The following is a 144,179-nucleotide window of genomic DNA, read 5'->3' as shown; positions in this document are numbered from 1 at the left end:
ATTAGGCCAAAACTATTGGCTCGGTTAGATGCAGAAAAAAATTATATTCAATTTGCAACCTGATGGAGGTCAGTATAGATGGACTAATAGAACAAGTCCCACACACAGCTAGAAGCCCAAATATTTTTTCAGAGGTAGATGCAGAAAAAAATTGTATTCAGTTTGCAACCTGATGGAGGTCAGTATAGATGGACTAATAGAACAAGTCCTACACATAGCTAGAAGCCCAAATATTTTTTCAGAGGTAGATGCAGAAAAAAAATATATTCAGTTTGCAACCTGATGGAGGTCAGTATAGATGGACTAATAGAGAAAGTCCCACACACTGCTAGAAGGCCAAATATTTTTTCAGAGCTAGATGCAGATATAAATTATTTTTAATTTGCAACCTGATGGAGGTCAGTATAGATGGACTAATAGAGAAAGTCCCACACACTGCTAGAAGGCCAAATATTTTTTCAGAGCTAGATGCAGAAAAAAATTATATTCAGTTTGCAACCTGATGGAGGTCAGTATAGATGGACTAATAGAACAAGTCCCACACAAAGCTAGAAGGCCAAATATTTTTTCAGAAGTAGATGCAGATAAAAATTATTTTTAATTTGCAGCCTGATCGAGGTCAGTATAGATGGACTAATAGAGAAAGTCCCACACACTGCTAGAAGGCCAAATATTTTTTCAGAGCTAGATGCAGACAAAAAATTATTTTGAATTTGCAACCTGATGGAGGTCAGTATAGATGGACTAATAGAGAAAGTCCCACACACTGCTAGAAGGCGAAATATTTTTTCAGAGCTAGATGCAGACAAAAAATTATTTTTAATTTGCAACCTGATGGAGGTCAGTATAGATGGACTAATAGAGAAAGTCCCACACACTGCTTGAAGGCCAAATATTTTTTCAGAGCTAGATGCAGATAAAAATTATTTTTAATTTGCAACCTGATGGAGGTCAGTATAGATGGACTAATAGAGAAAGTCCCACACACTGCTAGAAGGCCAAATATTTTTTCAGAGCTAGATGCAGAAAAAAATTATATTCAGTTTGCAACCTGATGGAGGTCAGTATAGATGGACTAATAGAACAAGTCCCACACACAGCTAGAAGCCCAAATATTTTTTCAGAGGTAGATGCAGAAAAAAATTGTATTCAGTTTGCAACCTGATGGAGGTCAGTATAGATGGACTAATAGAACAAGTCCTACACATAGCTAGAAGCCCAAATATTTTTTCAGAGGTAGATGCAGAAAAAAAATATATTCAGTTTGCAACCTGATGGAGGTCAGTATAGATGGACTAATAGAGAAAGTCCCACACACTGCTAGAAGGCCAAATATTTTTTCAGAGCTAGATGCAGATATAAATTATTTTTAATTTGCAACCTGATGGAGGTCAGTATAGATGGACTAATAGAGAAAGTCCCACACACTGCTAGAAGGCCAAATATTTTTTCAGAGTTAGATGCAGAAAAAAATTATATTCAGTTTGCAACCTGATGGAGGTCAGTATAGATGGACTAATAGAACAAGTCCCACACAAAGCTAGAAGGCCAAATATTTTTTCAGAAGTAGATGCAGATAAAAATTATTTTTAATTTGCAGCCTGATGGAGGTCAGTATAGATGGACTAATAGAGAAAGTCCCACACACTGCTAGAAGGCCAAATATTTTTTCAGAGCTAGATGCAGACAAAAAATTATTTTGAATTTGCAACCTGATGGAGGTCAGTATAGATGGACTAATAGAGAAAGTCCCACACACTGCTAGAAGGCCAAATATTTTTTCAGAGCTAGATGCAGACAAAAAATTATTTTTAATTTGCAACCTGATGGAGGTCAGTATAGATGGACTAATAGAGAAAGTCCCACACACTGCTTGAAGGCCAAATATTTTTTCAGAGCTAGATGCAGATAAAAATTATTTTTAATTTGCAACCTGATGGAGGTCAGTATAGATGGACTAATAGAGAAAGTCCCACACACTGCTAGAAGGCCAAATATTTTTTCAGAGCTAGATGCAGAAAAAAATTATATTCAGTTTGCAACCTGATGGAGGTCAGTATAGATGGACTAATAGAATAAGTCCCACACACAGCTAGAAGCCCAAATATTTTTTCAGAGGTAGATGCAGAAAAAAATTATATTCAGTTTGCAACCTGATGGAGGTCTGTATAGATGGACTAATAGAACAGTCCCACACACAGCTAGAAGCCCAATATTTTTTCAGAGGTAGATGCAGAAAAAAAATATATTCAGTTTGCAACCTGATGGAGGTCAGTATAGATGGACTAATAGAGAAAGTCCCACACACTGCTAGAAGGCCAAATATTTTTTCAGAGCTAGATGCAGACAAAAAATTATTTTTAATTTGCAACCTGATGGAGGTCAGTATAGATGGACTAATAGAGAAAGTCCCACACACTGCTAGAAGGCCAAATATTTTTTCAGAGCTAGATGCAGATATAAATTATTTTTAATTTGCAACCTGATGGAGGTCAGTATAGATGGACTAATAGAGAAAGTCCCACACACTGCAAGAAGGCCAAATATTTTTTCAGAGCTAGATGCAGAAAAAAAATTATATTCAGTTTGCAACCTGATGGAGGTCAGTATAGATGGACTAATAGAACAAGTCCCACACACAGCTAGAAGCCCAAATATTTTTTCAGAGGTAGATGCAGAAAAAAATTATATTCAGTTTGCAACCTGATGGAGGTCTGTATAGATGGATTAATAGAACAAGTCCCACACACAGCTAGAAGCCCAATATTTTTTCAGAGGTAGATGCAGAAAAAAAATATATTCAGTTTGCAACCTGATGGAGGTCAGTATAGATGGACTAATAGAGAAAGTCCCACACACTGCTAGAAGGCCAAATATTTTTTCAGAGCTAGATGCAGACAAAAAATTATTTTTAATTTGCAACCTGATGGAGGTCAGTATAGATGGACTAATAGAGAAAGTCCCACACACTGCTAGAAGGCCAAATATTTTTTCAGAGCTAGATGCAGATATAAATTATTTTAAATTTGCAACCTGATGGAGGTCAGTATAGATGGACTAATAGAGAAATTCGCACACACTGCTAGAAGGCCAAATATTTTTTCAGAGCTAGATGCAGAAAAAAATTATATTCAGTTTGCAACCTGATGGAGGTCAGTATAGATGGACTAATAGAACAAGTCCCACACACAGCTAGAAGGCCAAATGTTTTTTCAGAGGTAGACGCAGATAAAAATTACTTTTAATTTGCAGCCTGATGGAGGTCAGTATAGATGGACTAATAGAGAAAGTCCCACACACTGCTAGAAGGCCAAATATTTTTTCAGAGCTAGATGCAGACAAAAAATTATTTTGAATTTGCAACCTGATGGAGGTCAGTATAGATGGACTAATAGAGAAAGTCCCACACACTGCTAGAAGGCCAAATATTTTTTCAGAGCTAGATGCAGACAAAAAATTATTTTTAATTTGCAACCTGATGGAGGTCAGTATAGATGGACTAATAGAGAAAGTCCCACACACTGCTTGAAGGCCAAATATTTTTTCAGAGCTAGATGCAGATAAAAATTATTTTTAATTTGCAACCTGATGGAGGTCAGTATAGATGGACTAATAGAGAAAGTCCCACACACTGCTAGAAGGCCAAATATTTTTTCAGAGCTAGATGCAGAAAAAAATTATATTCAGTTTGCAACCTGATGGAGGTCAGTATAGATGGACTAATAGAATAAGTCCCACACACAGCTAGAAGGCCAAATATTTTTTCAGAGCTTGATGCAGACAAAAAAATATTTTTAATTTGCAACCTGATGGAGGTCAGTATAGATGGACTAATAGAGAAAGTCCCACACACTGCTAGAAGGCCAAATATTTTTTCAGAGCTAGATGCAGATATAAATTATTTTTAATTTGCAACCTGATGGAGGTCAGTATAGATGGACTAATAGAGAAAGTCTCACACACTGCTAGAAGGCCAAATATTTTTTCAGAGCTAGATGCAGAAAAAAATTATATTCAGTTTGCAACCTGATGGAGGTCAGTATAGATGGACTAATAGAACAAGTCCCACACACAGCTAGAAGCCCAAATATTTTTTCAGAGGTAGATGCAGAAAAAAATTATATTCAGTTTGCAACCTGATGGAGGTCTGTATAGATGGACTAATAGAACAAGTCCCACACACAGCTAGAAGCCCAATATTTTTTCAGAGGTAGATGCAGAAAAAAAATATATTCAGTTTGCAACCTGATGGAGGTCAGTATAGATGGACTAATAGAGAAAGTCCCACACACTGCTAGAAGGCCAAATATTTTTTCAGAGCTAGATGCAGACAAAAAATTATTTTTAATTTGCAACCTGATGGAGGTCAGTATAGATGGACTAATAGAGAAAGTCCCACACACTGCTAGAAGGCCAAATATTTTTTCAGAGCTAGATGCAGATATAAATTATTTTTAATTTGCAACCTGATGGAGGTCAGTATAGATGGACTAATAGAGAAAGTCCCACACACTGCAAGAAGGCCAAATATTTTTTCAGAGCTAGATGCAGAAAAAAAATTATATTCAGTTTGCAACCTGATGGAGGTCAGTATAGATGGACTAATAGAACAAGTCCCACACACAGCTAGAAGCCCAAATATTTTTTCAGAGGTAGATGCAGAAAAAAATTATATTCAGTTTGCAACCTGATGGAGGTCTGTATAGATGGATTAATAGAACAAGTCCCACACACAGCTAGAAGCCCAATATTTTTTCAGAGGTAGATGCGGAAAAAAAATATATTCAGTTTGCAACCTGATGGAGGTCAGTATAGATGGACTAATAGAGAAAGTCCCACACACTGCTAGAAGGCCAAATATTTTTTCAGAGCTAGATGCAGACAAAAAATTATTTTTAATTTGCAATCTGATGGAGGTCAGTATAGATGGACTAATAGAGAAAGTCCCACACACTGCTAGAAGGCCAAATATTTTTTCAGAGCTAGATGCAGATATAAATTATTTTAAATTTGCAACCTGATGGAGGTCAGTATAGATGGACTAATAGAGAAAGTCCCACACACTGCTAGAAGGCCAAATATTTTTTCAGAGCTAGATGCAGAAAAAAATTATATTCAGTTTGCAACCTGATGGAGGTCAGTATAGATGGACTAATAGAACAAGTCCCAGACACAGCTAGAAGGCCAAATATTTTTTCAGAGGTAGATGCAGATAAAAATTACTTTTAATTTGCAGCCTGATGGAGGTCAGTATAGATGGACTAATAGGGAAAGTCCCACACACTGCTAGAAGGCCAAATATTTTTTCAGAGCTAGATGCAGACAAAAAATTATTTTGAATTTGCAACCTGATGGAGGTCAGTATAGATGGACTAATAGAGAAAGTCCCACACACTGCTAGAAGGCCAAATATTTTTTCAGAGCTAGATGCAGACAAAAAATTATTTTTAATTTGCAACCTGATGGAGTTCAGTATATATGGACTAATAGAGAAAGTCCCACACACTGCTTGAAGGCCAAATATTTTTTCAGAGCTAGATGCAGATAAAAATTATTTTTAATTTGCAACCTGATGGAGGTCAGTATAGATGGACTAATAGAGAAAGTCCCACACACTGCTAGAAGGCCAAATATTTTTTCAGAGCTAGATGCAGAAAAAAATTATATTCAGTTTGCAACCTGATGGAGGTCAGTATAGATGGACTAATAGAATAAGTCCCACACACAGCTAGAAGGCCAAATATTTTTTCAGAGCTAGATGCAGACAAAAAAATATTTTTAATTTGCAACCTGATGGAGGTCAGTATAGATGGACTAATAGAGAAAGTCCCACACACTGCTAGAAGGCCAAATATTTTTTCAGAGCTAGATGCAGATATAAATTATTTTTAATTTGCAACCTGATGGAGGTCAGTATAGATGGACTAATAGAGAAAGTCTCACACACTGCTAGAAGGCCAAATATTTTTTCAGAGCTAGATGCAGAAAAAAATTATATTCAGATTGCAACCTGATGGAGGTCAGTATAGATGGACTAATAGAACAAGTCCCACACACAGCTAGAAGCCCAAATATTTTTTCAGAGGTAGATGCAGAAAAAAATTATATTCAGTTTGCAACCTGATGGAGGTCTGTATAGATGGACTAATAGAACAAGTCCCACACACAGCTAGAAGCCCAATATTTTTTCAGAGGTAGATGCAGAAAAAAATATATTCAGTTTGCAACCTGATGGAGGTCAGTATAGATGGACTAATAGAGAAAGTCCCACACACTGCTAGAAGGCCAAATATTTTTTCAGAGCTAGATGCAGACAAAAAATTATTTTTAATTTGCAACCTGATGGAGGTCAGTATAGATGGACTAATAGAGAAAGTCCCACACACTGCTAGAAGGCCAAATATTTTTTCAGAGCTAGATGCAGATATAAATTATTTTTAATTTGCAACCTGATGGAGGTCAGTATAGATGGACTAATAGAGAAAGTCCCACACACTGCAAGAAGGCCAAATATTTTTTCAGAGCTAGATGCAGAAAAAAAATTATATTCAGTTTGCAACCTGATGGAGGTCAGTATAGATGGACTAATAGAACAAGTCCCACACACAACTAGAAGCCCAAATATTTTTTCAGAGGTAGATGCAGAAAAAAATTATATTCAGTTTGCAACCTGATGGAGGTCTGTATAGATGGATTAATAGAACAAGTCCCACACACAGCTAGAAGCCCAATATTTTTTCAGAGGTAGATGCAGAAAAAAAATATATTCAGTTTGCAACCTGATGGAGGTCAGTATAGATGGACTAATAGAGGAAGTCCCACACACTGCTAGAAGGCCAAATATTTTTTCAGAGCTAGATGCAGACAAAAAATTATTTTTAATTTGCAACCTGATGGAGGTCAGTATAGATGGACTAATAGAGAAAGTCCCACACACTGCTAGAAGGCCAAATATTTTTTCAGAGCTAGATGCAGATATAAATTATTTTAAATTTGCAACCTGGTGGAGGTCAGTATAGATGGACTAATAGAGAAAGTCCCACACACTGCTAGAAGGCCAAATATTTTTTCAGAGCTAGATGCAGAAAAAAATTATATTTAGTTTGCAACCTGATGGAGGTCAGTATAGATGGACTAATAGAACAAGTCCCACACACAGCTAGATGGCCAAATATTTTTTCAGAGGTAGATGCAGATAAAAATTACTTTTAATTTGCAGCCTGATGGAGGTCAGTATAGATGGACTAATAGGGAAAGTCCCACACACTGCTAGAAGGCCAAATATTTTTTCAGAGCTAGATGCAGACAAAAAATTATTTTGAATTTGCAACCTGATGGAGGTCAGTATAGATGGACTAATAGAGAAAGTCCCACACACTGCTAGAAGGCCAAATATTTTTTCAGAGCTAGATGCAGACAAAAAATTATTTTTAATTTGCAACCTGATGGAGGTCAGTATAGATGGACTAATAGAGAAAGTCCCACACACTGCTAGAAGGCCAAATATTTTTTCAGAGCTAGATGCAGATAAAAATTATTTTTAATTTGCAACCTGATGGAGGTCAGTATAGATGGACTAATAGAGAAAGTCCCACACACTGCTAGAAGGCCAAATATTTTTTCAGAGATAGATGCAGAAAAAAATAATATTCAGTTTGCAACCTGATGGAGGTCAGTATAGATGGACTAATAGAACAAGTCCCACACACAGCTAGAAGCCCAAATATTTTTTCAGAGGTAGATGCAGATAAAAATTATTTTTAATTTGCAACCTGATGGAGGTCAGTATAGATGGACTAATAGAGAAAGTCTCACACACTGCTAGAAGGCCAAATATTTTTTCAGAGCTAGATGCAGAAAAAAATTATATTCAGTTTGCAACCTGATGGAGGTCAGTATAGATGGACTAATAGAACAAGTCCCACACACAGCTAGAAGCCCAAATATTTTTTCAGAGGTAGATGCAGAAAAAAATTATATTCAGTTTGCAACCTGATGGAGGTCTGTATAGATGGACTAATAGAACAAGTCCCACACACAGCTAGAAGCCCAATATTTTTTCAGAGGTAGATGCAGAAAAAAAATATATTCAGTTTGCAACCTGATGGAGGTCAGTATAGATGGACTAATAGAGAAAGTCCCACACACTGCTAGAAGGCCAAATATTTTTTCAGAGCTAGATGCAGACAAAAAATTATTTTTAATTTGCAACCTGATGGAGGTCAGTATAGATGGACTAATAGAGAAAGTCCCACACACTGCTAGAAGGCCAAATATTTTTTCAGAGCTAGATGCAGATATAAATTATTTTTAATTTGCAACCTGATGGAGGTCAGTATAGATGGACTAATAGAGAAAGTCCCACACACTGCAAGAAGGCCAAATATTTTTTCAGAGCTAGATGCAGAAAAAAAATTATATTCAGTTTGCAACCTGATGGAGGTCAGTATAGATGGACTAATAGAACAAGTCCCACACACAGCTAGAAGCCCAAATATTTTTTCAGAGGTAGATGCAGAAAAAAATTATATTCAGTTTGCAACCTGATGGAGGTCTGTATAGATGGATTAATAGAACAAGTCCCACACACAGCTAGAAGCCCAATATTTTTTCAGAGGTAGATGCAGAAAAAAAATATATTCAGTTTGCAACCTGATGGAGGTCAGTATAGATGGACTAATAGAGGAAGTCCCACACACTGCTAGAAGGCCAAATATTTTTTCAGAGCTAGATGCAGACAAAAAATTATTTTTAATTTGCAACCTGATGGAGGTCAGTATAGATGGACTAATAGAGAAAGTCCCACACACTGCTAGAAGGCCAAATATTTTTTCAGAGCTAGATGCAGATATAAATTATTTTAAATTTGCAACCTGGTGGAGGTCAGTATAGATGGACTAATAGAGAAAGTCCCACACACTGCTAGAAGGCCAAATATTTTTTCAGAGCTAGATGCAGAAAAAAATTATATTTAGTTTGCAACCTGATGGAGGTCAGTATAGATGGACTAATAGAACAAGTCCCACACACAGCTAGATGGCCAAATATTTTTTCAGAGGTAGATGCAGATAAAAATTACTTTTAATTTGCAGCCTGATGGAGGTCAGTATAGATGGACTAATAGGGAAAGTCCCACACACTGCTAGAAGGCCAAATATTTTTTCAGAGCTAGATGCAGACAAAAAATTATTTTGAATTTGCAACCTGATGGAGGTCAGTATAGATGGACTAATAGAGAAAGTCTCACACACTGCTAGAAGGCCAAATATTTTTTCAGAGCTAGATGCAGACAAAAAATTATTTTTAATTTGCAACCTGATGGAGGTCAGTATAGATGGACTAATAGAGAAAGTCCCACACACTGCTAGAAGGCCAAATATTTTTTCAGAGCTAGATGCAGATAAAAATTATTTTTAATTTGCAACCTGATGGAGGTCAGTATAGATGGACTAATAGAGAAAGTCCCACACACTGCTAGAAGGCCAAATATTTTTTCAGAGATAGATGCAGAAAAAAATAATATTCAGTTTGCAACCTGATGGAGGTCAGTATAGATGGACTAATAGAACAAGTCCCACACACAGCTAGAAGCCCAAATATTTTTTCAGAGGTAGATGCAGATAAAAATTATTTTTAATTTGCAACCTGATGGAGGTCAGTATAGATGGACTAATAGAGAAAGTCCCACACACTGCTAGAAGGCCAAATATTTTTTCAGAGGTAGATGCAGATAAAAATTATTTTTAATTTGCAACCTGATGGAGGTCAGTATAGATGGACTAATAGAGAAAGTCCCACACACTGCTAGAAGGCCAAATATTTTTTCAGAGCTAGATGCAGACAAAAAATTATTTTGAATTTGCAGCGTGATGGAGGTCAGTATAGATGGACTAATAGAACAAGCCCCACACACTGCTAGAAGGCCAAATATTTTTTCAGAGCTAGATGCAGACAAAAATTATATTCAGTTTGCAACCTGATGGAGGTCAGTATAGATGGACTAATAGAACTAGTCCCACACACTGCTAGAAGCCCAAATATTTTTTCAGAGCTAGATGCAGAAAAAAATTATATTCAATTTGCAACCTGATGGAGGTCAGTATAGATGGACTAATAGAATGATGCTATGCCCAAAAGATTTTACTTCACTAGGTGCAGTAAAAAAATTGGTATTCTATACACAGGTGGTATATCTTGCAACACAGATAGGCTACTCCACTGACTAACACACTCTGCAATAGGCCAAAAAGGATTAGCTTTGCTAGATTCAGCCAAATGCTGTGAAAAAAACTTGCACAGCACTGGCACAGACCTGCCTGGCAAAAACTGATAGGAACTGATGTAACCTAGTCCTGAAAAGGACTGGAATTACAGTTAGTCTTTACTCCCACAATCTATCTATTTAAGAGCACAGACCTGCCTGATAAAAGTCGTAGGAAATGCTGTAACCTAGTCCTTAAAAGGACTGCAATCACAACTATTCCCTACTCCCAAGCTATCTGTATATTTGTGCGAAAATTGGCTTGAAATTAACAAAGTATAGCGCACACAGCAACAGCGGTGCCGTCTAACACGCAGCTGCAGCAGTGAGAAAATGGTGGCGACGGGGAAAATGGCTTGGTCTTATAGGGCAAGGACATGTGACATACACTGCCAATGACACATGCCCTTGCTTGTGTGAAAAAAAGCACTTCGCTCCGTGTGTGCGCTGCTGATAGGCTGACAGATTGCACCTCCCCACTGTAAATGCGGGAAAGAGAAAAAAAAATGGAGATCTTCATTATTCCTGCAGAGATCCATCCCCTGCCCGTCCCCCCACCCCGCTGTACACTCAAACTGCGTATTAACATTAATTTTCATCATTACTGAGAAAAAATCCAGTTATGATTTTGGTGCACGAACAGTTATCGAACATAACCTCGAACAGCCGAATTTTTCTCAAATCGTTCGTGTTCGCCGAACGGCTCGAACACCGCCCAAAACAGCTCGAATTTGAGATTGGCGAACAGTTCGAGTCGAACAACGCTCATCTCTAGACACTATTACTGTTTTTTTTACAGAAAAAAGGGCAAAAGCTGGATAATACAGAGATTTGAACCGTGGAACTGCAAAACCAAAGTTCTAGTTATCTGGCCTACACCAGAATCTTTTAAACAGATATATTTGTGTCTGAACAGTCAGGGAGACACTATTACTGTTTTTTTTATGGAAAAAAGGCCAAAAGCTGGATAATACAGAGAATTGAACCGTGGAACTGCAAAACCACAGTTCTATTTCTCTGGCCTACACCAGAACCTTTTAAACAGATATATTTGTGTCTGAACAGTCAGCGAGACACTATTACTGTTGTTTTTTTTTTTACGGAAAAAAAGCCAAAAGCAGGATAATACAGAGATTTGAACCGTGGAACTGCAAAACCACAGTTACAGTTATGTGGCCTACACCAGAATCTTTTAAACAGATATATTTGTGTCTGAACACTGAGCGAGACACTATTATTGTTTTTTAAAATGGAAAAAGGGCCAAAAGCTGGATAATACAGAGTTTTGAACCGTGGAACTGCAAATCCAAAGTCCTAGCTATCTGGCCTACACCAGAATCTCTTTTTAACAGATATATTTGTGTCTGAACAGTCAGGGAGACACTATTACTGTTTTTTTTACGGAAAAAAGGCCAAAAGCTGGATAATACAGAGATTTGAACCGTGGAACTGCAAAACCAAAGTTCTAGTTATCTGGCCTACGCCAGAATCTTTTAAACAGATATATTTGTGTCTGAACACTGAGCCAGACACTATTATTTTTTTTTTTTACGGAAAAAAGGCCAAAAGCTGGATAATACAGAGTTTTGAACTGTGGAAATGCAAATCCAAAGTTCTAGTTATCTGGCCTACACCAGAATTTTATAAACAGATATATTTGTGTCTGAACAGTCAGTGAGACACTGTTACTGTTTTTTTTTTTACGAAAAAAAGGCCAAAAGCTGGATAATGCTGAGATTTCAACCATGGAACTTTAAATCCACAGTTATAGTTACTTGGCCTCCACCAGAATCTTTTAAACAGATATATTTGTGTCTGAACAGTCAGCGAGACACTATTACTGTTTTTTTTTACGGAAAAAAGGCCAAAAGCTGGATAATACTAAGATTTGAACCGTGAAACTGCAAAACCACAATTCTAGTTATATGGCCTACACCAGAATCTTTTAAACAGATATATTTGTGTCTGAACAGTCAAGGAGACACTATTACTGTTTTTTTTTACAGAAAAAAGGCCAAAAGCTGGATAATACAGAGTTTTGAACCTTGGAACTGCAAATCCAAAGTTCTAGTTATGTGGCCTACACCAGAATCTTTTAAACAGATATATTTGTGTCTGAACACTGAGCGAGACACTATTATTGTTTTTTTTTATGGAAAAAAGGCCAAAAGCTGCATAATACAGAGTTTTGAACCGTGGAACTGCAAATCCAAAGTTCTAGTTTTCTGGCCTACACCAGAATCTTTTAAACAGATATATTTGTGTCTGAACAGTCAGCGAGACACTATTACTCTTTTTTTTTAAGGAAAAAAAGGCGAAAAGCTGGATAATACTGAGATTTGAACCGTGGAACTGCAAAACCACAGTTATAGTTATGTGGCCTACACCAGAAACTTTTAAACAGATATATTTGTGTCTGAACACTGAGCGAGACACTATTACTGTTTTTGTTAAAAGGAAAAAAGGCCAAAAGCTGGATAATACAGAGATTTGAACTGTGGAACTGCAAAACCAAACTTCTAATTATATGGCCTACAGCAGAATCTTTTAAACAGATATATTTGTGTCTGAACAGTCAGGGAGACATTATTACTGTTCTTTTTTACGGAAAAAAGGACAAAAGCTGGATAATACAGAGATTTGAACCGTGGAACTGCAAAACCAAAGTTCTAGTTATCTGGCCTATACCAGAATCTTTTAAACAGATATATTTGTGTCTGAACAGTCAGCGAGACACTATTACTGTTTTTCTTTACGGAAAAAAGGCCAAAAGCTGGATAATACTGAGATTTGAACCGTGGAACTGCAAAACCACAGTTCTAGTTATCTGGCCTACACCAGAATCTTTTAAACAGATATATTTGTGTCTGAACAGTCAGGGAGACACTATTACTGTTTTTTTTTTTTTTACGGAAAAAAAGCCAAAAGCTGGATAATACAGAGATTTGAACCGTGGAACTGCAAAGCCACAGTTAGTTATGTGGCCTGCACCAGAATCTTTTAAACAGATATATTTGTGTCTGAACAGTCAGCCAGACACTATTATTGTTTTTTTTACGGAAAAAAGGCCAAAAGCTAGATAATACACAATTTTGAACCGCGGAACTGCAAATCCAAAGTTCTAGCTATCTGGCCTACACCAGAATCTTTTAAACAGGTATTTTTGTGTGAACTGTCAGCGAGACACTATTACTGATTTTTTTTTACGGAAAAAAGGCCAAAAGCAGGATAATACAGAGATTTGAACCGTGGAACTGCAAATCCACAGTTCTAGTTATCTGGCCTACACCAGAATCTTTTAAACAGATTTATTTGTGTCTGAACAGTCAGGGAGACACTATTACTGTTTTTTTTATGGAAAAAAGGCCAAAAGCTGGATAATACAGAGATTTGTACCGTGGAACTGCCAAACCACAGTTCTAGTTATGTGGCCTACACCAGAATCTTTTAAGCAGATATATTTGTGTCTGAACACTGAGCGAGACACTATTACTGTTTTTTTTTACGGAAAAAAGGCCAAAACCTGGATAATACAGAGATTTGAACCGTGGAACTGCAAAACCAAAGTTCTATTTATCTGGCCTACACCAGAATCTTTTAAACAGATATATTTGTGTCTGAACAGTCAGGGAGGCACTATTACTTTTTTTTTTTTACAGAAAAAAGGCCAAAAGCTGGATAATACAGAGATTCGAACCGTGGAACTGCAAAACCAAAGTTCTAGTAATGTGGCCTACACCAGAATCTTTTAAACAGATATATTTGTGTCTGAACAGTCAGCGAGACACTATTACTGTTTTTTTTTTACGGAAAAAAGCCAAAAGCTGGATAATACTGAGATTTGAACTGTTTAACTGCAAAACCACAGTTATAGTTATGTGGCCTACACCAGAATCTTTTAAACACATATATTTGTGTCTGAACAGTCAGCGAGACACTATTACTGTTTTTTTTTACGGAAAAAAGGCCAAAAGCTGGATAATACAGAGATTTGAACCATGGAAATGCCAAACCAATTTTCTAGTTATCTGGCCTACACCAGAATCTTTTAAACAGATATATTTGTGTCTGAACAGTCAGGGAGACACTATTACTATTTTTTTTATGGAAAAAAGGCCAAAAGCTGGATAATACTGAGATTTGAACCGTGGAACTGCAAAACCAAAGTTCTAGTTTTCTGGCCTACACCAGAATCTTTTAAACAGATATATTTGTGTCTGAACAGTGAGGGAGACACTATTACTGTTTTTTTCCGGAAAAAAGGCCAAAAGCTGGATAGTACAGAGATTTGAACCATGGAACTGCAAATCCACAGTTCTAGTTATCTGGCCTACACCAGAATCTTTTAAACAGATATATTGGTGTCTGAACAGTCACAGACACACTAAATTTTTTTTTGGGGGGGGGAATACCAAAAGGTTAATAAGACACGTATTTGTATAGTCTGACTGAGGGGAAAAAAAATACAGGATTTAGATGAAAAAAAAAGGATTTTTCCTGGCCCCTGAGTCCAGGGGATAAGTCTAGCAATTTGACCAGCAGAAGCACACAGGACTGTAATGCACTGTTTGTTGGTATAACCACTGCGTCTCCTATACAGCCTGCCTGCCTGATATCTGGGATGGATATTAGTCCTGAGAAGGACTGTTTGTTTGATTTGGCAGGCTTTAGAGACCCTACACTACCTATTTCGCACTATATATCTCTTCCTAACTCAGCAGCACTGACCGTACACTGTCTGATGCCGGGCTACTGTGTTCAAGATGGCAGCGCTCGGTTCTAAATACTCGAGGTGATGCTGTGCGGCCTGTCAATCACTGTAATGCCCACAAACAACATGGCTGCGGCATTACAGTGACTGGCTGGCAATCCCTGCATGTTCATTGGCTCTGTAAAGAGCGCCAAACGTGCAGGGTGGAGACCCGAGCTCCTGCCCAAGTAACCCGGAAATGCTCGGTGTTCGCCGAACATCCCGAGTAGTGAGATGCTCGGGCGAGTACCGAGCAGTGTCGAGCATGCTCGCTCAACACTAATAATTACAAGAAACAGGCTATATTACATACCAACAAAGTAAAAGTCAGTTACAAAGACACAGGTGTTTGTGGCTGCCAATCCAAAACAAATTAGCAGGCAAGGACAATGTAGATCCTCAATATATATAGAAAAATTCACCCAGAGCAGCAATTTCACTGTGTGCATTCATGTGAGATTAAGATCAAAATAGTGGGTATGTGTTGTTATGAAAATATTCCCAAAATTCTCAAATTTAAGAGATCAGTTCATAAAGTGCTAATGCATAAATCATGTGGTCATATCAAGCATATGCATAATTTTTTATAATCAATAACACTATATTTTATATAACCAATGGGATTAACCTAAAGAACCATGTCCCACTACTAGAATCATAGATTAAAATACACTGCTCAAAAAAATAAAGAGAACACTCAAATAACACATCCTAGATTTGAATGAATGAAATATTCTCATTGAATACTTTGTTCTGTACAAAGTTGAATGTGCTGACAACAAAATCACACAAAAATCATCAATGGAAATCAAATTTATTAACCAATGGAGGCCTGGATTTGGAGTCACCCCCAAAATTAAAGTGGAAAATCACACTACAGACTGATCCAACTTTGATGTAATGTCCTTAAAACAAGTCAAAATGAGGCTCAGCATTCTGTGTGCCTCCACATGTCTGTATGACCTCCCTACAATGCCTGGGCATGCTCCTGATGAGGTTGCGGATGGTCTGCTGTGGGATCTCCTCCCAGACCTGGACTAAAGCATCCACCAACTCCTGGACAGTCGGTGGTGCAACGTGGCGTTGGTGGATGGAGCGAGACATGATGTCCCAGATGTGCTCAATCGGATTCAGGTCTGGGTTATGGGCGGGCCAGTCCATAGCTTCAATGCCTTCATCTTGCAGGAATTGCTGACACACTCCAGCCACATGAGGTCTGGCATTGTCGCATTGTCCTGCTTTAGGAGTAACCCAGGGCCAACCGCACCAGCATATGATCTCACAAGGGGTCTGATGATCTCATCTCGGTACCTAATGGCAGTCAGGCTACCTCTGGCGAGCACATGGAGGGCTGTGCGGCCCTCCAAAGAAATGCCACCCCACACCATTACTGACCCACTGCCAAACCGGTCATGCTGAAGGATGTTGCAGGCAGCAGATGGCTCTCCACGGCGTCTCCAGACTCTGTCACGTCTGTCACATGTGCTCAGTGTGAACCTGCTTTCATCTGTGAAGAGCACAGGGCGCCAGTGGCGACTTTGCCAATCCTGGTGTTCTGTGGCAAATGCCAAGCATCCTGCACGGTGCTTGGCTGTGAGCACAACCCCCGTCTGTGGACATCGGGCCCTCATAGAGTCGGTTTCTAACCATTTGTTTCTGACACATGCACATTTGTGGCCTGCTGGAGGTCATTTTGCAGGGCTCTGGCAGTGCTCCTCCTGTTCCTCCTTGCACAAAGGTGGAGGTAGCGGTCCTGTTGCTGGGTTGTTGCCCTCCTACGGCCCCCTCCACGTCTCCTGGTGTACTGGCCTGTCTCCTGGTAGGGCCTCCAGCCTCTGGACATTATGCTGACAGACACAGCAAACCTTCTTGCCACAGCTCACATTAATGTGCCATCCTGGATGAGCTGCACTACCTGAGCAACTTCTGTGGGTTGTAGAGTCCGTCTCATGCTACCACGAGTGTGAAAGCACAACCAACATTCAAAAGTGACCAAAACATCAGCCAGAAAGCATTGGTACTGAGATTTGGTCTGTGGCCCCCACTTGTAGAACCACTCCTTTATTGTGTCTAGATAATTGCCAATAATTTCCATCTATTGTCTATTCCATTTGCACAAAAGCATGTGAAATTGATTGTCAATCAGTGTTGCTTCCTAAGTGGACAGTTTGATTTCACAGAAGTTTGATTTACTTGGAGTTATATTCTGTTGTTTAAGTGTTCCCTTTATTTTTTTGAGCAGTGTATATATACTGGAAGCATAGCAATCACCATTTGTCTTACTATATAGAAGGGATCATTTTACCCATCATTAGCCTGTGCTGATCAGCTCTGTGCGGATCAGCTCTTTGGGGCTGATATTAATAGGCTGGGAAAGTCCATCGATATTGGCTCTTTCCCAGCATAATAAGAGCAGCTCACAGGTGTCTGCTTTCCCTCGGTTGTTTAGGGGGGAACCAACGTATTTTTTTTAATTTATTATTATTATTTATTATTATAGCGCCATTTATTCCATGGCGCTTTACATGTGAAAAAGGGGTATAATACAAGAACAATTACAATAATCTTGGACACAATGTGACAGTGACTGGTACAGGAGGAGCGAGGACCCAGCCCGCGAGGGCTCACAATCTACAAGGGATGGGTGAGGATACAGTAGGTGAGGGTAGAGCTGGTCGTGCAGCGGTATGGTTCAGCGGTGGTTACTGCAGGTTGTAGGTGTGTCGGAAGAGGTGGGTCTTCAGGTTCCTTTTGAAGGTTTCCACGGTAGGCGAGAGTCTGATACGTTGGGGTAGAGAGTTTCAGAGTAGGGGGGAAGCATGGGAGAAATCTTGTATGCGATTGTGGGAGGAGGAGATAAGAGGGGAGTAGAGAAGGAAGAAGATCTTGTGAGGATCGGAGGTTGCGTGCGGGTATGTAAAGGGAAACTAGGTCAGAGATATATGGAGGAGACAGGTTGTGAATGGCTTTTTATGTCATGGTTAGGGTTTTGAACTGGAGTCTCTGAGCAATGGGGAGCCAGTGAAGAGATTGACAGAGAGGAGAGGCCGGGGAATAGCGGGGGGACAGGTTGATTAGTCGAGCAGCAGAGTTTAGGATAGATTGGAAGGGTGCGAGAGTGTTAGAGGGGAGGCCACAGAGCAGGAGGTTTCAGTAGTCAAGGCGGGAGATGATGAGGGCGTGCACTAGTGTTTTTGCAGATTCATGGTTGAGGAATGTGCGGATCCGGGAGATATTTTTGAGTTGGAGTCGGCAGGAAGTGGAAAGGGCTTGGATATGTGGTTTGAAGGAGAGTTCAGAGTCCAGGGTTACCCCAAGGCAGCGAGCTTGAGGGACTGGGGAGAGTGGGCAGCCATTGACGTTGATAGATAGGTCAGTTGGGGGAGTTGAATGAGATGGCGGAAAGATGATGAATTCTGTTTTGTCCATTTTAAGTTTTAGAAATCTGGCAGAGAAGAAGGATGAAATAGCAGTCAGACATTGTGGGATTTTGGTCAGTAAGGAGGTGATATCGGGTCCAGAGAGGTAGATCTGTGTGTCATCAGCATAGAGGTGATAATGAAAGCCGTGAGACTCTATGAGCTGTCCCAGGCCGAAGGTGTAGATGGAGAAGAGCAGCGGTCCTAGAACTGAACCTTGGGGGACACCGACAGATAGGGGGCGAGATGAGGAGGTGGTGTGTGAGTGGGAGACACTGAATGTCCGGTCTGTTAGGTATGAGGAGATCCAGGATAGGGCCAAGTCTGTGATGCCGATAGATGAGAGAGTCTGTAGTAAGAGGGAATGGCCCACTGTGTCAAAGGCAGATGACAGGTCTAGGAGGAGGAGGACAGAGTAGTGTCGCTTAGATTTGGCGGTTAGTAGGTCATTGGTGACTTTATTCAGTGCAGTTTCAGTAGAATGGTGCGGTCGGAAACCAGATTGTAGGCGGTCAAAGAGGGAGCAGGAGGAGAGGTGGGAGGACAGTTCAGAATGGATATGTTGTTCCAGTAGTTTTGAGGCATAGGGGAGAAGTGATATGGGGTGATAGCTAGACACAGAGGATGGGTCAAGGGAGGGCTTTTTGAGGATGGGTGTTATTGAGGCATGTTTGAAGCATGAGGGGAAGACACCAGTTGTTAGTGACAGGTTGAAGAGGTGGGCTAGGGCTGGGATGAAGATAGTGGTAAGGTTTGGGATGAGGTGGGATGGGATTGGGTCAAGTTTACAGGTGGTGAGGTGTGATTTGGAGAGTAAGGAGGAAAGTTGATCTTCAGTAATGGTGGAGAAGGTGGTTTTGGAGGAAGAGGGTTGAGTGGGTGTGGGGAGGGGCTGTGGGGGCTTTAGGCAAAAGCTTTGTCTGATTAAGTCAATCTTCTGCTTGAAGAATGAGGCAAAGTCTTTGCCAGAAATAAGAGGAGAGGGAGGAGACACTGGGGGACGGAGGAGAGAATTGAAGGTGTTGAATAGTTGTTTGGGGTTGTGAGACAGGGAGGATATGAGAGATGTGAAGTATGTTTGTTTTGCTGCAGTGAGTGTGAACTTGAAGGTAGTGAGGGACTGTTTGAATGCGATGAAGTGCTCATGGGAGTGGGACCTTTTCCATCTACGCTCAGCAACCCTGGAGGCCCGTCGCAGTTCTTTTTGTTAGGCTGATGTGCCAGGGTTGTCTGTTGATTGTGCGAGCCTTGGATTGTGTGAGGGGGGCGACCGAATCGAGAGCTGCAGCGGTTGTGGTGTTGTATAAAGTGGCAGCAACATCTGCATCATGTAAGGAACTAATGTCTGTAAGAGGGAGAAGGGATTCAGAGAGTGAGTGGAGGTCAAGGTGTTTGAGATTTCTGTGAGGGTATGCAAGTTTGTGGAGTGGGGATTGTTGCCCCGGAGAGGAGAGAGAAGAGAATGTGAGTAGGTTGTGGTCAGAAAGAGGGAGAGGTGAGTTAGAGAGGTTAGATAGGGAACAGAGGCGGGTGAAGATGAGGTCCAGTGTGTGGCCGTCTTTGTGGGTGGGTGTGGAAGACCATTGAGTAAGACCAAAGGAGGAAGTGAGGAATAGAAGCTTAGAGGCAGCTGAGAGGGAAGTGTCAATGGGGATGTTAAAGTCGCCCTTGAGGATAGTGGGGATGTCAACTGAGAGGAAATGAAGTAGCCAAGTGGTGAAGTGGTCAAAGAAAGTGGTGGTTGATCCTGGGGGGCGGTAGATGACAGCCAGTTGGAGGTTGGATGGGGAGTAGATGCGCATGCAGTGCACTTCAAAAGAGGGGAGAGTAAATCAGGGCGGCAGTGGGATATGGGTGAAGGAGCAGTTTTCTGAGAGGAGGAAACCTATTCCTCCACCGTGCTTGCTGGTGGGGCGGGGGGTATGGGAGAGGTGGAATCCGCCATACGAAAGTGCAGCAGGAGATTCTGCGTCGGAGGGGGTGAGCCAGGTTTCAGTGATGCCGAGGAAGGAAAGCTTGTTAGTGATGAAGAGATCGTGAATGTAGGAAAGTTTGTTGCAGACGGAGTGAGCGTTCCATAGAGCTCCTGTTAGGGGGACTGGGAAGCAGGGGCTGGGCGGATGGGTATAAGGTTAGAAGGGTTACGAGAGTTTGGGATAGATCGTGGGTAGGAGGTGGAAGTGAGTGTAGGGATGTGGTGAGGAGGGCCAGGATTTGGAGAGATGTCGCTGGCAGTAAGGAGGAGCAGAGAAAGCGTTAGTAGGTGGGAGCAGGAGAGGGCATGAGGTGGCTGTCTGTGTTTGGAGGCAAAGGATTGTATGTTGAGGAATAGCTCTGAGGAGGAGGTGAGATGGGTGGGGAGAATGGAGGGAGAGATGAAGAGTTCCTTACTAGGTGTAGGGATTATGGGTGGTTGTAAGAAGTGAAAGATTAAGGGGGTGAGAGTGAAAACAAAGACAAACATTGTTTACTGTGACTTAGTATCCAGTTCCCTTCAGTTCCCTTCAGGTTCAATTCAGGATTGCTAATGGACACTTAAGGTGATGGACACAGACTAAAGTCTGACACAGACTCCTGCCCCACAATATATTTGTAACAGAATGCAATCAGCTGTGAACCAGCTTGGAGTGGTTTGTGCTCATCTTGATCAGCGGATTAGATTGAGCCAGATGCTGGATACTCAAAGACTGAGTAAACAAGGTCATAAATGAAAGTGCGGGGTAGCTGGTGTAAGTTGGGTGACATACCATTACAAAGTAGGAACAGAACGGTATAGAGAAGATGGCATGGAAGTCAGCATGGGAAAGTTGGGTGACATACCTGTAAGAGGAATGGATAAACAGATGCTGATTAGAGTGCGGTGATGGCAGGTAAGGTACAGTCTGCATGCATCATATTATTCAGGATTAATTCAAATTTCAGACACTTCAGCTAATGGACACTTAAGGTGATGGACACAGACTAAAGTCTGTATTTATTTGTTTATTTATTAACAAATATAGTAAAATACACACGCAAGGCATTTCTCCACTCCTCCACTTGGACTTCCACCTCCTAGTTAATATTTTTTATTTATTTTTTATTATATGTTGTTTTAAGTCATTTTCCTATCCACATTTGTTTGCATGGCAATTGTCCCGCTCTTTCCCCCATTTTTCTTCCTTTTTCAGCCTCCTACTCCTTACTACAACCATTCTACAGCCATTATACAGCACAGAAATGGGTCCCCATTAGCTTCAATGGGGTTCGGGTTCAGGGTCAATTTCTGGTTCCCAAACCAAACTTTGTTATAAAGTTCAGACGAACCCGACGAAACCAAACTTCCACGGGTCCACTCATCCCTAGTGGTAATATCAGTGTGAGCACAGAGGTTTTGGTTATTGATTAGTAATGATTGAGCAATAAAATGCTCAAGAGATCGGTACTCGACTCAAGCAGCTCTGATGCTCGGACAGGCTCTACTCGAGTAACGGGTATAATGGATGTCAATGGGAAACTCGAGCATTTTTCTGGAAATCCTAACAGGAGGGCTGGGGGGGGGGGCAAGAAAATTGCTTAAATGGATGGAAACTGCACTCAAATGTAATGAAAACAGCATGAGGAAGATGCATAGACACATCTCTGACTCCCAGGTGGCTGATTGGTACAATGTTGTCAGAGCATTCTGCCACTTTTACGGACTGACATATAAAACTAAAGAGAAATGGATTTTACAGGAAAAAATGTTAGGAAATATTCTTTCCTGTATAATGACTTATGTATAAGGCAAAACGCCTCCTCTCCTTAATAGCCAGGCCACCTCTCACCATATTTCCCTGTCGCCTATGACTATAGTAGATGACATAGTAGAGGGGGAAATAAAACGACTCCCACCAGTAGTCACCGGTAAATGTAATTTTAACATTTTGCTACCTTATCTGGGCATGTGGTGTATGACATGGTCAGACACATCCTGTTTAATTTATGAAGAAGGGACTTTGAAATTCACAAAGCCTATGCGGACAATGAAAGAACTGCCAAAAATGAGAAGCAAGAGGGACTCCGATACATCTTGTAATTGATATCAAGGAGGGCCTCATACACATTCTGTTAAAATTCTTATGTAGTGGGACTCCTAGACTCATAAAGCCTAGGCGCTAAGTGCAAGGACTGCCAAAATTTAGAAGGAGAAACTGCATTACACCCTGGAAGACACATAGAGGAGGGCCTCAGAAAACATTTTTTTCCCATTTTTAAGGAGTGGGACTCCTAGACTGGTAAAGCCTAGGCATTTAATTTGCGTGCCCACTATGCATTTTTCAAGCGTTTTTGCGGCGGAATTTCCGCCGCGAAAACGCTTAAAAAATGCTTGGTAATACTTGCCCCATGGTCCCCAATGACAATCCGCATGTACTGTGCACATGCTGTGGAAATTTCTGCTGCGGATTATCATTGCGGAAAAATACGTAGCATGTCCATTAATTTTGCGGACAAGCAGCGTAATTGCCGCCATTGACTTGCATTGAATAGCTTACTATCCGCATGACTACATGTGCACATGCGGATATTAAGCGATTCAATGTGCGGATGGTACCCGGGTCTGGAGAAGAGGAGACTCTCCTCCAGACCCGGGTACCATAGTACCTGTTAAAAAAAGAATTTAAAATAAAAATAAACATTATACTCACCTTCCGATGGCCCCCGGTCTCCATAGTGATGCGTCCTGGCTCCCCGGCAGCTCGCAATGGTCTAAAAGGACCTGCCATGACGTCATTTAGTCATGTGACAAGTCACGTGACCGCCGACGTGACCTGTCACATGACTAAATGACGTCATGTAGGGTCCTTTCACACCACCGCGAGCTGTACAAGAGACCGGACGCAGCGGAGAAAAGACCGGGGGCCATCAGAAGGTGAGTATAATGTTTTTTTTAATATTTTTTACCATTTGTATTCTTTTTTCAACTATAACTTGGTCACACTATATAAATCTATGCCGGTTACATGGATTTGTATAGTGTGACCAAGTTGTCAAGCACTTTTCCAAGTGATGCTAAAATCGCTTGGAAAAGTGCTTGATAACCCGCATGCAGAAATGCATGCAAAAACGCTTGACAAACGCTTCTACCTGGCAGGAAAAACGCATGCAGAATCCACATGCGTTTTTCCTGCCAGGGAGATGCAGAAAAAATCTGCAGCATTTCTGCATCGTGGGCACTTAGCCTTAGTGTAAGGGCTGCCAAAATTTGAAGGAGGGACTGCAATATACCCTTGAAGACACGTAGAGGAGGGCCTTAGAAAACATTTTTTTCCCATATTTAGGGAGTGGGACTATGCACTAGGTGCAAGGGCTTAAAAACCTTTACCCCTGGGGGGGGTATACATATATAGATGTAAGCAAATTGTAGAAGTAGGCCTAATACTCATCCTGCAAAAATTATGAAGGAGGGCGTCATACACACCCTGGAAAAATTAAGAGCGAGGGTCACATGATGACCCTCTAAAAATTTAGAGCAAGAGCTGCCTGATGACCATCTAAGGATTTTAAGTGAGGGCCATCTGATGACCCTATAAAGATTTTAAGTGATGGCCGCCGGATGACCTTACAAAGATTTTAAGTGAAAACTACCTGATGACCCTACATTTCAATTGGATTTATGTTCTGCTGCTGTCATCCAATGGGGTTGAGAAGTCTGGGCCAATCCAGGCCTTGTTCATTTTGAGTGAGAGCCATCTGATGACCCAGTCAAAATTTTGAGTGAGGGCCGCCTAATGACCTTATAAAATTTTGAGTGAGGGCCGCCTGATGACCTTACATTTGAATTGTCCTTCCGCTGCTGACATCCAGTGGGGTTGAGAAGTCGGGGCCAATCCAGGCCTTGTTCATTTTGAGTTAGGGCCACCTGATTACCCAGTAAAGATTTTGAGGGATGGCTGCCTGATGACCCTATAAAGATTTTAAGTGAGGGGCACCTGATGACCCTATAAAGATTTTGAGTGAGGGGCACCTGATGACCCTATAAAGATTTTGAGTGAGGGGCACCTGATGACACTATAAAGATTTTGAGTGAGGGGCACCTGATGACCCTATAAAGATTTTGAGTGAGGGGCACCTGATGACCCTATAAAGATTTTGAGTGAGGGCCGCCTGATGACCCTATAAAGATTATGAGTGAGTGCCTTCTGATGACCCTATAAAGATTTTGAGTGAGGGCCGTCTGATGACCCTATAAAGATTGTGTGAGTGTCGCCTGATGACCCTATAAATATTTTGAGTGAGGGTCGCCTGATGACCCTGTTGGTATGCTGGAAGAGGAGGAAAAGAAAAAGAAGAAACCATGAACCATGTACCCTTGTTTGGGTGGGAAAGGGTGCATGGAAATACACCAGAAAAAAAAGGAACATTTGAATTGGCTTTATGTTCCACTGTTGTCTTCCGGAAGGGTTTGGAAGTCTGGGCCAATCCAGGACTTGTTCATTTTGATAAGAGTCAGCCTGTCAGCATTTTCAGTAGACAGGTGGATGCGCCTCTTAGTTATTATGCCCCCGGCAGCACTAAAAACCCCCTCTGACAAAGCACATCCAAGGCGCAGAGGGACAGTTGATACCACGTGTCCATCTTGGGTACCCAATAGTTGACCGGCACCGAGGAATCAAGGAGGATGCTGATACGGTTGGATAGGTACTTCTTCACCATCTTTAAAAACGTTTCCCTCCTTTCCAGACTACACCGTACAAGGATCTATGACCACTGCAGCAAGTATTATCAGATAGGAATTATTGTACTAATTGTTTGACTAGAGCCTTCTGGTATTAGTGTTGGCCAAAATGCGTATAATGCGAGGGTCACGTGAAAGGCAGTGGGACATAGTCAGCCAAATCTTCCAGACTCCCAACAGGCAAGACTTTCATGTCCCCACCATTAGGACGACTCTCCATCTCCTCCTCCTCCCTCTCCTTGTTCTCCTCCTCATTTTTAGCCAATCCACGCTGAACAAACGAGATGAAGCTGGTGTGGGTTGTTCCCTCTGTAGCGCAGGCAAACATCTCCTGTTCCTCCTCAGCCTCCTTCTCCTCATTATCACCCAATCCTTGCTGAGAAGATGAGATGAGGCTGGGCTGGGTAGTATCAACCTGTGTACTTTCTTCCTCCATCTCCCCTTTGTCCAACTGCAAAGCTTCCTCTTTAATTGTGAATAGTGAGCATTTGAGTACACATAGAAGCAGGATGGTTACGCTGATTAGAGGGTCATTGCCACTCACCATTTGGTTGTCTCCTCAAAGTTTTGTAGAACCTCACAGATGTCAGACATCCATGCCAACTCGTCGGTTGTTATGTGCGGAGGCTGACCGGAATACTGATGGGCATTTTGTAGCAGGTATTCAACTATTGCCCTCTGCTGTTCACAAATCCTTGCCAAGATATGTAATTTGGACTTCCAGCAAGTGGTCACGTTGCACACCAGTTGGTGAGCTGGCATTTGAAAGCGCTGCTGCAGCACTGCCAGACCGGCCGCAGCTATAGCTGACTTGAGCAAAATGGGCGCACACGTGGCCTTCACAAGTAGCTCAGGGAAATCTGGGTAGGTTGTCAAAAACCGCTCAAACACTAAGTTGAGCACATGGGCCAGGCATTGTACGTGTGCAAGCTTGACAAGCTTCAGGGCCGCCACCATGTTACAATCATTATCACACACGACCATGCCTGGTTGTAGGTTCAGCGGCGAGAGCCACAGATCTGTCTGGTTTGTTATACCTTTCAAATATTCTGTGGCAGTGTGCTGTTTGGCACCTAAACAAATTAATTTCAGGAGAGCCTCTTGCTGCTCCACCGAGGCAGTGCTTCCAGCTTGCAACTGATATGGATGCTGTGGTCCGAGATGACAATTCCGAGATGGAGGATTAGGGAGAGGAAGGGGTGCAGCAACTGGTGGAGGAAACCCTGAAGGAACTAGGGCCCGCAATCCTCGGCGTCGGTAGAACATTGCCATTCCAGGGTTCGACTTGTTCCCGGCCTCCCCTAGGGTCACCCAGTGTGCCGTCAGGGAAATGTAGCATTCCTGGCCACAAGTTAAGTGGCTCTTCCCAGTAACTGCATTGGTCAGGGCATGGGTGATCCTATGGGACACGTGCTGTTGTAAGGTGGGGATGACACAACGGGAAAAATAATGGCAGCAGGGGTCTGAGTACCAAGGGATGGCCACCGCCATGAGGTTGCGGAAAGCCTCAGTCTCCGCAAGCCTAAATGGCAACATTTCCATGGCAAGCATTCTGGAAATGTGTCCGTTTAGTGTTTGGGTCTGTGGGTGGATAGCTGCCTATTTTCTTTTGCGTTGCAATGCCTGGGGTAGGGACAGCTGAACGCTATGCAGGTGCAGGGCGGGAGGCACCCGTGCCTGCGTCCTGGACAGGGGATTGGCAAGCATGTAGCACAGGGGAAGAGGCAGTGGTGTCTCTCGCAGACTCTGAACCTGGACTCAGGTGTTCAGCAAAACAATTTCCGTAGCATGAAATTCAGGGTCTGGACCACAGCCATGCAAAATTTCATTTAACCCCAAAAAGTTAATAAATAACATTTGCCACGTGTCTACTTTACATCAGCACAATTTTGGAACCAAATTTTTTTTTATTAGGGAGCTATAAGGGTTAAAAGTTGACCAGCGATTTCTCATTTTTCCAACAAAATTTACAAAACCATTTTTTTAGGGATCATATCACTTCATTTGAAGTCACTTTGAGGGGTCTTTACGACAGAAAATACCAAAAAGTGACACCATTCTAAAAACTGCACCCCTCAAGGTGCTCAAAACCACATTCAAGAACTTTATTAACCCTTCAATTCAGGTGCTTCACAGGAATTTTTGGAATGTGGAAGAAAAATATGAACATTTAACTTTTTTCACAAAAATGTTACTTTAGACCAATTTTTTTTTCACAGGAGTAACAGGAAAAAATGAACCACAAAATTTGTTGTGCAATTTCCCCTGAGCACGCAGATACCCCATATGTGGGGAAAAAACACTGTTTGGGTGCACGGCAAGGTTCGGAAGGGAAGGAGCGCCATTTGACTTTTTGAATGTAAAATTTGCTTGAATAATTAGCGGATGCCATGTTGTGTTTGGGGAGCCCCTGATGTGCCTAAACAGTGGAAACCCCACACAAGTGACCCCATCTTGGAAACTAGACCCCTCAGGGAACTTATCTAGATGTGTGGTGAGCACCTTGAACTCCCTGATGCTTCACAGAAGTTTATAACATTGAGCCGTAAAAATAACAATTTCACATTTTCTCCACAAAAATGTTTTTCAGCCCCCAATTTTACATTTTCATAAGGGTAACAGGAGAAATTGCACCATGCAGTTTGTTGTGCAATTTCTCTTGAGTAAGCAGATACCCCATATGTGGGTAAAAAACACTGTTTGAGCGCACAGCAGGGTTCGGAAGGGAAGGAGCGCCATTTGACTTTTTGAATGTAAAATTTGCTTGAATAATCAGCGGACCCCATGTTGTGTTTGGGGAGCCCCTGATGTGCTTAAACAGTGGAAACCCCCCACAAGTGACACCATCTTGGAAACTAGACCCTTCAGGGAACTTATCTAGATGTGTGGTGAGCACCTTGAACCCCCAGGTACTTCACAGAAGTTTATAACATTGAGCCGTAAAAATAAAATTTTCACATTTTTCCCACAAAAATGTTTTTCAGCCCCCAATTTTACATTTTCATAAGGGTAACAGGAGAAATTGCACCATGCAGTTTATTGTGCAATTTCTCCTGAGTAAGCAGATACCCCATATGTGGGGGAAAACTACTGTTTGGGCATACGACAGGGTTTGGAAGGGAAGGAGTACCATTTTACTTTTTGAATGTAAAATTTGCTTAAATAATTAGCGGATGCCATGTTGTGTTTGGGGAGCCCCTGATGTGCCTAAACAGTGGAAACCTCCCATAAGTGACACCATTTTGGAAACTAGACCCCTCAGGGAACTTATTTAGATGTGTGGTGAGCACCCTGAACCCCCAAGTGTTTTACAGAAGTTTATAACATGGAGCTGTGAAAATAAAAAAAATCAAACTTTTTCCACAAAAATTATGTTTTAGCCCCAATTTTTTATTTTCACAAGGGTAAGAGGAGAAAATGGGCCCCAGAAACTTTTGTGCAATTTCTCCTGAGTACACCAATACCCCATATGTGGGGAAAATACAATGTTTGGGCGCACGGCAGAGTTCAGAAGGGAAGGAGCACTGTGTGACTTTTTGAACGCAAAACTGGCTGGAATCGAGAGCGGACGCCATGTCGCGTTTGGAGAGCCCCTGATGTGCCTAAATAGTGGAACCCCCTCACAAGTGACCCCATTTTGGAAACTACACCCCTCAAGTATTTTATCAAGGGGTATAGTGAACATTTTTAACCCAGAGGTACGACACAGAATTTGATAACCTTAGGTCATCATATTGAATAAGTTGTCATTAGTCTTGAGCGCAAGTACTCGCTACTTGAGTTTGCATCAGGTACTTAGCTATGAACCATGTATCGTGGGTGCTCGAGTGACATGCTCGAGTCCCCGTCCGCATGTTTCACGGTTATTAGGCACCTAAAAAAAACATGCGGGGATCGCTCGTGCATGGCAGGCAATCCCTGTGAGTTTTTTTTGGCCGCGAAGCATATGGGGCGGAGACTTGAGCATGTCACTCAAGCACCCGTGATACTCAGTGCATACACGAGCACCCGATGCAAACTCAAGTAGCGAGCACTTGCGCTCAACACTAGTCGCCATGTCGTCATCTTTTTTTTTTTTACTTTTGAAAAAAATCCCAACCCTAACCTTAGCCCAACCATAGCCCAACCCCAACCCCAACCCTAACCCTAACCCCAACCCTAGCCCAACCCTAACCCTAGCCAAACCCTAACCCTAGCCCAACCCTAACCCCAACCCTAACCCTAGCCCAACCCTAACCCCAACCCTAACCCTAGCACAACCCTAACCCTAACCCGAGAGTTTATTTTTTACGCTGTTCCTCGTGTGGTATAAGTGATTAGACGACTTTATTCTTCAGGTCGGTGCGATTACAGCGATACCAGAATCATATCGGGCTTTTATGAATGACAGCTGTCACACACTAAAAGATGCATTTTTTTGTAAAATCTAGTTTTTGCATCGCCATATTTTGAGAGCTATAATTTTTCCAGATTTTGGCCAACAGAGTCATATGATGGCTTGTTTTTTGCAGGATGAGTTGACGTTTTTATTAGTGCTATTTTCAGGCACGTGACATTTTTTGATCGCTTTCTATTCCGATTTTTGGGAGGCAGAATTAACAAAAACCAACAATTCAGGAATTGTTTTTTTTTTAAATTTCTTTATGGTGTTCCGCGTGTGGTAAAATTTATAAGGTAGCTTTATTTTTCGGGTCAGTACGTTTACAACAGTACCACATTTATATAGTTTTTCTATGTTTTGGCGCTTTTACACAATAAAAGCTATTTTATAGAAAAAAATATTTTTTTACATCGCTTTATTCTGAGAGCTATAACTTTTTTATTTTTCGGCTGATGGAGCTGTATGGTGACTTGTTTTTTGTGAGACAAGATGATGTTTTCAGCGGTACCATTTTTATTTATATTCGTCTTTTTGATCGCGTGTTATTCCATTTTATGTTTGGCGGTATGGTGATAAAGCATTGTTTTTTGCTTTTTTTTTTTTTACCGTGTTCACTAAAGGGGTTAACTAGTGAGACAGTTTTATAGGTCAGGTTGTTCCCGATGCGGCGATACCAAATGTGTGACACTTTTTTTTACTTTTATTCTTTGTCCCACTATGAGACTTTCACTTTTTTTATTCTGATCGCCTGTATAGCACAGGGATGGAGCACCATCCCTGTGCTATACAGGCTGTCAGCGCTGCAGATGCAGAAGATACTTTGGTCATGCACTGTGCATGACCAAAATATCTTCCTGCTGTCTAGTGACCCGGATGTTGTCATGACGATATCGGGTCGTCATGGAAACATCCGGGAAGCCGCGGCAGACAGCGCTGGAGGCCGGTAGGAGAAGTGAGTATCCCGATCACCTCCCCTTGCCACTGCAAACTGCGATTGACTTCGATCGCAGCATTGCAGGGTTTAATGTGCCAGGAGTTGTGCGGGACTGCTCCCAGCACATAGCACCGAGTGTCAGCTGTGAAATCAGTTGACACCCGGCGCGATCGCGCCCGCACAGCCTGTGTGCGGGCGCGATCGCAAAGACGTACTAATACATATCAGGCACTTAAAGCCCAGGGCGCAGATATGTATTAATACATCTTGGGCTATAAAGGGGTTGAATCTGACCATTGTTTCCATTTCAAAATTAATTTGGAAATATTGATGCTTTAATTTTTCACAAGAGTGTATTTTGCCCTGACAAGGACTGTTGTTTTAACAGTGCAGCAGTAGTATACAAGTACAGCAATAGCAATATTAAACCCTGCCTTGATGCCTCTAATCCTAAACTATCCCTTTACTGAATGCAGGTTACAGTGGTTTTACTACAGAAAGGAAAATATTTAGCCCTGGAAAGAACTGCTGTTTTCATACTGTAGCAGTATACAAGTACTGCAATAGCAATATTAAACCATGACTATATCCCTGCTCTAAAATATGCTTTCCCTCCGATAACATCTCTCCCTGTACTGCTTCCTGAACATAGTGTGCCGAGCATCGCGTGACCGGGTCTTATACAACCCCTGACAAAAATTATGGAATCACCTGGTTCTGAGGATGTTCATTCAGTTGTTTAATGTTGTTGAAAAAAAGCAGATCACAGACATGGCACAAAACTAAAGTCATTTCAAATGGCAACTTTAGGGCTTTAAGAAACACTAAAACAAATCAAGATAAAAAATGTGGTACTCAGTAAGGGTAATTTTTTTCAGACCAAGCAGAGGGAAAAAAATATGGAATCACTCAATTCTGAGGAAAAAAATATGGAATCACCCTGTAAATTTTCATTTGCAAAACTAACACCTGCATCAAATTAGATCTGCTCGTTAGTCTGCATCTAAAAAGGAGTGATCACACCTTGGAGAGTTGTTGCAGCAAGTGGACTGACATGAATCATGGCTCCAACATGAGAGATGTCAATTGAAACAAAGGAGAGGATTATCAAACTCTTAAAAGAAGGTAAATCATCATGCAATGTTGCAAAAGATGTTGTTTATTCACAGTCAGTTGTGTCTATAATCTGGACCAAATACAAACAACATGGGAAGGTTGTTAAAAGCAAACATACTGGTAGACCAAGGAAGACATCAAAGCGTCAAGACCGGAAACTTAAAGCAATATGTCTCCAAAACAGGAAATGCACAAAAAAACAAATGAGGAACGAATGGGAGGATACTGGAGTCTGTAGCGCCGGCGTCCCTGCCCTCTGCTAGGCAGGGACGCTGTTCCCCTCACCTCCCTGCTCCGTGCCCGGCGTCCTCCTCCCGCTCTGCTGGCAGCACGCGCTCCTTCCCGGCCACTGTGCTTAGGGCGCGCGCGCTCTCCCTCCCTCTTAAAGGGGCCGCGCGCGCCGTCCTAAGGAGTCCCCGGCCAATGGCCGGAGGACTTCACCATATATAAGGCACCTCCTCCAAAATGGAGGTGCCCGAGCAATGTTGTTGCACTGTTCACTACTCTGCTTCAGCCCTCAGGTCCCGTTGCCAGTTACCTGCCAGATACCTGCCAGATTCCTGCCAGCCTGCTGTCTTATTCCTGCCTGATATTCCGCTACCTGCCTGCTAGCCTGAGGTCCGACGGTCTGCCTTACAACTCCTGTCAGTCTGTCTAAGGACCAGCTTGCCCGCTCACCTGGGAGCGCACTTCAGCTACCTGCCTGCTTGCCTGAGGTCCGACGGTCTGCCTTCCAACTCCTGTCAGTCTGTCTATGGACCAGCTTGCCCGCTCAACTGGGAGCGCTCATCTGCTACCTGCCTGCTAGCCTACCTGGAGGCTCCGCCGTCACGTGCTGTGACCACCTGCCTGTCCAGTGACTCCTGTCCGCTCACCTGGGAGCGCTCATCTGCTGCCTGTCCGTTAGCCTACCTGGAGGCTCTGCCGTCACGTGCTGTGACCACCCGCTTATCCAGAGACTCTCGCCCGCTCATCTGGGAGCGCTCATCTGCCGCCTGTCTGTTGGTCTTCCTGGAGGCTCCGCCGTCACATGCTGTGACCACCCGTTTATCCAGAGACTCTCGCCTGCTCACCTGGGAGCTCAAGTCTACCATCAGCCGCCACAGGTCGTACCAACCCTTTACCCAGAGACTGCCCCGGTCACTTGCCGTGACCATCTGCCCGTTCTTCCAGAGACTGTCCCGGTCACTTGCCGTGATCATCTGCCCGTTCACCCAGAGACTGCCCCAGTCACTTGCCGTGATCTCCTGCCCGTTCTTCCAGAGACTGTCCCGGTCACTTGCCGTGACCATCTGCCTGGTCGCCACCTGCTCCCTTACAAGGACCGCCCCCTTGTATAGTAGCTCAGACGTTCCGCCTCCCAGACCCGTTACAGAGTCAATGTCTGTGACCGAACTGTAAGAAACTGCCTAAAGGAAATGGGATTTACATACAGAAAAGCTAAACATATGTCATCATTAACACCTAAACAGAAAAAAACAAGGTTACAATGGGCTAAGGAAAAGCAATTGTGGATTGTGGATGACTGGATGAAAGTCATATTCAGTGATGAATCGCGAATCTGCATGGGGCAAGGTGATGATGCTGGAACTTTTGTTTGGTGCCGTTCCAATGAGATTTATAAAGATGACTGCATGAAGAGAACATGCCCATTTCCACAGTCATTGATGATATGGGGCTGCATGTCAGGTAAAGGCACTGGGGAGATGGCTGTCATTACATCTTCAATAAATGCCCAAGTTTACATTGATATTTTGGACAGTATTCTTATCCCATCAATTGAAAGGATGTTTGGGGATGATGACATCATTTTTCAAGATGATAATGCATCCTGCCATAGAGCAAAAACTGTGAAAACATTCCTTGAAAGAAGACACATAAGGTCAATGTCATGGCCTGCAAATAGTCCGGATCTCAATCTAATTGAAAATCTTTGGTGGAAGTTGAAGAAAATGGTCCATGACAAGGCTCTAACCTGCAAAGCTGATCTGGCAACAGCAATCAGAGAAATTGGAGCCTGATTGATGAAGAGTACTGTTTGTCACTCATTAAGTCCATGCCTCAGAGACTGCAAGCTATTATTAAAGCCAGAGGTGGTGCAACAAAATACTAGTGATGTATTGGAGTGTTCTTTTGTGTGTTTGTTTTTCATGATTCCATAATTTTTTCCTCAGAATTGAGTGATTCCATAATTTTTTCCCTCTGCTTTGTCTGAAAAAAATTACCCTTACTGAGTACCATATTTTTTATCTTGATTTGTTTTAGTGTTTTTTAAAGTCCTAAAGTTGCCATTTGAAATGACTTTAGTTTTGTGCCATGTCTGTGATCTGCTTTTTTTCAACAACATTATACAACTGAATGAACATCCTCCGAGCCCGGTGATTCTATGATTTTTGCCAGGGGTTGTATAATACCCTATGATGCAATGTGGCCGGCCAGTCACAGTAATGCCAGTATCCAACATGGTTACGGCATTATTGTGCGAAGATCTGAGGTTGTGATTTGTAATAATAATCTAGACAGGTTAATGATACAACTATTTTTTATTCCTTATATCCATGGTTTTACAACTCTGGGTAGATGGCCAAAATACATTGCCCCAGTCCACAAGATCCTCTCCCCGGGGCCGGTAATCACACTGCCCCGTACCAGGCGATACTCACTGTCTTCCAACTTTTGGTTGGTCCACAGATTTCGTATCTCTAGCGAGTATAGTCTGTAGTCACAATCCACGCTGCTCCAGACGACAGATAACAACTTGAGCCCATGTATCCAGCAGCAACAGTCCTCAAGAAAGTTCCTCAAATCCAGACAGGTCCCTCAATGGTAGCACGTGGATCCAGCCCAGCCGGCAACCGATCTCCAAACTCCATAGGATATCCATACATGTGCATCAGGACCTCAGCCATAGATCCTCTCCTCTCAACGTCACTCTACCAACACCCCCACTAAACATGGGGCTTAATTGTTCTCCCTCCCTGGGATCAGCCCCTTGCATGAGCAGAACTGTTCACACTGTCCACCCCAAAGCTAACTGTGGAATGGTGGAGGTATTTTTTCTCAGGCCAAACCCATCACCTTAGACTGCATGTGAGACTCCCTGTGGTGATGGCTCTGCTGGGTCTACTATCCCCATCCACACAATGGGACTAGTGGCTGGGAGAACAATGGCTTGAAGCCCCTGAGACACTAACGAGATTAATGGAATGATTGCTTTACATTTACTTCTAGCAATCTTCTGTCTGGCCTTATGTATACATAAGATCCAACCAACATGTCTTCCTCTGCGTACTGTCACTGAATCATTGATTCCTGAAGCTGAACACTTTCTAGGTGAAATTAGTGCACTTAAGCTGATGAACAAGCAAATCTCTAATAAAACACAACAATAAGATTGACATAAACGGTCCTCTATGCTGGAAAAAGTCTGTATCCCTTAAAGCTGTGAACTCCGCTATACATGCATTGGTCCAATAGTCTTTAGAACAAGGCCAGCTCCTCACACTGGGCAATCCCCGCATGTTCATTGGCTGTCTAACAGGTGACAACCATGTGGGGCGGGGACATGGTGCTTGAGCACCAGCAATACTCGATGGAGTAACAGGAGTGCCTGAGCACCCCGATGCTGGATTGAGTTTCGAGCAGTGGCGAGCATGCTCGCCCATCACTTATAATGATCAGTAGGGTGGTATTATCACTACTCTATATGCTGTTACTTATTTATTTATTTATTTTACTCACTTATATAGCGCCATTAATTCCACAGTGCTTTACATACATTATGGGCACTGCACCCATTGGGGCTCACAATCTAAGTTCCCTATCAGTATGTCTTTGGAGTGTGGGAAGAAAACGGAGAACCTGGAGGAAACCCACACAAACATGGGAAGAACATACAAACTCCTTGCAGATGTTGTCCTTGGTGGGATTTGAACCCGCGACCTGAGCGCTGCTGTTAATATTTGAATATGGTCTGGTGGCATTTGTATTTTAGCTACACTCCCACAATGAGTATTTGGGGAGTTTTTGATGCTGCAGACTTGGGTTTTTTTCATTGTGTTTCTATTACGATTTGCACATTGCAGTTTTTTCCTTTTTTTTAGCATATCATGTTTTCAAAAAAGCTGCTTTGCTTTTGATACAACCTGCATTTGGCATGTGTTTTTAGTGCATTTTCATGGAAGAAAACTCAGTTCTATCATGATTGAGGCAAAAAATACTAATGTGTGAATGCAGCCTGTTTAATTTTTTAACAGCCTTTGGCTCAATCTCGAGCCATGGTGACTTGATGGATGAACAATCTGTAGGAAGATCGATTTTGTGCAAGCCTAGATAGGTCCATTAGGGTCTTCTGTGCCGTTATCTAGATTGTGTCAAGCCATCGGCTTGCTGTTCTTCCTCATTGCCTTGTTCCTTCTATTCTTCTGACCATGATTGCGAGTGACATGTCTGGCTTGATTTGTTCCAAAATTTATTTTTTTTGTTTTTCTTGCCATCCATAGTTTGATGAGATCCTTCTCTAGCACCACATTTCGTGTTGTTTTGAGTGATCATCGATCCGAGTAGGCTAAAGTCCTTTACAACTTCTATTTTGTTGCTGTCCATTTCAAATGTTTCCAGGTTGTACCTGGCAGTAGTCAGTATCTTTGTCTTCTTTGTGATGAGTAGTAGTCCCATGTTCGAGCTTTCTAGCGTGATACTTCATCCAGCCATATGCAGCCTTACAGTGCAGTTATCCTTTCTATGAACAACTTCACTACAATAATACACCAGACATGCAAATACACAAACAAGTAATTAAGTTATTTTTAGATAATCAGTTATTGCTTATTGTTCTAAAAAATGCAGTAGAGTTTACCCCTCTGCTTCCTTTTCTCACTTCTCTATCTTGTATAGCATTAATTCAATTTATTCTTAACAATGTTAAGAATGTGGATAAGCTAATCAGTATCACACCCATTCCTTATTTACATGTGTAATGAATCATTTACATTTTTAATAACAACCTACTTCAAAAAACAGTCAGCACAGCCAAGTTAAGTTAAACCCTTAGGAAAAAATAACATTTCAAGAATTTGCAGTATAAAAAACCCTATTAGTCTCTGTTTACCGTTATTCAAATGCCTAGGATCAGTACAGTGCATTGTGAAAGTATTTGACCCCCTTGAACTTTTCTACCTTTTGCCACATTTCTGGCTTCAAACAAAAAGATATAAAATTCTATTTTTTTGGGAAGAATCAACAACAAGTGGGACACAATCGTGAAGTGGAACGAAATTTATTGTATATTTTAAACTTTTTAAAAAAAAAAAATAAATGAAATGTGGGGCGTGCAATATTATTCGGCCCCTTTACTTTCAATGCACTAAATTCACTCCAGAAGTTCAGTGAGGATCTCTGAATGATCCAATGTTGTCCTAAATGACTGGTAATGATAAATAGAATCCACCTGTGTGTAATCAAGTCTCCGTATAAATGCACCTGCTCTGTGATAGTCTCAGGGTTCTGTTTCAAGTGCAAAGAGCATCATGAAGACCAAGGAACACACCAGGCAGGTCCGAGATACTGTTGTGGCGAAGTTTAAAGCTGGATTTGGATACAAAAAGATTTTCCAAGTTTTAAACATCTCAAGGAGCACTGTGCAAGCGATCATATTGAAATGGAAGGAGTATCAGACCACTACAAATCTACCAAGACCCGGCCGTCCCTCTAAACTTTCATCTCAAACAAGGAGAAAACTGATCAAAGATGCAGCCAAAAGGCCCATGATCACTCTGGATGAACTGCAGAGATCTACAGCTGATGTGGAAGAGTCTGTCCATAGGACAGCAAGCAGTCATACACTGCACAAATCTGGCCTTTATGGAAGAGTGGCAAGAAGAAAGCCATTTCTCAAAGATATCCATAAAAAGTCTCGTTTGAAGTTTGCCACAAGCCACCTGGGAGACACACCAAACATGTGGAATGAGGTGCTCTGGTCAGATGAAACAAAAATCGAGCTTTTTGGCCACAATGCAAAATGATATGTTTGGCGTAAAAGCAACACAGCTCATCATCCTCAAAACACCATCCCCACTATCAAACATGGTGGTGGCAGCATCATGGTTTGGGCCTGCTTTTCTTCAGCAGGGACAGGGAAGATGGTTAAAATTGATGGGAAGATGGACGGAGCCAAATACAGGACCATTCTGGAGGAAAACCTGTTTGAGTCTGCAAAAGACCTGAGACTGGGACAGAGATTTATCTTCCAACAAGACAATGATCCCAAACATAAAGCAAAATCTACAATGGAATGGTTCAAAAATAAACGTATCCAGGTGTTAGAATGGCCAAGTCAAAGTCCAGACCTGAATCCAATTGAGAATCTGTGGAAAGAGCTGAAAACTGCTGTTCACAAACGCTCTCCATCCAACCTCAATGAGCTCGAGCTGTTTTGCAAGGAAGAATGGGCCAGAATTTCAGCCTCTCGATGTGCAAAACTGATAGAGATATACCCCAAGTGTAATCACAGCAAAAGTTGGCGCTACAAAGTATTAACTCAATGGGGGCGAATAATATTGCACGCCCCACTATTCAGTTTTTAATTTGTTAAAAAAGTTTAAAATATCCAATAAATTTTGTTCCACTTCACGATTGTGTCCCACTTGTTGTTGATTCTTCCCCAAAAAATTACAATTTTATATCTTTATGTTTGAAGCTAGAAATGTGGCAAAAGGTAGAAAAGTTCAAGGGGGCCAAATACTTTCACAATGCACTGTATATACACTGGTAAACTTAATTGTAAAGATCTGGGATAGTTGGGGACCCAGCTGGAGATTTTCCATTGGGGCCCAAAAGCTTCAAGGTACGCCATTTGTGTTATTTGTCATGAAATTCAGAATATTGGATTTATGTTAAAGACAATCACTAAAGATACATTTTAGAGATGTTCAGTAAGCACTTCACAATGAACTGATTTGCTTGCAAAACTATAATGTAAGTATCATTGTAGCCACCAGTAAATTTTATTCCCTGATCAGCATATTAGTTTCATAGTTTAAGTTTTAAGGCTTAAAGAAGACACAAGTCTATCGTATTCAGTCTATAAACTAATATGTTGATCAATAGGAAGCCAAAAACCCCATGAGGCAGATGCTAATTGCATCAAATTTGGGGTAAAATTTTTGCCCGACTCCACATGCACCTATCAGACTAGATCCCTGTAACAATATACCATCACAAACTCTAGTGCCTATAGCCCTTAAATATTTTATTATTCATAAATTTCTTCCTGGTCCTCCTTTTACTTTTCTAAGTGTTGCCTGACAAGTGACTTACATAGATGCAAACTTATGTTCTTGTCATAAGCATCTATGTCTCTTTAAAATCATCCCAATATTTTATTTGCCCTGGCAACAGCTGCATCGCACTGGTGATTAAAATCTAGTTTGCTGTCCGCCCATAGACTCAAGTTTTCTTCAGTGACAGTTTTACATGGTGTTTTGCCATTTTGTACATGATTGTTAATTTTATTTTGTTGGCCGAAGTGCAAGACCTTACATTTACCTACATTGAACGTCAATTGCCATTTCTCAGGCTAAGCCTCCAGCTTACATAAATCACTCTGTATAATTAAACCCCCTGTGTATTGATTACCTTGCAGAATTTTGTATCATCTGCGAAGTTTTACTATGTATCCCCTATAAAATCTCATTAATAAATATGTTAATAAGAAGAGAGCCCAATACTGACTCCTGGAGTACCTCTCTGTTAACTGTTACCCAATAAGAGTGTGTTCGATGAATAACCACATTCTGTTTTCATTTCTGAGCCAGTTCATAATCCAATTACACATATTTTCCCCTAGTCCCGATGTTCTCATTTTTTGTACCAATGTCTGTGTGGCACTGTATTGTATGTCTTTGAAAAGTCGAGATCATCCACTGACCCTGGTCGAGTCTGGAACTTACCTCCTGATCTGATTACTTTGACAAGATCAATCTCTCATAAACCCATATTGATTTTGGTCATGAAGCATTTCTTAGTGAGATACATCAGGAAAGAATGTCTTACAATACAATCAAAGATTTGGGGTTAGAAGTTAAACTTATAAGCCTTCCTTCTGGGTTAATCAGATGGCATTTAATAGAAAATGTATCCCTGATCATGCCATCTGTCACAGAATTTTCTTGTGTAAATACTATAAAGAAGGTCTGTGTATCTGCAGCAAGTGTATCAGCAATAAGTGTATTATAGGAATATAACAGGAATAGCAGAAATGTAATTCCATGGTATATACTATTCACGATTACCTCCAATTCTAATCTGACAATCCATCTGCTTCATCCACAGGTAAGTCTCATGCGTCCAATATCTGCCTTATTTCTTGATCCCTGCTTATATCAATCTGTCTGTCCTGGGTATGTCTCCTGTATCCAATATCTGCCTTATTCATTGATCCCAGCTTATATCAATCTGTCTGTCCTGGTTTCTGTCTGTGAATTCTTGGAACATCCTTCATAATCATAGCGCTGAATACACACCTGTGTACCTGCTTCTCCTAGTATATTTTCCTAGTTGTAATTTCCTGTATTCCTTTGATCCCCATTCACACCTCACTATCTATGCATTTTGGCCTGTCTGCAGTCCTTGTTCTATAGCAAGTAATATGCCCACATTAGCTCTTCTATCTTAATTAACCCCTGCTGTGATTCTCTGATCCCTGTCTCTTCCCCTCTGCTCATACCTGGTCTAATCATAGATGTATAAATGTGCAGCCACAGGTCTGATGACCGAGGTCTGTGTATCGGCAACAAGTGTATTATAGGAATATACCAGGAATAGACCAGGAATAGACCAGAAGAGACGAGAAGGGAACAAGAACTGCTTATCACATTTTCCCAACTTTTCTTTGAACCTACTCCTATCCTTTCATTATACAGGGTGGGCCATTTATATGGACACACCTAAATAAAATGGGAATGGTTGGTGATATCAACTTCCTGTTTGTGGCACATTAGTATACGGGAGGGGAAAACTTTTCCAGATGGGTGGTGACCATGATGGCCATTTTGAAGTTGGCCATTTTGGATCCAACTTTATTTTTTTCAATGGGAAGAGGGTCATGTGACACATCAAACTCATTGAGAATTTCATAAGAAAAACAATGGTGTGCTTGGTTTTAACGTAACTTTATTCTTTCATGAGTTTTTTTATAAGTTTATGACCACTTATAAAATGTGTTCAAAGTGCTGCCCATTGTGTTGGATTGTCAATGCAACCCTCTTCTCCTACTCTTGACACACTGATAGCAACATTGCAGAAGAAATGCTAGCACAGGCTTCCAGTATTCGTTGTTTCAGATGCTGCACATCTCATATCTTCACAGCATAGACAATTGCCTTCAGATGACCCCAAAGATAAAAGTCTAAGGCTGTGTGCCCACGATGCGTTTTTCAAGCGTTTACGCTGCGGAATTTCCACAGCGTAAACGCTTGGGAAACACTTGGTAAACCTTCCCCCATGGTCTCCAATGCAATTCCGCACTTTCAATGCCCGTGTTGCGGACTTTTCCGCAGCGTTTATGCTGCGCTCAAAAATGCGCAGCATGTCCATTAATTTTGCGGAAGCGCTGCGTTTTCGCAGCCATTAACTTGCATTAGAACGCGCCAATTCCGCAAGACTGCATCTGTACTTGCATAATTGGCGCGTTCTAATGTGCGGATGGTACCCGGGTGTGGAGGACAGGAGACTCTCCTCCACACCCAGGTACCATAAAAAAAAGAATAAAATAAAAAATAAAGATTCTATTCACCTTCCGACGGCCCCCGGACTCCTTCTCTTTGCTTGCTGACAGATCGCGCAGGACTGAAGGACCTGCGCTGACGTCACAGTCATGTGACGGCAGGTCTTTTCAGTACCGCGATCTGACGGCAGCCAGCGCAGGAGCTCAGCAAGTCTCGGGGGCCATCGGAAGGTAAGTATAGTTTATTTTTTTATTTTTAACCACTCTCTCGGGTCACACTATATACAGTAAATCCATGCTGTTTGCATGAATTTATATAGTGTGACCTAGTTGTCACAAGCACTTTCCAAGTGATGCTAATCGCTTGGAAAGCGCTTGTCAACCCGCATGCGGAAATGCCAGTGAATGACGCTTCATTTCCGCATGTTCCTGGCAGGAAAACGCATGTACAATCCGCATGCATTTTTTTCTGCCAGGGAGATGCAGAAACGCTCAGGAAAAAATCCTGAGCATTTCTGCATCGCGGGCACATAGCCTAAGGGGGTCAGATCGGGAGACCTTGGTGGCCATGAAATTGCTACATGATGATATGTTGCCCTCTTTATGCACTGAAGATGGCACGTTCCCTGAGTTTTTCCCAACAAGATGGTGCACCACCACATTATGGGTGTCAGGTCCGAGCATTCCTACATGAACAGTTTCCTGGAAAGTGGATTGGTCGTCGTGGGCCAGTTGAATGGCCACCAAGGTCTCCCGATCTGACCCCCTTTGACTTTTATCTTTGGGGTCATCTGAAGGCAATTGTCTATGCTGTGAAAATACGAGATGAGCAGCATCCGAAACAACGGATACTGAAAGCCTGTGCTAGCATTTCTTCTGCGGTGTTGCTATCAGTGTGTCAAGAGTGGGATAAGAGGGTTGCATTGACAATCCAATACAATCGGAAGCACTTTGAATACATTTTATAAGTGGTCATAAACTTGTAAAAAATCTCATGAAAGAATAAAGTTACGTTAAAACCAAGTACACCATTGTTTTTCTTATGAAATTCTCAATGAGTTTGATGTGTCACATGACCCTCTTCCCATTGAAAAAAATAAAGTTGGATCCAAAATGGCCAACTTCAAAATGGCCATCATGGTCACCACCCATCTGGAAAAGTTTTCCCCCTCCCGCATACTAATGTGCCACAAACAGGAAGTTGATATCACCAACCATTCCCATTTTATTTAGGTGTATCCATATAAATGGCCCACCCTGTAGTTACATATGCTCCGCTAATTCTCACTCTCCTTCGCTATCCCCAAACCCCAGCTCCCTCTAACCAAATAATCATCTCTCCTTTTCTCTTACCTCCACACCTGACCTCATCTGCTGACCTGCTCCTCAACCTCAGATCCATTCTACTAAAACATAAAACAAGCAGGCCACTCGCCTTCTCACATCTCCTCTCCCTCTCTCTGCTTCTCCTCACTGCTGGCCACATAGTCTCCCAATCCTGGACCCCCACAGCTGCCGCTTCCCACTTATTACCCATCCTATTGCTTCAAACCAAAAATTAACTATCGCAACCTCTGCCACCTAAAACATGTCCCCCTGTCACCCACCCCCCTGCTCCCTTTCTCTGGAGCACTCTGGAATGCACGCTCTGTCTGCAATAAGCTCCATGTAATTCATGATCTCTTTACCTCCTGCAATTTCTCCTTTTTGGGCCTCACCAAAACATGGCTGACACCCTCTGACACTGCCTACCCTGCTGCACTGTGATACGGCGGCCTCCACTTCACCCACACTCCTTGCCCTAGCAACAGACATGGTGGAGGAATGGGTCTTCTTCTTTCTAACAACTGCACCTTTAACCCAAACCCACCTCTACCCTCCCTTATTCTCCATGCTTTTGAAGTCCACTCTGCCACATCTACTCTCCCTCCAACCTCCAAGTGGCCATCATATACCGACCTCTGGACCCGGTCATTGCCTTCATTGACCAATTCTCCACCTGGCTTCTTCACTTTCTCTCTGCTGACATTCCCACCATCATAATGGGTGACTTCAACATCCCCATTGACACCCACCAGTCAGCAGCCTCCAAACTCCTGTCACTTACTTCATCTTTTGGACTTACTCAGTGGTCCTCGTCAGCCACCCACACAGATGGAGACACACTAGACCTCATCTTCACCCGTCTCTGCTCCCTATCTAACTTCACAACCTCCCCTCCCCCCCTATCTGACCACCATCTACTCACTTTCTCATGCCTGACCTCCTCTCCTGTCACCCATGTCCAGCAACTAGCACACCCCCGCAGAAACCTTGCACATCTAGACACCCACACACTCTCTGACTCTATTCTACCACTGGCATCCATATCCTTACTCCATGACACAGACAGTGCCACTGCCTTCTACAATGCCAATCTCGCATCAGCTACTGTATTGATGTGGTCGCTCCTCTCGTGCATGGCAGAATGCGACAAATTAATAGACAACCCTGGCACAACAGCTCAGTAAAAAGCTTCGGCAAGTATCCAGGGTTGCAAAGCGGCATTGGAAGAAAACACACTCGCAAGAAGACTTCACTGGATTCAAACTAGCAACACTCACTTTCAAATCAGCCCTCATCTCTGCCAAACAGGCCTACTTCACAACCCTCGTATCTTCCTTATCCTACAACCACAAACAGTTATTCAACACTTTTAACTCCTTCCTCCGCCCTCCAACCCCCCTCATCTCTGCTGAGGACTTTGCCACACACTTCAAAAATAAGATCGACCAATCAAGGCAAGTCTTTATTGTTCGACCACCACAACCCCTTTGTATACCAGACTAATGCCCTTCCCATATAACCTCCCTCTCCAACCTCACTGAAGGAGAGCTTACTCGCCTCCTCTCCAAATCTCGCCTCACCACTTGGGCACTCAACCCCATTCCATCCCACCTCCTCCCCAACCTCACTTCCCCACTTATCCCGGCCCTAACCTACCTCTTCAACCTATCACTAACCTCTGGTACCTTCCCTTCTGCTTTCAAACATGCCACAATCACGCCTATCCTCAAAAAGCCATCCCTCGACTCGACCGCTATGTCAAGCTATCGCCCCATATCGCTGCTCCCATTTGCTTCCAAACTGCTTGAGCAACATGTTCACACTAAACTTTCTTCCCATCTCTCATCTAACTTGCTCTTCAACAACCTACAATTTGGTTTCTGTCCCCATATTTCCACTGAAACTGCCCTGACCAAAATTACTAATGACTTACTTACAGCCAAAGCTAAGAGACAATTCTCTACACTCCTCCTTCTAGACCTGTCATCTGCCTTTGACACAGTTGACCACTGCCTTCTACTACAGATCCTCTCTTCCTTTGGCGTCAAAGACCTTGCCCTATCCTGGATCTCCTCATACCTTTTCAAACCACACATTTAGTGTCTCCCACTCCCACACTACCTCCTCATCCCGCCCTCTCTCTGTTGGAGTCCCTCAAGGCTCTGTTCTAGGACCCCTACTCTTCTCCATTGGCCTGGGACAACTCATAAATTCATGTGGCTTCCAGTATCACCTATACGCTGATGACACCCAGATCTACCTCTCTGGCCCAGACATCACCTCTCTGCTATCCAGAGTCCCAGAGTGTCTATCAGCCATATCCTCCTTCTTCTCCTCTCGCTTCCTCAAGCTCAATGTGGACAAAACGGAACTCATCATCTTTCCTCCATCTAACGTACCTTCCCTACCTGATCTATCTATCACAATAAACATCATCACGCTTTCCCCTGTACCGGACATCTGCTGCCTCGGAGTAACCCTTGACTCTGCCCTGTCCTTCAAACCACACATCCAAGCTCTTTCCACCTTCTGTCGCCTCCAGCTCAAAAATATTTCCAGAATCCGTCCTTTCCTCAACCCTCAAACTACTAAAATGCTTGTGCATGTCCTCATCATCTCCTGCGTGGACTACTACCTGCTAACACTTTCACACCTCTCCAGTCTGTTCTTAATTCTGCCACCTGACTAATTCATCTCTCTCCTCGTTACTCCTCGTTACTCCTCCGCTTCCCCCCTCTGCAAATCCCTTCACTGGCTCCCATTTCCTCAGCGCATCCAATTCAAATTACTAACACTGACCTACAAAGCCAACCATAACTTTTCTCCTCCGTACATCTCTGAACGAATCACTGATATTTTCCCTCACGTAATCTCCGGTCCTCCCAAGACCTCCTTCTCTCCTCCACACTTATTTGTTCCTCTCCAAATCGCCTTCAAGACTTCTCCCAAATATCCCCCATCCTCTGGAATTCTGTGCCCCAACATGTCCGACAGCTATCCACCACACTCTGACACTTCAGAAAGAACATGAAAACACATCTCTTCAAGAAAGCTTACAGCCTGCCATGACCCCACTAGCTCCTCAACACTACTGGATCTGCTGCCTTACCAACACTGGAGCTGTTGCATCCCCCCACCTACTGTCTCCTTCCCCACCAATCCTGTAGAATGTAAGCCAGCAAGGACAGGGTCCTCTTCCTTCTGTACCAATCTATCATTGTTTATTTGTTACTGTAAGTGACATCTGTATATTGTATGTAACCTCTTCTCATGTACAGCACTGTGGAATCAATGGTGCTATATAAATAAATAAAAATAATAAAAAAAAGAAGTTGTTTACTAAATTGGCTTATCTCTCATCCACCATTTCATTAACATTATTTTTGAAGGGGCCAACATCACCATTTTTTAATCTCTTATTTTTTATGTAGTCGAAGAATATATTAGTAATATTATTACTTTCTTTGGCAATGAGTCTTTGGGTATGTTCACACATACATTTTTGCCGCATTATTTCAGGATTTTTTCCCCATACGTTGTTGCTGCAAAAAAAAAACAAACCCTGTGTTTTTACTGTACCTGCAAAGTGAATGAGATTTCTGAAATATCATGCATATACTGTTTATTTTTTCCTTGCAGACTTGAAGCAGTTTAAAATCTGAAGCCAGTCAATCATCTTAGTGTTTTTGCAGTGCTTTCACCCATTCAAATCAATTGGGAAAAATGCATCAAAAATGCAAGCAAAATGTGGCATTAATGCAGCAAAAATGAGTGTATTTTATGGCACGTTTTTTCTGCAAAGACTTTGACTTTTCAGCTGCAAATACTGAATATGTGCATATAGCCTTTTTGTTTCAATCTTTGTTGCCTTTTTAACACAATGTATTTTTCTCTCTGTAGTTTTTTAAAGCCTCATCACTTCTTTTTCTCATTTGTTGCACCTCTTATGGCTCTATTTTCCACAGGGAATAAAAATAAAGGCAGTAGAGGGACATTGCAATTCTGACAACAGCCAAAGAAAAAGCAAGTTATTCCTTTCTTCCTTTGTACTTGGTATCAGGTATCTGTAGTCATGCCCCCACCAGCCAGTCATGGGTTGCACATTTAATTATTCTGTCATCAGGGTTAAAACTCCATTAATCCCAGTTGGTTTTGTGTGGATATCTTGGCAACAGGATTAGCCGGTGTGATTTCCTTCGAGATGTCCTCACACATGGTCAGAGGTGCTACTAATGCAAAGTACTTGACTTCTTGTTAACATTTGCCCTAATTGTATGGATTGGATCTTTATGGTTATACTTTAACTACAGAGACAAAAGCTTTACCATTTTGCCGTCCTCAAGAATGTGCTGAGACAATGTGTTTTCATCCAGGTTTTCGGCTGGTTTTCAACTAACTCCTAAAAGAAAGGGAGGAGGAGTATAAAACAAAGTATGATCATGACGTCAGTGGCAGTTTACATAGCTCTGCAGTTTTTTTTACAAGGTAGTTATTATGGTTTCTAATGAGTATCATGACCAACCACGTGACTTGTCCAATGTCTTTATTAACCTGACCAAAATCAGAAAGAGTAAAGGGCAAGAAAAGGAACAGGTGAGACATACCGAGAGTATCACTAGGTGTTACTGATACAACCAATGCATGAGGATCTATCATAGAAATTTGTTTCTATTACTAAGATCTTTTCTGTTCCAGATTGATGTTTGTATAGAAATTATAATATTTTTGGGCATGGTTGACCGATGCTCCCTATAGACATCTTAGTGTCATAAATACTATGCAGAAAAACAATGATATTATATGTTTGACACCAAAATGACTGCATAAGATCTGTATCAATTCAATGAATTGTTGGGTATATTTTTCAAACATGTTTTCATTTTCACACTTGATGATTGTGAAATTCTGACAGGTCGAATGTTATGGATTCTGAGTTAATGATTATGTGTTAATAGTTAATTAGTTCATGAATGGGACATTGTATTTCATGTTTGTTTTGCTTCCCAATATGGCCAGGTTTATTAAATATAGTATTAAAATGGTTTCTGACAAAATGCAAATAAGTGAAATCGACATAATCACACATTAGTTGTGTGAGTATTGGCTAATTTTAGATATTTTGTGCTAGAGAGTTTTTGTTTAGAGTGTAATATTACTAATATAAATGTGTTAAATAGAATAAAAAAGATAATACTTGAAGAAAAACTTAGTTGTTGATACTTTTTAGTGATATATTTAGAGATATACCATCTTCATTTCACTGGTAGCTGGAACCAGAAGTGCGAGTGATTTGTATGAATAGGTAATAACCACTTTTGTACGGAATGTGATTAGTATAGACATCCCTATACCCATTGTGTGCACCAGGCTGAACTTTTCCAGCTATAATTGATATTTATTAGTGGTTATTATCACTTAATTCTACTCAGTTTAGGTGTGCTTTTAAATACCTTTAGAAAGATCGGCTAAATTTAATTTATATTATTGATCTTCAGTAGTTCAGCCATTTTGTGCCATTGGGAGTTTTACCTGCCGGCTAAAATAACTCAGTAATTTCATATGGTCTTAATACAGGATGAAAAAGGACTTGTCATTTTACTAAGTATAGTAGTTGGGCAAGCATACTGTGTTGTTTCCATTTCTCCTAAAGACTTTCTTGGAGAGAAATCCCATATTCAGATACTTATTTGCAGGGAACAGAGACTAGAATCCTTAAAGAAGTTGTGCACTACTTTATATTACCAGCCTAATGTATCCCCCCGGGGCCCCTAAGACTTTTTCTAAATACCTACCGTTGCAGATAATGCCTGTGAGCGGCGCTATCGGTGCCCACTCACAGGCATCACGTGACCCCGCGCTGACGTCACGACAAGTGAGCCGTGACTCAGCGATCGGGTCCCCGCGGTGGCTGCTGGGTTGTGGGCGGGGTTACCCCCGTGTCACACCCAGCATCCACTGCACGCTTTCCAAATGAATGGGGAGAGGCAGAGCGTGCGGTGGATGCCGGATGTGACGCGCGGGGTAACCCCGCCCACAGCCTGGCATCCACTGTGGAACGAGGAAGAAAAAGACCCTCGGCTGCTGCCAGCACTCGTCGTGACATCAGCGGATGTCAGAGCCGGCAGCAGCCAGGGGTCACGTGATGCCTGTGAGCGGCCAGTGATTGCGCTGCTCACAGGCAGTATCTGCAACGTAAGATAATTACAAAAATCCTTAGGGGCCCCGGGGGGATACATGGGGAGGGGGGGAATATAAAGTACTGGACAACCCCTTTAAGCCAGTCATGTACATTAGATGGCTTTCACTCATCCAGAAGCCATCTTGGCTAGCTCTCCCATACACAGGAGAGCTCATTTGGCCGAGTGCTCCTGTGTTCTCTTTGAGAGAGTAGTCGCCTGGCTTGTCCCTGGAAAGCAAAATGATCGGCAGTCTGAAATCAGACATACCAGATTGATATTTCCTCTGAAAATGAATTTTCCATGGTCCCCATACACATTAGACTATTAGCCAAACCCGTTGATATTGGTGGGTTTCACCGACATTAGTCTAATGTCTAGGGTTGCCAACCATCCAGAAATTCCTGGGACAGTCTGTAAAAAATAGGACAGTTTTTTTCCCCTGTCCGTAAAAAAAATTGGATGTTTCCATACTTTTTTTTAAGGTTGGAGAAATTTGTACTGGTTCTTTTGTCTTTAATTATCATCATGTTACAGTTCATAGTGAATACAACTAATGCCTTTGTTTGAGGATTATGGGCTGCAGGCGTATCACTTAAAATCTTAATGATTTATTATGGTATTTCAATGCCTCCATAAATTATGTTGACTGTCCATGATTTTTGGATAATTTTTTCAGAAACAATAAATCAAGTTCGTAACTCTGCTAATGTGTATGGGGGGCTTTAGTTTTGGGTATTGCTTTTTCTTCCTGAAATTTTCATGACATATTTACTCTATTTGTCAAAAAAAAAGTATTTTGTAAGAAAACCTATTTTCCCTCAAGATTTATATCCATTCTTAAACATGAATTAATACATGTACTTTTCCATACAAGATGAGCGACTAATTTCTCATAATCAAATATTACTAGTAAGGCAATAGTAAGCCAAAAGTACTATTTACTACAGTGTATCAGTGTTAAACAAGGCAAAAGGAAAAGAGAGAAAACAGTATCCGTACAGTTCTGAGCTCCACAATAACCCATTTAACGGAAGAACTTGGCCTGCTTCTATTTACTGGTTACATGATGCCAGGCAATATCTGAAGTAGTTAAAAGAAAGAAAATCCTCTTTGACAAAGAAAAGGAATAGAGGAAAAGTACACACGCAGTACAGTGAGTGCTAAGAAGGAAAGATATATATTCAGAGTGAATGGTGTTATCACAGTCTGTGGTGCAATATTTGCATTGATTATTATGGTTTTTTTTTAACATGCAGGTTTCATAGACACAGAGACGGTGTTTCCTTATCTGCTACAGACTGGGAAGAGCTTAAACCATCTGGTATCAGAGGGCAGTTCCTGACCACACTAGCTGAGCTGTCACAGGGAGAGGACAAGTGGAAGAGGACAGATACTGGCTTAGTCTTCTCCGCAGGAGCCTATAGACTTGTGCAGTGCAGGAGGAATACTCAGCCAACGCTAACATCACCCACAATTGGCTATAAGCCTCTATATGCTATTTGTTTGAACCCACCAACCAGTTCTGCAAGTTTTGTGTAGTTACTAGTTAGACATCAGTTCCTTGTCCTAATAGAATAAACCAGGGAACTGGTGTAACATGGGTACTGGGGGGCACTGTGGAACTATATGGGTCTGCATAGCACTTACAGTGAGTATATGGCTGGCAAAGACTTCTTCCCAAGGAACAGACGATGGGTTTGACACAGAGGAGATATTTATTGAAGCTGTACTAGGCACCTATGGAGAGAATGGAAACCTCAGTGCCAATCATGTGGACAGGATGCTGGATGGCTGTGGAAGACCTGAGGAGATGCACTCAAGTTTCAACAAGGTAAGACCAATATTCAGATACCTTGGTACTTCTAGTACGTCTACTTTTGTTACAGGAGTTGGCGTTACAAGTGGTAGGAGAGAAGAATGCCAAGACCAGACTAGGGAGTCTTAACAATAGTTTTTTCACAAAGACGATGCTTCGTATAATAAAAGAAGCACAGCAAATCCAATCATTTGGGTTTTTTAGAAGTCCTTTTTATACTATTTTTTGTTCTTGAAAAACTTGAGTGACAACAACCTTTTAAGTTGGTAGGATACTCAATAAGGGTCTTCATCCAGATTTCCTAAATGGATTGAAAATGTCAGCAAAAGCATGTCATCATTGCTGCTAGAGACATTATGCATACCATCTAGAAATATAGGGAGCATATAGTATAGTACACACAGTACATTCATCTGAACATACAAGTTAGTAGATAACCCCTGTGGAAATATGAATTAAATGTGCAGGGGTGGATTCCATACTGCTTGATTTTATCTGCAAGCTAATATAATATCCTGCACCTGTACATTGCAATTTGACTTACTGTATATGTATACTACCAGGCTGACTGCAAACAATCATGGCTTTATGCTTAGTGATTGTTTGGGCTGGCTCACTATGTATGGCATTCTCCCCTATATCCTATGAAATACATTTGGTTATATATATATATTTTTGTATAACATTGGGTTAGTAATTTTGCCATATTGATTATTATGAGTTTACCATTCGTTTTGCCCCTCTTTTTTGTTTGACAGCCATACAATAAGTGAGTACTATTTCTCCCCACTACATTTGTCATCACTGTATGTTATCCACTGTCGGCACCTTAGTATATTACCATGTCCCACTTGGGCCCCATCGCCATGTTTTTGTATCTGTGAGCTGACTATTTTTCCAAATTGTCCTCATTAGCTATCTTAACCTGTCAACTGGGTGAGGTGCATATACTTATGCAGTTTAGCAATAATGAGTTCACTACTTGGTCTAATTACATTGTCCTTGAATGAGCGACTAATACCTGTTGAGATGGGTGGGGTGCATATATTTATGTAGTTTAGAAATTGTGAGTTGTCTACTGGATATAGCACTAATGAGTTGACTGCTTTGTTCAATTACATCATCTTTATATGAGCGTTTTATTCTACCTACTGAGAAGGATAGAGCATCAGTGAGTTGACTGCTTTCCCAATTACTTTGTCTTCACAAATGTTGGACGGTGTTTTTCCTTATTCTTTTATCATCATATTTTTACAAACTACCTACAGGTGAAATTTTTGATGTGAGTTGATAGCTTTTCCAATTTCATTGTCCTCACCTTTGTCAGTATGTATTGCGCCATTATTACCTTCCTTGAGACACATATTCATAGTTATCCGAGGTTCAGTCTGTTGAAGTAACAATACAAGTTTTGGGAACAACTAGTCACTTGGGGTCTTGTGTATCTACATACAAATTTGTATACTAATTTCTTTACATTACTGATCGTTGGATATGTGTATCACCTTGTAGGTATTATATATGCCCATCTATATCTACATTTATCTGATACCTAGCAGGTTGTGTACATGTTTATATAAAAAAAAGATATGTAACTTTAACATTGTGCGCATCTGTCTCCTTCAGCCATGTATGTATTCGGCACTTAAATGGAAAAGAATATATTTCTTTATTTGGATGGCAATCCTCAAAAATTTTTTGGGAACATTTCGGCCCTATAACATGGGCCTTTTTCAAACTCGGATTGCAAGGGATAGACAGGGTTTCATATAATGCGGCGCTGTGGAAGGCAGTATCTGCTTAATGTTGTGTGCACGTTATGAAAGCCTGTGAGTTTGAAAAAGGCCCATGTTGTAGGGCCGAAACATTACAAAATTTTATTTTGGGATTGCCTTACAAATAAATAAATCTATATTTTTCCATTTGAGTACTTTATAGATTGTTGATACGGAGTGGAACCCTTACTCGAGCACCATTTTTTGAGTGTCGTATATCCATTACTATTGTCTCTTTCAGCCACCATATACCCACTTCTAAATTCAAATAAAGGTTTTTCATATTTTCACCACACTCTGATTTACGTAACTTTGGTTTTCGGAGTTTTCTTTGTTGGTTTTCAAGTCATTCCGAATGGGTCTGTAATTTGTATCCTTGCAATACGTGTGCATTTATTACGCTATGTGGTACTGACGGACACGTGTTTTATTGGCCACTAATATACATATAGTATTTGTTTTTCCTTGTTCCTTTTTGTCTAATTATCTTATATAGGTGACATCCAGATCCAATCATGTCATTATATGAATTCACAACTTTTCTAAACCAGGGTAGAAAACAATACCTTTTTAGATCAGGAAAAATTGTTGTGTAATTGGAAATGTGAACTATATATTTCCATATGTGGAGCAAAAGTGTAAAAATTCAATTTTCAGTGACTTTTAGTAAAGTAATGTTTTGGGCTAATTAATCATATGTGAGTTATGTAAATGCTGACTCTAAATGCTGGCCGACAATTGTCATTGTCTGCTGGTTTCTGGGCTGTCATGTACTGCCAGCTATAATGAAGAAGTTCTGTTTAATGGGTGTTTTATTGCCAAACATTAATAGATAGCAAGTAAACATCATAGACTAAATAAAGGTTATAATTCCCAATCAATATTACAGTTTAAACAATTACCAGTATTATGTATATAGCATTACAGGCTCTAGGAGATAAGGTATAGTGCCCCTCACCATCCACAAGACAAGTTATAGAGCTGCAGTAAAACATCAGTTATTAGAAAACATCATTAGATAACTATCATGGTGTAAATATAAGTTATAATTCACTGAATTATGCTATTTAACCATTTACTAGCATTATGTGTATAGCAATAGAGGCTCTAGGAGATAAGGTATAGTGACGCGCCCCCTGGGCCATGTTCAAGGGATACCCGGAGCCGGATCTAGATAGGGGTAGTAGTCCTTGTGGCGGTGACCCGGTCCGTGCCCAGGGTGGTCAAACTAAGTGTGTGGCAGTCTTGGTAGATGTTGTTTCAGTGTCGACTACGCCACCCGTTGATTTGCGGTCACAAGGCCGCCGCTGCAGAACAGTCCGCTGAGGCCGGTAGTATGTGTGCAGCAATGGTGGTATAACCCCCAACGGGAGGGGTATGGCCTCAGGGCAGCTGGTGCGGATGATGGAGGTAGTGATAGTGCAGAAAGGAGAGTCAGAGACGTGAGATGCAGTTTCAGGGTTTTTACTCACTGATGTTGCTTTAGTCACTTCGGCTGGGAGTGACCACCCGAGCCGTACTGCATTCACCAGGTGCGGGACTCGGCTAACCCCCAGGCAGTTCCGGAGCGTGGTCCTGAGCTTCCCTCTCACTCTCTTTCTCCTGGCCGTCCCCACCAGGGATCCACCTTTGTCCGGTTCCCTTGGGCCTTCTACGGTAAAACCTTCTCTGGCTTTCCTGACCCTACTCTTGGTGTACCTTCCTGGTGGATGTGGTGAGGGTCGTGGCAAAACTTGACCACGACCTCCGGTTCCTGGTTAAGGGTTACTTTTGCCTCCGCCAGCTTGGGATCCGGTGCCCTCTTCTGCCAACCCTTCACCCTTTTGGCTTAATTCTGGGATCTTAGGGTTCCCTCTCTTCTGCGTCTCTGGGCCTTCCTTCTTCCTCTCCACTACAAGCCTGGCCCTGGAGCTGGGCCCAGCCGGAGCCAAAGCTCCTAGTCAGCCCTCCTGGCTGAACTCTCCTTCAGCTTCTCCTCAGACTGACTGACTGACTGACCCTGTCCTAAGATGGTGCCCACCATATATACTCCCTCTATGTGTGAGCCCAGGTGACCAGCATCCAATGGGCTCCTATCTCTATGCCCAGAGCCCCTCCCCTATCTGCCCCTACACTACTGGGATGTTCCACCCCCCCCTCCCACTCCAGCCAGGGACAGACGCTGTCGTACCTGCACATTTACTTGGTGGGAGTACCGTAGTTCTGTCCCCCGGAAATGGGATGTATGTAGTGCATGCAGCCTACTGAGCTCAGTCCCACACTCCATCCTTACCCGGGAGTGGAATACCACACCTCTGGAGTGAGGTGCAATACCCCTGTAGCAGCCGAGTCCTCAGAGTGCTACATTCCCCCCTGGTAAATCACAGCACGTCCTCGGGCTGTAAAAGAGCAAAACATGCAAACATACAAAATTTTTCAAAACATACACGAATATATAAAACATTATAAACATTATCAGCAACATAACATTACGGGTAACTTCCTATATTATAAGACCTTTTTGATATAATACTCTTCTTATAAAATGTTCTTGTTCTTCTGGCCACTGTGCACTTGTGACCAGGTAAAAGTGCAACAGTACAAAAACAGTTCCTTATAAAACCAGTAGGGGGCGCTTTAGGAAGCGCAACTATATACAAGGGTATGGCCACTCTCAGTCCTCGGCCAGTGGGGATAATGGATGGCTGCTCACAGTCCTCAGCCTGTTAAGGGATAGGGACACACGGGTAACAGTTTGCTGGTCCCAACGGGGACTATACTTTACAGGTAACAGTTCTTGTACCCTTACGGGTAACTATTTACAGTTTCACTGTACCGTACTTTAGTAACGGCGTCCTCCTGCTCCTTCCTGCGGGTAACCTTCAAACCCGTCTGGGTCCTCTTGATCCTCCTTGCACTGTAGCTCTTCCTCGGTCAATCGGTGCACATGAAGAGCATATGGACCTTTGGCACACTGATGCCGGGTGAAGGTGACCTCGTCACCCAGGTAAAGGTCACGACCTCTGTGTCCCTCCGGCAGATGGCTCTCGATGTCCCTGCGGGTGACAAAGATGTCGCCGGGGGTTCTGTGGTCCCGGATAAAACCCCACCCGTGCTGCAGTTGAAACTTGATTACGGTCCCGGTGGCGCGGGGACCGTGGGCTGCACGGGGGTTTCGTCTGGTCCGGCTCTTTTGCTCCGCACTCTGGACTTGCAGCCGCTCCTCGCGGACCCGCCTCTCTCGCCGTTCCCGGTCGAAGACCTCCAGCTGTTGCCGGCAGCACTCTGCTCGCTGGGCTGCGGCCGCCCGGGTCTCGTGGGTGAAGCCGATGAGGTTTTCTCCAGTGGGGTCCCATTCGAATTGGGCCTCCTCCAACGGGAGCGGAGTGATCTTGGCGGGCGCCGGAGCCGGAATCAGAGGCTCACACAGAGGCCTTTCCTTCCGGAGTCGGGGATGGAGGTACTCCGGTGGCCACTCAAAGGGCTGCCCATCCGGGCAAGTGTGCTGGGCGAACAGGTCTTCACCCAAGGGTAGGACTTTGTGGGTTGAGGGCGCGGTGGTAGTAGCGGCGCCCGGACTCACCAGGCCTTGCGACCAGGCCGGTGGTGCTCTAAAGGTAAAGGGCACTGTGGAGACGGCGGCGCCCGGGGGCACTCGACCTTGCGACCAGGCCGGTGGCGTCTCCTGCTTGGCCGCGCTCGGGGTTGAGGCGCGTGACGTCACAGGGGGCGTGGCCGCGGCGCCTACTTGAGGCCTAGTCTGTAGCGGTGGCGGTGCAGCGACGGGCACGGTAGGGGGAATTTCGGGCTCTGCGACGAGGAGCTGGGGCAGGCTCGCGGTTTCTAGGCTTGAGGTAGTGACGTCCCCTTTACCTGCCTCCGTCTCTTCAGCTCCTTCCACGGCGTCGTCTCCGGCCTTCATTCCTCCTGCACCATCCTCAGAGGCGGTCAGACTCCTCGTCTCGGGTGGCGTGCTCCGCTGGCGGGTTCCAGCCTGCTGGGCCATCTCCCTACTCCACTCAGTCAGCGTTTCTCGCTGCACCTGGGCCATCCTCCGTGCGAGGCCCTCCAGCGCGGTCTGTGCACGCTCCCGGTCTCGGGGGAGCTGTGCTAGGATCTCCACCAGGTCTTGTGGGGTGGTGACTTGCAACAGGCTCCTGACCACAGGGTCGGTGCTGCCTGACTCTCCCTCCATCTCCGGGTGCGACCTCTCCAGACTCTTCCAGGCTGCACCCATCCTCACTCTTTTGTTCTGTATCCGCCCACACTGAGGGTGGTCCCGGGGCAACTTGGTGATTGTCAGTTCCAGGGGCAGACCCCCCACGCTGACGGACATCTCAATCATTGCAATCTCTGCTGGTGGGGGCGGTCTTCGCTTTTGGCGCCATTCTTGGACCTCGCCCACGATGGGAGGTGGCCTCTTGCCACCCTCTGGCACGCCCATAATGGCGTCCGCTCTGCCAGGGCGGGAAATCTTCTCAGATGGCGGGAATCGTCTCCCAGTGGCGGGAAACTCCGTGGATGGCGGGAAAAAGTTGCAGATGGCGGGCAACCGGCGGGAAACGACCCGTGATGGCGTCCGATGGCGGGGACCCTCCGGAATTGGCGGGAGACTTCTTCTTACGGTACATATAAACTTTTCTTCAGGCACGCAGTACCCGGTGGTGGCGGGCACGTGATCCTGCCGACTACGCCAAAGTTGACGCGCCCCCTGGGCCATGTTCAAGGGATACCCAGAGCCGGATCTAAATAGGGGTAGTAGTCCTTGTGGCGGTGACCCGGTCCGTGCCCAGGGTGGTCAAACTAAGTGTGTGGCAGTCTTGGTAGATGTTGTTTCAGTGTCGACTACGCCACCCGTTGATTTGCGGTCACAAGGCCGCCGCTGCAGAACAGTCCGCTGAGGCCGGTAGTATGTGTGCAGCAATGGTGGTATAACCCCCAACGGGAGGGGTATGGCCTCAGGGCAGCTGGTGCGGATGATGGAGGTAGTGATAGTGCAGAAAGGAGAGTCAGAGACGTGAGATGCAGTTTCAGGGTTTTTACTCACTGATGTTGCTTTAGTCACTTCGGCCGGGAGTGACCACCCGAGCCGTACTGCATTCACCAGGTGCGGGACTCGGCTAACCCCCAGGCAGTTCCGGAGCGTGGTCCTGAGCTTCCCTCTCACTCTCTTTCTCCTGGCCGTCCCCACCAGGGATCCACCTTTGTCCGGTTCCCTTGGGCCTTCTACGGTAAAACCTTCTCTGGCTTTCCTGACCCTACTCTTGGTGTACCTTCCTGGTGGATGTGGTGAGGGTCATGGCAAAACTTGACCACGACCTCCGGTTCCTGGTTAAGGGTTACTTTTGCCTCCGCCAGCTTGGGATCCGGTGCCCTCTTCTGCCAACCCTTCACCCTTTTGGCTTAATTCTGGGATCTTAGGGTTCCCTCTCTTCTGCGTCTCTGGGCCTTCCTTCTTCCTCTCCACTACAAGCCTGGCCCTGGAGCTGGGCCCAGCCGGAGCCACAGCTCCTAGTCAGCCCTCCTGGCTGAACTCTCCTTCAGCTTCTCCTCAGACTGACTGACTGACTGACCCTGTCCTAAGATGGTGCCCACCATATATACTCCCTCTATGTGTGAGTCCAGGTGACCAGCATCCAATGGGCTCCTATCTCTATGCCCAGAGCCCCTCCCCTATCTGCCCCTACACTACTGGGATGTTCCACCCCCCCTCCCACTCCAGCCAGGGACAGACGCTGTCGTACCTGCACATTTACTTGGTGGGAGTACCGTAGTTCTGTCCCCCGGAAATGGGATGTATGTAGTGCATGCAGCCTACTGAGCTCAGTCCCACACTCCATCCTTACCCGGGAGTGGAATACCACACCTCTGGAGTGAGGTGCAATACCCCTGTAGCAGCCGAGTCCTCAGGGTGCTACATATAGTACCCCCCAGCACCCACAAAACAATGTATGGAGCTGCTCTGTTCCACCCCTGTAGAACAAGGGGTGGTACCCCTTGTTCCACCCCTACAAGCTACAAGTGCAGCTTTCAGCTGGTCAGTGGGATTGCTGGATGTCAGACCCCACCAACCTTAAACTAAGTACCATGTCCAGCAATCATACGTTAGAACAGATCCAGCAGCAATCCATTGACAAAAAGGTTGCAGACACAACTTATTTTTTTCTGCTAAAATTTTTTCATTTCAACTGGATCTGTGTTTTTTAACATTGAAGTCTATGGAAACTGTATCCGTTAAATAGCCATCCATTTTCTTTCATTTGAAACTGATCCAGTAAGCCAAAACCGGATCCTTTTCAGGTGAAAAAAAGTGGATGGCTATTTAACAGATCCGTTTTTCATGGACTTCAATGCTAAAGGGAACTTGTCACCAGAAATAACACTGTTAACCTGCAGATATGGGGTTAATCTGAAGCTTAACAGGGTTATTATGCTGCCTGGCGCCGTCCACGCAGCCAAATGCAGTGGGGGAGAAAACAAACTTTATTCTCCCCGCCTGTATTCAGTGCTCAGTCATGGAGGTGAGTGCAGCGCCAGTTCAGTAATTACTGCTCTCTCGACCCTGACTGACAGCTGTCTGCTATGCAGAGGGAGTGTCAGTCAGGGCCAGGGGCGCGGTGACAGCGCTCACTCTGTATACTCAGAGCAATAACTGAACCAGCGCCGCATCCATCCCCATGACTGAATGCCGAATGCTGGTGTGGCACCCCAGGGGTCTGGTTTCCACTAACAGCAATGTTATGTCTGAGAGCAGGTGGGAGGTCTCTTGGTCAGGAATCCTATGCATGCCACACCTCCTGCCCAGTCCTGGGAGGGGAAGGACTTCCCCTATATAAACCTAGGGCTGAGGCAGGGTTAGTGAGTAGAGAAGAAGTAGAGACAGAGAAGCAGATATAGGAAAAGAACATCAGGAGCTCTGTGGGAGCAGTGCTACAAGGAGTCAGGGGCTGGCAGCTGCAGAGCTCGCCCTGACTGAGAAGTTATCACCGGACCCGGAGTCCGAGGCTGTGGGGACTAACTCTTATCCAGCAGCAGAAACCGACCGGCAGGGGATTGCAGGTCCTCTGGCCCAGAAACCCGAAGGCACGGTCACACGCGTGGGACCAGCACCGCCGTCGTGGAGCGGAAGCTACTAGAAGGCCCCGAGTCACCGGCCATACGGGTGAGCACCACACGGTACACTCAGGGACGTGGGCTACTTATACCCGCCTCTAGCAAGGTAGCCGGAAGAGTATCGTTAGTTTGGGAGGCCTACAACTCCGCCTGGCCAGGGGAGATCCCATCTGCTCAAGGACTGACCAGGCCCCAATCGCTAGCCAGTACTCCGGGAGGGTCTATCTTTGTCACCAGTAAAGACCCTGAACTACACCGTACCGTCTCCGAGTGGTTCCTGCTACCCCCATCATCCATGTCAGCTGCCCTGAGGCCATACCCCTCCCGTTGGGGGTTATACTATCACGCTGCACAATCCTACCACTGGCCTCAGCGGTCTGCCCTGCAGCGGCAGCTCCTTCGCTGCATTCAACGGGTGGCGTAGTCGTCCTACATCTACCGCTAATACAGCGCCACTTAGTCTGACTCCCTGGGCACGGACCGGATCACCGCCACGAGACTACAACCCTCAAGAGATCCGGCTCCGGGTAAGCTCCCGCGTGCGCAACGCAGCGCGACACAGGCCCAGGGGCGCGTCAACTTTTGGCGTAGTCGGCAGGATTTCGTGCCCGCAACCACCGGGTACTGCGTGCCTGAAAAAGACTGTTCAAACTTACCTGTGGTGAAGATTCCCGCCATCCGGCGCCATCTTCCGCTTCCTTCCCGCCATCGGTGGAGTTTTCCTGCCATTCGGCGCCATCTTCGGCCTTCTTCCCGCCAGCCGTGAAGTTTTCCCGCCATTGGACACCATCTTGAGGACGCCGCGCGGGAAGAAGAGGGGCGTGGACTCCGAAAGCGCGCGAGAACTGAAGCCCCGCCTCACGTCCGGACATTGCGTAAGGTCCTGGAAGGAGCCCAGCAGACGCCGACGTCACAGGAGCGCGACGGAAGGTCCTCAACCCTGACGATCCACTGCGGAGCCGCGGCCTACGGAAGAGGATCATCGCAAGGTAGGCCACGGTCCACTAGGGGGGAGAAGGATGTCGGATACGGAGGAGAGCTTCACTGCTTCAACCCCCGCCAGCGCCACCGCTGTTGCGGTCATGCCTTTCACCATGCCCTATATCCCGGGGGCAGCCTGGCTACCCCAGTACTCAGGGGAGTCACATACCCTGCATGACTTTAGAGAAAAGCTGGATAGCCTCTTCCAGGTGTATCCCCTCACAGAGGAGCAAAAAGTGAGCATCCTGGTGGCCCAATTAACCGGGGCAGCCCAGAGGGAGGTAAAGTCCTGGCCACCTGGGAGGAGGACTGTCGCAGAGATACTAACCCGGCTGAGGGACACCTTTGATACCCGCACCTCAGCCGAGATCAAGCTTAGATTCTACGGGTGCAAACAGCGGGCACATGAGAGTATAAGGGACTATGCCCTGAACCTACAAGAGGCCCTGAGAGCCATTAAGCAGACCGACCCTAACGGCGTGGGAGACGAGGACAGGCTGTTGACTGAACAATTTATAGAGGGTTTATATTGCAATGCCCACCGAACCCAGTTGCGGGCAATGGCCTTACAGGACCCTCATCTGGGATTTGCACAGTTCAAGGACAGAGCCATCCGGGTGCTCCGAGAACCAGCACCAGGTGGCGTTGTGACCCACAGACGCCCCACTACCACTTACCACCAGGAGGCGGCGCCCTTGTCGGCAGGGCCTGTGGGAGCTGATGCGCAGGCTTTGAACAATGACCCGGCTCCAGACCTGCACCATCAGGTCCAAGAGCTAGCTAAAAGCGTTGCTGCGCTAACCCGAACTGTGCAGTCTTTACAGGTTTCCACTCCAGGGAAGATCCAGCTGGCATCCGGACCGGAGGACATCCCGTGGCGTCGACCAAGGAGGACCTCACCGGCCAGAGGAAGACCCAGCGACCGATACAACGAGGACGGACAACCCATCTGCCGCCGCTGCAATCAACCCGGACATATGGCAAGGTACTGTCCTTTAAACTGGCACAACCTGGGGTAGAGGGCCAACCCCCAGGGAAAAGATCATCAGGCCCATCGAACTGGCGCGACAGATATGTGGGAGGACGTCCAGTCTTGCCTGTGGTACTGGATGGCATCCCTATGAGTGCCCTATTGGACACCGGGTCACAGGTCACCACTATCCCGTACGTGCTCTTCAAGCAGTACTGGAATGACTCGGATATCACCCGCTACCCTGACGACGACTTGAGTATCATCGCCAGCAATGGTCAGCCCGTGCCACAGATTGGATTTAAAGAGGTGACCATTAAAATCGGTAGAGTCGAACTGGCAGCACAGGGACTGATCATTGTAGACATTGACAAACACGAGAGTCACCCAAAGATAACTCTAGGAACTAATGTAATTGAAAATTGTCTTGCAGAGGTGATTTTCCTTTTACAACAGGTTGCCAAGAACACCAGCTCCGGCCAGCAGCGAGTGCTCCAAAAAGAGATCCGGGCACTGATGCGACGGCAACAGATAGAACTCTCCGGTGGTGAGATTGGTAGCGTAAGAATGTGTGACCCTTTCCCTATTGCCATGCCCCCAAAAAGTGAAATGATGATTTGGTGCCGGGCAGCTATTGGTCTGAGAGGTAGAGATTACCAGGCAATGGTAGAACCAGTTTACTCAGACAGTAGGCCCACCATTTTGACAGCACGGGGGGTGGTCAATGTACGCCATGGGAGGGTGCCCGTTCGCATAATAAATATCGGGAAGAGGGAAGTGTACCTGCCCCGGTATGCCACGCTAGCCAAATTGTATACCATCAATCAAAATTCCATACAGTCCGTAGAACCCTTGCCTCCATCTTCCCCGGAGGAAGGTAACGGCTCTAAGGAAACAATGGAGGACTGGTGTCAGCAACTACATTTGGGTACTGACTCCACTCCCTCACACCAGAAACAGGGAGTCTATCGGGTGGTTCAAGAGTACGAGAGAGTGTTTAGTAAACACCCGTTAGACTTCGGGCGAGTCAAAGGGGTAGAACACCACATCCCCACGGGAGACCATCTTCCCATAAAAGAGAGGTATCGACCCGTACCCCCTGCACACTACCAACACGCCAAGGGGATGCTTAGGGACATGAAGGAGGCTGGGGTGATCAGGGATAGCTGTAGCCCCTGGGCAGCTCCACTAGTCTTAGTCAAAAAGAAAGACAACACCATGAGGATGTGTGTAGATTACCGGAAAATTAACCGTATCACACACAAGGATGCGTACCCCTTACCAAGGATAGAGGAGTCTTTGGCTGCTTTAAGATCTGCTAACTTCTTCTCTACCTTGGATCTCACTAACGGGTACTGGTAGGTTCCTGTAGCAGAGGCGGACCGGGAGAAGACCGCATTCACCACCCCGATGGGACTTAGCGAGTTTACCTGCATGCCATTCGGACTCTGCAACGCACCGGGAACCTTCCAACGATTAATGGAGTGCTGTCTGGGCCACAGAAACTTCGAGACGGTCCTGTTGTACCTGGACGATGTCATCGTATATTCCAAGACTTATGAGGACCACCTGAAACACCTGGCGGAAGTGTTCGAAGCTCTGGCAAGCTACGGCTTAAAGGTAAAACCCTCCAAGTGTCACCTCTTGAAACCAAAGGTGCAGTACCTGGGACACGTGGTGAGCGCTGACGGAGTGGCTCCCGACCCTGATAAGATCACCGCAATTAAGGAATGGCCAAGTCCCTCCAGTGTAAAGGAAGTACGGCAGTTCCTCGGGTTGGTAGGCTATTACCGCAGATTCATCCCCGGTTTCACCAAAAAGGCAGCTCCTATGCAGGACCTCCTGATAGGCCAGTCCCGGAAGGCCAAGAACCAGAAGCCGCCCTTCAAATGGGAGAAGTTAGAAGAAGAGTCCTTCCGCCAGCTGAAGATGGCCCTCACGGGGGATGAAATCCTGGCGTACCCTGATTACAGCCAGCCCTTTATCCTCTACACCGACTCAAGTAACATCGGGCTAGGAGCCGTACTGTCCCAGATCCAGCAGGGGAAAGAACGAGTAATCGCTTACGCTAGCCGAAAACTGCGACCCACCGAAAGAAACCCTGAGAATTACAGCTCATTTAAGCTAGAGTTCCTGGCAGTGGTGTGGGCAGTCACCGAACGCTTTAAGCACTACCTCGCTTCTTCCCGGTTCACCGTGTACACAGATAACAACCCGTTGACACACCTGGACACGGCAAGACTCGGTGCCCTAGAGCAGAGATGGATGGCCCGTCTGTCCAACTACGAGTTCACAATCAAATACCGGGCAGGACGCTCCAATACCAACGCGGACGCCCTGTCCAGGATGCCAAACCTACCGGACGTAGGAGAAGATCCAGAGGGACTGGAAGAAGTCGAACTCCCCGCGTTCCACCGTCATGAGACTATCCAGTATTCCCATCGGGTAAGGAGTAAGCAAGCCGCTACGTTTAACCCCTTGCCTCACTACAACTGGGAGGAAACGCAAGACAGTGACCCTGCCGTCCGGCTGGTAAAGGAGATGCTGACTCGGCCAGAGGCTCGCCTTGACCCAGACGCTCCGGAGGAAGCCAAGCAACTGTGGGCTGAGAAGAGTCGACTGTTCCTTTACAAGGGGAAGTTGTGCCGCAGAATGGTTAACTCCCGGACGCATGAACTAATCTGGCAAGTAGTGGTGCCACGGAGAGACGCAGCCATGGTGATGGAGGCATACCACGACGGGGCTGGACACTTCGGATGGAAGAAGCTGGAGTTCCTGCTGCGTGGGCGGTTCCACTGGGTAGGCATGAGGGGAACCATCGAGAGGTGGTGCAGAGACTGTGGCCCGTGCAACCTAAGAAGGAAGGACCGTGCCAGCCAGAAGACTCCCCTGCAGTCCATCGTCACCCGGCAGCCGTTGGAACTGGTAGCCTTGGATCATGTAAAACTGACCCCAAGCAGAAGTGGCTACGTCTACGCGTTAACCATTGTGGATCATTACTCCCGGTTCTTGGTTGTCGTCCCCGTTAAGGACTTAACGGCTCAAACAGCAGCTAGAGCCTTCCAGCAGCACTTCTGCCGTCCACACGGGTACCCGGACCAAGTGCTGACGGACCAGGGACCTGCCTTTGAAGCGGAGGTCTTCCAGGAATTCTGCAGTCTGTATGGCTGCCGGAAGATAAGGACGACACCCTATCATCCGCAAACTAATGGACTTTGTGAGAAAATGAACCAGGTGGTAATGGATCTCCTGAAAATGTTGCCCCTGGAAGAACGCAGTCTGTGGCCTGAGAAGCTGCCCGATCTAGTGGACCTATACAACCACATCCCGGTAGGTTCCACCAACTGTACCCCGGCTTACCTAATGAGGGCGAGACCTGGTAAGTTACCTGTTGACCTGGAAATGGGAGTCCTGACACCCGAGGACACTTCACCAGAAGCAGACTGGGACACAGAGAGGCAGCAGCAGTACCGGAAAGTACAGGAGAGCGTGGAGCGAAGTCTCTGTCAGGCTAGGGAAAGACAAGAGAAAACTTACAACCAGTATGCTCCCGCTGTTCCCCTGGTACCCGGAGAGCAGGTCCTGAAGAGGAAAAGACGGCTCCACAAGTTGGACGACCAGTGGGAGAAGGACCCGTACACCGTACTGCCCTCAAGCCACGAGAACCCGAAAGTCTGTACCATCAGTAAAGACGGAGGGGAGACCATAGCCATTGTATCCCGGGATCACCTGAAGAAGTGTCCTGAACAGCTACGGAACCCTGAAGAGGAACAAGAAGACCATCGATCCGTAGAGGAAAGGGAACATATGGTTAGTACTGTGCTCGGAGACTTCCCTCGGTCCTGGACTCAAGTCAATGGTGCAGTTGTGGTACCCGTCCTCATGTTCCTCCAACCAGCATACAAGTGCCTACGGAGCAACAGGTAGAGCTGGAAGAGCAGCCGGTCCAGGAGGCAGAAGACTCCACACAAGCAGAACAGGAGGATCAACCCTCTGCTTATAGTGAGCCTGCCGTACCCCTAGTGAGCCAAAGAGCCGGTAGACAGCTGCCCAGTTTACCCTTGACAGCTCCTACACCCTGTAGTTCAGGGCTAGACAGTCAGCTCCGTAGGTCCACTAGGGCCACTAGAGGCCAGTTACCCGCACGTTGGAAGATTTGAAGTGTATAAATTGTTTTATTTGTGGTTACCTGTTTTTCTTGTTGCTTGTGTATAATTATGTGTTTCTAGTTATTTATAGGAGTCCTTGGTGGATTTACTGGGAATCCTTGTACATGGTTGGAGCGTAACCTAGGAATGGACTAAAGACTGTTAAGGACTCGGGGCAGGACAGACCCCTACCTGGTTACGTCTCCCTGTTTTGGTGAAATGGACACCTTGCTTTTCTTCAAAAACTGCACCCGGTTGCGGACACGCCGTGACCATCTTTATATGTTTTTCTTATTGTACTATTATTGTTTATACCTTGTTATGTTTAAAAAAATATGTTTAGTCCCGGAGTACTAAATTTCACTAGGGGGGAATGTGGCACCCCAGGGGTCTGGTTTCCACAGTAACAGCAATGTTATGTCTGAGAGCAGGTGGGAGGTCTCTTGGTCAGGAATCCTATGCATGCCACACCTCCTGCCCAGTCCTGGGAGGGGAAGGACTTCCCCTATATAAACCTAGGGCTGAGGCAGGGTTAGTGAGTAGAGAAGAAGTAGAGACAGAGAAGCAGATATAGGAAAAGAACATCAGGAGCTCTGTGGGAGCAGTGCTACAAGGGGTCAGGGGCTGGCAGCTGCAGAGCTCGCCCTGACTGAGAAGTTATCACCGGACCCGGAGTCTGAGGCTGTGGGGACTAACTCCTATCCAGCAGCAGAAACCGACCGGCAGGGGATTGCAGGTCCTCTGGCCCAGAAACCCGAAGGCACGGTCACACGCGTGGGACCAGCACCGCCGTCGTGGAGCGGAAGCTACTAGAAGGCCCCGAGTCACCGGCCATACGGGTGAGCACCACACGGTACACTCAGGGACGTGGGCTACTTATACCCGCCTCTAGCAAGGTAGCCGGAAGAGTATCGTTAGTTTGGGAGGCCTACAACTCCGCCTGGCCAGGGGAGATCCCATCTGCTCAAGGACTGACCAGGCCCCAATCGCTAGCCAGTACTCCGGGAGGGTCTATCTTTGTCACCAGTAAAGACCCTGAACTACACCGTACCGTCTCCGAGTGGTTCCTGCTACCCCCATCATCCACGTCAGCTGCCCTGAGGCCATACCCCTCCCGTTGGGGGTTATACTATCACGCTGCACAATCCTACCACCGGCCTCAGCGGTCTGCCCTGCAGCGGCAGCTCCTTCGCTGCATTCAACGGGTGGCGTAGTCGTCCTACATCTACCGCTAATACAGCGCCACTTAGTCTGACTCCCTGGGCACGGACCGGATCACCGCCACGAGACTACAACCCTCAAGAGATCCGGCTCCGGGTAAGCTCCCGCGTGCGCAACGCAGCGCGACACAGGCCCAGGGGCGCGTCACTGGCATGGAGAATAAAGTTCATTTTCTCCCCGCTGCATTCAGGTAACCTGCAGATAGACCACATATCTGCTAGTTAATAGTGTTATTTCTGGTGACAGGTTCCCTTTAAAACAACGGATCCCATTGAAATCAGTTTTTTTTTTAGCTGGACAAACAAGTTGTGTCTTCACAACTTTTTTGTCAATGGATTGCTGCAGGATCTGTTCTAACAGATGATTACTGGACATGTGAACATAGTCTTATACTGGTTTTAATTGTTTTCCAGAACATTTAATAGCCTCATGTAGTTTGGTAATCACAAAAAATGGTGTAAATCTAGAGGTACATTCAACTTACGGTATACAATTCCTGTGTCATACCATGGGACATTTGCTATGAGACCCCTGTGGTGATAAACAAATAAGAAGCAGTGGTGGGAGACTGGCATTTCAATAAAAAAGAAGAATCAATCTCTTCCCATATATACCATTCAATGTATGCAAAAGACACATTAGCTATGCAAACCACAGCAGACAACTGCAAAACCGGTAGGCTAAAGCTTACTAAATATACAGTTAATATATAACTTTTGTTGAATAACTAAGTTAAAACACACAACAGTGAAAATCAAGATAAACACTAAAACAATTGACCCGATGTTTTGCTTGATTAAGCAGGGACGCCAGAGAAAAAGTTCATTTACAGATAGTAGGATAATAGTTGACAATCAGCAAAAATTTGTCTCATTATTTCAGGAATGACTATAGGAAGTAAGGCAAAACAAATCAAATGATACTGCCTGCATTATGTCCTTGTTCTTCTCCTGCAAAAAGGCAGGGTTGTAATCCTAATAATAGCATCCTCGCTCAATCGATCACTAGTCAGTAAAGATGAGCGAACCCAAACTGTAAAGTTTGGCGCTCGTACGTCCAGTGCTAAACTCCGAACACGGACTTCTCCCAGAAGTCCATTTTACAGTATGGATGAACCTGAACATCCACGGGTCCGCTCATCCTGACTAGTAAGCACTTCATATGTAATCTTTTAGCATAGAATAGACGTGGGCAGTGGTTTCACCATTTAAGGGTGTACAAAAACAGTGTCTTTTTCAGGCAGATTCTGCCTGGAACCCAACTGAAAAAGCACAAAAATATGCTGAGAAGAATGACCATATGCACAGCAAGATAAAAACCCATTTACCACACGAAGTTGTTTTGTACGTTAATGACAGGGCTAATTTTTACAATTCTGACCTGTCACTTTATGAGGTAATAACTCTGGAACACTTCAATGGATCCCGCTGATTCTGAGACACTTTTTTCATGACATATTTTACATTATGATAGTGGTAAAATTTATTTGATAAGACTTGCATTTATTTGTGAATAAATGGGAAATTTAGCAATTTTTAACCTTTGAATTTTCATGCCCTTAAATCAGAGAGATATGTCACACAAAATAGTTAATAAATAACATTTCCCACATGTCTACTTTACATCAGCACAATTTTGGAGCCAAAATTTTTTTTTGTTAGGAAGTTATAAGGGTTAAAAGTTGATCAGCGATTTCTCATTTTTCCAACAAAATTTACAAAACCATTTTTTTAGGGACCACATCACATTTGAAGTGACTTTGAGGAGCCTTTATGACAGAAAATAGCCAAAAGTGACACCATTCTAAAAACTGCACCCCTCAAGGTGCTCAAAACCACATTCAAAAAGTTTAGTAACCCTTCAGGTACTTCACAGAAATTTTTGGAATGTGGAAGAAAACAATGAACATTTAACTTTTTTTCACAAAAATTTTTTACTTTTGACGCAATGGTAACAGGAAAAAATGGATCCCAAAATGTGTTGTGCAATTTCTCTTGAGCACGCTGATACCCCATATGTGGGTGAAGCTGGACACATGTCAGGGCTAGGAAAGGAAGGAGTGCCATTTGACTTTTTGAATGTAAAATTTGCTTGAATAATTAGTGGATGCCATGTTGCATTTGGGGAGCCCCTGATGTGCCTAAACAGTGGAAACCCCCCACAAGTGACACCATTTTGGAAACTAGACCACTCAGGGAACTTATCTAGATGTGTGGTAAGCACCTTGAACCCCCAGGTTCTTCACAGAAGTTTATAACAATGAGCCGTAAAAATACAATTTTAACATTTTTCACACAAAAATGTTTTTCAGTCCCCAATTTTGCATTTTCATTAGGGTAACAGGAGAAATTGCACCATAAAATTTGTTGTGCAATTTCTCCTGAGTAAGCCGATACCCCATATGTGGTTGAAAACCACTGTTTGGGCGCACGGCAGGGTTCGGAAGGGAAGGAGCTCCATTTGATTTTTTTAATGTAAAATTTGCTTGAATAATTAGCGAACGCCATGTCACGTTTGGGGAGCCCCTGATGTGCTTAAACAGTGGAACACCCTCACAAGTGACCCCATTTTGGAAACTAGAACCTTCAAAGAACTTATCTAGATGTGTGGTGAGCATCTTGAACGCCTAGGTGCTTCACAGAAGTTTATAACATGGAGCCGTGAAAATAAAAAAATCAAACAATTTCTACAAAAATGATCTTTTTGCCCCAATTTTTTATTTTCACAAGGGTAAGAGGAGAAATGGACACCAAAAATTATTGTGCAATTTCTCCTGAGCACACTGATACCCCATATGTGGAGGAAAAACACTGTTTGGGGGCGCGGCAGGGTTCAGAAGGGAAGGAGAACTGTGTGACTTTTTGAATGCAAAAATAGCTGGAATAGCGAGCGGATGCCATGTCGCATTTGGAGAGCCCCTGATGTGCCTAAACAGTGGAAACCCCCCACAAGTAACCCTATTTTGGAAGCTACAGCCCTCAACGATTTTATCATGGGGTATAGTGAACATTTTGAACCCAGAGGTACGACACAGAATTTGATAACATTAGGTCATCATATTGAATATGTTGCTCAGGTGACATACTTGAGTCCCTGCTCAGCATGTTTCACGGTTGTTAGACACAAAAAAAACATGTGGGGATTGCTCATGCATGGCAGGCAATCCCCACACTTGCGCTCAATACTAGTCACTATATTATCATCATTTTTTTAATTTACTTTTGAAAAAATCCCAACCCCAACACAATCCTTACACTGCACTAACCCTAACACAACCCTAATCCCAACCCTAACGCAACCCTAACTCCAACCCTAATATAACCCTAACACAACCCTAACCCCAACACAACCCTAACCCTAATCCTAACACAGCCCTAACCCTATCCCAAGGTATCCATTCACTATAATGAGGCAGCAGAGTTACTGTGGACTCCGCCTTGCCTCTGTTTAGTGGTGTCCTTTTTTTCAGAGGTTCACAAAACTGTGTCTGATGGCACTTTATGCACGAATAATAAAAAGACTGACACGGTGGGATCACAGGCTATACGGCATCCAGGGTGCCTCAATCTGCCTCATTACAGGGAATCTTCCGCCGGGGATTCTGCCTGAATCACGTATTTTAGAGATTTATATGGAAGCCCTTGGGTAAGCGCTCAGCGCAGAGCGCAGGATAAATGTGAGCCAAGCTTTTTATTTTTTTTTTACGCTGTTCCTTGTGTGGTATAAGGATTAGATGACTCTATTCTTCGGATCGGTGCGATTACAGAGATACCAAAATTATATTGGGGTTTTTATGTTTGGCTGCTGTCACACACTAAAAAACGCTTTTTTTTTGCAAAGACTAGATTTTGCATCACCAATTTTTCCGTATTTCGGCCGACAGAGTCATGTAAAGGCTTGTTTGTTGCAGGACAAGTTGACGTTTTTATTGGTATAATTTTCGGGCACGTGATATTTTTTGATTGCTTTCTATTCTGATTTTTGGGAGGCAGAATAAACAAAAACTAACAATTCAGGTTGTTGTTTTTTTTTTGTATGTTTTTTATGCTGTTCCGCGTGTTGTAAAATTGATAAGGCAGCTTTATTCTGCGGGTCAGCACGTTTACAGCGATACTACATTTATATAGTTTTTTATGCAAGCGCTGTTACACAATAAAAACTTCTTTATAGAAAAAAAAAATTTTTTGCATCGCTTTATTCTGAGCACTAGAACTTTTTTATGTTTTGGCTGATGGAACTGTATGATGGCTTGTTTTTTGTGGGACAAGATGACGTTTTCAGTGGCACCATTTTACTTTGATCACGCACTCAAAATATCAAAATAACTTGCTGGGGCCTGGTGACTCGGATGTCATCATGATGACATCGGGTCACCACAGCAACGATCGGGACCCCGCGCTGACAATGCAGGGTCTCCGATCCAAGAGCAGAGGGGCTGCTGTCCTTCTGCTCACTCGCTAAATGCTGCGATCGCAGCGATCGCAGTATTTAGGGGGTTAAAGTGCCGGGAGCGGTATGGGTACCGCTCCTGGCACTGAGTGCCGGGTGTCAGCTGTTAGAATCAGCTGACATATGGCGGAGATTGTGCCCGCTCAGCCTTTGTGCGGGCGCGATCACATGTCGTAATAATACATACCTGGTCCATAAGTACCAGGGCACAGGGACATATTATTACGTACAACATCAGAAAGGGGTTAAATGCTTCATGCTTCCAACGCCCCAAAGCGGTTAAAAGAAGTGACCTGACTATTCTTCTGGCAGCTTCCAAGCTCTCTTTCTCTTAATGCATACAATTTAAAGGGAAGCTGTCAGTAGGATCATCCCTCCTAAGCCATCTATATGGGCATGTAGATCATAGGAAGCTGAACAAAATGATACCTTGATATCTGCGATACGATGTTTTATCCCAGAGAAATCAACGTTTATCTTATATATAAATTAGCTGTTAAGATCTATGGGCAGGACACAGATCTCCTTGAAAATCGGCTTCCTTTAAGGCTAGGGCCACAGGACCATAGATTCTCTCATTCAAGAGAATTGGGTTGCTTATGCTAATGCACTCCAATCAAACTCTGGTCAGAGTTTGATCAGTGTAAGCACAGTGTGATCCGATTCTCTCGAATGTAAGAATCGGAGCACACTGAGGAGAAGATGGAGAACAAAATTTCTCCACCTTCGCCATTCTGTGAATCCTCAGAAATCGAGTGCAATATGATGATTACCACTCACCCAAAGACATAAATGGACGAGTGTCGTCCGATTTAAGTGTTTTTTACTCATGCTAAATTGATCAGCCGATCTCATGCCCATTAGCACTGCCCCATTACATATCATTGGTCTGAGTGCTATCCAATAAAAAATTGGATAACACTCGTCTGATTAATACAGTGCTGTGAGAGAGCCCTAAATAAAAGGGGGCGTTACCAGTGTGAGACATGTAATGACTGATAGTCTGCTATCCTTCCCGATGTGTGATGTACATGTGAGCTGAGCCCGCACCATATCTTTCATATGCTGGCTATATTCCATAGCCGGCATATTCTTGTAACAGCAGCAACTTGACCATGCTCAAATCGCTGCTGGTTGACTATTTAAATGCCTGACACTGGCATTTAAATAGCTCTTTCACTTGTGCTCATGCTTTGCCAATGGCTTCTCATGGCTGAGGGCCTCCTTGGCTAACATCTTAGTACTCCAATGTGCCAATGGCTGAGCTTCATAGGAGAACATCATTTTTAGTAGTATTACAGTATATAGAAGAATTGATGTAATGCTCAAGTTTATTGAATGAAAATATGAATTTAATTACGTACGGTATGGTAAATGTAGTGAAAAGAAAAAAGATTGGAAAGCAAAGATTGTGTTGTTTCTTTATTGTCTCCGCATTCCCCTAAAAACATACATTAAAAAGCAATCACAATATGACATTAATATAAATGTCAGCTCACCATGCAAAAACAATCCCTCATACACCTCCATCAACAGAAAAATTAAAAAGTTTCCCATCTCAAAAAATGTGACACAAACCAAATGTTTTATTTTTTTACAAATATGTTTTTTCCATCATTTAAAAAAACAAAACAAAGACCAAACTATATTAGTTATGTATTGCTGCAATCATACTGAATTGGAAAATCATGTAGCCAGGTTATTCTTACCCGACAATAAACACCGTAAAAATGCTGGAATTGCATCTTTTTCACCCTTTTAACACTTTTCTTTTAACTATTTTACCGCACTTGTTATTTTTTCCTGTTTTCCAATGCATTGTATGGTTAAAATGAATGGCGTCATTAAAAAAAACTTGTCATGCAAAATAAATTGCTCAAATGTGGCTTTGTCAATGAAAATATAAAAAAGAGAGCAGTAACCAAAACGCAAAACGCAAAATATCAAAATATCACCCTGTCTGGAAGGGGTTAATAAATCTTTCAGGCTGTTGTCTGAACTTCTGTATAGTCCATTAAGAAAACATAACCTAATCTCCATCCACCTATCCTTATTGACAGCTGCCCAGTGTCCCTACTCTCTGCTGCTGCTGAGGTCTCACACTGATCAGTGCAAGCTGCTGCTGTGAGGCTGGGTAGGCAGTAATTAAATACACTTGGACACTCATTCTATAGCTCATTCTAATGCTCATTTTAATATCAGGATTAGGTTATGTGGCAGCTCTGCTCCCGCTGACATCTTTTTTCTATAATTTAGAAAAATAACTAAGAAGAATGGACATGCTACTTCTTTAACCTCTTCACAGTTTCTGAACCTTTAAGCTGATAAAAGAAGTAACAAAAGACTGGACATGTGCACAGCAGGTTGTTTTTAAATAGCTGTGCATTATGTTAATTTTTAGCTGCGGTTTTGTGCCACTTTTCAGGCAGCTTCCATTTGAAATCTCACAAACCATCTCAGAGCCAATGTATTAGACTGAGTTAGGAAGCGATTCATCAAATAAAAACAAAATGTTATTGAAATAATTAAAACAACACAATAAAATAAGCAAAAATAAGCAAAATGCCGTATAGGGGATCCTGAACTATGTATCAATGCTATTATAATACAATTATTTCCAATGGGGGAAACCTATTAGAATACCGGTACAAGGAATATAATTTCAGCTAAGCCTTATAGATCTTATAAATATCAACTCATAGGTCAATAATAACCCCCAGTAGGTATGATCCAGGCAGTACTGAATTAAAGACACTGACGGTCTATCTTGGACCCTATTTTGGTTTTATTTCATGGGTCGCTTCCTAACTCAGTCTAATACATAGGCTCTGAGATGTTTTGTGGTATAAAGTGTGGAGTGCCATCTTGTTAATTGTGGACATTGGTAATTAATTCCATTTGAAATCTGCCTATAAAAGACATTGGGTGAACATACCATTATTCTGCCTTTCCGAAAAGGATTTTCAAAGTAAGTATACCAGCCTTTAAGCAATATCCAAATTGCCTTTTATGAAACACAACTGACGCAGACAGAATATATAGTCAGTCTTTGTAGTGGGCCCTGTTAGAAAAATGACTGCTGATGGGTTAGTGGTATAATGGTATATTGTGTTATCGTAGAAAATGGAGCCAGTATTTGATGTGTATTATGTATTTTAGTGGTGTACTGTATGTAATACATGCGGATGAAATTAGCTTTAGGCCAGTTTCCCATATCTGTAAAACATGGGCCTTTCTCACACTGCTGCCTGACCACTGGGTTTACCAACCTGAGCTAACTGATTCATATGTGCCCATGAAGTAGTTCGCTAAGGTTGGGAGACCCTGCCATCTGCCAGGTATTCCAATATGAAAATTGCCCATTTTTCACTAATGTGTGAAACTGGCCTAAATTGTTCTTCTGGTTTGAAGACAACCCATGAATGAAAAGTTAAAGAGTGAATGAAAAGTTTGTTGAAAAATTGACCTAATGAATTTCTTTATCAGATGAAGGTCGTATCCTATCTATCTCACCTAGATGCATAATGTAACATATGATGGAACGAGCCTAATTTTTTTCTCGTCAATTCTATACCTTTCTCTGTATAAAAAGTGGTAAGTATTGGTGTATAGCTGTCTGTGGGCATCTAAATATGGGAGCTATGTGGGTTACAGATGTAGCTTCTGCTCCTGGCACTGTCACAAAAAAAACAACTTGTATTATAAATGGCGCATGATAGGTGTGGGACATTTTACATTATAATAATAATAATAATAATAATAATTTTTATTTATATAGCGCCAACATATTCCGCAGCACTTTACAATTAAATAGGGACATATACAGACAATATAAACAATACAATGTATCACATTTCAACAGTTACAGGTGGATTGAGGGCCCTGCTCGCAAGCTTACAATCTATATGGAAATGGAGGGACAACAGGTAGAACATGGTCATGTAATAAAAGTTTTCATATTAAGCTGCATGATCCGGTCATCAACCAGGAACTGTCTGAGTGCAGTTACCTTGTGGTATTTGGTGCATGGAGGATGTGGAGACAGATGAATAGGAAGGAGCAGATTATGATTAATATTTAGGAGGGAACAGGGGAGAGTTAGGTTGGTGAGTTGAGGTGATAGGCTTGTCTAAACAGATGTGTTTTTAAAGCACGTTTAAAAACATGGGGGCTAGATATTAGTCGGATTGCTTGAGGTAGTGCATTCCAGAAAACTGGTGCAGCACGAGAGAAGTCTTGGAGACGGAGGTGTGAGGTTCGGATTAATGAGGATGTTAGTCTTAGATCAGTTGTAGAACGGAGGGCACAGGAGGGGTGATAGACAGAAATGAGGGATGAGATAAAGGGCGGTGCAGAACTGTGAAGAGCTTTGTGGGTGAGAGAGATGAGTTTGTATTGTATTCTGTATGTATTCTGTAGTGGATGGGTAACCAGTGCAATGACTGGCACAGTGTGGAGGCCAGGGGCTCCATGTTACACAACTGGTAACCTCATGCATGGTGTAATATACTATGAGCTTACATGTGCTTTGTAGTCATAGTAAAATGTTAATTATGAGAATGTTAAATGTATATTTATCAGTTACTAGGTCGTCATTTTATAACGGACTGACACTTAAAGTTTTAGATCGATATCACAGTTAACTGATGATTCTCCTTGAAAACACGAATGTTTGTATGCATTGCTTAAATTTAGGCATTTGATGAAATTTTTGGCAATTAGGACTGAAAAATGTGAATTTAAAGTTCCAGTAAGAAGAAGATATTCCCTACTTTATATTTCTACCTTTCTACTCAGTCAAGAGTTTGTCCCACGGGGCGGGGGTTATCTCTGTGCACTTTTGATGAATCACAAATATTTTCTAAGGACACAACTTTGCGAAATACATGAGACATTCAACTGCCTGAGATCCTGTACATACCAAGTCCAGCTCACAACTGAGAAAGTGGATTTTACTGAATCCAGTGTCGGCAACCCTGTGAGAAGTTAACAGCCTGACTTACATGTTTGCTCGCATCAGGCTATGTTCACACACATTGTGTTTTTTTCTACAGCTAAATTTGTTGCAAATCTGCTGACAACTTTTCTCTGGCAGGAAAACAGCTGCGTCAAAAATGCAGGTTTTCCTGCGTTTTTTGATGCGTTTTTGCAGCGTTTTTTTCACCACCCTTTATTTCCTATGGGTGAAAAAGCGCTGCAAAAACGCTGAAAGAAGTGACATGCTCTATTTTCCAAAAACACAACCAAGGCAGAAAATATGCAACAAACAAAAAGCAATGTGTGAACTGAGAATTCTCGTTTCTGATAGACTTTGCTGGTACTGCAAGACGCAGCTGTAAATTTGCATAAAAATCTGCTGCAAAATACGCAGCAAAACACAGCGTGTGTGAACATAGCCTTAGTAACAATAAGGTGCTGTATTTTACCCCACTCAGATTGGAAAGGGTAGATGCCTTTCTTTTTACACAGATGTAGATTTACTGAATTAAATATTGCATTACTGTAGGTTTGCTCACTCAACTTGATAAACTTGGATTAAAGAGGACCTATCGCCTCCACATATATTGTGGTATATTAAAGTAAGGTGACTGTAGATATAAATAAACATGAAATAAATTACCATTGGAAGAATAATGACTAAAATTACATGAATTATGTTATGAGAGAATCACAGTTTATGGGAGCTGCCATCTTGCGATTGGCAGCTCAGCGAGCTGTGTTCTAATGAGACACGCACCAGATTCCAGGCTGGTTGATAGGCAAAGCCTCTGTTCAGCAGCAGTGTGGCAACCCTAACAACTCATTTATCACATGGTATTGTTATAGAAAAACAAAAAAGTGTATATAAAGGGGCCTTCAATCTATATATACTATGTGTAGAGCCAGAGAAAAGGCCTACAGAGTAAATACAGCATGTATTACCCATATTGGCTTATAAAAATTCACATTTATAGCTCCTGGCAAAAAATGGATCAAGTGTGCCTATATACAGCAGCTTGCGAAAGTATTCAAAAAAATGACATGGGGTCTTCCCTATTTTTGATAACCAGTGAAGGTAAAGCAGACAGCTGCGGGCTTATGGTCAACACAATTTTTCTGGCAAAAGGTTTTAAAGCATATTTTAAGTCAATTTTGGCTGCTGATTACGAATACGAACTCCGTTTTTGGCTATCACATCAGGATTTCGAGATATTTTCAATTTTTTGATGACAATTACTCCTATCGAATGTTTTTTGATAAAAACACATGATTTTCGGTACTACATTTTGTATATTTTTAATCAAGGAATAACAAAGATTACAAAGTCTATGTACAGTAAATCAAATATACTTACAGAATTAAACTACAAAATATAAAAACACATATATATGGCACACAGATGAATTGCAAATGGCAGTTATTTGAACTTTCTTTTCTTGGCTGATCTGTGATGTACAGCTTCTGGGTTGTCTCTCATCAAGCTCCAGCAATAGTCAGCCATCATATGTGAGTCCCACCGGCCTTGATACCGTTCTTCCATTGTTTTAATGTCCTAATGAAAACGCTCCCCTTGTTCCTCGCTCACATCCCCAAGGTTCTCTGGAAAAAAGTCCAAATGGCTGCGTAAATAGTGAATCTTGATACTCATTCTACATCCAAGATTTCGCAGACTCATTAGTAGCTCTTCCACAATCTCTTCATAGTTGTCTGCTTTCTTATTCCCTAGAAAATTCTGCACCACATTACAAAATGCATTCCAAGCTCTTTCTTCTGTCTCATTCATTGATGTGATAAAATTTGGGTCTCTCATAAGTGTTCTTATTTGAGGTCCATCAAATATTCCAGCCTTTTTCTTCTCTTCACTAAGACCAGGAAAAGTTGAACATATATAGTTAAAGCATTCTCCACTGTGATTGAGAGCTTTGACGAACTGCTTCATCAATCCAAGTTTTATGTGCAAGGGAGGAAAGACAATGTTCTTCTTATCCACTAGAGGATCGTGGATGACATTCTTATCGCCAGATGCCAAACTCTGTCGCTGAGGCCATTCAGCTTTCACCCAATGCTCTGCTGTAGCTCTACTGTCCCAGTAGCACAGAAAACAAGGGTGTTTTGTGTACCCTCCTTGCAGACCCAAAAGAAAGTTGACCATTTTCAAATCAACACAAATTAACCACCCATGAACATTATATTGTAACCTCTCTAGAACAATCTTGATGTTTTTATATTCTTCTTTAAGTTTTACAGAATGACCTATTGGTACAGAGCCATACTTATTTCCATTGTGTAACAGAACACATTTTAAACTTCTTTTGGACCTATCAATAAAAAGCCTCCAATCCCTTGAATCATATGCTGGAAGTCCCCTAAAGAGAAGTAGCCCTTCAATATCAGTACAATAGACAAGCTGGCCATCTGAATGGAAGTACTTCTGCAGTTCTGCTTCCCTGTTACGATAAAATGAGTCACTTGTACCAGGTTTCAACATTCGATTCTCTTTTAGTCTTGAAGCCAATAGTTCAGCAGACTCTTTTTCTAGATAAAGATCTCTAACCAGATCATTCAAAGCAGACTAAGTAAACAGAATTGGTTTGTCACAATCTTCATCACATGGCTGAAAAATATCTGGACTGTCTTCTTCATCAGTATAACAATGTGAGGAGAGATCTGTGTCAACGTTTTCTGGAAGCGCAGTAGATTTTGGAACAGGTATGTCTTCACTATGGGCAACTGGTCGAATAGCTAAAGGGAGACTCGGGTATTGCAAATATTGCTTGTTCTTCTTATTGAAACCTTTTACATCGACAAGGCAGAAATAACAGTCTTCTAAATGATTGCTTGGTTCTCTCCAAACCATAGGAACTCCAAACTGAAGTTTAGCATTATTTCCTTGAGACCATGATCTCAAGCTCTCAATACAGGTTTTGCACACTTTGTGAGGAGCCCAATGCTTGTCTTGGTCTCCAAGTTTTACTTTGAAGTACGCAAAATACACCCTCTTAACAAAGTCAGTAATGTTGCGCCTCTGAGTCTTCACAGTAAAGTTTCCACAGATGTAACAAAAAATATTTGGATCATTTGAGCACTGTCTTTTGCGAGATGTAGAGGCCATTGTTAGATCAGCAAAACATCTTACAGAGAAATACAAGATAAAAGTTGTTAGTTACCTGAGTTGTTCATTGAATTTCTGTCCCACCCCCAACCCCAAAACCTTAGGTATTGATTCACAAACAAAAAACAGAAAACCAGCAGGATAAAAACAATAAGTATCAAAATTCATTGACAATTTCAATAAATAAAACAGTACCTGCACACGACTGTTGTGCACGTTGAAAACTGTTTTTTTACTTTCTTATCATAACAAATGGGAATTATGCATGTTCAAAGAAAACAAAGATATTCTCACATTTATTGGGAGACTAAATGAAAACTAAATTTACCTTAGTGAACCGTATAAACCGGCATTTTTCATACACTACTTATATTTTTCATGGAATTCATGAAAATGGCCTATATACCTATAGCGCAAAAACGTGATGTGATAGAGAAACTATAAGATCAGATTTGAATTCAGCACCCTCAAATTAGTCTAAAACTGTTCTTAAAGTCCATGCCAGAATTTTTTTTTTTTTGTAGACCAGTGTTATCAGACTGGGAAGGTCCATGGTTACTGGGCCCTTCCCAGCCTAAAAATACCAGCCCGCAATTTCCCAAGAATTGGCGTATCAAATGACATATTCTGGCACTTTGCCCGGCTCTTCCCAATTGCCCCGGTGTGGTGGCAATCGGGGTAATGATAGTTGGGGTTGATGACATCTGTGAATTGTCTATGTTATAGTGTGGGGAAGTCTTTATTCAAATAAAGTTTTTTATCTGTGTGTTTTTGTTTTTTATTACCGAATTAGTAATGAGGGTGTCTGACAGACACCTCTCCATTACTAACCCCACAGGTTGATGGCAGCTGTGATTTTTGACAAATCACAGCTTTCATCAACCCCAACTACCATTACCCCAATTGCCACTGCACCAGGGCAATAGGGAAGAGCCGGGCAAAGAGCCAGAATTAGTGCATGTAATAGATGCGCCAATTTTGGGGCGGCTGCGGCTGATATTTTTAGGCTGTGAATGGCCCAATAACAATGGACCTTCCCAGCCTGATAATATAAGCATGCAGCTGTCTGCTTTACCTTAGCTGGTTATCAAAAATAAAGGGGACCCCATGTAATTTTTTTAAATTATTTATTTTTTAAAGCCAGGCTAAAAACACATGCGTAAATGCACTTACAATGCATGTGCTTTTTTTTTTATCTGCGGATTTACCATATCTAATACTCTGACAACAGTGACCTGGGAGTCAGAGATGCATCCAGGAATATTCTCCATGTTGTTCCCATTCCACTTGAGCGCTGTTTCCATCTATTTCCGCAATTTTCCTGCCTCCACAGCCCTACTGTTAGGGTCTTCCGAAAAAATGCCAGTTTCAAGTTACCAATAGACTTACACTATACTTGGTACTCAAGTCGAGCCCGTCCAAGCATCCGACCTGTTCGATTCGAGTACAGAGCACTCGAGCATTTTAGTACTCGATCATCAGTAGTGTCCAGATTTGTTTATTATTTTAGTAGTAAAAAGACTTTGAAATGTTTAGGGAAAAAAATTGCTGCCATTGCTTTAAACCTGAATTTTTTTTTTCTGGCGACAGAGCAGTGTGAGGGCTTATTTTTTTATGGCCCTTAACTGATGTTTTTATTGATACCATTTGAAGGACATTTTGTTAGCCTTTATTGCATTTTTTGGGGAAGTGCATTGACCAAACATTGGCAATTTTGACTTTCCGACTTTTTTTATTTTCAGCATTTAATGTACAGTTTAAATAAACGTATAATTTGAAAGATGGGACATTATTGGACATGACGATACCAAATATGTCTATTCTTTCAATTTTTCTATTTCTTTATTTTTGAAAGGAGGAAGGGTGGATGACAAAATTTTATATGTTTTTAATTTTTTTTATACAGTACAGACCAAAAGTTTGGACACACCTCATTTAAAGATTTTTCTGTATTTTCATGACTATGAAAATTGTACATTCACACTGAAGGCATCAAAACTATGAATTAACACATGTGGAATTATATACTTATCAAATAAGTGTGAAACAACTGAAAATATGTCTTATATTCTAGGTTCTTCAAAGTAGCCACCTTTTGCTTTGATCACTGCTTTGCACACTCTTGGCATCCTCTTGATGAGCTTCAAGAGGTAGTCACCGGAAATGGTCTTCCAACAATCTTGAAGGAGTTCCCAGAGATGCTTAGCACTTGTTGGCCCTTTTGCCTTCACTCTGCGGTCCAGCTCACCCCAAACCATCTCGATTGGGTTCAGGTCTGGTGACTGTGGAGGCCAGGTCATCTGGCGTAGCACCCCATCACTCTCTTTCTTGGTCAAATAGCCCTTACACAGCCTGGAGGTGTGTTTGGGGTCATTGTCCTGTTGAAAAATAAATGATGGTTCAACTAAACGCAAACCTGATGGAATAGCATGCCGCTGATGCTGTGCTAGCCATGCTGGTTCAGTATGCCTTCAATTTTGAATAAATCCCCAACAGTGTCACCAGCAAAGCACCCCCACACCATCACACCTCCTCCTCCATGCTTCACGGTGGGAACTAGGCATGTAGAGTCCATCCGTTCACCTTTTCTGCGTCGCACAAAGACACAGTGGTTGGAACCAAAGATCTCAAATTTGGACGCATCAGACCAAAGCACAGATTTCCACTGGTCTAATGTCCATTCTTTGTGTTATTTAGCCCAAACAAGTCTCTTCTGCTTGTTGCCTGTCCTTAGCAGTGGTTTCCTAGCAGCTATTTTACCATGAAGGCCTGCTGCACAAAGTCTCCTCTTAACAGTTGTTGAAGAGATGTGTCTGCTGCTAGAGCTCTGTGTGGCATTGACCTAATCTCTAATCTGAGCTGCTGTTAACCTGCGATTTCTGAGACTGGTGACTCGGATAAACTTATCCTCAGAAGCAGAGGTGACTCTTGGTCTTCCTTTCCTGGGGCGGTCCTCATGTGAGCCAGTTTCTTTGTAGTGCTTGATGGTTTTTGCAACTGCACTTGGGGACACTTTCAAAGTTTTCCCAATTTTTCGCACTGACAGACCTTCATTTCTTAAAGTAATGATGGCCACTCGTTTTTCTTTACTTAGCTGCTTTTTTCTTGCTATAATACAAATTCTAACAGTCTATTCAGTAGGACTATCAGCTGTGTATCCACCAGACTTCTGCACAACACAACTGATGGTCCCAACCCCATTTATAAGGTAAGAAATCACACTTATTAAACCTGACAGGGCACACCTGTGAAGTGAAAACCATTTCTGGTGACTACCTCTTGAAGCTCATCAAGAGAATGCCAAGAGTGTGCAAAGCAGTCATCAAAGCAAAAGGTGGCTACTTTGAAGAACCTAGAATATAAGACATATTCCCAGTTGTTTCACACTTTTTTTGTAAAGTATATACTTCCACATGTGTTAATTCATAGTTTTGATGCCTTCAGTGTGAATGTACAATTTTCATAGTCATGAAAATACAGAAAGATCTTTAAATGAGAAGGTGTGTCCAAACTTTTGGTCTGTACTGTATTTCTTTCTATTTTTTCGTCCTCCTAGGGGATTTTAACCTGCAGTTGTTTGATCACTAATATTATATACTGCAATACCAATTTATTGCTGTATAGTGCAAAATTCTGGCTATACTATGAAGCCCAACCTGTGGCTGACCTTCATGGAAGGACTAACACAGCAGTTATAGGGTCATTCAACAAGCGCCAGCTGCCGTAGTAACTAATTGGTTCCACGTGATCACGTTCGGATGCAACGGGAGCTGGTACGTGTGCACACCGACAATGACATCATTTAAAATGCTGCTGTCAAAGATTGACAGTGAAATTTAAATGATTTAACTACTGCGATCAGAGCAAGCTCTGGTCACTGCAGATACAGACAGATATTATATATGTAACACAGACATAATCTGCCTGATTTGAAGCAGGCTCAGCTCCTAAACTAGCTTCATGTTTTGATTAGCGACCTATGAGAAAAATGTACATCATGGGCCGTTAAGCGGTAATCTATAAAATAAAAATCCACTAAAAAGATTTGTAAAAGCATGTTATCAAGCATAAACTGGAAATAGTGCATATTGTGCCAAATTTGAAGTGAATATGGCATGATAAGTTTAACTCAACTTGCTAAGCAGAGTAAGGCTGCGTGCACACGATGCGTTTTTCATGCGTTTATGCTGCGGAATTTCCGCAGCGGAAACGCATCAAAAACACATGGTAATCCGCACCCCATGGTCCCCAATGGCATTCCGCAATGTCAATGCACATGCTGCGGATTTTTCCGCAGCGTTTCTGCAGCGCAAATAAATCCGCAGCATGTTCATTAATTTTGTGGAAGCGCCGCCATTGACTTGCATTGAGACGCATAGAATGCGCGTCTGTACATTTGTACAAGTGGCTTCTATGCGTCTCTATGTGCGGATGGTACCCAGTTCTGGAGGAGAGAAGACTCTCATCCAGACCTGGGTACCATTGTACCTGTGAAAAAAAGAATAAAATAACAAATAAAGTTTATATTCACCTGTCCGGCGGCCCCTGCAGCGCTTCTCCTTCCAGGACCTGAGATGACGTCGCGGTCATGTGACCGCAGGCTGTCTCGCGAGATGCCGGAAGTAGCGCGACAACACATGCGACTGCTCACGCGGCGGGGGATCGGTAAGTATAGCTTTATTTTTTGATTTTTACAGTCACACTGTATAAATCCATGCCGTTTGCATGGATTTATATAGTGTGACCTAGTTGTCAAGCACTTTCCAAGTGATGCTATCGCCTGGAAAGTGCTTGTCAGTCCGCATGCGGAAACACATGCGTTAACGCATGTGGATACGCATGTGAATCCGCATGTATTCTGCAGGAAAAACGCATGCACAATCTGCATGTGTTTTTTCTGCCAGGGAGATGCAGAAATGCTGCAGAAATTTTCTGCTTCATTTCTGCATCGTGGGCACATAGCCTAAAGATGGAATAACCAAATGATATAAAGTCAAAAAAGATAACAGAATATATAACATGTAAATTGAACAGGATGGCATTGATGGCAACTGATTTAAATCACCACTCTAGCAGGTTTTTTTTTCACCACTGGAGTGGCTCTTTAAACGTAAGTCCCCTGCCCCAAATCATATACTTACCCTCCGCTGTCTTGACCATTTTTCGGTGCCGCTCCTGTCCTGCGGTGCCATCTTGTGAGCTTACCTTCTGAGAGGCCAGAACTCAGAAGCTACTTCACAAGCTCTCAATGCAAGTCTATGAGAAGTCTATGAGAGTCAGAACGAGGCCAGAACGAGGCTTTCATAGACTTACATTGATTAGTGACCTCCAGCTAGCTCCATGAAACACTGGAGCCGAAGGTCACAAACTGCAGGAGTCGGACGGAAGTGGCAGCGAAAACAGATGAAAATGCCTGAAGGTGCATATCAGACAAGGGGTAGGGGACTTGGATTTTAAGCACCACTCCAGCGGTGAAAAAACCCAAAAGCTAGAGTGGTGCTTTAATTTACATATAAAACTGAACAATTTTTCATCAGTAGAACACAACTAATAAAGCTAAAGTAATATCTCACTCAGAGGTTCCCACTTTGAAATATAAAAGTTCTGGTTTGAGAGGTATCTAGTTTACAGGACACTGTGTTGTGTCTACTGTAATGGTGGTACTACTAGTAAGTCAAACACTTGTCAAATACAGGCCCTCGTGGGGTCAATGCATTCTTAAAAAGAAAGAAAAATGAGGAGAATAACAGAATATTTTGTAGGGTTATGATACAGGGTAGGCATAGAAATATATTACAGTGCAAAAACTAAATGCTGCAAAATAAGAATTCTTTCAAAAATAGAAGTGTTAAATTATCATTTAACAAAATACAAAGTGAATGAACAAAAGAGAAATCTAAATCAAATTAATGTTTGGTTGGACCACCCTTCTAGGTACACTTGCACAAAGTCAGAGATTTTGTAGAATTATAGTCAGGAGTATGAGTACCCAATTAAACCAGATTAGTAATAATGATAATCATCTTCATCTGTAGTTTGAAATACAGGCCTTCACTGAAACAGTAACAGTTATGTTGGAAATTAAAAGGGAACCCGTCACTAGATTTTCCCTCTATAAACTTATTTCACCACCTTTATTTCATGTTGAATAGCACTCCAGCAACAAAGAAAATATCTTTTATAATCCTCCCAAGTCATATGCTAATTGCTGCAGTCTGTTCCAATGGATGTGGCTTGTCTCTGCTTTGCTCCTCCACTGTCCCTGCAATCTCCATCCTCCTGCTTTGATTGAGGTGGCTGACGTCTCTCATGTCGTCCACAGTCTGCTTAACTCTGGCACATTCATAGCTGAGAATAGGAGTTGTGCAGGTGCAAAAAACGCTGTGAATGGCACAGTAGGCATAAAACACGTCAATCAAGGTAGGAGAGCCTGTGATTGCACGGACAGAAAAGTTTCCGAGCACAGACCAGCAACATCTGTCGGATCTGACTGAGCCAATTAACATATAGCGCTGGAGGATTATGAAACGTATGTTCTTATATATGAGAGGGAGCTGGACACGTATGAACAGGTTGATGGAGTGCTGTTCTAGACAACTAAAGGTGGTGGATTTATTTCATATAGGGAAAACCTGCTCATAGAAATCATAGAAATTAATCATAGAATTAATCTCAGTTTCCCTTTACAACTGGGTGAGGAACAGCCAAACTCTGTTACAAAGGTGAGGTTGTGGAAGACAGTTTCATGTCGCAAGACATACACCACATCAAGATGGATCACAGCAGTAATATATTATGCTGCATGAGCCAAGTCTCTCCCAGGTAAAGAGTTCAAAGCAGACTGGGGTTTCAAGATGTGCAGCTCAAGTTGTTTTGAAGAAGTTGATGAGGACTGTAGGAAGGAAAATGCAGCAGATGAATGACACATCATGCTTACATTCAGATCGGAAGATGTCCAGCAGCGACATCAGCTCACAACTGTCAGTAACCAGTGGGACCCATATGTACCCATTTACTGTGCTAAGAAGACTGGCCAGAAGTGGTCTTCAAGGAAGAATTGAGACAAAAAAGCCATAAATTTAACAGAGAAACAAGGCCAAGCAACTCAACTGTGCTCAAAATTTGGGCTGCAGAAAAATGGCAGCAGGTGCTCTGGACTGATGTGCCAAATATTTGTCTGTACAAAAGGCAGTTTGCTTGTTGAAGGGCTAGAAAACAGTACAATAATGAGTGTCTGCAGGCAAGAATGAAGCATTATGGACTGAGGTGTATCTAGGTTTTCTGGCACCTGGGGCAAGAATTCAGTTTTGGCGACCCCCCCCCGCCCCTGCCCCGAGCACACATGTGATTTGCACACTTAGTCACATGCCGCCGAGCTGCTCTTCCTAATTCTCCCAATGTTCAGTGGAAAACAGAGAAGTAGGAAGAGAAGCTCATTGTCTCATGACCATAAGTATGAAAATCACATATGAGTGAAGAGGCCATGTGATGAGTGCTGAATCCTGACAGTGAGGATATTACACGCCGTTAGGATTGGCATAGAATCATAGAATCATAGAATCATAGAATGGTAGAGTTGGAAGGGACCTCCTGGGTCATCTGGTCCAACCCCCTGCTCAAAGCAGGATTCACTAGATCATCTCAGACAGATGTCTGTCCAGCCTCTGTTTGAAGACGTCCATTGAAGGGGAACTCACCACCTCTCGTGGCAGCCTGTTCCACTCATTAATCACCCTAACTGTCAAAAAGTTTTTTCTAATATCTAATCTGTGTCTCCTCCCATTTAGTTTCATCCCATTGCTTCTAGTCTTTCCTGTGCAAATGAGAATAAAGATGATCCTTCTACAATGTGACAGCCCTTGACATATTTGTAGACAGCTATTAAGTCTCCTCTCAGTCTTCTTTTTTGCAAGCTAAACATTCCCAAATCCTGCAACCGTTCCTCATAGGACATGGTTTGCAGACCAGTCACCATTCTGGTCGCTCTTCTCTGAACTTGCTCCAGTTTGTCTATGTCTTTTTTAAAATGTGGTGCCCAAAACTGTACACAGTATTCCAGATGAGGTCTGACCAAAGAGGAGTAAAGACCGATAATGACTTCACGTGATCTAGACTGTATGCTTCTGTTAATACATCCCAAAATTGTATTTGCCTTTTTTGCTGCTGCATCACACTGTTGACTCATGTTCAGTCTATGATCTATTAGTATACCTAAGTCTTTTTCACATGTACTGTTGCTTAGCTCTATTCCTCCCATTCTGTATATGCTTTTTTCATTTTTATTGCCCAGATGTAGTACTTTGCATTTTTCCCTGTTAAAAACCATTCTGTTGGTTGCTGCCCACTGCTCCAGTTTATTTAGGTCTTTTTGAATCCTCTCTCTCTCTTCTCTAGTATTAGCTATCCCTCCTAGCTTTGTGTCATCAGCAAATTTAATCAGTTTACCCTCAATTCCTTCATCTAAATCATTGATAAAGATGTTGAACAATACAGGTCCCAGGACGGAGCCCTGTGGTACCCCACTTGAGACATTCATCCAGCTGGATGTGAAGCCATTTACAACCACCCTTTGAGTCCGATCACTAAGCCAGTTATGAATCCACCTAACAGTTGCCTGGTCCATTGCATACTTGGTCATTTTTTCAATAAGGATGGTGTGAGATACTATGGGGCTTCATTTTATAATGATAGCCCTATGCTATGGGGCTTCATTTTATAATTAAACAGCTTGTCCAGGATTGAGATGAAAGTTTACAGTTACTCTATATGACTGAAGGCTTCTGAATTCTTACAGCGTACGCACTGCATACTTTTAGGATTCTCCCTTGCACATGTATGCAATTTGTATACTTCTGGCCACATTCCAACTAGACTTGTCTGGCCTTGTTGAATTCATTTTCATTGAGTGAGGCCACGCATGTGTAGTCGGCACGTAACTGCAAGTATGCAAATCACCGTCATGAGAGAATCCTGACAGTGTGCAGTGAGCACTGTGAGAATTCAGAAGTCTGCAGTCACATAGAATGACTGCAGACTATCACAAACTTGGACAACCCCTATAATGCTCCTAACATAAATAAAAATATAAGAATTAGTATCACAAAAAAAATTTACATCCAGGTATCTGATAGAGGATGTTGTCTCTGGAGTCGTTTTCTTTCCTTTCTTCTTCATCTTGTCCAGACTCCATGATGAGTTTTCACATCCACAGCTCGTCCCCCTAGATACGCCTCTGACTGTGGAGGTTCATGGTAATTTTGGGGCTCAATTTCAGCAAATGGAGTTGGGGATATGGTCAGGAATAATGGTGTTCTCAATTCTGTAAAACAGCTACTTATACAGCATGCAATACCATCAGGGAGGTGTCTGATTGGTTCCAAATTTATTCTGCAGCAGGACAATGACCCAAAATACACAGCCAATGTCCTCAAGAGCGATTATCTTCAATAAAAGTTTTCACAATGTGACACTAAAGGACAACTCAAGGACTTCTATTTATTTAATTGTACAGAAACCTTTTAGAAACGTCCCAATTTCTACTCTGTTTGGTATTGAGGCTTCTACTAACAGGACAATGTTGTCTACAAATATGCAGCATTTTCTGTGAAAGCTTTGTCTGTTAAAAGGAAAAAGGTCAATGAAATGCATTTCTTATCTGTTTAACTCTGTGCACAGGCACAGTGAAACAAATGTTATCTTCAAAATGGTCTCAGTCATCACTTTTCACACTTTCTAATGTCACTCCCTTCTCCTTAATCTGATGCCAGTAAGCGTTTACTTACAACCTGCTATCTCATCCCAAACACAATTTACCCATTTTAATATTTTACTTAATGAGATGTTTTCTTTTGAAATCGGCATTAAATAGTCATAAATTGTATTTGGAGGCTTACTAGACGCCTAGTGCTATGCTATATGCAGTATTTCCGGGAGTATCCAATATTCATGTAACACTCTCCTGTAATATTATAACGATAACAGTTATGATGTACATATAGTAAGATGCATATGATAAAGTAGTGTGAAGAAACATGCAGGAGATATCAATCACACAGAAAGAAATGAAAGAGCATTTCTGGATTTCATTATACATTTATATACTCTGAAAATGATCTGCTTTGGGATTTGGCAACAGAGGACTTTATGGTGCCTACTGCCTTATTTTTACTTGGGTTGTACAATAAAGGAGAGAGGAACACTTATCTGTTACAGTTCATCACTGGTGGTCTTTGTGGGGGTCAAGGAACAAAAAACAAAAATCTAACCATGAAGAAAATTAAAAGACTATCAGAATACTTTATAAGTATGCTTACTCAGAGTCATAAAAGATATGGAACCTATTCAGTAGTTTTTCATATAATAATGGTCTTTTTCTCTTTCAGTGTTATACCAATGAAGAAATATTTGCTCATTATGGAAACCAAATTTCAGACGTAAACTTCAGAGAAGCCTGCCCTGCCCTATTATATCTAATGTTTACTCACCCATGTACATACGAAGAAGAACCAAGTGAAAAGCCCACCCCTGCACAAGGTACAGTCCACTTACATTCTCAACTGCAAAATGTGTTATTGAAATGCGATATAAATCCTCCCTATATTTCACACCTATACTTCTAGAAGTTTACAAAAAGTGTTATTTTTTATTTTTTTGCACAAGTAGATACATATACTATCAGCAGAGTCTCCAAAACATTTTCTCAAGAGTATTTTTTAGATTAATGTGGTAATCCCATCTGGAACATTTCTGACATATCAACAGATTATGGCATAAATGTCTTATAGATATTGATCCCTGCATTTTATGAGGGCAAGCACCTGGGATGTGTTCCTTATATATAGAAAGGTCCCAGCAGTGGCCTAGTTTGGGTTGTCGGCACCTGGGGTAAGGTTGACAACCCAAACATGAACCCCTCAAGGCCATGAACCTCTAGTGGTTTGGGAGTTCCTTCTATAATTCCATTATCTCCCAAGAATACGGATTGTAATTTGAGGAAAATACTGATGTCGTTATAGTTTACACTTTGACCTCCTATTTTTTTTTCAGTTTATTGCTAAAATTGAAAAAATAAAAGTTATACTTTGTTTTTTTTTTATTAATTTTTTTAGGTAACTAACAATTTTATCACCCTAACCCTATCCCTTAATCTAACCCTAAACCTAACCTAGCTCTAGCCCTAACAATAGCTTTAAGTCTATCCCTAGTTTTAAGCCTAACCCTAAACCGATCCCTAACCATAGGGTTAAAAAGTGGAAAAATACAAGAGCAACTTTAAGTAAAGAATGAAGACAGTATTGAATCATGTGCACTGCACTTGATTCAATACAGTCTTCATTCATTATATGCTAATCTTCTGTCATGTCCATCACTGCTTATGAAGAGTGCAGTAATGAAGATGAGTTTGCTTTCAGCTACTGTACTCTGCATAGGCAGTGACTGAGATGACAAAGAGCACTGGATTATACTGAGCTTTGTCATTTTGGTCGCCGCCTATGCAGAGCACAGCAGGCTATGGTAAACTCATCTTACCTGTTGCAATCGCAAGCAGCTTCAGGCAGACACTCACTCTGTGCTTACAGGTGTAGTGGTATGGGGAAGAGCCAGGAACGATATTTTGCGCCCCCATAGACTGTGGCACCTGGGACAACTGCCGCCTGGCCCAAGTGACACTACGCAAGTGGGAACCAGCTATAAGACACACATATATCATACATTTATGCCATATCCTATCAGTATGCTGCAAGAGCTCAAGATGGAAGATCTCCTCTTCTAGTATTTTAAGCTGTAGAAAGTTGCATATCTTATATGCTTTGCGGACTTCTAAGAAAAACTACAATAATTGGAGAAAGATTTCCTGGTGCCATTGGTTTCCAAAACTACCAATTTACTGAGAAAGCAAACATAAGTGCTACATTTGACCCTGACATCAATCCCCACGGATATATCATTTATCATCTATTTAGTAGGTAGATAATAAATGATAGCAGCTGATGTACCCTTTTAAACACTTTTAAGCTTTCTGCTTTTGTTTCTCTCCAGTCCCCACTCTTCTTCCAAGAACCTTGTTTTTTTTTGTAGACATAGCCGTATGAGGACTTTTTTTGTCAGAGATGAGTTGTAGTTTTGAACGATACCATTTACTTTACCAAATATTGTACTGAGATATGGGCAAAAAAGTCCAAGTGGGTGAAGTGATTAAATAAAATACAACTGGGCCATTGTGTTTTTGGTGGGGTTCACTTTTACAGAGTTCATCCTGCTGTAAAAATGACTAGGTAACTTGATTCTTTTGTTAAGTATAATTATGGCTAAACCAATCGCGTACAGTTTTTCTTTATAGTGTAGTGGTTAAAAAAATTCAGAACTTTGAAAAAACAAATTTGGTTTGTGATGTCATTTTCTAAGTCCTATAACTTTTTTATTTCTTCATCCCTGGACTTGTGAGGGTTTGTTTTTTTGCATGGTGAGCTGATGTTTTTATTAATGTTATTTCGGAGTACATACAATTTGACTGCTTTTTTATTGCATTTTTTGGGGAAGTTGTGGTGGCAAAAAAATGACAATTCTGGCGCTTCTATTTTTTCTCTTTACTTTATATAACTTATGGGTTAATTAATTCTATATTTTCATAGATTGGACTTTTACAAATGTGGCTATACTAAACATATTTTTTTATTTCTTAATTTTTAAGTAGGGAAGAGGGGGTGATTAAAACTGTTGATCACTTGTATGTTGTGCTATTCTAGAGTATTGCAGTATAAATTAGAAATGACGATCTCTTATTAAGTCTAGCCTATAGCTGGGCATCATGAGAATTCAAAGCTGACAATAACAGGGTCTTCAATACTCCCACGATTACCAAAGCAAGCCCTCAGCCCTTGGTGATCGTATGGCAGAGTGGAAAGGGACCAGTGCTGCCAGAAATATTGCGTCAAGTTATTTAAATGATGCTTTCAGAAATTGACAGCTGTCAATTGTAAATTTTTGCACACAAATAATTTTTAGATTTTGAAACACTCTTACAAAAGTTTTACAAAAAATGTAGGAATAGGATAGTGACAGGGGTGTAGACTCAGAGTCCATCAAATCCAAAAGACCATAATTCCCGTAGAGATGACTTTCCGTTGCACAGATGTCTAGAAATTTGCTGAGTTTTTTGAGGCATGATCTTAAATTAGGCACATCTTGCTTTACCCACATGACTCTTTTTTTTGTGAAGTTCTTGTTTTCATTGCATTTGAGCAATACAAATCGTTTATGTGCAAGAGATCATGTAGTCACTTACAGCTCTAACTGTTACTGTGTATTGGGAAGGAAAATTACATCTATAAAAAATGTCTTAAAAACATACAGTGATAAGCACTGGGAAAGAGCCAACATGCAGCGTATGTTTTATTGGACACACCATGTTTCTTCCTGACATGACAATTTCATCTTTACTGAACAGTACATGCTGAAAGGTTAACAATAACTCTAGACATAAAAAATGATCCAGTAAAATGGTAGTGCTAAGTCAGCAGAACTCTACTATACCATAAAAAGTCACAAAGATAAGGCAAGTTATCTGAAGAACCACATTGTGTTTAAAGACTGGTTGAGGAAATGTACCAGACTTGGCTCAATAAGAAACTTTCAATATGAAAATTTTTCTTTTGAAAAATAAATTAATGAGCCCTCGTTGTTACATTACATGACAACTCCAGTTTTTTAAAGCTTCTATGAACTCTAGTGTGTTAAGTGCAGAATGGACATAGCTAGTTGAAATGGTAATGAGCTGAGTTCCAAGACGTGTCTGGCTTCCATTAATGTGTCAGAGGTCTCTCAGGTACAATACTTTCTTGCAGGTGCAATAGTTGGCATTTGCCAAGACAGGACCATTTAAGCATAGTGTGCCCATTCCTCTTTTTATGTATCCTTGAATTCCAAGAATTTAAAGTATCAGCTTTTCAGATAGAGTAGCACTGGATTTACAGAAGTTTCTTTTTTTTTTCCGTTACGGCTACTTATTTTCACTTAACATGACACGTCCATGTAGTACGGTCTGGTGTTACAATGTTGCACTTCCCTTGTAGCATGAGGTGCTTTATTATGTTAGTAACACAGTATCATTTTCATTTAAATTTTGTAGGTTGGATGCTAAGTTAAAGTGTAGTAGTCTCCCAGATTATGCTAGTTCAGGTCGTTCCAGATTTAGTTACGGCTCTCCTTCATTACATCAGTGTAATATAATTAACATTGACTTTCTATTCATTTACAGTTTGGGGATTTAGCTTTCTCACAGTAACCATCATCAACTTGACATCACTGGTTGGACTATTTATTACTCCCTTGGTAAAGAAGCCTTATTTTCCAAAAGTATTAACTTACTTTGTGGGATTGGCCATTGGAACCTTGTTTTCTAATGCTATATTTCAGCTTATTCCAGAGGTAAGTGACTCTTGTGCTTTAAAGGTAAAAACGTTTTGTTAATGAAAATAATATTAAGACAAAATTTATGTATTTTTCATGATGATAAAATATAAATTCATGCCATGAAGTAATAAAGAAAATTGAAAGAAATGAATGAATATTCTCAGGCATAATTTTCAAGGCCCTCCACTACCTCATCACGTATGGCTCAGTTATTAAAGGCCTTTTATGGTTCAAAGAACAGGACTCTTTCTCTTCCACAATTAGCTCCAAACTTCTCTATTTGCTTAATGCACTTAAATTGTTGATTTTTTTAAAGGGGTTTTCTCAAGTTATTAAATTGCTTTAATTAGCATAAAAATAAGCACGTTTGTAATTGACTGGCTTTTTCTATCTGCTGTCATCTTTCTGCAATGGGAACTTTTATCTTCAATAGTGTACAGCTCATTTCCATGGAGTGACACTAGAGCCTGTGCTGTTAACTCCTAACATCCCAGCCACCTCTCTCCAGCCCATCGAGTTCTATGCAGTAGTTAGCTGCTCACCTCCTTCCCTCTCACCTACTGAAAAGCTGTTGTTATAAATTTTGCAAAATCACCAGCACGCAGCATCTGATCCTAGATCAGATCTTGAGTCCTAATCATGCTTACTCTTGCTGTCCTGAGCTATGTGCTTCTTCAAGTGCCCTCTCATATCTATGTGTAAATATAGTTATAACAGTGTAGACTGAAAAAAAAACCCACTAATAGCTGAATGTGTTACAGCAGAACTTGTGCTGAGCATTTTAGTTCTATTAATATTACAGTTCTTCAACTCACTAGAACTGTCACTCAAGGAAGAGTGCCCACTCTGCCATGAACCAGGACGTAAAGAGACTGAGGAGATGGCATAGCTCCTAGCTGCATAAGAGACAACTTGAGAATACCCCTTTAAGGCACTATATGCCACTTACATACTGTACTGGCAACTGAAAAGCAGTTTTATTTAGCTGAATATTTTCATCTTTTACCTATAGATTTTTCTGATCTTTCTTTCCCTCCATCCATGGAAATTGCAGATGTCATTGATGTTTATTTGCTTTAAATGACATCTCATGTTTTAAAATACGTATGTACAAATAATACAAGAACTTATTGTAACATTTAGTAGGGGATGCCAAGGTAGACTGGACAGACTTGTCTTTGTTTTAAGTTGAAATCAACTCCAGTACAGTAAGAGGCTGAAGCTAACACTTGTGTATCTTGTTGCAGGCATTCGGATTTGATCCTAAACATGATAATTACATTTCAAAGGCAGTGGCTATTTTTGGAGGCTTCTACATGCTAATGTTCGTTGAGAGAATATTGAAAATGGCTCTAAACATCTATGGAGAGGTAAAAATGATTGCTTTAGGGTATTTTTGTTCAGGCTGACTTGAATCCATCACTTCAACTTGTACAACTTGTATTGTTCTTTTTCTTTTAGGGTATCCACACCCACTTAGAAATTGACCAACCTCCTCACCAGGAAATGAACAAAAATCACCCAAAGTGCAAAAATACAAACGGAGCCACCATGTTTGTAAATTCTACTATAACAGAAGTAAATGGTACTGTTAACCCAGATCAAGTCAGCGTGGTTTCCTCAAAGGTATGATACATTCTTTTTAATACTTGCTTTTAACTTATGCTTGTTCCATTTGGTGAGGTGGGGCTATAGAGTATTGAGAGACAATTTAAAAAAAAAAAGACAAAAAAAGTTTTTAAGAAAGACAACTGGGCATGCATACGTACACCCTGATAAATTTATCTGTACAGAGTTTCCTTTCTCCAGTTCCAAAACTGCTGGGTAATTGAGGTAACCAGGATAACATACAATGTGTGCAAATAATTCTACTTTGAGATATCTTACAGAAGACATAATTATCAAGATAGCAGGTATAACTTTTTCGGAGTTTAGAGGGAACCTGTAAGGTCCTATAAAGAGTGCCGATCATGTTGGGGCCTTTTTATTTAAGAAAACAGTGGGCAGCCACAGACAGGATCCGAATTTTCGGGTTGTGAGAGCCTGGCATCCAGCTAACACATGAGATCTTGCATTCTACCAGAGGGGGGCACCGTGGAAGGTTGTATGATCCTACCCTGCATGCCTGGATCTCCCAACCTCAAAGTTTTAATTAATGCTATTTTGTAAAATCTATGGATGTCAGCTGATTTTTAAATAATAAGGGCAGCCCTGACAGGTGATTTTTTTAGTCAAGAAAACTGCCACAATTAGGTTATACCTTCCTATTACTGCATTTTTAATACAAACCCTTCAAGTCCCAAGCCACTGTTCACTATTGTGATATAACCAATTGTAATGTATTAGTTGTTATCTGTAAAATTAGGTATGTCTAGTCACGGTGTGTGAGGTGTGCCTTTCTGAGCAAGAATAGTGAAGGTGAATGTACTCTCCCCAGCTTCTTCAGTGCTCTGTGCTTGGGTGCTGTCACATTGCGTCTAGGGACACGTTCGCAGGTCCCTTCGGGGCTTATGTCCGAACCCCCAGCAAAACGGGATCTGGACTTATGCGCCGATGGGGCCATAGACTATAATGGCACAGAGCGAACGTGCGCTCTGACATGTATCATTTTCGGTACTGTATGCCTACTGGAGGTGGACACCCAGATGTAGTATACCAGTGAATGTGACCCTAGATGCAATGTGAAAGAACCCTTAGCAAGGTCATAAGGTCATTTCTTAGCTAGATGGTGCTGGCAGTGGTGAAGATTGCAGCCTTTGAAGCGGACGAGTCTGAGTGAAGAAACACCTAGATTATTTCTACCTAATTTGCATATGACGAGTGGTACATTTAAATTGGCTTTATCAAAAACGTGACCATTTCTTTGGAATATAAAGGGCTTTATTAAAATACTGGGATATGTAATCTAATGGTGGCACCTCAGAGACCTTAAAAGAAATCTGTCATTAGATTCATGCTGCCCGAAACATGGACACCCCGAATCAGGGCCTGGCTGGTGCAGCGTTTCAGAGAAAACATATTTTTAAAAGCCGGCCAGGGACTATCGGGAGAGTCCTGATGTCCTCAGCCAGCTTATCGATGCTGCACTCCGGTTGATTGATGGGCATCTCTCATGTCTGTATATAAGGAGAAGTAAACAATGGTGCAGCGGTCTCAGGGAGCGCCAAAGGAATACTGGACAATTTAATAGATGGCAACCGACTTTTATTCTTCCTCCAATACCACTGCCACAACGCGTTTCAACGGTCTAAGCCGTCTTCATCAGGTGGGGTGACCTGAGACCGCTGCACCATTGTTTACTTGTGAAATATCTCCATACGGAGCCAAAGCGGCAGGAGCAGCTGGGCATATTTGGATGTGTGAGGACCTGCGGTTATCCAGCCACCGGGTTAAACTACTGAGGACCTGTGGTGACGTGGTATCTGGTCCAGCAGGATCGTGTGACCACTTGAGGAGCACGGAGTTGCGAGGCAAACACCGACAGGACGGTACTACAAATAAAGGTGACCCGGAGCCTCATTAATCACACGCTTAATCTTGGTTGTGTAGACGTACACAACCATCACAGGTGAGTGTACTGGCACTTTTTAAATTATATAAATAGCCCTGTGAGTCTACACATGCGCCCTTTCTTTTCTTTTCGCATGTATATAAGGAGAGACCTGACAATCAACTGGAGCAGGGTGGGCAGAAGACGGCTAGAGACATCATCAGACTAGTCAAGTCTTTCTCTGTAGTCCCCAGCAGGCTTATAAAACTACATTTACTCTGAAATTGCAGTATTTCAGAGTACAACATACCCAACTACAATCACACAGCCAGGATCTGATTTATGCTTCCATTGGTTAATGCAGCATGAATCCCATAACAGGTTCCTCTAAACCTTTAATGACCAGCTAATTTTTCATTTTTATTTTCCTTTTAATATTTATTAGGACCATCTTCATCTAGATATCATGAGATGAAGTAACTGAAAGGGTGTGGAAACAAGTAAAAATAGGAAAATGGTGATTCCATTGTACACAAATAATGTACAGTGAAGAAAAAGCACAGGCATAATGATACAATGATATCATTGCAGTGGAATAGTGCATACCTATAATGTCCCCATGTGCTACCGTATTCATTCTGCGGATGGCGCTGGTGATGGAGGAGATGTCAGAACCAGAAGCCCTGTCCAGCCACTGAGATTAGGGTGGCTGAGACCTGTAGTGCCATCTAATCTGGCAGTATGGGTGGGTCTGTGTGCTATTCAGAAATCAGCTCCCTCCTTTGGCCAATTGGACAGAACCACCCCCTCCAAAAACTCAGAGCTTACTGCTGGTAGTTGCCAGCTTTTACTGCTTCATCTTGACTTCTGTTTTGTGTATAGGGTTATTGTTCTGATCTCTGCCCAGTTAGTGACAATTCTTCTGTCTTCTGATTTGCACCGTCTGCCAACCTGGTTCTGACCAAGCGATCTGACCACTCCTGCCAGCCTGACTCACCAGCCAGCAGCCTACTACACAGCCCCAACCCAGGGGCCACTGTGTAAGTCAAGGTGGCTGTACCTGAATTAAAGGGTGAAGGCCAGGACAACCCCTGGGATCTGGTAAACGGAGTGGCTAACACAAAGCCTCTGAATGGTAGCCATTTTTTGAGCGGCCATGCATTCACTGACTGAGCCCCATTACAAATAATAAAACTAAATAAATAATGATATTACGTTGTGAGTATATATGCACAAAATGATTCCGCAGTAATGGAATAATTCATATGGTTAAACGTTAGTAATGAAATAATGTACACAACAGCGATGTAACAAGCTTCAATGGAGCTCCATAGTAAACTAGAACATAGTTGTGGACATATTTGTGTGCATTATTCATGTGCATTATCCATGTATTGTGACAACACTATGCATAATATCCCACTACTGTGATATCCACTTGTTCCTGTGTTGTAATTTCTATTAGTAGATTATCCATGCACTGTGACACAGCGTGAATTTACTCTGTACTGTGACATCACTGTGTGCCTCATCCTTGTGCTGTAACTTCATTAAATAAATTAGCCCTTTACTGTGACATTAGTAACTGGATTAGCTCCATACTGTGACTACTCTATTTTTATTACCAGTGTGCTATGATTAGTTTGTGCTTAATCCTGGTGTATTATACACATAGCACAAGGTAATTTCAACAATCATAGGTTTTTTATGCTCTGAAGTTATCATTTACAGTGATTATGGTTAAGAGGAGTCTACATTTTTGCATTTTTTTCCCTATAATTACATGCAAGAGGCTTGCTTGGAAATAGTTTATGCTTCCAAAAAACATTTACATATGCTATGTGGAGCAAAGCATTGGGACACAGCTTTTGTGACCTCCCATTCTAAATCCGTAGGAGTTGGTTCCCTCTTTGCAGCTATAACAGCTTCTAATCTTCTAGGAAGGCTTTATTATGAGATTTTGGAGTCTGCCTGTGGGATTTTTTTGTATATTAAATCCATTTGTGGGGTCAGACCCTGATGTTGGATGAAAGGGCTTGGCTCACATTCTCTGTTCTAGTTCATCCCAAAAGTGTTGGATGAGAGTGAGGTTAGGGCTCTGTGTCGGCAGTTAAGTTCTTCCACCCCAAACTCACAAAAACATGCCTTAGGCTATGTGCCCATGACTCGCCCAGGGGGATATATGGGAGAGACTCGGTACCCGGGCCTTGACCTTCTGTGGGGTGTCACGGCAGTCGGCTCCTGGGCCCGTCCTCTGGGGTCACTCTTTAAAAGGGTTTTTAATGTTTTTAGTTTGTCTCGTGACGCCACCTGTGGTTTCCGGTAATGATTACCGGTGCTGCTGCAGACCTCTGGGGGTGATGGGATGGCAGCTGGGATGTTTCTGCTCCCCACAGGCGGAGCGAGCCCCCGGGGCAGGGTTGATGGATGGGATGCAGGTGAGAGATGGCGTAGAAGGGATGATGGCGCGGCGGCGATAACCGACAGAGACAGTGAGTGCAGTCATCCGATTTTACTCACAGTTCTTTTTGGATTCCTTAGGTACACTGTACAGGTTACCGCTTCCCACGACGCGCTGCGTTCACCAGGCAGGGGTTCAGAAGTCCCTCCAGCAATTCGAGAGTACTTATCGGGACCCCCTTTCTATATGTTCCTTTCCTCAGCCGACTTTCCGCGCTGGGTCTCTCCCTCCTGCCCTGCGCTTCACAAACTGAGCTCCAAGATGGCGTCCTCGGATCCTTCAGAGACACCAGGAGTTCCCTGGTCCTACTCGGCTACCTTTCTTGGCTGCTAGAATGCGAGTATGGCAACTGCACCTTAAAAGTCAGAAGCCTCCGGTTTCCTAGCCGAGGCTTGAAGCGACACGACTAGCCCAGGGACCGGTTCCCTTCTTGCGGCCTGGTCCCTCTGACACTTGACAGATTAGAGCATACGGGTGGCTTCCTGCTCCTTCTGTACCCCTGGGACCCCTTCAGTTACAGGAGCCTTCCTCCTCTGCTCCCCTCCTCTTCTCTCTTCCGCTGGGCCTCATTTACTAGGCCCACTCTGGAGCAGAGCTCCTGAAGAGCACCTGCTCCTCTTACTAGACACAGACCTCCACTTACTACTACTCCTACTCCCCACTACCTAAGATGGATCCCCTTTTTATACTCCTAACAAATGCTCCCCTAAACTCCTTCCTCCACCCACACCCACTACTTGGTTTCCCCTCACTCTGGTTCCCCCCACTCCAGCCAGGGACAGGGCTCAGCAGAACACAGTGCATCTTGCCCTTCCAGCCGGCCTGGAGCAGTGTAGTGTTGGATGCAGGTGTTGGGGTCCCGGGCTGTACCCTTTTAGATAACCAGATAGTGAGGCACCACCAGTTGTAGTACCCCTGTGGCGACTGAACCCTCAGGGGCGCCACACCCACGATGCAGAAATGCTGCATATTTTTTCCGCTTCTCCCTGGCAGGGAGAATTAAAAAGTTAAAAATAAAAAAAAACTGTATACTCACCTCTCCAGTCTCCTCCCGGCGGCGATCCTCTCTCCTTGGCGTCCCGCGGTGTACTTGCAGGACCTGCGGTGACGTCATTTAGTCAGCTGATGGTCACGCAACCATCACCTGACCGCTGACATCAGCGGTCGCGTGACCATCAGCTGACTAAATGACATCACCGCAGGTCCTGCAAGTACACTGTGGGACGCCAAGGAGAGAGGACGCCGCCGGGAGCAGACCGTAGAGGTTAGTATACAGGTTTTTTTTATTTTTAACTTTTTTATTTCTTTTCTTCACCACGTGGTAGCCAGGATGAAGAGGAGTTGTAGTGTCCTCTTCATCCTGGGTACCACAAGCACCGCGATTACGCTGCAAATTCGCGGCCATTGAATTTAATTGAAAAGCAGCAAATCCACATATACCTGCGGGTTTGCTGCGTTTCAATGTTCCTCAATGGCCGTGAATTTGCAGCGTAATCACGGTAGAAATGGTCATGCTGCGTTTAGCAACGCAATGCAAATTCAGCGCGCAAATTAGCGCATCATGTGCACAGCACATCCGAATTCACATTGCTTTGTATGATGGCAGATGGTTTTACAAGTGTTTTACTTATTTTCCACCAAAATTTGAAAATTCTTTCCAAATCAGACAATGTGATTTTCAGGATTTGTTTTCTCATTTTGTCTCTCATAGTTGAGGTCTAACTATGATGTCAATTACAGGCCTCTCTCATCTTTTTAAGTGGGAGAACTTGCACAGTTGGTGGCTGACTTTTTTTCCCCACTGTAGGTTCCCTTTAGAGGGTTTGCCTATGACGCGCCCTGGGCCTATGTGATGCAGCGTTGCGCACGCAGGGACTACCCGGAGCCGGATCTGATAGGGGTAGTAGTCTCGTGGCGGTGACCCGGTCCGTGCCCAGGGAGTCAGACTAAGTGGCGGTATATTAGCAGTAGATGTAGGACGACTACGCCACCCGTTGAATGCAGCGAAGGAGCTGCCGCTGCAGGGCAGACCGCTGAGGCCGGTGGTAGGATTGTGCAGCGTGATAGTATCACCCCCAACGGGAGGGGTATGGCCTCAGGGCAGCCGACGTGGATGATGGGGGTAGCAGGAATCACTCAGAGACGATGCGGTGTAATTCAGGGTCTTTACTGGTGATAAAGATAGACCCTCCCGGAGTACTGGCTAGCGATGGGGCCTGGTCAGTCCTTGAGCAGATGGGATCTCCCCTGGCCAGGCGGAGTTGTAGGCCTCCCAAACTGACTGTACTCTTCTGGCTACCTTGCTAGAGGCGGGTATAAGTAGCCCACGTCCCTGAGTGTACCGTGTGGTGCTCACCCGTATGGCCGGTGACTCGGGGCCTTCTAGTGGCGTCCGCTCCACGACGGCGGTGCTGGTCCCACGCGTGTGACCGTGCCTTCGGGTTTCTTGGCCAGAGGACCTGAAATCCCCTGCCGGGCGGTTTCTGCTGCTGGGTAAAGATTAGTCCCCACAGCCTCGGACTCCGGGTCCGGTGATAGCTTCTCAGTCAGGGCGAGCTCTGCAGCTGCCAGGCCCTGACTCCTTGTAGCACTGCTCCCACAGAGCTCCTGATGTTCTTTTCCTAGATCTGCTTCTCTTCTCTGTCTCTACTTCTTCTCTGCTCACTCACCCTGCCTCAGCCCTAGGTTTATATAGGGGAAGTTCTTCCCCTCCCAGGACTGGGCAGGAGGTGTGGCATGCATAGGATCCCTGACCAAGAGACCTCCCACCTGCTCTCAGACATAACATTGCTGTTACTGTGGAAACCAGACCCCTGGGGTGCCACATTCCCCCCTAGTGAAATTTAGTACTCCGGGACTAAACATAACAAGGTATAAACAATAATAATACAATAAGAAAAACACAATAAGATGGTTACGGCGTGTCCGCAACCGGGTGCAGTTTTGAAGAAAACAAAGGTGTCCATTTCACCAAAACAGGGAGACGTAACCAGGTAGGGGTCTGTCCTGCCCCGAGTCCTTAACAGTCTTTAGTCCATTCCTGGGTTACGCTCCAACCAATTGTACAAGGATTCCCGGTAAATCCACCAAGGACTCCTAAAAATAACTAGAAACACATAATTATTCACAAGTAACAGACAGGTGACCACAAATAAAACAATTTAAACACTTCAAATCCTCCAACGTGCGGGTAACTGGCCTCTAGTGGCCCTAGTGGACCTACGGAGTTGACTGTCTGGCCCTGAACTACAGGGTGTAGGAGCTGTCAAGGGTAAACTGGGCAGCTGTCTACGGGCTCTTTGGCTCACTAGGGGTACGGCAGGCTCACTATGAGCAGAGGGTTGATCCTCCTGTTCTGCTTGTGTGGAGTCTGCTGCCTCCTGGACCGGCTGCTCTTCCAGCTCTACCTGTTGCTCCGTAGGCACTTGGGATGCTGGTTGGAGGAACGTGAGGACGGGTACCACAACTGCACCATTGACTTGAGTCCAGGATCGAGGGAAGTCTCCGAGCACAGTACTAACCATATCTTCCCTTTCCTCTACGGGTCGAGGGTCTTCTTGCTCTCCTTCTGGGTTCCGTAGCTGTTCGGGACACTTCTTCAGGTGATCCCGGGATACAATGGCTGTGGTTTCCCCTCCGTCTTTACTGATGGTACAAACCTTTGGGTTGTCATGGCTTGAGGGCAGTACGGTGTACGGGTCCTTCTCCCACTGGTCGTCCAACTTGTGGAGCCGTCTCTTCCTCTTCAAGACCTGCTCTCCGGGTACCAGGGGAACAGCGGGAGCATACTGGTTGTAATTTTTCTCTTGTCTTTCCCTAGCGAGACAGAGACTTCGCTCCACGCTCTCCTGTACTTTCCGGTACTGCTGCTGCCTCTCTGTGTCCCAGTCTGCTTCCGGTGAAGTGTCCTCGGGTGTCAGGACTCCCATCTCCAGGTCAACAGGTAGCTTACCAGGCCTTGCCCTCATTAGGTAAGCCGGGGTACAGTTGGTGGAACCTACAGGGATGTAGTTATATAGGTCCACCAGGTCGGGCAGCTTCTCAGGCCACAGACTGCGTTCTTCCAGGGGCAACGTTTTCAGAAGATCCATTACCACCTGGTTCATTTTCTCACAAAGTCCATTAGTTTGCGGATGATAGGGTGTCGTCCTTATCTTCCGGCAGCCATACAGATTGCAGAATTCCTGGAAGACCTCCGCTTCAAAGGCAGGTCCCTGGTCCGTCAGCACTTGGTCCGGGTACCCGTGTGGACAGCAGAAGTGCTGCTGGAAGGCTCTAGCTGCTGTTTGAGCTGTTAAGTCCTTAACGGGGACGACAACCAAGAACCGGGAGTAATGATCCACAATGGTTAACGCGTAGACGTAGCCACTTCTGCTTGGGGTCAGTTTTACATGATCCAAGGCTACCAGTTCCAACGGCTGCTTGGTGACGATGGACTGAAGTGGGGTCTTCTGGCTGGCACGGTCCTTCCTTCTTAGGTTGCACGGGCCACAGTCTCTGCACCACCTCTCGATGGTTCCCCTCATGCCTACCCAGTGGAACCGCCCGCGCAGCAGGAACTCCAGCTTCTTCCATCCGAAGTGTCCAGCCCCGTCGTGGTATGCCTCCATCACCATGGCTGCGTCTCTTCGTGGCACCACTACTTGCCAGATTAGTTCATGCGTCCGGGAGTTAACCATTCTGCGGCACAACTTCCCCTTGTAAAGGAACAGTCGACTCTTCTCAGCCCACAGTTGTTTGGCTTCCTCCGGAGCGTCTGGGTCAAGGCGAGCCTCTGGCCGAGTCAGCATCTCCTTCACCAGTCGGACGGCAGGGTCACTGTCTTGCGTTTCCTCCCAGTTGTAGTGAGGCAAGGGGTTAAACGTAGTGGCTTGCTTACTCCTTACCCGATGGGAATACTGGATAGTCCCATGACGGTGGAACGCGAGGAGTTCGACTTCTTCCAATCCCTCTGGATCTTCTCCTATGTCCGGTAGGTTTGGCATCCTGGACAGGGCGTCCGCGTTGGTATTGGAGCGTCCTGCCCGGTATTTGATTGTGAACTCGTAGTTGGACAGACGGGCCATCCATCTCTGCTCTAGGGCACCGAGTCTTGCCGTGTCCAGGTGTGTCAACGGGTTGTTATCCGTGTACACGGTGAACCGGGAAGAAGCGAGGTAGTGCTTAAAGCGTTCGGTGACTGCCCACACCACTGCCAGGAACTCTAGCTTAAATGAGCTGTAATTCTCAGGGTTTCTTTCGGTGGGTCACAGTTTTCGACTGGCGTAAGCGATTACTCGTTATTTCCCCTGCTGGATCTGGGACAGTACGGCTCCTAGCCCGATGTTACTTGCGTCGGTGTAGAGGATAAAGGGCTGGCTGTAATCAGGGTACGCCAGGATTTCATCCCCCGTGAGGGCCATCTTCAGCTGGCGGAAGGACTCTTCTTCTAACTTCTCCCATTTGAAGGGCGGCTTCTGGTTCTTGGCCTTCCGGGACTGGCCTATCAGGAGGTCCTGCATAAAAGCTGCCTTTTTGGTGAAACCGGGGATGAATCTGCGGTAATAGCCTACCAACCCAAGGAACTGCCGCACTTCCTTTACACTGGAGGGACTAGGCCATTCCTTAATTGCGGTGATCTTATCAGGGTTGGGAGCCACTCCGTCAGCGCTCACCACGTGTCCCAGGTACTGCACCTTTGGTTTTAGGAGGTGACACTTGGAGGGTTTTACCTTTAGGCCGTAGTTTGCCAGAGCTTCGAACACTTCCGCCAGGTGTTTCAGGTGGTCCTCATAAGTCTTGGAATATACGATGACATCGTCCAGGTACAACAGGACCGTCTCGAAGTTTCTGTGGCCCAGACAGCACTCCATTAATCGTTGAAAGGTTCCTGGTGCGTTACAGAGTCCGAACGGCATGCAGGTAAACTCGCTAAGTCCCATCGGGGTGGTGAATGCGGTCTTCTCCCGGTCCGCCTCTGCTACAGGAACCTGCCAGTACCCGCTAGTGAGATCCAAGGTAGAGAAGAAGTTAGCAGATCTTAAAGCAGCCAAAGACTCCTCTATCCTTGGTAAGGGGTACGCATCCTTGTGTGTGATACGGTTGATTTTCCGGTAATCTACACACATCCTCATGGTGTTGTCTTTCTTTTTGACTAAGACTAGTGGAGCTGCCCAGGGGCTACAGCTATCCCTGATCACCCCAGCCTCCTTCATGTCCCTAAGCATCCCCTTGGCGTGTTGGTAGTGTGCAGGGGGTACGGGTCGATACCTCTCTTTTATGGGAAGATGGTCTCCCGTGGGGATGTGGTGTTCTACCCCCTTGACTCGCCCGAAGTCTAACGGGTGTTTACTAAACACTCTCTCGTACTCTTGAACCACCCGATAGACTCCCTGTCTCTGGTGTGAGGGAGTGGAGTCAGTACCCAAATGTAGTTGCTGACACCAGTCCTCCATTGTTTCCTTAGAGCCGTTACTTTCCTCCGGGGAAGATGGAGGCAAGGGTTCTACGGACTGTATGGAATTTTGATTGATGGTATACAATTTGGCTAGCGTGGCATACCGGGGCAGGTACACTTCCCTCTTCCCGATATTTATTATGCGAACGGGCACCCTCCCATGGCGTACATTGACCACCCCCCGTGCTGTCAAAATGGTGGGCCTACTGTCTGAGTAAACTGGTTCTACCATTGCCTGGTAATCTCTACCTCTCAGACCAATAGCTGCCCGGCACCAAATCATCATTTCACTTTTTGGGGGCATGGCAATAGGAAAAGGGTCACACATTCTTACGCTACCAATCTCACCACCGGAGAGTTCTATCTGTTGCCGTGGCATCAGTGCCCGGATCTCTTTCTGGAGCACTCGCTGCTGGCCGGAGCTGGCGTTCTTGGCAACCTGCTGTAGAAGGAAAATCACCTCTGCAAGACAATTTTCAATTACATTAGTTCCTAGAGTTATCTTTGGGTGACTCTCGTGCTTGTCAATGTCTACAATGATCAGTCCCTGTGCCGCCAATTCGACTCTACCGATTTTAATGGTCACCTCTTTAAATCCAATCTGTGGCACGGGCTGACCATTGCTGGCGATGATACTCAAGTCGTCGTCAGGGTAGCGGGTGATATCCGAGTCATTCCAGTACTGCTTGAAGAGCACGTACGGGATAGTGGTAACCTGTGACCCGGTGTCCAGTAGGGCACTCATGGGGATGCCATCCAGTACCACAGGCAAGACTGGACGTCCTCCCACATGTTTGTCGCGCCAGTTCGATGGGCCTGATGATCTTTTTCCTGGGGTTTGGCCCTCTACCCCAGGTTGTGCCAGTTTAAAGGACAGTACCTTGCCATATGTCCGGGTTGATTGCAGCGGCGGCAGATGGGTTGTCCGTCCTCGTTGTATCGGTCGCTGGGTCTTCCTCTGGCCGGTGGGGTCCTCCTTGGTCGACGCCACGGGATGTCCTCCGATCCGGATGCCAGCTGGATCTTCCCTGGAGTGGAAACCTGTAAAGACTGCACAGTTCGGGTTAGCGCGGCAATGCTTTTAGCTAGCTCTTGGACCTGATGGTGCAGGTCTGGAGCCGGGTCATTGTTCAAAGCCTGCGCATCAGCTCCCACAGGCCCTGCCGACAAGGGTGCCGCCTCCTGGTGGTAAGTGGTAGTGGGGCGTCTGTGGGTCACAACGCCACCTGGTGCCGGTTCTCGGAGCACCCGGATGGCTCTGTCCTTGAACTGTGCAAATCCCAGATGAGGGTCCTGTAAGGCCATTGCCCGCAACTGGGTTCGGTGGGCATTGCAATATAAACCCTCTATAAATTGTTCAGTCAACAGCCTGTCCTCGTCTCCCACGCCGTCAGGGTCGGTCTGCTTAATGGCTCTCAGGGCCTCTTGTAGGTTCAGGGCATAGTCCCTTATACTCTCGTGTGCTCGCTGCTTGCACCCGTAGAATCTAAGCTTGATCTCGGCTGAGGTGCGGGTATCAAAGGTGTCCCTCAGCCGGGTTAGTATCCCTGCAACAGTCCTTCCCCCAGGTGGCCAGGACTTTACCTCCCTTCGGGCTGCCCCGGTTAATTGGGCCACCAGGATGCTCACTTTTTGCTCTTCTGTGAGGGGATACACCTGGAAGAGGCTATCCAGCTTTTCTCTAAAGTCATGCAGGGTATGTGACTCCCCTGAGTACTGGGGTAGCCAGGCCGCTCCCGGGATATAGGGCATGGTGAAAGGCATGACTGCAGCAGCGGTGGCGCTGGCGGGGGTTGAGGCAGTGAAGCTCTCCTCCGTATCCGACATCTTCCTCCCCCCTAGTGGACCGTGGCCTACCTTGCGATGATCCTCTTCCGTAGGCCGCGGCTCCGCAGTGGATCGTCAGGGTTGAGGACCTTCCGTCGCGCTCCTGTGACATCGGCGTCTGCTGGGCTCCTTCCAGGACCTTACGCAACGTCCGGACGTGAGGCGGGGCTTCAGTTCTCGCGCGCTTTCGGAGTCCACGCCCCTCTTCTTCCCGCGCGGCGTCCAACGGCGGGAAAACTCCACGGATGGCGGGAAGAAGGCAGAAGATGGCGCCGGATGGCGGGAAAACTTCGCGGATGGCGCGAAGAAGGCAGAAGATGGCGCCGGATGGCGGGAATCTTCACCACTGGTAAGTTTGAACAGTCTTTTTCAGGCATGCAGTACCCGGTGGTTGCGGGCACGAAATCCTGCCGACTACGCCAAAAGTTGACGCGCCCTGGGCCTATGTGATGCAGCGTTGCGCACGCAGGGACTACCCGGAGCCGGATCTGATAGGGGTAGTAGTCTCGTGGCGGTGACCCGGTCCGTGCCCAGGGAGTCAGACTAAGTGGCGGTATATTAGCAGTAGATGTAGGACGACTACGCCACCCGTTGAATGCAGCGAAGGAGCTGCCGCTGCAGGGCAGACCGCTGAGGCCGGTGGTAGGATTGTCCCAGCGTGATAGTATCACCCCCAACGGGAGGGGTATGGCCTCAGGGCAGCCGACGTGGATGATGGGGGTAGCAGGAATCACTCGGAGTTGTAGGCCTCCCAAACTGACTGTACTCTTCTGGCTACCTTGCTAGAGGCGGGTATAAGTAGCCCACGTCCCTGAGTGTACCGTGTGGTGCTCACCCGTATGGCCGGTGACTCGGGGCCTTCTAGTGGCATCCGCTCCACGACGGCGGTGCTGGTCCCACGCGTGTGACCGTGCCTTCGGGTTTCTTGGCCAGAGGACCTGAAATCCCCTGCCGGGCGGTTTCTGCTGCTGGGTAAAGATTAGTCCCCACAGCCTCGGACTCCGGGTCCGGTGATAGCTTCTCAGTCAGGGCGAGCTCTGCAGCTGCCAGCCCCTGACTCCTTGTAGCACTGCTCCCACAGAGCTCCTGATGTTCTTTTCCTAGATCTGCTTCTCTTCTCTGTCTCTACTTCTTCTCTACTCACTCACCCTGCCTCAGCCCTAGGTTTATATAGGGGAAGTTCTTCCCCTCCCAGGACTGGGCAGGAGGTGTGGCATGCATAGGATCCCTGACCAAGAGACCTCCCACCTGCTCTCAGACATAACATTGCTGTTACTGTGGAAACCAGACCCCTGGGGTGCCACACCTACTTTAAAAAAATGTCGAAACAACAGCAAACATTAAAACACTACTCACCCTTTTTTTCCAGCAGACTTAGTGCTGATGTTTCAGAAGTCCTCCAAATCTTTATTTAAAAGCGGCCAGCACATGACCAGGGCAATCGGTCAGTGGTCTCAATGGTCATGTGCTTTACTATTGGCATAACTCCCATAACTGAGCGATGCCAGTACTATGCTACTGATTGACTGTAGCAATAACGTGCCAGCTGCTTATGTACAAAGACCAGGAGGGCCACTGGAGCACCAGCCATGAATCTACCAAGGTAAGAAAAGGTGAGTTATGTTTGTTATGTTTTATTTTATAATATTTGTAGTGGTTTTAAAATGTTTCAAAAATTAGATATAATTTTTGCATTTTTGAGTAATTCAATAGCGCATAGCCTTCTCCAGAAATAAAGAACTTTACGTGGATAAACACTCTTGGCTGGCTAACTTTCACCTTTGGTGAGATCCATAATTGTTGTACCTGAGTCAGTGGGTACCAACATGTGCTGAATTAGTACACTCAGCATTTTTGTATTTCTTTGCTTAGGGTTTGTTATAGGGCTGGCATTTAGACAGGTAATATGAGAGATAAGCTCCCAGGAGCCATTGTAATTATAGATTTACAGTAGGCTTTGCTTAACTGAGAAAATGCTTATTGGTGTTAGAATTCTCTTTATAGCACCTATAATTTGACAGCTTTGCACATGTGTTGCCAAATATGTAAGTAAAGTGGCTTAATTACAGTGTCAGAATCTGCTGGCGCAGCTAAATCGCTCATATAAAGTAACTGTCACAAAAGACATTGCAGCACAAACCTGGTAATTCCCAGCAGTGAAAGGTCCTCATCTTCTGAGCTGGCAGTTCCTTGAATTTCTGCTTGTAAACATTTCTTCATACATTTTTATAATTTACTCATTGCCCTTTCAAATCTTTGTCCTTGGGAGGTCTACTGTGTATCTGGTAATAGATTGGATTGCATTTCCACCAACTTTCTGCGCTTGGCAAAAAAAAAAAAGAACTTAGGAAGGATGAGTCCCCTGGCTCTTTACTGTTCTGTTTCTTGTGGTTAAACACTTCAGATGTCTTACGTTACATTGCTGTGAATGGTATTTCATCACGACGTCAGGTTTTTTTTTAAGGGCTCATTCAGACGTCAGTTTTTTTTTTTTTCACGTTCCAAGGAAAATGAATGGAGTTTCATCTGTAATTTTGTTCAGTTTCATTAGATTTTCATCAGAGTGTCATCTGAGTTTCATTCGAGTTTGGTCAGATCTTCATCCGTTTTTATCGGGTGATAAAAAAAAAGGTTTCTCTACCTTCTCCTCTCTAGCAGTCCCTGAAAAATGGACAGTACATGGATGGCATCTGAGTCCTGTCCAATTTGTTCACGAATCCTTGATCAAACTCACCAACTTGCATTGATTATTATCCTTTAGACTATATAGTAGGATAAAACTTGTAAAACCGACAACTGAATGAGCTCTTAGGGGTTGACTAATAGCCATTGCACCTGAGACTTAGCACCTTCTGCCACAAATTAATAATTCTCAAGTTACACCTCTGTATTTTATGACATCCCTCATACAACAAGGTATATCGAGAGAATACCTGTATCCTGTACCACTCCATAGCCACCCGCAACTTGGAATAAAATAGTGTTAGGTTTTACCCAGAGTGTACCTATAATGTCAAGGGTGGCTAATATTAGAGCCCTTTCTAAAATAACTGTCCTGACAAAGAAGCTACAGAATTAAACATGTCATTTACCTTCTCTTTCACATTACCATATGTTACAGGACTCAGATGAAGGGGCTCATTGTTGCAGAGTAATGAAATGGACACCGCTGAGGGATATTGGCACACTGGCATGGATGATCACAATGAGTGATGCCGTACATAACTTCATTGATGGGCTTGCTATTGGAGCTTCATTTACCTTGTCCACTTTGCAGGGGCTGAGCACATCTATTGCAATTCTGTGTGAAGAGTTTCCCCATGAATTTGGTAAGAAATGTAATGTTCTAGTCAATACTACAATAATAATAATATTAAATCTTGATAGCTTATTGTACAATATGGTAAACACATCTCGCAACATACTGCAAGGAGCAATTAATGGTATTTTTATTATTATTTTATCATTCTAATTAAATAGCGTTCCTTTATTCAAAGCCACGATAATTTACTGATTCAGTTTATGTCTCAAAAGGTGGCAGGAATGTGATGTGTAAAGAAACGGGGGTACAAGAGAGGTTGCAAGTACATTATTATTTTTTTTTTCATATTTTTATAATTATTTTTTGCAGGATTTAAAGGGGGCGGTCCTGGTAATAGGTTCTCTATACACAGTCATTTGTCTGTTTCTGATAATTATTGTCTTTCAGATTTCAGAAACTTGCAAATAGCTATTTTTTTTACAGAAATTTCTATTACTGAAGATCAGTAACATTCACCTGAATAGGGTTGTTTTGGCGCGAGGCACACAGATTTTTGAAAGCTCCAATCAAACGTATGGGATAGTCACAAAAATTCAGCATTTTCTTTTAAAGTTGGGACAGCTCCCCCAGCAGGTATCTGTCTCTCATCTCAAAAAACTTGACTGTTGGCGTGCTGCGCTCTGCATAGGCAGTGCATACAGCAGCGGGTGGGCTACTTTACTCTGTTGCTCCAGCTCGCTAGGCGCTCACTGCACAGTGCTTATCAGCCGCTTCTTGAAGATTGCCTAGGGCGAAAGGCTAGTTTATCATTCATTTTAACAGTAGGAGGAGCACATAATTTTTGTGTCCCGTAAATATATTCCCATGAGGTTATGAAGTTCGGTCGGGAGATCTGTGACTAGTCCATGCATCACTGTCTGTGCAATCAAAAAATGCGATTTTTACAGTATACCAGGATGACATGTAAACTTCTAGTTAATAAGAATAACAACAGAAACATGTTTTCAATGTTTACACATATGAATACTCATGATGCAATGGATAAAAAGTATATAAACAATATATGATCTATGTGTATTATATCTTTCCTATTATGTTCTTGTTTTCAGGTGATTTTGCGATCTTGCTAAGTTCCGGAATGAGTATTCCCCAGGCGTTATTCTTTAACTTTGTTTCAGCATGTTCATGTTACCTTGGAATGATAATTGGGGTTCTAGTAGGTAACAACTTTGAACCTAATGTCATCTTTGGAATCGCTGGAGGAATGTTTCTGTACATAGGACTGGCAGATATGGTAAGATGAAAAGTATTTTAAAAGTTTAAAGGGGTTGTCCATTACTTTAAATTTGATGACCTATCCCTGGGATAGGTAATCAATATCAGATTGGTGGGGGTGCGACGGCCAACACCCCCATGATCAGTTGCTTCTGATGCCGGTGGCTGCCGGATGTGACCAGTTGTGAAGCCGAATACCACAGCTCCATCAACTGTATAGTGACCGCAGTGAGATACTGCAGATCCACTCCTATCCATTTGAATATCGACGGATTTGCAGTACCTAGCCACGGCCACCATATAGTTGATGGAGCTGTGCAGCTCTGTAACTGATAAAATCCAACCGACAGTGGGAACAGCTGATCGGTGGGGTAACCAGATGTTGTACCCCCACCGATCTGATGTTAATGACCCATCCTAAGGATAGCTCATAAGTATAAAATTAGTGGACAACCCCTCATAAGAGACTGTTAATGATCACATGTTCAGGGAACTAAAAAATATATAATCAAAATATAAAATTAACCCGTACAGTAATTTCAAATAAGTAAATGGAATCATAATGATTGAATTGCCTTTCTTTTTCACCGCACCTCACGCATAAAATGCACTAAAAGCGATAAAAAAGTTGTATATACCCCAAAATGATACTAATTAGTGATGAGCGAGCATACTCGCAAGTACCCGGTACTCGCCCGAGCATCTCAGTACTCAAGATGCTCGGAGCTCACCGAGTACTTGCAAGATGCTCGGGCGGATGCTCGGGTCCCCTCTCTGCATGTTTGGCGCTCTTTAGAGCGCCAATCAACATGCAGGCATTGCCTGCCACTCATTGTAATGCTGCAGCCATGGTGGTTGTGGCATTACAGTGATTGGCCAGCCGCACACACACTATATCAGACCTGGCGCCGCTGTGCTCGTCACAGTCTACCCCGGAATCAGGCAGAGTAGGGAGAGGTGCTGCTTCGTCAGGGAGAGATTTGCTTGTGTATTAGGTAGTGTAGGGAGAAAAAACGTACGTTACACATATCTATCTTAACAAACAGTCCTTCTGAGGACTAATCCATCTGCAGAGATATCAGGCAGGCAGGGTATATAGGCAGGCAGTGTATATAGTAGACTGCAGTGCATATAGCACAAGAGGCTCCATTCCAGCTCTGCCTTCTGCTGCTGTTAGATATTTCTATACAAAGTCCCAGGTCTCAGGGGCCAAGAATACATTTTTTTGGATCTTAATTCTCATTATTTGCTTAAAAAGCAATCCATAGAACACCGTTTTTCTGTGCCATTTGCTTGTTGGCACTGCAGAATACAGCCAGGTCCTTTCCATATTACAGCGCTAGAAATCCAGCTATTTAAAACTGTGTCACACGGATCACATACGTTTTCAGAAAATACTGCCATTTCTGGCCTCCATTCCAATTTTTTTTCACTGTGTCAGCGAAGTTTTTGACACCGGTTTGCTGTTCAAACTAGCTACCTACAGGCCTGGTATTTAAAACTATGTTTTCTCCATCACAAGGATCACATATACGTTGTCAGAAAATATTGCCATTTCTGGCCTCCATTAAAAATTAGTTTCAGTGTGCCAGTGAAGCAATTCATACCAGTTTGCTGTTCAAACTAGTTACCTACAAGCCAGGTATTTAAAACTCTGTTTTCTCCGTCACACGGATCACATATAAGTTTGCTCCTGGATGTGAAGATGATGGTGCATACAGAGGCCAAGGACAAGGCCGTGGGCAAGCTATAATTTTGCCACAACAAACACCCACATCTTCTTGCCCGACCTTCCTGTCCCAATTCATTGGGGACCGCAGCACACCACTATTGAACCCAGAGCAGTGTCAAAAGGTTGTTGGTTGGATAGCGGATAATGCTTCCAGTCACTTAGCCACCACTACCACCCTGCCTTCCACACGGTCAAGTCTCAGTAGCCGTGAGTCTGGACCGCATATTCCTCACCCTGATCCTCCTTCCTCCCACCATGTGGAGTCCCCGGAGACAACTGATCCCACACTTGGACACTCTGAAGAGCTGTTCACTTTTCCATTTATAGATTCGGGTCTCTCGCCCGGTCCACTTGAAGCGGGGCAAGAGGAGATAAAATGTAGCGATGCCCAAATATTTGAGCAGCCACGGTCACACGAAGGCGACGGTGGGAAAGTGTCACAAGAGGTGGACGATGATGAGACACAATTACCAGAAAATCAGGAGGAGGACCAGGGTGCGGAAGTGGAAGACGAGGAGGTGGATGATATAGTAACTGACCCAACCTGGCAGGAGGACATACAGAGCGAGGAGAGCAGCACACAGGGGGAGGGAGGCAGAGCACCCCAACAGGCAGGAAGAAGCAGTGTGGTGGCCGCAGACAGAAGGAAGGCAACCGTTCCCCTTAGCACCAACACGAAGGAAGTCTGGTTGTTTTTTAAAGACTCTGCCGATAACCCCAAAAAGGCCATTTGCACCTCCTGCTAGGCCAGCATCAGCAGGGGTGGCAAAACGACCAACCTGACCATCACCAGCATGATCAGGCACATGGCAGCAAAGCACCCGACTTTGTGGGCCAAACCCCAGGGTCCAGGATCAGTGTCTGCGGGTGGCACCATTGCTTCTTCCGTTGTCGTGCGTAGAAGCCAATCCCCTGTCCATGGTGCATGTGAAGATGCATCCTGCCCTGCACCTGTCGCGGCACACTCTCAAGTAGCAGCATCAGGAAGCACGTCCAAGTCCTTGTCCCTGCGCAGCGTTCAGTTGTCCATACCCCAGTCCTTGGAACGCAAGCACAAATACACAGCCAACGCCCCACAGGCCACACTACTAAATTCTCGCATTTCACGACTGCTTGCGCTCGAAATGTTGCCTTTTAGGCTCATGGAGACGGTAGCATTCCGCACCTGATGGCGGCGGCCATCCCTCGGTACTCGGTCCCCAGTCGCCACTATTTCTCCCGGTGTGCCATCCCCGCATTACACAAGCACGTGTCCCAAAACATTAGCTGTGCCCTCAACAACGCAGTTACCGGGAAAGTCCACCTAACCATGGACACGTGGACAAGTGCTTGTGGGCAGGGACGGTACATCTCGCTGACGGCACACTGGGTTAACATAGTGGAAGCCGGGACCAAGTCGGACCTTGGGACGGAACACGTCCTCCCGACGCCAAGGATTGCGGGCCCTAGGTCAATCAGGGTTGCCCCCACGGTCTACAGCTCCTGCACCTCATCCTCCTCAGCCTCCTCCTCCTCTTCAGCCTCCTTCTCCAAAATGACCACATCAGTCACAAGCTGGAAGCATTGCAGTACTGCCTCTGCCAAGCAGCAAGAGGCTGTGCTGAAGCTAATATGCTTAGGTGACAAACCGCAATGCTGAAGAGTTGTGGACAGCTCTGAAAGAGCAGGCAGATCTGTGGCTCACACCGCTGAACCTACAGCCAGGCATGGTCGTGTGTGACAATGGCCGGAACCTGGTGGCGGCTCTAAGGCGAGCTCACACACATACCATGCCTGGCCCATGTGCTTAACCTCGTGGTTCAGTGTTGTCTCAAATCCTACCCGGAGCTGCTGGATCTGCTTGCTAAAGTATGCCACCTGTGTGCCCATTTTAGAAAGTCAGCTACAGCTTCCGCTGCCGTTGCCGTGTTTCAGCAGCGTTTGCAGCTTCCAACTCACAGACTGGTGTGTGATGTCCACACGCATTGGAACTCTACAGTGCAGACGTTGGGAAGGATTTGTGAGCAGAAGAGGGCAGTTGTTGAGTACGAGCATCAACAAGGCCGTCTGTATTCAGTACAGACTCCACAGATAAGACCTCAGGAGTGGACATGGATGTCAGACATATGTACCATCCTCCAAAACTTTAAGGACTCCACCAAGATGGTGAGCGGCGATGACGCCATAATTAGCGTCACCATCCCGCTTCTGAAATGCTCTCTGCTCACAATCAAAGAGGATGCATTGCAGGCGGAGCACGATGAGATGGAGCAAGGAACCATACAGGGTGATTACACACAGCCCAGCCTCATCTCATCCCAACATGGATTGGGTGACAATGAGCAACAGGAGGAGAAGGAGGAAAGACAGGAGCTAGTTTCATGCGCTATAGACGGTACTACCTGCACAGCTGTCATACCGTCTGTTCAGCGTGGATGGCCAGAGGACAGAGAGGAGGAGGAGGAGAGCATGGTCAGTCATCCTCTTGGTGAGGACACGGAAGTCTTGCCTGTTAGTAGTCTGGCACGCATGGCTGAGTTTAGGTTACGCTGCCTTTCCCATGACCCTCGCGTTCTCAAAATTTTGGGTGACAGTGATTACTGGTTGGTGACACTTCTAGACCCACGCTACAAGGAGAACTTTATATCTCTTATTTCTTAGGCGGACAGGTCTACAAAAATGGGGCTGTACCAGAAGGCCCTTGTTGCGGAACTATTAAAAAAATTTCCATCTGAAAATGCTGGCAGCAGAGGGCACACTTCGTTGGACAACCAAGGAGTACAGGCGAGAGAGACAGAACTTCAATCCAGCAGAGGCAGGGGAAAACTGTCAAAGTTCTGGGAGAGTTTTCTCAGCCCCTCCCATCGCACAGGCCCTGAGGCGCAGGGTACTATCACAAGGAGTGCAAAGTTTGGGAAGATGCTGAGGGAGTACCTTGCCGACCGTACCAACGTCCTCCGTGATTCCTCTGTGCCTTATAATTATTGGGTATCCAAGCTGGATACGTGGAATGAACTGGCTCTTTATGCCTTGGAGGTCCTGGCCTGCCCTGCTGCCAGCGTTTTATCAGAGCGGGTTTTTAGTGCCGCTGGTGGAATTATAACTGATAAGCGCATCTGCCTGTCAACTGAAAATGCTGACAGGCTGACTCTTATAAAAATGAACAAGGGCTGGATTGGGCCAGACTTCTCAACACCACCGAATGATAGCAGCGTAACATAAACTCAAATGCAGTGTCTTTTCTTGGGAGGTGTATTCCCATGCACCTTTTCACACCCAGACATGGGTATATGCTTCCTGATTTTGGCTATTTGCTCTTGTCCTCCTCCTTCTCCTCATCCTCCACCACCATATCACCAGGGTGACCGTGGTCCGTGATGCAACACCCACATAATTTTTTTAAAGGGTGTTTATGATGCCCGTAAAAAATTTTTTTTATACAGTATGTTCATGTATACCCCCCAGGGGTAAATGTTTGTCAACCCATATACTCAGTGCATGGGCATTACAAGTATAGGAGACCCGCTCCTTTCTAATGGGAACATTTTTTTTATGAGGCCCTCCTCCACATCTCTTCCAAGGGGCATTGGAGTGCCTCCCAATTTTTGGCAGCCCTTGCATTCACTGCATAGGCCAACACTATGGGAGACCCACTTCCTAATAATGGGAATATTTTTTATGAGGCCCTCTACGTCTCTTCCAAGGGGCATTGGATTGCCTCCAAATTTTTGGCAACCCTTGCATTCACTGCATAGGCAAACACAACGGGAGACCCACTTCCTAATAATGGGAACATTGTTTTCAGGACGCCCTCTGACCTCCACGTCTCTTCCAAGGGGCATTGGAGTGCCTCCAAATTTTTGGCAACCCTTGCATTCACTACATAGGCAACCACAATGGGAGACCTACTTCCTAATAATGGGAATATTGTTTTCAGGAGGCCCTCCTTTAAGTCTCTTCAAAGGGGTATTGGGGTGCATTCAAATTTTCAAAGTGGTATTGGGGTGCGTCCAAATTTTGGGCAGCCCTGCCACTCACTGCATACGCAATAACAGTATAGGAGACCACTCTTTAGTAATGGGAACAATAAAACATAGCTGGCTGATGGCTCACTAAGAATAGTGAGGGCCGACTGCTGGCCCTTTAAAAATAGTAAAGGCCACCTGATGGCCCTATAAAAAGAGGCTTTGTGACTCTCATAGTCCCTCCTTCATAAATGAAACACGATGTGTCTGATGATATCTCACACACCACATGGCCAGATAAGGTTGTAAAATGTTAAAATTAAATTTCCTGGTGAATGCATTTGTCACGGTTGAAAGCATTGCAAAAGTGAGCAAACGCATCAAAATCGCTATGTGTGAACATAGCCCAAGGTGTGGAGGAGCATTTTTGTTTTTGGTTATTTATTTTGCTTTACATACAAGTCATTACCCAGGAAAGGATGTTCCTTAACATATTTCCCAGTAAATTCCATTTTGGTTTCGTTTTGGTATGCTTTATTGTGAGTCCGTAAAAGTGGCGTAATACCATTGACAGAAGTGACCTGGGAGTCAGAAATGCTTCCAGGGGTCTTCCCCATGCTGTTCCCATGTCATTTGAGCACTGTTCCCATTGATTTGGGCAATTTTTAGGCCCTCTGCAGACCGCCGGGGGGAGCAGTCTGAAAAATGCTTGAGTTTCCCATAGATTTACATTGGGCTCGTTGCTCGGGTCGAGCACCTGAGTATTCCAATGTGCTCGACCCGAGCATCGAGCACCCGAGCATTTTAGTGCTCGCTCATCACTAATACTAATTAGATCTACTTCTTGTAACACAAAAAACAACAGGAGGTGTTTTTCCTGAAGTGTCTACTTTAATTCGTCCCACAAAACCCAAGTCATTATATGGCAATGTTGGTCCAAAAATAAAAAAAAATGTTATGGCTCTTGGAAAAGAGTAGGAAAAAAAATAAAGTGCAAAAATTAAAATTGATTGTCATTAAATTGTTAAAGGGGTTTTACTACAAACAAAATTCATTTTAATCAATAGATCTTGGAATAATAATGAGTTGCACAATTGTATTTGTTTAAATAAAATGTTCCTGTTCTGAGATAATCTTATAAATGTGCCCCTGCTATGTACTGTGTAATGGCTGTGTCTGACTGTGTGCGGAACACGGTCTGATCATACCACATCTGCTGGGCAGGGGAGGAAGCAAAAGAGTATACAGACATTTCAGCAGTGCGCTCTTGGCACTCTGATAAGTGCGCTCTTGGTACTCTGTTAAATGCATTCTTAGCACTTTGGCAAGTGCACTCTTGGCACTCTGATAAGTGCGCTCTTGGTACTCTGGTAAGTGCGCTCTTGGCACTCTGATAAGTGCGCTCTTGGCACTCTGATAAGTGCACTCTTGGTACTCTGGTAAATGCACTCTTGGCACTCTGATAAGTGCGCTCTTGGCACTCTGGGAAGTGCGCTCTTGGCACTCTGGTAAGTGCACTCTTGGCACTCTTGTAAGTGCACTCTTGGCACTCTGATAAGTGTGCTCTTGGTACTCTGGTAAATGCACTCTTGGCACTCTGATAAGTGCGCTTTTGGTGCTCTGGTAAATGCACTCTTGGCACTTTGATAAGTGCACTCTTGTCACTCTGGTGAGTGTGCTCTTGGCACTCTGGTAAGTGCACACTTGGCACTCTGATAAGTGCGCTCTTGGTACTCTGGTAAATACATTCTTAGCACTTTGGCAAGTGCACTCTTGGCACTCTGATAAGTGCGCTCTTGGTACTCTGGTAAGTGCGCTCTTGGCACTCTGATAAGTGCGCTCTTGGCACTCTGATAAGTGCACTCTTGGTACTCTGGTAAGTGCACTCTTGACACTCTGGTAAGTGAGCTCTTGGCACTCTGATAAATGTCTGACTGTGTGCGGAACACGGTCTGATCATACCACATATACTGGGCAGGGGAGGAAGCAAAAGAGTATACAGACATTTCAGCAGTGCGCTCTTGGCACTCTGATAAGTGCGCTCTTGGCACTCTGATAAGTGCGCTCTTGGCACTCTGGTAAGTGCACACTTGGCACTCTGGGAATTGCACCCTTGGCACTCTGATAGGTGCGCTCTTGACTCTCTGGGAAGTGCGCTCTTGGCACTCTGGTAAGTGCACTCTTGGCACTCTTGTAAGTGCACTCTTGGCACTCTGATAAGTGCGCTCTTGGTACTCTGGTAAATGCACTCTTGGCACTCTGATAAGTGCGCTCTTGGTACTCTGGTAAATGCACTCTTGGCACTCTGATAAGTGCACTCTTGGCACTCTGGTGAGTGTGCTCTTGGCACTCTGGTAAGTGCACACTTGGCACTCTGATAAGTGCGCTCTTGGTACTCTGGTAAATGCATTCTTAGCACTCTGGCAAGTGCACTCTTGGCACTCTGATAAGTGCGCTCTTGGCACTCTGGTAAGTGCGCTCTTGGCACTCTGATAAGTGCGCTCTTGGTACTCTGGTAAGTGCACTCTTGGTACTCTGGTAAGTGCGCTCTTGGCACTCTGATAAGTGCGCTCTTGGCACTCTGGTAAGTGCACTCTTGGCACTCTGGTAAGTGCGCTCTTGGCACTCTGATAAGTGCACTCTTGGCACTCTGGTAAGTGCGCACTTGGCATTCTGGGAAGTGCACTCTTGGCACTCTGATAAGTGCGCTCTTGGCACTCTGGGAAGTGCGCTCTTGGCACTCTGGTAAGTGCACTCTTGGCACTCTGATAAGTGCGCTCTTGGTACTCTGGTAAATGCACTCTTGGCACTCTGATAAGTGCGCTTTTGGTACTCTGGTAAATGCACTCTTGGCAATCTGATAAGTGCACTCTTGGCACTCTGGTGAGTGCACTCTTGGCACTCTGGTAAGTGCACACTTGGCACTCTGATAAGTGCGCTCTTGGTACTCTGGTAAATGCACTCTTGGCACTCTGATAAGTGCGCTCTTGGTACTCTGGTAAATGCACTCTTGGCACTCTGATAAGTGCACTCTTGGCACTCTGGTGAGTGCGCTCTTGGCACTCTGGTAAGTGCACACTTGGCACTCTGATAAGTGCACTCTTGGTACTCTGGTAAATGCATTCTTTGCACTCTGGCAAGTGCGCTCTTGGCACTCTGATAAGTGCGCTCTTGGCACTCTGGTAAGTGCTCTCTTGGTACTCTGGTAAGTGCACTCTTGGCACTCTGGTAAGTGCGCTCTTGGCACTCTGATAAGTGCGCTCTTGGGACTCTGGTAAGTGCACTCTTAGCACTCTGGTAAGTGCGCTCTTGGCACTCTGATAAGTGTCTGACTGTGTGCGGAACATGGTCTGATCATACCACATCTGCTGGGCAGGGGAGGAAGCAAAAGAGTATACAGACATTTCAGCAGTGCGCTCTTGGCATTCTGGTAAGTGCGCTCTTGGCAGCACTCTGATAAGTGCGCTCTTGGCACTCTGATAATTGCACTCTTGGCACTCTGGTAAGTGCGCACTTGGCACTCTGGGAAGTGCACTCTTGGCACTCTGATAGGTGTGCTCTTGGCACTCTGATAGGTGTGCTCTTGGCACTCTGGTAAGTGCACTCTTGGCACTCTTGTAAGTGCACTCTTGGCACTCTGATAAGTGCGCTCTTGGTACTCTGGTAAATGCACTCTTGGCACTCTGATAAGTGCGCTCTTGGTACTCTGGTAAATGCATTCTTAGCACTCTGGCAAGTGCACTCTTGGCACTCTGATAAGTGCGCTCTTGGAACTCTGGTAAGTGCGCTCTTGGCACTCTGATAAGTGCGCTCTTGGCACTCTGGTAAGTGCACTCTTGGCACTCTGGTAAGTGCGCTCTTGGCACTCTGATAAGTGCACTCTGGTAAGTGCGCACTTGGCACTCTGGGAAGTGCACTCTTGGCACTCTGATAAGTGCGCTCTTGGTACTCTGGGAAGTGCGCTCTTGGCACTCTGGGAAGTGCACTCTTGGCACTCTGGTAAGTGCACTCTTGGCACTTTTGTAAGTGCACTCTTGGCACTCTGATAAGTGCGCTCTTGGTACTCTGGTAAATTCACTCTTGGCACTCTGATAAGTGCGCTTTTGGTACTCTGGTAAATGCACTCTTGGCACTCTGATAAGTGCACTCTTGGCACTCTGGTGAGTGCACCCTTGGCACTCTGTTAAGTGCACACTTGGCACTCTGATAAGTGCGCTCTTGGTACTCTGGTAAATGCACTCTTAGCACTCTGGCAAGTGCACTCTTGGCACTCTGATAAGTGCGCTCTTTGCACTCTGGTAAGTGCGCTCTTGGCACTCTGGTAATGACACACTACTTATGTGAAGCATAGAAGAAAAATCCCATTTATAATGTGATTGGTTAAAAATTGATTCCTCATAAAAGCTACTATGGACTTCACTCATCCTAGGATTCCTGTCTGCACAATTTGTCATAGATGCGTGAACAATGTTGGGGCCCTGATCCTATTAATTAAAGGATGTAGCAAATTAAAAGCAGTAGTGACATTTTTTTAGAGGACCCTTAAAGTCTACTATATTGTTTTCATAGGTAAGAATGTTGATGAGTTTTAGGCAAGTTTACATACAGACTGTAGAGGTCATTCATTGTAATTGGAAAGATACACTATAAAAAATCTTCAGGTAGCCCCACATTAAGATGGCAGAAAACTATTAAGGTTAGTCATTTTTAGAAAAATATACTTATTTACCTACTTCTTTTGTCTTATAGTTTCCAGAAATGAATGAAATGCTCAAAGACAAGATTAAAGGGAGGAAAACAGACATGATCTATTTTATCATTCAGAATGCAGGTCTGCTCTCCGGATTTGCCATCATTCTATTGATAACGCTGTACGCAGGCAATATCAAACTGGATTAATGTTGATTGCTGTAATGGCTGAATATTCTGAGGACGATTTAACACAAAGATGCTTTAATGGCCTTTACCTTCTCTTTCTTCAAACCTCAAGGAGTGACGATGAATGATCAATGTTTATGCACACTTGGATTACGCAAAGAAAAAATCCTAAAAACTTTACAAACTGCTGCTACTTTAAGAGAAGCAAATATTTATATGTATATTTATTGAATGCACCAGGCATTACCTGTACAGTGTTATAGTGAGCCCAGGGTGTTACAATATATGACACATATACAGTACTGGCAGCTTATGCCCCTTCATGACATGTGATTTTTGGAAAATTAAACAATCAAGTAATGAGCTCACGTCCAAATCACATCCAAAAGAATATTTTTTTACTTAAAAAATGTTTTTGTATCTTGATCAATACTTACATTTCTGTCTTTTTTTACCAACTTTTTGTATTTTTTTTCTTCGTTGCACTAGAACTAGTGAAGGGCTATGGGATAGTACTATCTCAATGTGTAAAACGTAAAAGTGGGTATTACATCTAAAGAATATTTTTTATATATGTTTATATGCTAGCGAGCTACTTAAATTGATGAAAATGTATCATTACCCGTAATTTTTCATTTTATTTTTCACAATGACATCAATATAATGTGAGTAGAGATGATTGAATAATATGTAATTTTAAGTTCATAGCTTTGGGGAATTTTTCCTAAAAATCAGTTATGCGGCAAATAAATTCACCACGAATTGCAAGTATTTAAATTGCTTTGAAAGGATGTGAATGACAGTCTGAAGTCTTTTGGACTGTATTCAACTCTGGTCAAGCTCTTAAATGGAAACACAGCCTTAAGTAATATTAAAGTGACCTCCACATACTGTATATGGCTATAGGCAAATGGATGGTAACCAATATTTATTGCTGTTTTGTCACACACTATCTGTATAGTATATTCAGAGTTTTTTTTTTTTTTCCTACTTCTATTGCTAAGCGGTGTTCTGTGATATCATCTCACAAAACAGATTCACCAGATATTGGTTGTTGCTCTGCATTCCCTGCTTAGGCTTTTATACAGGCTGTGATAGGTTTTGTTATACTATGAGATTTGCTATACTATGTAATGGCTGAGCTAAACTTTGTGATGTGATAGCTGCAAAGGCATTATGTCACAGGTCACTCTTCTCTGTGACCTGCTTCGGTGCCTGAAACCTTATTCAAGCACTGTCATTCCTGGGTATGTCATATGAACTGATCAATAGTCCAGCTCTCGCAACGTCTGATGGACTGGTCTGGTCACATGTTCTTACACCAGCAGCAATTTTATGAACAGAAGTGTTGGTCAGTTTGTGAGGAAAGCTGCACTAACAAGGTGACCTCTTTACCTGAGAATCCATCAGTATTCATGTTCTGCCATTCTAACAGGACAGTTTGTATCTCTTTTATTTGTCTATTTTTGGTCTCGTCTCAGCTGATTTATGGTCTCAGACAACATTAAATTTAAATATGCAGGAAACAAAGAGCTTGTAAAGGCAAAATAGTACAACATTTTTAATGGAACCCGATTACCAACATTATTTTTAGCCCAAAATACATGCAGTAAAAGGAGGCCAATCCATCCACAGAAAAATATGAATGTGTTATTACTTACCTGGGGATTCAAACCTGTTACCACTGTCTGGAAAGTGTTGGGGGCACGAAGGTGATTTAAACCACTAAGTTACCCCCTTTGCCATCTATCGAACCAATAATGCAGGTAGCCAGAATCTAATTATTTGTTTTTTTTTATGCTATGTGCACACGATGCGGTTTTAATGCGTTTCTGCGGCTGTTTTTCCGCCGCGTAAACACATTAAAACTGCTTGTTAATAGGTCTGCCAGGTATAGCAATGGTAATCCGGAAGTGCTTTGCACATGATGAGGAAATTTTCGCCCCGGATTACCACTGTAGCAAAAACCGCAGCATAACCATTGTTTGGGCGTTTCCGCCGTAAATTAGCGCCCATTGCCTTGCATTGAATCGCAGCAAACCCACAGGTATAATATCTATACCTGCGGATTTGCTGTGTTTCAGTGAAAGTTGACGGGTGCGAGTTCGCGCCAGAAACGAGCTGAGGGTGGTACCCGGGTCGGGAGAGGAGGCTATTACTCCTCTCATTCGACCGCCACTCTGGCTGATAATAGCGAGAGCGGCGTGGAAGAGAGGAGCAGTAGTCTGCTCTTTCCCAGCCCGCGTACCCGCAGTAAGAAAAAGAGTAAAAAAAAGTAAAAGTAAAATAATAAACCTCTATACTCACCTGTCTGGCGGCCCCCGGTGTCCTCCTGGTCCCCGGTGGCGATGTCTTCAGCCCGGCGGCCAACAGTATACTGTGGGGCTTGGGCTCACGCCCCGCAGTAAACTGTGCTTCCAGGACCTGCGCTGATGTCAGCGATCAGATGATGGTCACGTGACCAATCAGCTGATGCTCAACTAACCCTGGAAACATTCACAAGAATGTTCCCAGGGTGGTAAGTTCACCGGGGCTGATCAGCTGATCTTCAGCTGATCAACCCCAGTGACCTCCTGCAGCATGTATACTGACAGGGGTTATTTTACACCCCTGTCAGTATACAGTGCTGTATTCTACAGCAGTGACATCAGTGATTGATGATGTCACAGCTGTAGAAGTGACCCAGATCGTTGTGGGACAATCTTTGGAGGTGCGTGAACTGCGTCGTTGATGGTGGACAGGTGAGGAATATGGTTGTTTGTTATTTTACGTTTTTTTTCAGGAGATCGAGGGCTTTGCGGAGGCGTACAATAAAAAAAATTTAAAAATAATGTTTTTTGTTTCATTAAAATACTTTATTCTGGCCGTGTCTTTTTTTGAAAAGGTGGCGACTATTTTACCACGCTGTTAGTAATGGGGGCGTCTTATAGACGCCCTCCATTACTAACCTGGGCTTCATGTCAGCCGCCAATACAAGGCTGACGTGAACCCCAACCCCAATACACCACTCTCCACTGCTACAGGCCAGTGGGAAGAGCGAGGCTAAGCTCCAGGTTTGGCGCATCTTATGGATGCACCATTTCTGGGACTGCTGATGGGTGATATTAATAGCCGCGGAGGGGGCTAGTATCCATGGCCCCTTCCATGGCTATTAATATCAGCTTGCAGCTGTTTAGGTTAGCCTTTGCTGGTTAGATTCTATAGGGGGACCCCACATCAATTTTTTTATAGGGTCCCCCTGTAATCTAGCCAGTAAAGGCTAAACAAACAACTGTGGGCTGATATAATAGCCAGGGAACATTGCTGGCTAATGACCCCTTCCCCGGCTACTAATATCAACCCCCAGCTGTTGGCTTTTCCTCTGCTGGATATAAAAATGAAGCTGGAGCCCATGCCATTTTTTTTTATTTTAGGCTCTGTGCCCATAATTCAGATGTAGCAGCGCTTTGGACGCAAATTTTTTCTGCGTCCAAAATGTTGCATTCTATTGAACGCAGGTAAATCCACATGTGTTCACTGAACCATGCGGATTTACCACATTCAATACTTTCTAGTGGTCAAATTTCAGTTGCAGAGACTAGCGACTCTGCAAGAGAATTTGACATGCTGCGGTCCTGAAAGCCGCGCCGCATGTCAGTGTCCACGGGTGATTCGCAGCCTCTGATGCAAGCATAATGGACATGGGATTTCTAGAAATACCATCCACTATGCTGTAACACCTGGATGCTGCGGGTTTGACGCTGTATAAACACGCAGCGTCAAACCTGCACTACCTCCTGACCGTGGCCACGTACCCAAACTCACCCGCAGCATGTCAATTTCTGTAGCGGAAACGCCAGTCTCCGCTGCAGATTTTGACCGATCTAAGTGTCACTATATGCGGTGGATTCACACATACCGACAACAAAAGTGCAGCATTAGGACTCCGCTTTTTGGATGCAACAAAAATAAATTGTGTCCAAAGCTGCTTGTTGATGATCGGGGGGAGCATAGCGGCTAACAAACCAGCTGTGAGATGTTAATAATGGCCATGTTTGCCTATTGGCACCTTCCCAGGCTAAAATTAGCAGCTCTCAGCAGTCGCATAAATTACATGACTAGAAATGCTAATAAAGATTGGGCGAATGGGACTAGCTGACTCCTAGCTCTTTTGTTTGGTCATGACAGGACACCCTGTCAGACCTTTTCATGACCAAACTTAATTAAAGTAAAGTAAATAGTTAAATAAACACACAGACACAGTGTAAACACTTTATTTGAAATACAACAGACACAGTCTTTAATCATTTAAATGAACCAATATACTCACCCAAGTTCTTATGGTAATCCAAGGGTTTAAGCAATGTCCCACCAAATAACTTTATTTAGCTCCAAAAAGCATTCATTGATGTACAAAAACGCTTCAAAAAAAGTATCAAAAATGCATGTAAAATCCGCATGCGTTTTTTCTGCCAGGGAGAGGCAAAAACGCTCAGGAAATTTCTGCTTCAAATCTGCATCGTGCGCACATAGCATTAAAGTTATATAGTGCCACTTGGCTAATAATGTCTTACAAAGAATTCCATAAACTGCCTTAACCGCCTAACCAATGATTGACAGTTACTGTGTATACATGAAAATAGATAATGACCATCAGTCATTAGTGTGTGGGAGTCAGTTTTATGCTTTCTGCGGGACTATGAGCTAAATAGCAGAATATTTTACTGACTGAAAATCTTCTCATAGTATTCCACCATAAACAGAACATCCTAATATGACTTCAGAACTGCTTTAAAGACGACCTTTGAACATGTTAAGCTGGACACATCATGGAATAGTGGCTGCAGAGTTGAATAAAATGGAGTTTTTACTATGTAATTTCTTCTCTCTGTTACAGAGATATTAGCTTGTAGGGTTTAGGTTGTAATTTATGTTAAGTCCGCAGAGGCGTTACCATTATTTATCATTGTGGCCGTGTACTTATTCCTTTGCTTGAGGTTAACCATTCAGAAGCAGTCAGTAACATATAGGGTGAAAAAAGAACACCCACCACAATAGCTTTGAGCGGGCTTCTCAGTGTGTAACATGTAACAATCGACAGTCTATGCCTCTCACTGATCTCAATGCAGAGCTGTGTGTGATTACAAGTGCCAGGGGCAGTGCAGAGATGAATGTGATTACATACACCTTCAGCCATAATCTTATGGCAGAATGTGTGAGGAGGGTGGGGATACTGTAGGGCTGAGGTTTTTATTATTGCAAACACCTCTGCATCTGCTGCTTTCCTCCCACAGTACTGTCAGCACTGCTCTACGCCCCTCCTCCTAAACTGACTGCCAAGAGATGAGAGCTGAAGGTGATCTACTTCCCCCACTAATAATCATATCCAGCTCTGCAGTGAGACCTGTGAAGAGATCAGACTGTCTGTCATTACATGTCTTACAGAGCTGGAGGATAGCTCTAAGCATTTATGGAGGTGTGCTCTTTCCCCCCAGTATGTTGCTGTCTGCTTATGCAGGGGAAAAAGCCCAGTGAAAAATATTTAGTAACTCCCCCTTAAACTTAGCATAAATTATAACCTAATAACCTAAACTTTACATGCTAATATGTCCACAAAGGAGAGGATACATTATGTGTGCATTATGTGCTAGTTTAACATGATGAAAGGTCCTTTTTAAAGGAAGCTGAAGATTTGGAGCATTATATCAAAAACCCAGCGTTCCAACTTTTTGTAAGATTTGTTATACATGGAAACAACACAGATGTATGGACATTTATTCTGTTTATAAGGGAGTACTATGTTGCCACTATTGTTTACTAAAATAGCACTCTGATGGTCCCACTTTCTTGAGAGGGCAATCTGATTCTGGGGCTGTAGACTGTTTTTTGGCCAAGAATTACGAAAAAAAAATGCATGATCAGTTCTGAAGTTCTGATTTTTTAAAATAAAGATTAAGCAGTTATACTTAAACATCTGGAGTTTCTTTGAAGAAAAGATCATATGTGCACTAGTACGTGCACAAACTAATGCACAAGGCCCTCATCACGGCTACTTTAAACTAATGCAGTAATTGTGTTGAAACCTCACACTAAAGTGCAGCATTAAAGCTGCTTTACGATCTCCACCTTGTGCACAATAGGCATTCAGACTCTTATCTTCTTCTTGCATTATCCCGCCTCTCCTAATCATTTGTCTCACAAGGCAGTTTATATTCTAAATATCACGTACTCATAGATTGTAATTTTGCTTGTATTCTATTTCTCAGAAAAATGTATCACTAAACTATCAGAACGATGATGTAACTGGTTTGTGAATAGAGGAGACTATACTGTATACATACAGCTGCAATCAAAATTATTCAACCCTACTGAAATGAAATATATTGGCAAAATGTACAAACTTTCTGCTTTTTGAAATGAACCAATCATACAAAAAACAATGTAACTAGCTTGACACAACTAATATAACAAGTGGCTTCTCCAATTTCAACACAAAATGCCCTGTTTAATCCGTTCGCCCCCCCCAGCCTGTTTTCACCTTCCTGACCAGGCCAAATTTTACAATTCTGACCAGTGTCACTTTATGTGGTAATAACTCTGGAACGCTTCAACGTATCCCAGTGATTCTCAGAGACTGTTTTTTCGTGACACATTGTACTTTATGTTAGCGGTAAACTTAGGTTGATATTTTTTTTTCGTTCATTTGTGAAAATATCAGAAATTTGGCAAAAAGTTTGAAAATGTCACAATTTTCGAACTTTTAATTTTTATGCCCTTAAATCAGATAGTTAAATCACATAATATAATAAACAAATAAAATTTACCACATGTCTACTTTACATCAGAATCATTTTTGAAACATGATTTGTTTTTGCCGCAACTTGTCGTGATGTCAGCGGATGTCAGCGCCGGCTGCAGCCGGGGGTCATGTGCTGCCTGTGAGCGACCAGGCTTGGAAGGGAAGGAGCTTGTGAAAGATATACAACCAAGGAGGGGTCACACTGAACTCACAGAGATCCCACTGATGCCACCACTTATCATGGGAACGCAAGTGTGCTGCCTCCAATTGTCAGGACAATTACGCAATTGTCTGACCTGTGAGGGAAGAGACCGCAGTTGCTTCCACTACTAGACTGGTTATTGGGAAAATCGTATGTGAACGTATGGTATATACACCTCCAATTCCAAGGCATGTAATATATGTATATATTCATCATACGGTCACTGCCAGTTCCACAATAACAAAAGAACTACTAGCTGCCACCACCAATCGCTTATACAGGCCAATTGGACACCCATTACAGGTAGCGTATGGCTTCAGGGGTGAGGTTTACAGAGCTATTAAATTTTATATATTTAATCCAGAAAGTTAGGCAATGTTTATATAAATATACCAGATGATACAGATTGGTAATAAAACACTACGATATATACAATTACATAAAATAAAAAGAAAGAAACTTAGTAAACCTGGTTACAGAAATGGTTCAAAGCATACCGGAGGGAAGCACTCCCGATTTGGAAAATGGACACTCACACAGCGAACTATGTCTTCCCAGAATAACATAGACTCAAACCCAATTTCTGCTTTTTATTAGCTCTAAATTTCGCCAACATACCTCCCCTTCATGACCTCATGTGTGGGCTGTCTGTGGGAGGTTCTCAGCCCTTCAAGATTTTATGAGATCCCCAATTTACAAGAAATCTTCACCTCTGAAGGTCCCAGGTTTTAGATATTGACTTCATATTTTCTATCATGATTTTACCTTTACATAGAGACCAAATATAGCCAGGTTCGCATAATCTATTGGACCTATATTCTAGTGGCCCCATGGCGATGTGAGTGAATGCGTCACATCTGTAGCTTCACTACAACGTTGAAATCTAAATCCCATAAATATTGGATCAATACAGACTCCAATATTCATTCCTGACCACTGTCACCGGCTGGTTTGCAATCTGTGCTGTATGAAAGGAAGCCCTATGCCTAGGAAAGCATACTTTTCCTCCCAATTGTAAACAAATTTCAGCCTGGTTGTCATTTTCCCAGAATAGATTTCCTGTTTAGTTTCCTGTACGCTGCATGGAGTGCTGCTTCAAGTGTTGTTTAATAATTTTCTTTCCCAAACTATAACTAGTTTCCTCTCTTCCCCATATGTTCAGTGTGAGGTCCTACTACCAAAAGGATTTTGAATTGTCAGCTCTCCTCCCTTCTCTAGAAATTGTTATGGATTAAAATTTTTCTATGACACCTCCCCCTTTTAGAAGTGGTACGGGAAACTGATTTACAGATTGTCTCCCAAGCCCACATCACAGCACAACTTCCCTGGATCCCACAGTACCCTCTTTTTCTGGGACTCAGAGATTGGGTTCTCCATGATGTCACTCAGAGCCACCAGACAAATATGAACTTCCTGTCTGGAGGTAGCCAGAAGTGACGCTAAGACCCCAATCTCACAGGAAACCTCTGGGACCTGCTCTAGGTCAGTATCTGGTCCTGTTATCCCGCCGGAAGATGAGGGTCCAGAAAGAAGTTCGTTACCTGCGTTCTGGGCACTCTTGACTGTGGGTGACAGCGGTTATGTAGTCTATCTCCCTGGGAGATTGTGCTTTCCCTTTAGCCTGACAGACTCTGAGTAAATCTTTCTTCTCACCATGACAGACTGAGGACACAACTTTCCCACCATCCTGACAGGTTATGGATACCGCTTTCCCATCATCCTGACAGGCTGTGGGCAACACTTTTCCCCCACCCTGACAGGCTGTGGGACACACTTTCCCACCACCCTTGCAGACTGGGAATACTACTTCTCCCCCACCCTGACAGGCTGTGGGCACAACTTTCCCACCACCCTGGCAGGTTATGGGCCCTGCTTTCCCATCATTCTGACAGACTGTGGATAACATTTTTCCCTTAACCTGACCGGCTGTTGGACACACTTTCCCACCATCTGGACATGCTGGTGATAAAACTTTCCACGCCCCCGCTGTTACCTCAGGAGCTATGCTCATCATGGGGCCACTACCACCAACCATAACACAGTCCATTGTGACACTGTTCAACTGCACACGACCGCCTTCTTTATGATTCCCATGCTTTTCCCCATCCTCCCCTAATACCTCTGGAGCAGTGCTAATCAAGGGGCAGCTACCACCGGCCTTGTCACAATCTGTCATGACGCTGGTCAGTTGCACCTGACCAGCTTCTTTATGATGCCTGTGCCTGTCCCCATTGCCCTTAGTACTGATTCTCACTCCTTTTAGGGGATCTTCAGTAACATCACCCCGCATCGTGACATGGCTGAGTTCACCTGTACGACAAAACATATTATCATTATGCATCACATTGACATTCACATTATCAACATTTAAAATATATGACATACCAGATCTGGGATGGTTGTCAGGATTGTATTGAGCAACCAACCGTCCCAGATCAGTTCCCAATAAAAAATTTGTGTGGAGAGTCTCAGACACCCCCACTTCCCGTAACCCCCTCAGGGCGGATGAGAATTTGTTCAGCGCCAGTGCCCTTGAGCCCCACAGTGACGGTGTCACCCACAGTAACCGGTTGCAAGTTTTTACGGGCCCTCCCAACCGCCTCACTGACAAAAAGAACAACTGCAGTAGGCCCCTGGGCCTCGGGTGTGGGGTTCATCTTTTGCCTATCTGGGCAGATTAGACTGATGTGACCAGTTCGGTCGCAGGTAAAGCACCAGCGGGCATCAGATTCAGGCCGGGTTCTGGAAGATGAGGCAGAGAAATGGATGTCGACTAACCCTCTTTGCAGCTGGCAACGGCTGACTTCTGCACCTCAGGTGTATGGTTGGCCTCATAAGTATCTGCAATTGGAATGCTCGAATCCGAGTAAAGAGCCCAATGTAAGTCTATGGGAAACTCGAGCATTTTTCTGGCTAATCCCCCCCCCCCCGGCGGCCTGCAGAGGGCCAAAAAATTGCCCAAATCGATGGGAACAGGTGACAAATGGCATGGGAACAGCATGGGGAAGACCCCTGGAAGCATTTCTGACTCTCAGGTCACTGCTGTCAACAATGTTGTCAGAGGTATTACGCCACTTTTACAGACACAATAAAACATGCAAAAACAAAACCAAAATGGATTTTCCTGGTAAATATGTTAAGGAACATCCATTCCAGGGTAATGACGTGTATATAAGGAAAAATAAATATACAAAAACAAAAATGCTCCTCCACACCTTGGGCTATGTTCACACGTAGTGTTTTTGATGCGTTTTTGCACTTTTGCATTGCTTTCAACCAAGACAAATGCATTCACCTGGAAATGTCATTTTAACATTTTACAACCTTATCTGCCCATGTGCGTGTGTGAGACATGATCAGACACATGAATAGAGTGCTGAAAAGACATGGGAACAGCATGGGGAAGACCACTGGAAGCATCTCTGACTCCCAGGTCACTGCCTAAAAGTGTGCCCAACAGAAGTGATCCTTGGCGCATGCAAAGATGCCTCCCGCCATGCATCTGTCATTGCAGACTTGTCCCAGCGCAGCGTTCAGTTGTCCCTACCCCATTCCTTGGAATGCAAGCGCAAGTATGCAGCCAGCCACCCACCCACAAGCCGCAATAGTAAACTGCCAGATATCTGTCAGCTGCTTGCACTTGAAATGTGGCCTTTTAGGCTTTTAGGCTTGTGGAGGCGGAAGCTGTGTCCATACTTAGTCTCCAGCCGGCACTATTTCTCCTGGTGTCGTCTCCGCCTTCCACAAGCACCGGTCCCAGAACATTACTGCTGGTACTTTTCTGTGGGAATCTACTTGCCTCCTGCCAGCCTGGAATATTTCCAGTGAACTATGGTACGACGTCATGGTATTAACACTACCTCCAGTACCAGTTGCGAAGCCATCACCAATTTCCTTCTCAGGAATTTTATTTGGTAGACTGAGTGGCTGCCCAAATACATTAGTTTATCACAAAGGAGCTGAAGATACAGAGTGGCAGTAGGTGCAAGTTTCTCCAGCCTGTTAGATATCAGAGGGTGAACGACAGCACAGTGGCTCAGTGGTTAGCACTGAAGTTTTGCAGCGCTGGGATCCTGGGTTCAAATCCCAGCAAGGACAACATCTGCAAGGATTTTGAATATTCTCCCCATGTTTGCGTGGGTTTCCCCCTCAGTAAAAGAACCTTCCCACACACTTTTCTTAGCCAGGACTGCTTCTCGGCAGGGTTGGACGGTCCCACCAGAGAATCCCCAGGTGGTCCCTGGATTCTCCATCAGCAGAGTTCATGATAGCACAAACTTTGCAGCTGCTATGGGGCTCTTGAGCGGGGGAGAAAGGTGGGCCCTCAGAATCAAATCCTCTGGTGGGCCCAATGCTTTTCAGTCTGACAATGCTTCTCAGTGAGAGTTGTATTTCACCACAGCCATATTCTTTAGCTCGGTGAAAGGACTGGCATAGAGGGAAACCGTATCTACTCCGGCTGTCATTTCTCCGTCACCAGGTTCTGCCCATTGTTACACACGACCATGCCTGGCTGTATGTTCAGCGGTGAGAGCCACAGATCAGGCTGCTGTGTTACAGCTTTCAACAACTCTGCAGCGGTGGGCGGTTTGTCACCTAAGCATTAAGCATATTATCTTCAGCACAGCCTGTTGCTGCTTGGCCAAGGCAGTGCTGCAGTGCTTTCAGCTTGTGACTGATGTGGTCATTTTGGAGATGGAGGCTGAACTGGAGGAGGAGGTGCAAGAGCTGAACAATGTGATTACATTGAGGTTACATTGGCGAGTCTAGTTTTTATACTAAAGAAAGATCCTACTGTGTTTTTATTTTTATTTTTTTAAAAAATTGTTTACGTCTCTTCAAATGTTTATTGAAGTGTGTCCTAATTTTTGGCAGCCCTTGAAATTGTTACATATGCAATAACAGTATAGGAGTCTCACTCCTTAATAATGTGAAGAACAATTCAAATAAATTCTGTATTCTAGAATATTAACTGTCTTATCTGAAATTCTTTTACGGGTGAGGTATCGCAGTATGGATAGCGTATTACACCTATACAGCCAGGTATTATTGCCTTATACTGCGTGCTGCTGGTGCTGCCCAAAAAAATAAAAATCTATTCTATTCCCTATCGATAACGCTGTTAGATGCATTTACAATAGGAACAAGTGCTGCTGCTAGGTGGTATCATCACCAGCTACAGATGAGTGTTCATTCTGGTCCATAAATGTCTTCCACGGTCCATAACTTTTTTTTTTATTTCTTTGGCCTTATACACAAGTCATTACTCTGGAAAGAATGTTTCTTAACATTTTTTCCATTTTAGCTTGTTTTTTGTATGTTTTTTTTTGTCAGTCCGCAAAAGTGGCATAAAACTTTTACAACATTGTTCACAGATATGCTATTTGTTAGTGGCCAACTGAGAATAGGTTTGAACCCTCAACTGCAATACTTTAAATGGAGTGTAATATTTGACACGCTCACAATAATTGCTGGATTATTAGGGCGTTCATATGGGATAACGTCTGAAGGCTACGGTTTCAGACAGTCACCTTATAGTATGGTATTTGTAAGCGACCAAGTGTCAATTGCTTCAACAAAACACAGGTGGCTGACTTTAAAAGGAGTGGAATATTTGGCACTTTCCACAAAATTTCTGTATTATTACAGCAGTCATATGGATCACGTGCGTCTGATCATTGAAAAAAATTCCTCTGCTTCCACAATACAATAATATGAATAAAACTAAAAAAATCTGGCTGTATTCTGCGAACAATCAAATGGAGCTGTAAAATGGTGTACGCTGACACACTGCTACAATCTATAAATGGAAGACAACATTTTCCACATTCACTACAAATGGCTGGATTTGAACTGCAGTTACAGTATATGTGATACGTCTGACAGAGAACCAAGGTTTTAAATAGCAGGCCTGTAATTTACTAATATTATTCTACACAAAGACCTAGTGTGAATAGCTTGACCGACAAACTGCAACAGAATGGAAATGGAAGAAATGTCTGATTTTGAAACAGTCTTATAGGTGATATGTCTGACAGAGAACCACAGTTTTAAATAGCAGGCCTGTAATTTATTAATATTATTCTACACAGAGACCTAGTGTGAATAGCTTGACCGACATACTGCAACAAAATGGAAGAAATGTCTGATTTTGGAACAGTCTTATAGGTGATATGTCTGACAGAGAACCACGGTTTTAAATAGCAGGCCAGTAATTTACTAATACTATTCTTCACAGACACCTTGTGTGAATATCTTGACCAACACACTGCAACAGAATGGAAAAGGAGGCCAACATTTTCCACGTTCAGTTCAAATTTCTGGATTTTTATCGCTGAAATATGGAACAGATCTGGCCTTATTCTGCAGTGAGAGCAAGCAAATGGAGCAGAAAAATGGTGTACTCTGGAATGCTTTTTAAGCAAATAACCAGGATTAAGATAAAAAAAAAAAAATTTGCCCTGGCCCCTGATATCTGGGGCTATGTTTACAAATATCTGTAATTATTACAGCAGCAGACAGGGCATTCAATGGACCCTCTTGTGCTGTTTCATACACTGCCACATACACTAGCTGCCTGCCTAGCACTGATTACATGCAGCTGGATTAGTCCTCAGAAGGACTGTTAGTTCAGATGGATATATATATATATATATATATATATATATATATATATATATATATATACAATACAGACCAAAAGTTTGGACACACCTTCTCATTTAAAGATTTTTCTGTATTTTCATGACTATGAAAATTGTACATTCACACTGAAGGCATCAAAACTATGAATTAATACATGTGGAATTATATACTTAACAAAAAAGTATGAAACAACTGAAAATATGTCTTATATTCTAGGTTCTTCAAAGTAGCCACCTTTTGCTTTGATGACTGTTTTGTACACTCTTGGCATTCTCTTGATGAGCTTCAAGAGGTAGTCACCTGAAATGGTCTTCCAACAATCTTGAAGGAGTTCCCAGAGATGCTTAGCACTTGTTGGCCCTTTTGCCTGGAGGTGTGTTTTGGGTCATTGTCCTGTTGAAAAATAAATGATGGTTCAACTAAACGCAAACCGGATGGAATAGCATGCCGCTGCAAGATGCTGTGGTAGCCATGCTGGTTCAGTATGCCTTCAATTTTGAATAAATCCCCAACAGTGTCACCAGCAAAGCACCCCCACACCATCACACCTCCTCCTCCATGCTTCACGGTGGGAACCAGGCATGTAGAGTCCTTCCGTTCACCTTTTCTGCGTCACACAAAGACACGGTGGTTGGAACCAAAGATCTAAAATTTCGACTCATCAGACCAAAGCACAGATTTCCACTGGTCTAATGTCCATTCCTTGTGTTCTTTAGCCCAAACAAGTCTCTTCTGCTTGTTGCCTGTCCTTAGCAGTGGTTTCCTAGCAGCTAATTTACCATGAAGGCCTGCTGCACAAAGTCTCCTCTTAACAGTTGTTGAAGAGATGTGTCTGCTGCTAGAACTCTGTGTGGCATTGACCTGGTCTCTAATCTGAGCTGCTGTTAACCTGCGATTTCTGAGGCTGGTGACTCGGATAAAGTTATCCTCAGAAGCAGAGGTGACTCTTGGTCTTCTTTCCTGGGGCAGTCCTCATGTGAGCCAGTTTCTTTGTAGCACTTGATGGTTTTTGCAACTGCACTTGGGGATACTTTCAAAGTTTTCCCAATTTTTCGGACTGACTGACCTTCATTTCTTAAAGTAATGATGGCCACTCGTTTTTCTTTACTTAGCTGCTTTTTTCTTGTCATAATACAAATTCTAACAGTCTATTCAGTAGGACTATCAGCTGTGTATCCTCCAGACTTCTGCACAACACAACTGATGGTCCCAACCCCATTTATAAGGCAAGAAATACCACTTATTAAACCTGACAGGGCACACCTGTGAAGTGAAAACCATTTCCGGTGACTACCTCTTGAAGCTCATCAAGAGAATGCCAAGAGTGTGCAAAGCAGTCATCAAACCAAAAGGTGGCTACTTTGAAGAACCTAGAATATAAGACATATTTTCAGTTGTTTCCCACTTTTTTGTTAAGTATATAATTCCACATGTGTTAATTCATAGTTTTGATGCCTTCAGTGTGTATGTACAATTTTCATAGTCATGAAAATACAGAAAAATCTTTAAATGAGAAGGTGTGTCCAAACTTTTGGTCTGTACTGTATGTTGTGGAATACCTATACTAACTATAAATAAGCAAATTTCTCCTGACTCAGCAGCACCTCTCCCTACTCTGCCTGGCTCAGGGGTAGACTGACGAGCATAGCGGCACCAGGTCTTATATAGACCTGATGATGCTGTGCGGCCAGCCAATCACTGTAATGTCCACAACCAACATGGCTATGGCATTACAGTGCATGGCAGGCAATCCCTGCATGTTCATTGGCTCTCTAAAGAGCGCCAAACATGCAGGTAGGGGACCCGAGTTCCCGCCCGAGGAACCCGGAAGTACACGCTGAGCGCCGAGCTTGTCGAGCACCGTGATGCTCGGGCGAGTACAGAGCAGTGGCGAGCACATTCGCTCATCACTAGTGGCCTCCTTTGGCTCCCACACCTTCATGAACTGTGACACGTCCACAGGGCAAAGAAGAAGAAATTAGTCCTTCACCATCAGGTCCTTCAATTCTTCGAAGGTGGTACCTGATAGGCCCTGGACCCACTTCTTGAAGTTAGTTGATTCTGAGCCCATCCACCACATCACTGTAGCTGTTGTGAGGTCCACGTTGGAGGGCCCAGAACTTTTTCTGGTACACTGCAGGAGTCAGCTGGTATTTCTCTATCAGGGCCTGTTTGATGACCTCATAATCTCCATCTTGATCTCAAGGGAGAGAGGCGAACACCTCCAGAGCTTTGCCTCGAAGCCTTGGTCATCAGGCAGCTGGTACTCTCTGCAGGCCTTATGAAACCCCGCAAAAAAGTGTCCAGACCCGCATCCTTGTCCATGACAGAAAAATGCACAGGACCGGGTTTAAAGGTGGAGACATTACAGGTCTCACTGTTCAGTGGGGTGGATTTTTGGAGTTGGATTAATTCCAACTGGTACTCTTGCTCATCTTGTCACTAAGCAGGCTCTCGATTAGCCTGTCGCTCAGCTCTCTCAGTGCCATTCGATTTTTGGAATGCAAAATGAGGTGGAATAGGCAGCGGACGCAATATCGTGTTTGCAGAGCCCCTGATATGTCTAAACAGTGGAAACCTCCCACATGTGACCCCATTTTGGAAACTAAACACCTCATGGAATTTATCTAGCTGTGTGGTGAGCACCTTGAATCCGCAAGTGCTTTACAGAATTTTATAAAGTTGAGCTGTGAAAATAAAAAAACATATTTTCCCCACAAAAATGTCGCTTTAGCCCCCAATTTTTTTTTAACAATGGTAACAGGAGAAAATGTACCATACAACTTGTGCAATTTCTCTTTAGTACACTGATACCACATATGTGGTGGAAAATTGCTGTTTGGGCGCATGGAAGGGCGCGGAAGGAAAAGAGTGCCATTTGACTTTTGGAGCACAAAATTGACTGGAATAGATAGCGGAAGCCATGTCTCGTGCCTAAACAGTGGAAACCCCCCTACAAGTGACCCCATTTTGGAAACTACACTCCTCAAGAAATCTATTTAGAGGTATGATAAGCACCTTAAACCCACAGATGCTTCACAGAATTTTATAACATAGAGACGTGAAAATGAAACAATAAATTTTTTCCCACAAAATAAATTGCTTTTGCTGCACATATTTAATTTTCACAAGGTTAACAGGTGAAAATGGATTATACAATTTGTGCAATTTCTCCTGAGTACACTGACACCCCAAGTGTAATGGAAAACTACTGTTGGGGTGCACGGAAGGGCTTGGAAGGGAAAGAAAACCATTTACGTTTTGGAGCGCCATTTTGGCTGAAATAGATTGTAGCTGCCATATCACATTTTAAGAGCCCCTGACATGACAAAACAACAAAAACCACCACAAGTAACCCCTTTTTGGAAACTATACCTCTTGAGAAATTCATCTAGGTGTGTAGTGAGCATTTTTACATCTCAGGCAATTCACAGAATTGTATAACATTGAGCTAATGGGAGAAAACGAATGTTACAATTTGTTGCGCAATTTCTCCTTAGTACGCCAATACTCCAAACGTGGTTGAAAATTACTTTTGAGGCGCAGTGCAAAGCTCAGAAGGGAAATTGGAATACAGATGGTCTGGAATGGTTTGAGGGTGCCATGTCACATTAGCAGAGCCCCTGACATGTCAGAAAAGGAGACCCCAACATAAATGCCCCCACTTTACAAACTACACCTCTCAATGAATTTATCTAGGGGTGCAGTCAGCATATTGACATCACAAGTGTCTCAGAGAATATTATACCTTTGGGTATAGAAAAAAAGAATAATGACATTTTTACCACTAAAAGTGTTGTTTAAGCCTCAAGTTTTAATTTTATAAGGGCTAATAGGAAAAAAGTGACCTCAGTTTGTTGTGTAATTTCTCCTGCATGCACCAATACCCTACATGTAATCAGGAAATACTTTTCAGGCACAGTGGAAAGCTTAGAAAGGAAGGAGCGCCATATAATAGTGCAGATTTTGTTATGGTTTGCGGGAACCATTGTGCATAGATCCAAAAGGAAAAAAGAAGACAGCACTCACCATTAGATGCCGGTGTGAAATCCCTTAATCCGGAATTGACATTCAGACATAGCGGCTGGCTAGTGGGTGCGGTGGTGAGGAGTGGACGACGGCCGTTTCGGCCACTAACTGCGCTTCTACGGCTTCTATTGGATCCATGGACCCACACCCCCTAGCCAGCTGCAATATCTGAATGTCGATTTTGGATTAAAGGATTTCACACCGGCATCTAATGGTAAATGCTGTTTTCTTTTTTCCTTTTGAATCTATGCACAGTATTGGACTATATACAGCACCACTTAACGTAGATTGCCGAGGGCTGAGTATTCCGATATAAGGAATAATTGACTTAAAAGGTGATTAATGGACCTAGTGTCGTTCAGCTTCTTCTTGATATTGGAAATGTCACATTGTCATAATCTCTGCGGTGCTAGAACAGCAGGACCCTCCCTCCATAAGTGACCCCATTTTACCAACTACACCGCTCAATGAATTCATCTAAGGGTTTAGTGATTATTGACATCATGGTTGTGTCACAGAATTTTACACCATTGGGCGGCAAAGAAAAAATAATTACATTTTTACCACAAAAGATTTTACATTTTTACATGTGAAAATTGGTAAAAATGGCACCAGAAGGGTAGGCGCTCTATTTGACTCGTGGAGAATAAATTTTCATAGAATAGTTTGCGTACTGCAGAATTCTTCCCTCAAGTGACCACATTTTGAAAATTACACCCCTCTGGCAATTTATCTACAGGGGTAATTACAATTTTGACTCCATGGGTGTTTTCCAAAAACTAGCAGCAGTGGATGTTATGGAGTGAAAATTGCAAATCTGCCATTGTAGTGCCCAGTATGTTGTAGTGACCATACATTGCAACCAGTTTTTGCTTCTGGAGACATGGACCACATAAATTAAGCGTGCTCCGATCACTACAGAATTGCCAAACGTTGATGCTAACTGGGTTTAGGCACACTGTGGGGCTCAGAAGGGAGCAGGGCATTTGAATTTGGTAATCCAGAATTTGCTTGATTTCTTTTGAGTGGTGAGAAGCCATTTTGCTTTTCCAGAGCGTTTCTGGTACCAGTAAGGTGGAAGCCCCCTATATTTCCATTGACAGATGATGGACCTGAGTGGGGACTAGCTTTTTTTGTGGATTGAGTTGAAGCTTTTATTGGGAACATTTTACATAAAATTTTGGATCACATTTATCCAGTGCTCTACGCTGAGCACTTACATCGGGGTTTCCATCTAAATGTCTGAATGGCGTGATTCAGATGAAACCTCCGAGGGATAAATTCACTATAATGAGGCAGCAGAGTTACTCTGGATTCCATCTGGCCTTTGTTTATGTCCTTCTTTTCAGACGTACACAAAACTGTGGTGGACCGCTATTTTGTGCACGCTTAAAAAAAATGGACACCGTTGGATCATAGGCCAGGCAGCATACACAGTGTCTCCATCTGCCTCATTATAGTGAATCTTCTGTTAGGGGTTTCGTTTGAATCACATATTTCAGAGAGTTATACATCAACCCCAATGTAAGTGCGCAGCCTGGAGCGCAGGTTAAATGTGAGCCAAGCCTTACTCCAATTCTTTGTAGGACAAGATGACGTTTTCATCAATAACATTTTTATTTACATTTGACTTTTTGATCGCATTTTATACAATTTTTGTTCTGCTGTATGATGAAAAAGCATAGTTTAATGCCTCAATTTTTTTTTTTTACCGGTGTTTACTGAAGGGGTTAACTAGCGTGACAGTTTTATAGTTTGAGTCATTACGGAGACACGGTGATACCAAATATGTGTACTACCTATTTATTGGTATAATATTTTTTTCATTTTTTATTTTGTGGTTTTTAAAAAATATTTTAAATTTTTTTAAAAATTTATTTTTTTCATTTTTTTACTTAGCCTCTCTATGGGACTTTAACTTTCATTACTCTCATTGCTGGTATAATGCATTGCAGTGCTGCACTGACAGAAGTCTCTTACACCATGTTTATGGCATGGTCTAGCAAGGACATTATAGCTGGCAGACCCGGAGACACGAGGCGCCAATAGGAAGTGAAATATTGACTGATATTGATCGCGGTCTTTAGGGGGTTAAATGTCTCGGGCAGTGGGGGCACCGCTCCTTGCCGTGACAGCCGCATCTCGGCTAATAATTACACAGAGCTCCCACGTGGGCCTGCATGAATGCCATGACATATCCATTTATTTCATGAGTCGTGAACCCCTTTCAGACCAAGACGTAACCTTACGTCAACGGTCATGAAATGGGTTAAAGATTACTGCAGGCTCAGAATTATTTATCCCTCCTGGATAATTGTCTTTAGTAGAGATGGGCAGATCACACAAAATTTGAATTTGCCTGTTCACACAGAATAAAGCAGGAAATTCATTTCACTGACAAGTTATTCTCCGCAAATTTAATGTTCTCTATTATGTTCTGTGGTCACTCCAGACTCCGGAGCATAAAAAACTTAAGATGTAAAAAACTAAAGAAGATATTGTACTTATACTCACCGTACCCTTTACCACTTCTGCGGATCCCATCACTTCCTGCCTGCTGTCCAGAACTCTGTCGCGTTGCATTTTCAGCCCAGTGTTCACTCTAGGCCAGGGCTCTTGGACGCGAGTGTAACGTAACAAGGGGTGGTAGCCGTGGGTGAGGTACTCGTGCTTTACGCCCCGGCAAACTACATGAAAATAGGGGTCCTGGCTGGCTGTGTGGACTTTAGCTGTTATGGCGATATGGCCTTGGAGAATGCATGATGCCATTGTTTTCAGCTGGCCAGAACCAAGTGTTGCATATTTCATTGAGAGAGGCCAAAGTTCTGTAGACCACAAGCATAAAGTGGCCTGCGGGCTACAGAAAGGAGAGCAGTAGTGCAGGGAGATCATGTCTCCCTGCTCTACTGCACAACTATATCAGAGTGCTGCCGATACCCAGGGCCGCCATCAGGGCATTACTGCACTTACTGCTGTATGCGGCCCCCCGAGCAGCAGTGCAGAGGGGCCCCCCTCTTGTGTGTCTGCTCACGGGGCCCCATCCTGTAACAAAGTGCCGAGCGCCGGGGCGTTTACCGCCTTAGGCGGCGCACATCTCGGCCCTGGGTTCCTTACCGGAGCTGCGCTGCTGCAGCAACTCCTTCATGCTTCTCCTGACTTCCAGTCATGTAACGGCATGTACTCGCCGTCACATGACCAGAATTCAGGAGAACCTGGAGGCAGTGGCATTGAGCGCCCGGATTCTGCAGGGATCGCATGAGGGGTAAGTATGACAACTTTATTTTTTTAAATACAATTAATTAAATGGGAGTGAGGGGGGGGGGGAGGGGTGAGCTGTACATGGGGAATGGAGGAACAATGAGCTACACATGGAGAATGGGGGGGAATGAGCTGCACATGGGGAATTGGAAGTGGGGGGAGGATGAGCTGCACATGGGGAATTGAAAGTGAAGTGGAGAATGAGCTGCACATGGGGAA

At 43.8% G+C, this 144,179-nt stretch overlaps 1 protein-coding gene across 2 annotated transcripts; it reads left to right on the top strand.

Moving 5' to 3' along the window:
* The first annotated feature begins 47,077 nt into the window (after positions 1 to 47,077).
* Positions 47,078 to 134,866, top strand: SLC39A8 (solute carrier family 39 member 8). Of its 2 annotated transcripts, none has more exons than XM_073639133.1 (9): positions 47,078 to 47,201; positions 50,044 to 50,618; positions 89,714 to 89,864; positions 93,589 to 93,758; positions 94,991 to 95,113; positions 95,205 to 95,369; positions 111,079 to 111,286; positions 112,329 to 112,513; positions 122,920 to 134,866. In XM_073639133.1, the coding sequence occupies exons 2-9, from the start codon at positions 50,385 to 50,387 to the stop codon at positions 123,067 to 123,069; spliced, it is 1,386 nt and encodes a 461-aa protein (XP_073495234.1). In that variant the 5' UTR covers positions 47,078 to 47,201; positions 50,044 to 50,384; the 3' UTR covers positions 123,070 to 134,866. The 2 variants fall into 2 exon arrangements, with proteins under 2 accessions (XP_073495234.1, XP_073495242.1); XM_073639141.1 differs by lacking the exon at positions 47,078 to 47,201 and adding an exon at positions 49,841 to 49,940.
* The last annotated feature ends 9,313 nt before the right edge of the window (positions 134,867 to 144,179 follow it).

This window comes from Phyllobates terribilis, unplaced genomic scaffold (genome assembly GCF_046119375.1).
Source record: "Phyllobates terribilis strain yellow unplaced genomic scaffold, ASM4611937v1 Scaffold_1__5_contigs__length_1240528914, whole genome shotgun sequence".
Lineage (NCBI taxonomy): Eukaryota > Metazoa > Chordata > Amphibia > Anura > Dendrobatidae > Phyllobates > Phyllobates terribilis.
Note: the sequence above shows the minus strand (reverse complement) of the source record. Positions and strands in the feature narration are given on the sequence as shown.

Excerpts from the sequence above, each read along its gene's own strand:
- SLC39A8 (XM_073639133.1), top strand. The coding sequence starts at position 50,385 with ATGGGTACTGGGGGGCACTGTGGAACTATATGGGTCTGCATAGCACTT. Across the intron at positions 50,619-89,713 it reads TGCACTCAAGTTTCAACAAG|TGTTATACCAATGAAGAAAT; the intron begins GTAAGACCAATA and ends TTTCTCTTTCAG. Across the intron at positions 111,287-112,328 it reads AGAGTTTCCCCATGAATTTG|GTGATTTTGCGATCTTGCTA; the intron begins GTAAGAAATGTA and ends TCTTGTTTTCAG.